This window comes from Ranitomeya variabilis, chromosome 2, assembly GCF_051348905.1.
Source record: "Ranitomeya variabilis isolate aRanVar5 chromosome 2, aRanVar5.hap1, whole genome shotgun sequence".
NCBI lineage: Eukaryota > Metazoa > Chordata > Amphibia > Anura > Dendrobatidae > Ranitomeya > Ranitomeya variabilis.
In genome coordinates, this window is record NC_135233.1 from 224,907,962 (window position 1) to 225,052,140 (window position 144,179).

At 44.3% G+C, this 144,179-nt stretch overlaps 1 protein-coding gene across 1 annotated transcript; it reads left to right on the plus strand.

Moving 5' to 3' along the window:
* Nucleotides 1–15,202: 15,202 nt before the first annotated feature.
* Nucleotides 15,203–116,964, plus strand: BGN (biglycan). The gene is made up of 8 exons (XM_077283790.1): nucleotides 15,203–15,463; nucleotides 65,724–65,994; nucleotides 95,593–95,705; nucleotides 99,319–99,532; nucleotides 100,920–101,030; nucleotides 103,892–103,985; nucleotides 105,045–105,183; nucleotides 116,174–116,964. The coding sequence occupies exons 2-8, from the start codon at nucleotides 65,739–65,741 to the stop codon at nucleotides 116,369–116,371; spliced, it is 1,125 nt and encodes a 374-aa protein (XP_077139905.1). The 5' UTR covers nucleotides 15,203–15,463; nucleotides 65,724–65,738; the 3' UTR covers nucleotides 116,372–116,964.
* The last annotated feature ends 27,215 nt before the right edge of the window (nucleotides 116,965–144,179 follow it).

Here is a 144,179-nt window from a genome sequence, read left to right on the forward strand (position 1 = left end):
CTCCCTATTAAGATCCTGTGTTCAGGACAGTGGATTTCCAGTTCAGCTATGATTGACTCTGGTGCAGGTGGCAATTTCATGGATATCGCATTTGCCAAGGAACATGGTATTAAAATTCAGCAAAGAGCCTCTCCAATTACCATGGAAAGAGTGGATGGGTCACCTTTAATCTCTGGGCCTGTGGATCAGGAGACCGTACCCCTTGAAATTTTGTTGGAGCCTAATCATCAGGAGCAACTTTCTTTCTTGCTAATTTCTTCTCCTCATTTTCCTGTGATTTTAGGCATTCCTTGGTTGCGTTCTCAGAACCCAATTATCAACTGGGAGACCAAGGAGATTATCTTCCCAACAAGGAGCAACTCAGCGTTAACAGAAGCTGTCCCTGAGTCCACGGCTACGGAACCACATGTACAGGTATTTTCTTTACCTCCAGCTTATAAAGAGTTCTCTGACATCTGTGACAAGAAGAATGCAGATCAGCTTCCTCCACACAGGCATTATGACTGTCCCATTGAGCTGCTTCCCGGGGCAGCCATTCCTTTTGGTAACGTATACCCTTTGGTGGCACCTGAGCTTCAAGCCTTAAAAGAGTATATTGATGAAAATCTGGCCAAAGGCTTCATACGTCCTTCTTCCTCACTAGCAGGGGCACCTATCTTTTTTGTAAAGAAGAAAGATGGGACCCTGAGACCCTGTGTTGACTATCGAGAACTCAATAAGGTAACCGTACGAAACCGTTACCCTTTGCCTCTGATTCCCGAATTACTGGAAAGAGTCCGCCATGCTAAGGTGTTCTCTAAACTGGATCTTCATGGGGCTTATAATTTGGTGCGTATTCGTCCAGGGGATGAGTGGAAGACAGCATTCAGATGCCGGTATGGACACTTTGAATCTCTTGTGATGCCTTTCGGGCTTTGTAATGCCCCTGCAACATTTCAACACCTTGCTAATGACATTTTCAGAGATTTGTTGGACCAGTTTGTAGTGATCTATTTGGACGATATACTAATCTTTTCTGACTCTCTACAGGAACATGAAGAACATGTCAAAACTGTTTTAAGATGTCTGAAAGAGAACCATCTGTATATTAAGCCAGAGAAATGCGAGTTCCATCGTTCTGAGATACAGTTCTTAGGTTATATCATCTCTCCCCAGGGGCTGAACATGGAATCTGGTAAGATTCAGGCTATCCTTGACTGGCCGGTGCCCAAGAACGTTAAGGAGGTCCAACGTTTTATTGGTTTTGCAAATTTCTACAGAGGCTTCATTCAAAATATTTCTGATATTGTCCGTCACATTACTTCCTTGACAAAGAAGGAAAAGCCCTTTAAGTGGTCATCACAGGCTCAAGAAGCTTTTGATCGGCTTAAGATCTGTTTTACATCAGCACCGCTGTTGATACACAAAGATCCAACACTTCCTTTCATTGTGGAGGTGGACACTTCTGATAATGATTTGGGGGCTATTCTCTCCCAAAGAACTGGAGAGAAGGGTCTGCTACATCCTTGTGCTTTCTTTTCCCGTAGACTAACCTCAGCAGAGAAGAATTACGACGTGGGAGACAAGGAATTGCTGGCTATTATTGCGGCTTTCAAAGAATGGAGGCATCATCTGCAAGGAGCTGCACAACAGATCATAGTGCTAACTGACCATCGCAATCTAGAGTTCCTTAGATCCGCTAGATGTCTTTCTCCTCGTCAGGCTCGTTGGAACTTATTTTTAAATCGATTTAACTTTGTTACCTCGTACTGTCCATGTTCTTGTAATGGGAAGGCTGATGCTTTATCCCGAATTCATGCTGCGGATTCCGTACCTGGAGCCCCGTCCAAGACCATTCTATCTGATGCCAATTTCATCGGAGTTATCCACGATCAGGACTTGTGGAAGGAGTGCAGGGAGGCCTATGAAGGTGATGTATTTCTGGCCAACCCACCTGTGGATATTAATCTTGTCTTTAAGTGTGGCATGTGGTTCAGAGATCGACGTATCTATGTCCCGGAGGTCGTCCGTCTGCAGATCCTCAAGTTGGTACATGACTCCAAGTTGGGTGGTCACAGGGGGGTACAGAAGACACAAGAGTTCCTGAGCCGATTCTTCTGGTGGCCAACTTGCCTGAAGGATACCAAGGACTATGTTCTCTCTTGCGAGGTATGAGCCCGTTACAAGACTCCTCATGTGGCACCTTCGGGTCTTCTACAACCATTACCTCTTCCGTCCCGCCCTTGGGGGTCTATATCAATGGACTTTATTGTGGAGCTGCCTACATCGGGGGGCATGAATACAATCATGGTGGTTGAACCAAAGAAGAAATGGTGCGCACTCCTGGGTCCGTTAAAAAACTTACTTTATTAGGACATCTGTACTCTGACAGACGGGCGGGAGAAAACGTGCGAAGAGAGCAGGACTACAGCTGTTTCGCGCTGACCGCTAAAGATACAGTGAACTTGGTTATACAGAATGTCTTTCGGTTGCACGGGGTTCCGGATGAGATCATCTCTGACCATGGAGTACAGTTCACTTCAAGATTCTGGAAGGGGTTTTGCTCTGCACTCAATATTAATGTCTGTCTCTCTTCTGCTTACTATACCCAGACAAATGGTCAGACTGAGCGTACCAACCAGACGCTGGAACAATATCTAAGATGTTATGTCAGTCATCTCCAGGATGATTGGTTGGAGTTGTTGCCGTTAGCCGAATTTTCATATAATAATTCTCAGAGCGCCTCCACTAAATTTACACCTTTCTTTGCCAATCTGGGTTATCATTTGTGTATTTTACCTAGGTTTCCAATTAATTCTCCGGTTTCGGCAGTGGAGGAAAGGCTGTCTGCGATGAGACAGAATCTGGAGGTTCTGAAGGAATCCCTGACCACAGCTCAAGAACGTTATAAGAGATCGGCTGATAGATTCCGTAAACCTGCACCCATGTTCAAGGTAGGAGATTCCGTGCGGTTAGCAATTAAGAATCTGAAGCTAAACGTTCCTTCATAAAAACTTGGACAGAAATTCATTGGCCCGTTCAAGATCAAAGGTATTGTGAGCTCTGTGGCCTGCCGGCTGAAGCTGCCTAGGACAATGAAGGTACACCCAGTTTTTCATGTATCTTTACTAAAGCCTGTGTCTCCTAATACCTTCCAAGGACGTGTTGTGCCACCTCCGCAGCCTGTGGTGATTGATGGGCAAGAACAATTCATGGTGGAGGAAATTAGTGATTCCAGGATTCGCAGGAATCGGCTCCAATATCTGATAAGATGGCAGGGATATCCCCCTGAGGAAGACTCTTGGGAACCTGTGGAAAACATCAATGCCCAACAGAAGATTTCTCGTTTTCATCAGAGATTCCCTGAGAAACCAGGTCCAGGATCGTCCTGAGGCCGCTTCTAAGGAGGGAGTAATGTCAGGACTCTGAACATTTTTTACCTTTTGTGCATTACTGCCCTTTTTCAAGATGGCGTCTTTGGTCTCATGTGCACTGTGTCTTCCTGCTATAGAACTCCACCCCAGCCTTCAGTCTGTGCTAGAGTATTCTGCCTTGCATCCAGCTCCTGACCTCTGATTACTCCCTGGCTATACACCTGCTCCTGTGAACCTGTGTGGTGATCCTGCTACTCTGCTCTGAGTTCCTGCTGCATACACAAGTTTCTAGTAATCCTCCTTCATCTGCTGTTCGTGTTTACTTCCATTTGCATTTGCTGGACATGTAAGCTGTTTCTGCTTTGCAATAACCTGAGACTATTAACCAGGCCTCCCTGGTTGAACTAAGATATGATATGAACTGCTTAATAAGCATATCTATCTGTGCCTGGACTAAGACAAGGATTTATTCGTGTCAAGTATCCTCAAGAATAACTGTGCTTCATAGACTTTCTGCTTGATTGCATTTTCCTCTGAAGTTTCCTATAGACTGCTAAGCTGCGTTTATTATTTGCACCAAGTGTTGTGGACTTGAGTTTCTCTCTGCACCTGTTTGAATCTCCGTGTGATAATATAGACTTTACCACTTATAAAACTGTGCCCTGTAGTTGTCTTGTTCCACGCAAAGAGTCTCCTGAGTTATCCCCTATAATTATTACAGGTCCTTGTTGAGTTATAATTCAACTAGGCACCAATGAACATCATTAACATGTAATAACTGTTCACCAATGCTTGTCATTGACTTATAATATATCTGGTCACTTACAGTCTTTATTGACCTGTAATCCAATCAGTCACCAATCAATCTTATTGATTTATAGTCTAACCTGTCACCTTTGGACCTCATTAACCTATAATTCAATTGATCACCATCAGACACCATTGACTTGGGACTTGTTAAGGGGTCCAACAAAATTCTTGTTGGCAAAAGTGACCAAACCCCCAATGGAATTTCCATCAACAGAGCCTACAAATGCATCTTATAAACATGAAAGCTGAAGTTAAAGTACAACTAAAAGTTCCAGAGATGATGAAGATGAATTTCCTCCACAATAGCTTACAGATTACACAAACATATTCTTGAATCCCCCTCACCATCATGCACCATTTATCATTCTACTGTCTTCTTATGAGGAAAAGGGTCTTTGGGCCCCCTTAGTCTCCATGGTGTGACTGCTTACTCCGCACTTCCTATAGGTATGCCTCTGTTGGATCATACATAACCCTTTTACCTCTTCTGCTCATACATGCTGAGAAGAAGAATCCCAGCAGTGGCTCAGCATGGTTTGCCAGTGCCCAAGACAAGGAAAGTATTGTGTCCTCTAACCCAGTGTTAATACCTCCTGAGTGTCCATATTAGAATATATTCATGCCCCCTAAGTGCCCCTCAAAACTAATTTTGCCTACACCACCTTCGTCACACACGATACAAAAAATAAAGTTTACATTCTCCTAATCCAAGTGACCAAGTAATGCAATGACAACAGTTTCCAAATTAGCAATGAAGAATTTTTGGATTTCAGCATTATGAAGATAGGTTTTTAAATTATTTTGAAACATATGTAGAATACAGATATTTTAGCAATACTCTTTTTTGTAGAGGGGTCACATAGAATATCTTTGACTTTGGTTTACATACTGTGGACCCTGGCGAGCCTCATTCTTGCCATGACCTCAGCGTTCATTCCAGATGCTTATAGATTACACGTCTCCGGAGTGGAGAGCAGTTTTTCCGTAGGTTCATGGATTAACACACAAGAAATACATATTAACCTACACGTCATGCGAGCCAATGTCAGAAAATTAGTTACATACCTCCTCCTCCCCATCCTATAATACCATTCTGTACTGTAAGGCTATGTGTACACGTTCAGGAATGTCTGCAGAATTTTCCTGAAGAAAACTGGACTTTTTCTGCAGGAAATACGCATGCGTTTTTTTTTTCGTGTTTTTATTGCGGTTTTTGCTCGTTTTTGTGCGGATTTTTCGGGGTTTTTTGCGGAGCTTCCCAATGCAATAATATAGTGGCAAAAACGCAAAAAATCTGCAAAATTAATTAACATGCTGCGTTTTTTACCGAGATGCATTTTTCGTGGAACAAAAATTGCGGAATACATTAAAAATGATGGGATGCTTATGTATGCGTTTTTTTAGCATTTTTATTCGGCTGAAAAAAAAAGCAAAAAAAAAGCAAAAAATCCTGAACGTATGCACATAGCCTAAGGAACATTGATCATATTTCCAGTAAATGGTTAAAAGCTAATCATCAAATATAAATATACCCCATCTCCTTCAGAGATGTGAGCACATAGGCCCCAGTGCAAAATCCCCAAAATTTGTGACATGTGACTTAGGTGTCATGCTGCTGCAGTGCAATATAATGCAACCTCCACCAGGGGGAGCTTGGGAGGGAAGTAAGACTGCACACACAGAGCAGCAGCACAGATGCCACCAAGTGGCGAGAGAGTGGTCAGACAAGCAGAGTAAAAAAAAAACGTTAGAAACAGATTTACCAATAGTAGCAGCAGTATACATGGTCAGGAACAAGCCAGGGGGTTCAGCAACGGTCAGAAGCGGATAAGACAAAGACAGAAGGCAGAAGCGAGTCCGAATACGAGCCAAGTAAAAAAACAGAGAATCAAGCCAACAAACAGGTAATCACTGGGAAAAGGACAGACAGAGGGAGTCAGACATGGGGCAAGTCAGGGATCACAGCAAGACAGATCAAGAGCTACCAGAGTCAGGCTCACAGGCCGAAGGCAGAACTATAGCTGACACCGCCAGCAGGATGTATCGGAGCCAAATAGCACACATGAACCCAGAATGAGGCAGAGCAAAGTCAACCCTTGACATGATCTGCCCAGAAAAAGGGCAGACAGGATTAAACCCTGGAACGGATCATGACAGTAGGGCCAGGGAATATCTGCGACACCCCTAATCATGGCTATTCTTGTACCCCTACAGATATGCCCCTGTTGACTATTACATCTGCAGACCCCATGACTTTTAAAGACAGGAGAGTGGGAGACGTATTGCAGTGCGTAAATACAACATTTGTTTTTTTTACCTTGAGAAAGGTGACGGCCCGATGCCGAAACACGTTGGGACAATAAAAAAGCAATTTGGAATACAAAAGTCTTCTCATTTACCATTCAATATGATATCGCCCACCTCTACTTGTAATGCAGTGTGCCACTCAGCAATTTATGGTACTTTTTATTGTACACCTCTTACCTCACCTAATCCTCCTTGAATGTCCACGCCAAAATAGTGCCCCGTTGGTGTTTACAAACAGTGTGATACCGCCTTTATGACACCCATGCAATATGACGCCCCCAAGTGTCCCCCACAGAGTATAATGCTCGCACAGTTTTCCCCCACACAATATGATGTCTCACAGAGAAAAAGCCTTTTCCCGCAAAGAATGGGAAGGGAAGGAAAGGGTAAGAGAAGGATGGAAGAATGGAAGGAAGGTGAAAGAAAGAAAGAAAGAAAGAAAGAAAGAAAGAAAGAAAGACAGTTGGAGAATCAAGGGAAAAAATAAGGTAATGGTAAGGAGGGGGAAGGAAATAAAGAAGCAAAGAATGGAAGAGACGGAAGGAAGGATCGAAGGAAGGAAGAAAGGAAGCAAGAAAGAAAAAGAAAAAGGGATTGGAGAAGGAAGAAAAGGAAGAAAGAAAAAGAGAGAAAGAAAGAAAGAAAGAAAAAGGGAATGAGAGAAAGAAAGAGAGAAAGAAAGAGAAAAAGAGAGAAAGAGAAAGAAAGGAGAAAAAAGAAAGAGAAAGAAAGAAAGAAAGAAAAAGAAAGGAAGAGAAAGAGAGAAATGACGAAGTTGGAGAATTAAGGAAAAAATGAAGGTAATGGTAGGAGAGGATAGGAGATAAAGAAGGAAAGAATGGAAGAAATGATGGAAAGGATGGAAGGAAGGATCGATGGATGGAAGAAAGAAAGAAAGAAAGAAAGAAAGAAAGAAAGAAAGAAAGAAAGAAAGAAAGAAAGAAAGAGAAAGAAAGAAAGAGAAAAAGAAAGAAAGAAAGGGGTTGGAGAAGGAAGTAAAGGAAGAAAGGAAGAAAAAGAAAGAAAGAAAAAGAAAGGCGATGGAGAAGGAAGGAAAGGGAGAAAGAAAAAGAAAGAAAGAAAAGTAAATTGGAGAAGGAAGGAAAGAATGAAGTTAATGGTAGGAGAAAGAAGAAAATAAAGAAGGAAGGATAGTTTTTGAAAACATGTGTCATGTACATTATTATCAATGGCAAATCTCTTCCAATTAATTATAAATAATCATTCAAAATATAACATTTTTGTAACTTCAACTTTTAGTTTGGCTCCAGAAAAAAAAAGTCCTCCAGGCTATAGTAGTGTGATGAAAGGGTGACCTTTGAACACAAAGGGTAATATTTGCCACAACTAAAGCTAAAATATTTTCCCAGGCCTTTCTGTATCGGTGGCATGTCACCTTCCACACTGCAGCCAGCAGATGTGATTGATTTAGAGGGTTGTGAGATACATCTCTGATAGGAAACCAATGGCTCTGGGGAATATGAATTGGGATGAAGAAGTGATGGAATTTCAGGAATTCCTCATACTTCTCTGACAGGAGGCAACTCCGCGTGTAGGTGAGTAATGAGTGTGTACAGTATTCCGGAGCTTAGAGATGTGACCCCAAAGTCTGTACGTCTTGTTACAGTGTCCAGACCTCACCGTGTCATTGACAAGACCATCAAATTAAAATAGGGAAAAGTTCTGGTCAGGTATGAGAAGCAAACCAAGAAGATTTGAGGCCAAGGACATTGTCCCGCATCCAAGAGACCAAGGACACTGTCCCGCGTCCAAGAGGCCTGTGTTCTTTATTGGTTCTGGACTCGCTGGTTTATTTGAAAACGTAACCCATGTTCACACTAAGTTCTTAGAGAAGGTAAAAAACTTAGTTTTTCAAGTGGAAGCGGATTCAGGAAAAGCTTTTTTTCATCGGCAGCTTCCCTGGGAACTGAAGGTGGCCCGCATCCAGCAAGCTTCAGAGCTGCGCTTACAAGCTGTATACTAAAGCGCTTGTAAGCACACGCTCCTTGTCTAGGAGACCGGCTAACTCTGATAGACTGCAGAGGTAGCCGGTAACCTAGACATCGAGCAGTGAACTATAAAATTATAAATTCCTCCATTCTTGAGATCAGGGAGGATTTTTAACAAGAGGTAAATTATTAAAAAGTTCCTTCTTCATAAACAGCTCCACCCATATCCGTAGGCCATGTCTGGTATTGCAAGATAGTCTCATTCATATTAATAGAGTTCAGCTGTTATATTACACACAGTCCATGGGTAAGAGTAGCGCTGTTAATGGGAAACGTGACTGTAAATCAGTATGAGGGCCCTCATACTATCACACGCCAATGAATCTAATGGATTTATCTTTTGTTGGACGGGAAGCAATGGAAAAAAGTAAGCAGTAACTGCCGAGTGGCTGGAGACCCCCGTGTGTGTGGCTGTTTCCTACTCTTCTCACTTGACTCAAGAATTATGAAGACATACAGAAGACCCTCTGAGGGAATTGTACTACTTATTAATGAAGTTTATATCATTATATATATATATATATATATATATATATATATATATATATATATATCTAGATAAAAAAATGGAAACAGCACAATGCTCACCGATGGGTGCCAGGCCTCCTGGGCAAGATGGTCCACTCATCCACCCAAATAATATGCCAAGTAAAAATGAAGGCAGCACTCCGATTCTTTAAAAGTGAAGCAAACTTGTGAAGTTTATTTCAGCCCCACATCTCTATACTAGAGATGTGGGGCTGAAATAAACTTCACAAGTTTTCTTCACTTTTAAAGAATTGGAGTGCTGCCTTCATTTTTACTTGGTATATATATATATATACACTCACCGGCCACTTTATTAGGTACACCATGCTAGTAACGGGTTGGACCCCCTTTTGCCTTCAGAACTGCCTCAATTCTTCGTGGCATAGATTCAACAAGGTGCTGGAAGCATTCCTCAGAGATTTTGGTCCATATTGACATGATGGCATCACACAGTTGCCGCAGATTTGTCGGCTGCACATCCCAAAGATGCTCCATACAAGGCAGGATGGATCCATGCTTTCATGTTGTTTACGCCAAATTCTGACCCTACCATCCGAATGTCGCAGCAGAAATCGAGACTCATCAGACCAAGCAACGTTTTTCCAATCTTCTACTGTCCAATTTCGATGAGCTTGTACAAATTGTAGCCTCAGTTTCCTGTTCTTAGCTGAAAGGAGTGGTACCCGGTGTGGTCTTCTGCTGCTGTAGCCCATCTGCCTCAAAGTTCGACGCACTGTGCGTTCAGAGATGCTCTTAGGCCTACCTTGGTTGTAACGGGTGGCGATTTGAGTCACTGTTGCCTTTCTATCAGCTCGAACCAGTCTGCCCATTCTCCTCTGACCTCTGGCATCAACAAGGCATTTCCGCCCACAGAACTGCCGCTCACTGGATTTTTTTTCTTTTTCGGACCATTCTCTGTAAACCCTAGAGATGGTTGTGTGTGAAAATCCCAGTAGATCAGCAGTTTCTGAAATACTCAGACCAGCCCTTCTGGCACCAACAACCATGCCACGTTCAAAGGCACTCAAATCACCTTTCTTCCCCATACTGATGCTCGGTTTGAACTGCAGGAGATTGTCTTGACCATGTCTACATGCCTAAATGCACTGAGTTGCCGCCATGTGATTGGCTGATTAGAAATTAAGTGTTAACAAGAAGTTGGACAGGTGTACCTAATAAAGTGGCCAGTGAGTGTATATATATATATATATATATATATATATATATATATATATATATACTGTATATATATATATATATATATATATATATATATTTATTTTAGAAAGTTACCTGAAATTAGAAAAAACATAACCGATTTCCTTCCAGAAACAGCTCCACGTTTGTTTAATGGCAACGCTTGGTATTACAGCGCAATCTCATTTCCAGGGGTTTATTAAATGTGTGAATAGATAGGAAGGTCTCATAGGTGGATCTTGTCTGTGTTCTATATAGACAGGGTTCCCTATATATGGGTGGTCCTGGACTTGACTTGGTATACATGGGGTCTGGTTTTAGGTCTGCATAAATTGGAGGTCTGGCCTGCATAATGTGGGTCTGGTCCGAGTTCTGTATAGATGTGGGGAACTAGTCTGAGTTCTGCATTGCCTTTACCAGTGGGGGCCTGCTGCATCCTGCTAGTTCATTTGTTATCGGACAAGTTTTAGGAAGGTTGTATCCTTATGGTATGTGTTCTCTAGAGATGCTCAATTGGGTTTAGGTCAGTGCTCTGGCTGGGCCAGTCAAGAATGATCACAGAGTTGTTCTGAAACCACTCCTTTGTTATTTTAGGTGTGTGCTTAGGGTCATTGTCTTGTTGGAAGGTGCACCTTCGGCCAAGTGTGAGGTCCAGAGCACTCTGGAAGAGGTTTTCATCCAGGATATCTCTGTACTTGGCCGCATTCATGTCTCCTTCAATGACAACCAGTCATCCTGTCTCTGCAGCTGAAAAACACCCCCATAGCCTGATGCTGCCACCACCATGTTTCACTGTTGGGATTGTATTAGGCAGGTGATGAGCAGTGCCTGGTTTTCTCCACACATACCACTTAGAATTATCACCAAAAAGGTCTATCTTCGTCTCATCAGACCAGAGATTCTTATTTCTTATAGTCTGGGAGTCCTTCATGTGTTTTTTTTTTTAGCAAACTCTATGTGGGCTTTCATATGTCTTGCACTGAGGAGAGGCTTCCGTCGGGCCACTCTGCCATAAAGGCTCGACTGGTGGAGGATTGCAGTGATAGTTGACTTTTTGGAACTTTCTCCCATCTCCCTACAGCATCTCTGGAGCTCAGCCGCAGTAATCTTGAGGTTATTCTTTACCTCTCTCACCAAGGCTCGTATCTCACGATTGCTCAGCTTGGCTGGACGGCCAGGTCTAGGAAGACTTCTGGTGGTCCCAAACTTCTTCCATTTAAGGATTATGGAGGTCACTGTGCTCTTAGGAACCTTGAGGACTGCAGAAATTCTGTTGTAATCTTGGCCAGATCTGTGCTTTGCTACAATTCTGTCTCTGAGCTCCTTGGCCAGTTCCTTTGACCTCATGATTCTCATTTGGTCTGACATACACTGTGAGCTGTGAGGTCTTATATAGACAGGTATGTGCCTTTACAAATCAAGTCCTATCAGCTTAATTAAACACAGTTGGACTCCAATGAAGGAGTAGAACCATCTCAAGGAGGATCACAAGGAAATGGACAGCATGTGACTTAAATATGAGTGTCTGAGCAAAGGGTCTGAATACTTTTGGCAATGTGATATTTCTGTTTTTTTTAAATAAATTTGCAAAAATCTCTACATTTCTGTTTTTTTTTTCAGTCAAGATGGGGTGCAGAGTGTACATTAATGAGAAAAAAATGAACTTTTTTGAATTTACCAAATAGCTGCACTGAAACAAAGAGCGAAAAATGTAAAGGGGTCTAAATACTTTCTGTACTCATACATGGAGGGTCTGATGTGAAGTCTATGAAGATGGGGGACCTGGTGTCTGTCTAAATGGAAGAGTCTCATCTAGGGTTTGCATAGATGTGTTGTGAGGGCTGGTCAAGCTTTTGTATAGATGCAGGTTTGGTTTCTGGTTAGTATACAGTATGCATAGGTGGGGTCTTTTCTTTGCTCTGAATTGATGGAGGAGTCTGGTTTTGAGTCTGTATAGAAGGTATTGTTTGGTTGGGGATTCTGCAGTTTGTTTATGGGTCTCCTGGTCTTGGCTCTGTATAGATGGGGGGAGTTAGGTTTGTGGTCCGTATTGGTTTACGCTTATATTTGCAGTGCTTCCTAAAGGAAACCAAGGAGGGATGTTGCTGCCATTGCTTAGGCACGGCAATTAATGAAATGTTGGCAAGTAAGCCAAACTGGAATGGAACAGGTGGCAGGGATAGGGCAAGGAGGCTCAGCAGAGATCACACAGTTTTTAATCTCTTACAGCCATATTAATCAGGGACGGTTTTTAATTTTCTGCATGATGGCTCAATCCTAATTATTAGAGGACAAACACGAGAAAATGGAGCCTATTGTTAGCTTAGGAACAATTTCTCTGGTGCTCGGAAAAAAATAAAGCTCCAGAGATCAATGTTGACAACTATTAATGAACCGATTGATTAATTCACTGCTCCCTCCATGCTGGATCACATCACCCACCAGGCGGACGCGCTTCCACACAACTGCACCAGAGCTGCCCTATGGGAACTCGGCTCTTTCTCCTCTCCTCTACCTCTTTGGCACAAGTGAGGTTTTGATAAAGACCCGCTGGGGTCGAAACGTTACCCGAATTGAATAGTCCGCCACCCATTTACCTCCTAAAAAAGCACCTGGTGATGTTTATTGTATATGTTAATAAAGAAACTACACAGTTTGCTGAACTTTCAACCAATTGAGTGCGGCTGATTTTTCCTATACCCTCCATGCTGGAGACATTCATCAGTTCTTCCACAAACAGTTGACTTCATGGATAGAACAATTCGATATACACGGCAGACTGCGGACTTCCTGCCATTTTGGCCGTGACAAAAGTGATCACAATTAATTGTTGTGATCACATATAGCTCCATTATCTTCCATGGGGGGTGATTACTTGCTTTGACAACTACTTGCTGTCCAACATACTCCGAGCTGCAGCTTTCTCTACAGTTCATGTTGGAACTCGTCTGTATTCTTCTCTTCTTACGAAATATAATTCTTTTCAAGAAAGTCTGACCGTTAACCCTGCTAAACACAATCCATCTATCATGGATACACACCGCCATGATCCAAGTGAAAGATATGGACCTAAGAAAAAACATAAATAAGTTTCAAAGAGCAAGTTATATAATTTACTAATCTACTTTAGTTATGTCAGGTACATCCGGAAGCCGATCCATCCCTGTCCAGACAGTTTTCTTCTGGGTTTGTGCTTGATACAAGCTTTCCTGTGTCGGTAAGTCATCAGAGCTGTGTATGAAAGGGACTGGCTGATGGGTAATTTCAATAGCTAAGCCAGCAACGTTTTCTGTCTTTCTATGCATACAGAGAAGGGAGCTGGCCTTGCGTTTGTAGCACTGGACTGGACATGAAGCTGACGAGAGGGACACCTGGTGAAACTAAAATTACTCTATTAAACTTGCTCATGAATTTTGCGTAAAGGAATTCACCATGAAAATGGTAAAGTGGGTTGACACGATGAGGTTTGAACACTTGTCAGGCCTTCTCGTCCAGTTTTTAACCTCAGATCAATTTCAGTTCTGCCTCGATCAGAAGACTTCATAGAAAAGGACATACCAAGGAATTACTTTATATACTTTATATATGCAAGAATAAAAAAAATCTCAGATAGACCACCTTTTTGAGAAGACCATTTATTTTTCAGATTACCGTAGATATCCATATCAGATCTTCTATGAAACATTTTTAGTTTCATCATATAATGGCCTTCTTCTTTGGGAGAATCTAGAAGACCATTTTAATGCAATTTTGGGTGACCAACTCAAGTTGACTCTAAATACTTTTTGGTGCAATTTTTTTTAACCAGTGCATTACTATTCCTTAGTATCGAGTTTGGCTAGAGTTATACAGCTGTGTAGCTTGCTTTATCGTTTTTTTCAACATCCTGGAGAGAAAGTCTCCAGTGACCACCAGATGTGCTCTATAAGGATGTTCTCAACACTATGCTAGACATGGGAGTATTGATGGTAACAATATTCACATCTGATAGTAATAAGAACTATTAGATTTACTGGTTGTGGACTTTTAGCAGACGATCTCCAATTATGGTAATCTTAAAAACCCTAAAATGTGCTAGTATAAAGTTTTGGACCCCTACACTTTAATCTTGTGTGCTACAGAACCTGAGGTACAGTGAAAACTCTTTGAGACGACCACTCTATTTTCATTGTAATTTTGAGTGGGCATCTCAGATAGTTTTCACTGTACCTCAAGTTTTGTTTTTCCTCAAGTTTTTCCTGAGTCTTCTGCAGGACATCTCAGAGGAACCATGAGAAACTTCACTTTAGAAAACTACGATGAGAATCTCCTACTTGAAAAACTGGCACAGGAAAATTGGCTCTGGATGGAGGTCTTCTTAAAAAGGTGGTCTTTTGGAGATGTGCCAAATCGACAGTTTGAATTTTAAACTCCAGGTATTCTGAACGCGTCCTTCAGTCTATTCCTATATCCTCCAGATAGGACATACAATTTTTGGTGAAGCTCAGTCAAACCATGGTGTATATGATTCCACTGTGTTGTTTCCACCCTAAACAACCTCTGCAGGTGGACATTTTTCCTATGTTTGATCATCAGGTGGAGTTAAATATTTTCTCCTACGAAGTCAACAACTATAGTGAACTAAGCCTCAAAAAAGGACCACATCATGACCGTTTCAGGCCCACTTGGCTCCACGTGTGTTCAGTATCTCGGCGCCATCTACAAACAGACCCTATTACGTAGTCTTGGAATAGTGTCTGTAAACAGCCTGACATTCACTATAATCAAAGAAAAACAAACAAGGAATGGGTTTTATTATTTTTTTTTTCCTTAGGATATTTTTCATTGCGGAAAAAACATTTGGAGGAAGATAGAGCAGAAGATGAGGGATTTTTTTGTTATTTTTTTGGCAGGTGTGATGATAAAAGCCACATGTCATTGAAACCTCAAGTCGTTTACATGTATTATATCTGGAGAAGGGGAGGAGGAGGTAAAGGCAATCCGAGCATTGAGTGCTGTGCTGTCTGCAAGGAAATTACATCCTTAAACCTCACACACAAAACCCTGCAGCTAACAGCACCAGTCCAGTCAGTCGGACTAAGGGGGCAAGCAGGGTGGGAGCCTCCTTCTTAAAACACAAGAATTGGAAGTCAAGAAGCATAAGGATCGAGGAACAATAAACTCTCGAAACAGAGACAGCCTTTTTGGAAACTGCATTCAAAGTTGTAGAGAAGAAAGAAGTAAGAAAACTTTATCTGAAGGAACCATAACGAGGGCAAGGTACAGTAGAACTTTCTTCTATCATGATTGAAGTTCATTATGTTGCATAGTAGGAACTTTGTTCTTGACATGTCCATATTAACTATCCCCAAAAATTCAGATTTGTCCCCCAAAAATAAGTTTCTAAATACTTTAACCTTGTTTAGAACTTTTGGACATTCTTGAATTTTTATCTTCTAACTATCAGATATTCAACCAGAAAGTATTCCCCTGGAGCTTATTATGAGGGGTATGGTGGAAGACAGTTATAATCACAGTCAATAGAGTATTCTTCATTGGTATGCAGCTGGGTTTCATGCGGTACATTGTTCTGCGGGTACAATTGACAGTTTTCTGAAAGGGCTGCAGAGATTCTTCTTGAGGAACTTCTCGAGTGTATGAATGAGACAGTGGAAATGCTTGGGAAGGACTGACACTTCCAGTAACCACCAGCAGAGAAACCACAGGATCTTACATAGATTTGATGTAGCTTTTTTTTGTCAGGAGTGCAAATGATGTTCAAATACTCATGGACTCTGCAACATATACTCCCTCTTGGCACATTTTACAGAATTTGATATATGTACAAAGTTATCATACTTTATAATATAGTCCTTGCATGAATTTGAGCCAATCTCGCAACAAGAATGTATGTCTTCTTGGGTACTAGAATACTAGTGGACATATATGATAAAAACATGTTCTTTTCAAATAACGTTATTTATAATGACACACATCTCATTTTTCTGTGTTGGAACTTGTTTTGGAGTTAATGAGTCCATCCTTCTGAAGACAAATCTATATATTGTCAGTACACTGGGTTATGTAGTAGTTGATCTAATCTTCCCAATGATAGTCTGAATCCCAGTTTTATATTGTAGACTCATAGAATGGTAGAGTTGGAAGGGACCTTCAGGGTCATCTGGTCCAACCCCCTGCTCAATGTAGGATTCACTAAAACATCTCAGGCAGATGTCGGTCCAGCCTCTGTTTGAAGACTTCCATTGAAAGAGAACTCACCACCTCTCATGGCAGCCTGTTCCACTCATTGTTTACCCTATTGGGACTGCAGACTAGAAAGAGGTTGATGTGTTGGGATTTAAAAGAAGTATGGTATTTAACAAATTATTTCAATTCTTGCTTCACTTGTGGTCATGCTGGCCCTTTTATTTCCATTGTGCAGACCTAACATTTGCCATACATAGTAGACTGTTGTGGTCACCATCTAGCCACTCAATTGGATCACATGTATGGTCAACCTGACCATCGGCATGCAAGGCTGATCACCATGGATCATACATATGGACAACTGAACCATTGACATGTCAGGCTGATCACCTTGGATGAAACGTGTGCGCAATCTGACCATCAACATGGCAGGTTGATCACCATGGATCATATATATGGGCAATCTGATCATTCACATGCCGGGCTGAACTTGCAGATCACCATTTTGGTAGACAGCTGTTGGCCAAAATTTTGCCTAATTTTTATCTAATGGTATCACAAGTTTAAGTTGAGCCATATACATCATGATAGTAAAAGTTTCAGTAAAGCTCATTTACTACTATTGCTACCTATGATTATATATCATTAGTAATTCCAGTAGTGTATATCACTAGAGATTACTATATTATAGATCTTAAATTGGGTCTATAACACTAAATCAATGAAGTTTTACAGCAATGCTGTTAGATAAACCTACACCTGGGAGGTCTGACTTTTCAGAACCTCCACCCCTCATGAGTAAGTACTTGAAACCCTATATTGTTCATTTCATTGCTACAACCACAGCTCATAAACTGCTGTCTACGAGATATTTCCTGTTGAAATCACTTTTCTTCCATTGTAAATACGCTATCAATTGATTTGTAGGCAGCATAAGGGGTTCTTTTTTTTATCTGAGAGTCAAAATAATATTCTAGTTTTGGTAAGAAAGTACATATCTGTAATCGAGAGCGACGTCAAGTTTGTTGTGATCACTAAGCAATCTACAGATTGTCGGCCACCAGGAACCTTCTTGGTTTGGCCAACATTGTCACAATAGCAAACTCATATTAGCTGCAGTAGTACAAGTAGGCCACTTTTTATGGTCTTGTGTTTATTGAGGAATGAGGGAAGATGTTCTGTGAGAAGTAGACATCAGAGCCCTGGCACAATTACGGCAACGCACCATGCTGGAATTCACGTCCTGTGTGTGTGCGCCAGCACTGTGACATCAGCACATTGGTCCACCTGCGCATTGCCAGAGGACTCATCAGGATCATGGATTAGGTGAGTACATGATGTTTTTTATTTTGACCAAAAGCGGAGTGACTGTGGGGCATCATAAAGTATGGGGGCTCCTCACATTTTGTAGGGACTACTGTAGGGGCACCTCATACATTGTGGGGGCCATCATACAGCATCGGAGATAATGTTTGGGCCATTATACAGAGTGAGAGCTAATATGGGGACCATTATACAAAGAGGGGTCCAACGTTGGGGTCATTATACACAATGGCAGCTAGTGTGGGGCCATTATACATCATGAGAGCTAATATGTGGGCCATTATACAGCTTGGGAAATAATATGGGGGCCAATATACAGCATTGGAGTTCATCGTGGGGCCATTATATGGTGTGGGAACTAATATGTAGATCATTATACAGTGTGGGAGCTAATGTGGAGCCTTATACAGTGTGGGATCTAATGTTGGTGTGACGCTGGCGACTCCCACAACTTCTCAGCGCCGCCCTACTCGCTCACATTCTGCTCCTTCCTGTGTCAGGCTGCTGTGCCAAGTCCTCATGCAGCACTTCCAAATTCTGCTGCATATCCCTGGTATCTCCACCTGGCTATAGTAAGGCGTGGCTGATCCTGCAGGAATTTAAGCCTGCTGTGTCCTGCAGGATTTGTCTTCCCTAGCCTCTGCTAGGCACATATATATTAGGCAGATCCCCCCCATCACCTTTGCCTGAGCATGGGTTTAGGTTCCTAGTTGCGGCCTGTCACTAGATGTGGTGCATGTGTAACACCCCAGGTAACCGGTTGTTACAGTGATGTTGCTTTCCCTTCGGGGAAGGTAATATCATGCTCAGAGGCAATGGAGTTCTCTTCACCAGGTAAGGCACCCGCATGCAACACATTCCGAATCCAGGCCAGGAGGGGGAGCTCAGGACCTGGATTCAGGAGAGCTTCCCTCAAATATGGACATATGTCCTAGTCTGGAGGAGGAGCTAGCCAGTCTGATAGAGACACTGAAGGAGAAGGGTCTGAGAGAGCAGACAGAGAGGCCTGGTAGCCACGAGGGAGCTGTTGCCTCTGGAAGGAGAAAGACCCGAAGGGTTGTATGTGGTGGAACTTCAGCGGGAAGGAGCAAAGGAGAGGAACATGGCTCAGAGGGGAACTGTGACCGGGCACCCTCAGAGCCGAAGCGCAGTACTGGGTACCGGGAGCCCGAGGCCTTAATGGAACTGTAGGACACTTGGCAGAACCGAAGGGCTGAGAACTTTATGGGACTGGCCCACACCACACCTGAGACGCAGCAGCACCTGAGAGCCTGGGGCATGATAGAGTCCCTATAAAAAGGCTCAAGCTGCCCGTCATGCAGGTACCTGTCTCAGGACATGGGGAATAGAGGACTCTGCAGAAAGCTTCAGGCAGCAGTGACTTCATATACAGCAGGCGCTAGTTGGAAAGGCTCACGGACCTCGACTGGAAAAAGGGAATCTTCCATTGCCTCCGAGCCGGCCGGGCCATACAATCACCCGTGCTTGGTACCCTGGACTGTGGCCTGCTAACTACAGTAAACCAGGTAAAGACTTACAACTTGTGTCCTTTACTCATTTTACCAGCCTACACCATCATCGCCATACACTTCAGGACCTTTAAGGACCCTGCTTCACCTGTGGAAAGCGTTACCATAATTGTTGCGACAACATCCCTCAGAGGACCCCTTTAATACAGCGTCGGTCCCACAATTGACTGAACACCACAGGTGGCGTCATGACAGACTTATTTACAATTCCCCTTTAAAGACCGTTCCCCTTTTATTGGACGCCCAGGGCCACGGACCGGGTCGCAGCCACCGTGATATCCCCTTTAAGAGAGACAGGACCCGGTGCCGAGTAGTCCACTGCCCTGGTAGGGTGCTCCACATGTTTCTATTCTGTCTGACCTCCCCATTTCTGATTCTGGCTTGCATAGTGAACCCGTGCTGCCTCCTGCCCCGATCTCGGACCATGATCTGACTATGCTTCTGTCTAGCCCTTCTTTATTCTGCATACCTGCTCTGTCCCGGTGGTCAGCTATTGCAGATCCAGGGACTGCCCTGGAGTGACACCTGGCAACTACCTGTGGTCAAACCTATCTTCACCACCAGAGCCTCTCGTAAAAACTAGGCATCCGCTTAGTCACCCCTCTTCAGGGTAAGCTCTGCTCGTGGTGCAGTAAGTCCGCACACACTTTCATAACAGTTAGGGCCATTATACAGTGTGGAAGCTAATATGGGTGACATTATAGAGTCTGGGAACTACTGTGGGTGGTCTTCATATAATGTGGTGGGCCTCAAAGTGTGGGGACTACTGTGTGAGCCATTATCCAGTTTGGGTGCTACAGAGGGGACCAATATGCTGTGTTTTGATGGAGCAGTGGGGACATCATACTGTGCATAGGGGAGCTGTAGGCCCATCATACTGTGAATAAGGGAGCTGTGGACTCATACTGCTTATAGGGGAAATGTGGTCTCATTATACTGTGTATAGGAGAGTTTTACATGGGGGACTCAGGGAACATTACTAAATATTAAGTGGACATTTAAGTATTATTGTTATAGGGACACACAAGGTATTGTGACCGTCAAAGGTGCGTATGGGTCATTATTTCTTTCTAGGGACAAAATGTGGACACAGTTTTCTAGAGCTCCTGCTCAGAGCATTAATATTTTCTATGGGGCAATTTTACCATCTGGAGGGCACAAAGGAGGCATTTTACTTTTTATGGGACAAAGTTGGTAGGCATCATTATGTGGGGGTACAGTGCTGGGCATTATTATGTGGGACACTAAGAGGACCACTGCATGGTCACCACATGACAGCAATGTCAGTGTTGGTATTGGAAAAAGTGAGTTATTTTCAGTAACAGCAGGTCATCTGCCGAATTTACCCTCTACCCAGTTAGGGTGTGCCACTGTAATTGGGGTTACCTAGTTAGGGGCCCACTCAGATGTTTCTTCCTATCATTAATAAGATCTAATATGCCATTTGTGACAAGACCCATAAGTGATTGGTTCCAAGTCACCTCCAAAAGGGGGGGCAGATACTGTACTTGTGGCAGAGTCTGGGACTACTTGAGGATCTCCAAGTCTTTGGTTGGCCAGTCAACTCTGCCAACAACAAAAATATTTTGCCTAGAGTTGTCTTGACCATAAAACCAACTGTCCATTGGGGAACTGCAAGTATCACCAGGTAGGCACTTTTGTTGTAAAGTTTATTTTGACACTTAGTTGAAATCTATAATGGATGACATACAGAACATTTTGCTAGTTTCAGAAGATGAGAACGCTGACAGGTATGATAACAAGAGATATTATGGCTGAACTGACAGAGATACGGAAAAATTCTCTAAAGTCTTATGGTTCGGTGCTTTTTACCCCTAATGTGCTCTAGAAAAAAGGGTTATTTTGGCTGCAAGGAATGGAAAATGCTTAGTCTGGAAGAAGCGAAACCTCCTTTCTCAGGCTAACCGTGACTTAAGAGAAAGCAAAATAAGAGAGGCCCAATTTCACGCACGCCGGAGGGTCTGGAATGCTTAGCAATGGTATTATATCATAGAAGTCTTAAGTATTAAAGAGACACGCCTAAACATATGGAACCTTACCTACAAAATTAGGATAACTCTATGATAACCAGATGGTTGGTGTAATCAATAGCTGCAGTCTCTCCAGCATACTAGTGACCATACTGGAACTTCATGCATCTTGGTTTCCAGTACCATCTCTATGCTGATGACACCCCATTATACACCTCTTCTCCTGATGTCACGCCTGAATTATTACAAAACACCAGTGATTGTCTTACCGCCGTCTCCAATATCATGTCCTCCCTCTATCTGTAGCTGAACCTGTCAAAAACTGAAGTCCTTGTGTTTCCTCCCTCTACTAACCTACCTATGCCCAACTGTCATGTCGGACACTGTTCAGACCAGGTCGTCTGACAAACAGCGGTAATTCCGCGTTTGACCACTGTAGTGTTTGCTCATTGGCATCGGCTAGTTTTCTTCTGGCTGCTCCGGGGTTAATTTATCTTATCCTCAGATTGGAAGCTGGGCCATGCTCATTTCCTTTAAATGGTTCTCCTGATCTTTGGGCGTCGCCGATTATAGCTTCTGTCTTATCCGTAGTTATCTTGGTCCGGAGTGGAGAGCTGGTTGTTGGAGAATCGTTGCTGGTGGTGTATTTTCCTTTGTCTTATTTACTCTTTCCTATATTTGTATTTATTTTGCCCTGCACCTTTATAGTGTATTCCTGATTGACTGCGGCATGGTGTATATTTTCCTTTATCCTTGTTTGTTATAACTGTGGGTATTGGTCTATTGCATTCACTGGGTGGTGGGCGGTGGTGTTCAGTCTAGGGCTGAATCAGGAGTCAGGGTGAGGGTGGAGGCCTGAACATGCACACCTTCAGTGTAAACTTCAGGTAGAGGGTCAGACAGGGTTTCCCTAGTCTGAGGGAAATTGCAGGGGCCCGGGTTATTAGCTCTCGCCCTCCTTGTATCCCCGTGACACCAACATTGCCATTTCCGTATGTGGCTCTACCATTACTCCCCAGCAACATGCCCGCTGTCTTGGGTTCATACTTGATTCTGAGCTTTCATTCACCCCCCACATCCGATCACTGGCTCGCTCTTGTCATCTGCACCTTAAAAACATTTCTAGAATTTGAAGTTTTCTTACTTTCGACTCTACAAAAACTCTTACTGTTGCTTTTATTCATTCCTGTCTGGACTATTGTAACTCTCTACTAAATGATCTCCCTCTTACCAAACTCTCCCCCCCTCCAATCCGTCCTGAATGCTGCAGCCAGGATCGTATTCCTCACCAACTGTTACACAGATGCCTCTACCTTGTGCCAGTCTTTGCCCTGGTTACCCATCCACTCCAGAATTCAATATAAACTTATCATGCTCACTCACAAAGCACTCCACGGCTCAGCACCACCCTACATCTCCTTCTTCGTCTCAGTCTACCACCCTACCCACACCCATTGTTCTGCTAATGACCGGAGGTTAGCATCCTCAATAATCAGAACCTCCCACTCCGGCACCAATTCTTTGGAATGCAGTACCCAAAATAATTTGATTAATCTTCAATACTCACAGTATTAAGTGTGCCTTAAAAATGCATTAAGGTTAAATCAGCCTATTACTGTGTTACAACAAAGTCCCTGCTGTGCCACACAATTGCTCTTTTACTGAAAAAAAAGCAACTTTAAAAGTGCAGCACGTATTATGGTAATTAGTCAGGACTAGTCCGGTGTGGTGTCACATTCCCCAGACAGGTGCACTATCACTTCTTGTAATCATGCCTCACTGGGTGTGATTGACATCCTTCCCTGTTGTACACTTCAGTCCAGCCCTGCGCATGCACAAGACTTCTGCTCCCAGCATCCTTTCCTGAGCACATGCAGGGAAGTCGGCTGGACTCTTCCCTGCTTCATCTACACATGGCCAGGAAGCTACAGTGATGTAGTGCTGGAATGACGTGCACAGCAGGGAAGGATGTCACTATGTCACTTCTGCATCCTGGGCATGTGCAAATGAAGCCGGGGATGAGTCTTCCTGGCTTCAAAGCGCATTCTCAGGAAGGGATGCTTGGAGCAGAAGACATGCGCATGCACGGTGGGTACTAGAATGAAACGGACAGTAGTGAAGGATGTTAATCACACCAAAAAGGGGTGAGATTACAGAAAGAAGCGAGGGCAAGACTAATGTTGGGCAAGCGACACCTCATTGAATTTGTCTTAGCTATTTAGCGTAAGACGAGCTGAACTTTAAAAGTTGTTTTTATGATAAAAAAATGTTTGTGTGGAACAAGAGGGACTGTTGTAGTGCAGTAACAGTCCATTTTAACATTATGGTGGCAGTTTGGTAGAATTGGGGGAACTGACAGGTTTCGTTTACGAAGCAACCAGTGGAGTATACTACAATATGATGCAGCAGATTTTGTACACAGATTTTAATAGCAGGAGTACAATATAGTCACAAGGACTTCTATGGATGCTATATTACATTTCCACATAACGTGGAGCTTGCACCACCTATCTGGGTATAATCTATCTGGCACTTGCCAATTATCCTTGACCCTATATTACAGTAATCATCAGAAAAAGTGCTATTATGACTGACATAAGGCTGATGTATTACTGAAATGTGAACGATTATTTCAAATTGCCTGAAGAAACCAAAAATCCACTCAAATTATTCCGAAATCACAACAATTCAGATGGATGGAATGGATTTATTATCAAAATTTCTCCAATAAATCTGATGTATGTGAACGTATCCCTTAACACAATATTCCCTGTGCTCGGTGGTCCATGAATTGTTTTATATCTCCATGAACCTGGCAGTTATAGTAATGGTGAACTAAAGCTGTAGACTAAACAAAGAAGGATGTGGAATGTAAAAATTAAAGTATTTAAATCTAAAGTATTTGTGTGATTGGCTTGGTATAAAGGGCTAGACTTACATTCTTTATTTCAAGAGTCATCCTAACCCTCCATGTAAACTGAATTCTGAGTCAAATTGTCAAGAGTCTATATGTGGCCTACATCAGATGCGACTACCAGCTACAAATGTACCAGCCATAGACCACCTTATTCATAGCTGCCAATGTTGATTTTGGAAATGTAGGGACAATGTCATTTCGCCCTTGGTCTTGCTCATGATCGCCCCAATAATAATGGGAAGTGTTCGCACTGCCCTGGTTAGTCGGACACAGAGTAACGACATGGATCGTAGTCCTGTTACTCCTTCCCTTCTGCTCATCTCTACTCCTGGCATGTTTGGGACTGATGTAATGTCTGCTTTTTAATGGCTATCTAGAAAATTCCTCACAGATTTACCAATCTACCAGTAAATGTGGGACATGGATAAGAACCAGCGTTTCCGCTAACTAGGTGTGACATCATAACAGCTTACTTGTGAGCTCACAGCTATTGTCTAATGGAAACATAGTTATGATTTCACCGTTACCTCATAGAGACATAGTTGTGATGTCACCGCTGTTACCTCAGAGACATAGTTGTGATGTCACCGCTGTTACCTTATAGAGACATAGTTGTGATGTCACCACTGTTACCTCATAGAGACATAGTTGTGATGTCACCGCTGTTACCTCATAGAGACATAGTTGTGATGTCATAGCTGTTCCCTGACATTGTTGTAATGTTACAGCTGTTATCTCGTAGAAACAGAGTTGTGATGTCACAGCTGTTTCCTTATCTATATATATAATTGTCTAAGAGTTTTTCCGTCTGTCTGTCTGTCTGTCTGTCTGTCTGTCTTTCTGTCTGTCTGTCTGTCTGTCTGTCTGTCTGTCTGTCCTGGAAATCACTCCATATAAGGTATGGTCTACAAACAGGATACCTTATATGGAGTGGTCGGCGGTTTGTAGACCATACCTTATATGGAGTGGTCGGCGGTTTGTAGACCATACCTTATATGGAGTGGTCGGCGGTTTGTAGACCATACCTTATATGGAGTGGTCGGCGGTTTGTAGACCATACCTTATATGGAGTGGTCGACGGTTTGTCGGGCGGCCTCGACCAATCAGAGATGGGCACAGCATGGCGACGATGATGTCATAATGGTTGCCATGGCGACGATGATGTCATAAAGGTTGCCTCGACCAATCAGCGACGGGCACAGTCTGCCGCGAATCACATACTACGGGGACATGCATATTCTAGAATACCCGATGCATTAGAATCGGGTATTCTAGAATATGCATGTCCCCGTAGTATATGGACAATGATGATTCCAGAATTCACGGCAGACTGTGCCCATCGCTGATTGGTCGAGGCAACCTTTATGACATCATCGTCGCCATGGCAACCATTATGACATCATCGTCGCCATGCTGTGCCCATCTCTGATTGGTCGAGGCCGCCCGACAAACCGTCGACCACTCCATATAAGGTATGGTCTACAAACCGCCGACCACTCCATATAAGGTATGGTCTACAAACCGCCGACCACTCCATATAAGGTATGGTCTACAAACCGCCGACCACTCCATATAAGGTATGGTCTACAAACCGCCGACCACTCCATATAAGGTATCCTGTTTGTAGACCATACCTTATATGGAGTGATTTCCAGGACAGACAGACAGACAGACAGACAGACAGAAAGACAGACAGACAGACAGACAAACAGACAGACAGACAGACAGACGTCATAAAGGTTGCCTCGACCAATCAGTGACGGGCACAGTCTGCCGTGAATTCGCCTCGACCAATCAGCGACGGGCACAGTATCGACGTAGATGTCATAATGGTTGCCATGGCGACGATGATGTCATAAACGTTGCCTCGACCAATCAGCGATGGGCACAGTCTGCCGTGAATTCTGGAATCATCATTGTCCATATACTACGGGGACATGCATATTCTAGAATACCCGATTCTAATGCATCGGGTATTCTAGAATATGCATGTCCCCGTAGTATGTGATTCGCGGCAGACTGTGCCTGTCTGTCTGTCTGTCTGTCTGTCTGTCTGTCCTGGAAATCCCGCGTCTCTGATTGGTCGAGGCCGCCAGGCCTCGACCAATCAGCGACGGGCACAGTATCGACGTAGATGTCATAATGGTTGCCATGGCGACGATGATGTCATAAAGGTTGCCTCGACCAATCAGCGAAGGGCACAGTCTGCCGCGAATTCTGGAATCATCATTGTCCATATACTACGGGGACATGCATATTCTAGAATACCCGATGCGTTAGAATCGGGCCACAATCTAGTGGAAATATAAATATGATGTCACATCTGTTACCTTTGAGAAACATACTTTTGATGTCACAGCTGGTTCCTTGTAGAAACATAGTTATGATGTCATAGCTATTCCCTGGCATTGTTGTGATGTCACAGCTATTATCGCATAGAAACAGTTGTGGTGTCACAGCTATTCCTTGATGTGGTTTCTATGAAGTAACAGCTATGATATCACAACAATGTCAGGGAACAGCCGTGACATCACAACTACGGCTTTCACGAGGAACCAGCTGTAACATCACAACTATGTTTCTGCAAGGTAACAACTGTGACATCACAACTGTGTTTCTATGAGGTAACACCTGATGGTTGGTTGTCGACTTTGTGGCTAAGGAGGGGAGAGAGCTGTTATCCTAATCGGCAATTATGGGGCTGCTTACTTCTTCCTGGATGATTCCTCAGGAAACAAGGACCAGTGAGAATAAAACAAGAGGTGACACATGTACATGATATCCACTTGTGATGTCACATCTGCTTCTCTGAGGAAAACAAGGTTGTCATGACTCCTTACTGACACCCACAAATGATGTCACAGAAGCTTACCTGACAGATGAAAGCATTTGTGATGTCATGGCTGCCTAACTGACTGGAACATCACTGCAATATGTCAATAACATATCATAGGGGCCACCATTAAAGTCAGTCACCTAGGAAAGGGAATGCAACTGTAACCTAATGGTCGCGGCTGCTTCTCCTGCTACGATATAGTCACATTACTTTATTCAACGGGCCTAAGAATGGATTTGGGATGCCAGAAGGTGACATTGGTGCAATATTTAATTTTTGGAGTGTTGAACCTTGTTTTCCCATTGACCTCATTGGATCCAGTCATATATACAGTGGGTACAGAAAGTATTCAGACCCTTTTAAATTTTTCACTCTTAGTTTCATTGCAGCCATTTGGTAAATTCAAGAAAGTTCATTTTTTTTCTCATTAATGTACATTCTGCACCCCATCTTGACTGGAAAAAAAAACAGAAATGTAGAAATTTTTTGCAAATTTCTAAAAAAAGAAAACCTGAACTATCACATAGTCATAAGTATTCAGACCCTTTGCCCGGTATTGAGTAGAAGCACCCGTTTGAGCTAGTACACCCATGAGTCTTCTTGGGAATGATGCAACAAGTTTTTCACACCTGGATTTGGGGATCCTCTGCCATTCATCCTTGCAGATCCTCTCCAGTTCCGTCAGGTTGGATGGTGAACGTTGGTGGACAACCATTTTCAGGTATCTCCAGAGATGCTCAATTGGGTTGTTAGGGCTCTGGCTGGACCAGTCAAGAATGGTCACAAGAGTTGTTCTGAAGCCACTCTTTTGTTATTTTAGGTGTGTGCTTAGGGTCATTGTCTTGTTAGAAGGTGAACCTTCAGCCAAGTCTGAGGTCCAGAGCACTCTGGAAGAGGTTTTCATCCAGTATATTTCTGTACTTGGCCGCATTCATGTTTCCATCAATGACCACCAGTTGTCCTGTCCCTGCGCTGAAAAACACCCCCATGGCATGATGCTGCCACCACCATGCTTCACTGTTGGGATTATGGGCAGGTGATGAGCAGTGCCTGGTTTTCTCCACACATACCGCTTAGAATTATCAACAAAAAGTTCTGTCTTCGTCTCATCAGACCAAATATTCTTATTTCTCATAGCCTGGGAGTCCTTCATGTGTTTTTTTGCAAACTCTATGCGAGCTTTCATATGTCTTGAAAGGAGAGGCTTCCGTCAGGCCACTCTGCCATAAAGGCCCGACTGGTGGAGGGCTGCAGTGATAGTTGACTTTGTGGAACTTTCTCCCATCTCCCTACTGCATCTGTGGAGCACAGCCACAGTGATATTGGGGTTCTTCTTTACCTCTCTCACCAAGGCTCTTCTCCCATGATTACTCAGTTTGGCTGGACCGCCAGGTCTAGGAAGACTTCTGGTTGTCCCAAACTTCTTCCATTTAGGGATCATGGAGGCCACTGTGCTCTTAGGAACCTTGAGTACTGCAGAAATTCTGTTGTAACCTTGGCCAGATCTGTGCCTTGCCACAATTCTGTCTCTGAGCTCCTTGGCCAGTTCCTTTGACCTCATGATTCTCATTTGGTCTGACATGCACTGTGAGCTGTGAGGTCTTATATAGACAGGTGTGTGACTTTCCAAGTCAAGTCCTATCAGTTTAATTTAACACAGCTGGACTCCAATGAAGGAGTAGAACGTTCTCAAGGAGGATCACAAGGAAATGGACAGCATGTGACTTATATATGAGTGTCTGAGCAAAGGGTCTGAATACTTATGACCATGTGATGTCAGTTTTTCTTTTTTAGTAAATTTGCAAAAATTTCTACATTTCTGTTTTTTCAGTCAAGATGGGGTGCAGAGTGTACATTAATGAGGAAAAAAAATGAACTTTTTTGAATTTACCAAATTGCTGCAATGAAACAAAGAGTGAAAAATGTAAAAGGGTCTGTTAGGTGTTGAGTTCCCGCCGCTGCACACGGGGAATCTCGAACCATGTCTGCTGCGGTCTCCCATTCTCTTCCAGCCACAGTGGAACCTGCTCAGCAGAGACGTCGGTCCCAGCATCTGGCGCAGGCTACGTTCACATTTGCGTTGTGCGCCGCTGCATTGGTGACGCAACGCACAACGCAAACAAAAACGCAACAAAACGCATGCTAAAACGCTGCGTTTTGCGACGCATGCGTCCTTTTTTGCCGAAAGTTGGACGCAAAAAAAATGCAACTTGTTGCGTTCTCTGCGCCCAACGCTTGCGGCCATGCGTCGCAAAACGCAGCACAACGCATGTCCATGCGCCCCCATGTTAAATATAGGGGCGCATGACGCATGCGGCGACGCTGCGGCGCCCGACGCTGCGGCGCCGAACGCTAATGTGAACGTAGACTAAGCCTGATACTGTGCGAATGGTTACTGTTGCCTTTCCAGGCTCTGCCCTTGTAGCCAGCACTGGTCAGCGGCGAGTAGGCTTTTCTGAGACTAAGTCCTGCTTTTCACGCACTGAGCATGCCCACGGGAGGACCTCTCATTGGAGGTCGGGGGTCACACGCTCAGGCCCTGTTGCAGCTCCTATTGGTCCACCAGGAAGGTCCTGTAGAGCTGCAACTATGAAAGGTGGATACTATACCACTCTATACTTATGTGGTGTGAGGCTGTATCTTTGGGACTGTACACTCAGGCAGGCAGTGGGGGCAATTAGCCTTGGCTTAGCATCTGGTTCCTTCATGTGTGCGGTTAACACAGAAGAGTCCCAGAGCAAGCACAATCCTTAGTTAGGCTAATAGTTTGTGTACAGCGCAACACTGCCACCAGAGATCGCTTCCAGTTCACATGGGGTGAAGCTTAACCCGATGTGTGAGCTCAGTGTCCATCCGCCATTACTTTGCAGCAGATATCTCTGCACTGTGGACCCCGGGCTGCAAAATCACCTTGTAGCTACCTATCTATACTCGGTGCGTTCCGCTAGCCCTAACAGGGTCTGAATACTTTCCGTACCCACTGTATATATATATATACACTCACCGGCCACTTTATTAGGTACACCTGTCCAACTTCTTGTTAACACTTAATTTCTAATCAGCCAATCACATGGCAGCAACTCAGTGCATTTAGGCATGTAGACATGGTCAAGACAATCTCCTGCAGTTCAAACCGAGCATCAGTATGGGGAAGAAAGGTGATTTGAGTGCCTTTGAACGTGGCATGGTTGTTGGTGCCAGAAGGGCTGGTCTGAGTATTTCAGAAACTGCTGATCTACTGGGATTTTCACGCACAACCATCTCTAGGGTTTACAGAGAATGGTCCAAAAAAGAAAAAAAATCCAGTGAGCGGCAGTTCTGTGGGCGGAAATGCCTTGTTGATGCCAGAGGTCAGAGGAGAATGGGCAGACTGGTTCGAGCTGATAGAAAGGCAACAGTGACTCAAATCGCCACCCGTTACAACCAAGGTAGGCCTAAGAGCATCTCTGAACGCACAGTGCGTCGAACTTTGAGGCAGATGGGCTACAGCAGCAGAAGACCACACCGGGTACCACTCCTTTCAGCTAAGAACAGGAAACTGAGGCTACAATTTGTACAAGCTCATCGAAATTGGACAGTAGAAGATTGGAAAAACGTTGCTTGGTCTGATGAGTCTCGATTTCTGCTGCGACATTCGGATGGTAGGGTCAGAATTTGGCGTAAACAACATGAAAGCATGGATCCATCCTGCCTTGTATGGAGCATCTTTGGGATGTGCAGCCGACAAATCTGCGGCAACTGTGTGATGCCATCATGTCAATATGGACCAAAATCTCTGAGGAATGCTTCCAGCACCTTGTTGAATCTATGCCACGAAGAATTGAGGCAGTTCTGAAGGCAAAAGGGGGTCCAACCCGTTACTAGCATGGTGTACCTAATAAAGTGGCCGGTGAGTGTATATATATATATATATATATATATATATATATATATATATATATATATATACGCATGCACACACAAATAGGTAGGAATGTCTGTTATGTCATTGTTATGTATGGAATCTCTGCCACCATGGTCGTTCCATCGTAACGTAGATCTGCACTATATAAAACGTGTCTAAACAAGATCACTGGATTATTCTAGGAAAGAAGTTTAGAGTTTTGTACATTTACATTTAACATGAGACTTTAGCTCTTTGGATCAGGATGATAACATTATTGCACAAAAAACAGTGGGCTCCATGGTGAACCTTCATACCAACAGAGGTCCCCAACTGTGCAAACCAACGGAGGTCACCGACTCTACAAACCAACAGAGGTCACCAACTGTACAAGCCAACAGAAGTCCCCAACTGTACAAACCAATAGAGGTAACCAAGTCTACAAACCAAAAGTGGTCCCCATCTGTACCGACCAACAGAGGTCCCCAACTATACAAACCAACAGAGGTCCCCAACTGTACAAACCAATTGTCGTCCCCAACTGTACAAACCAACAGAGGTCCCCAACTATACAAACCAACAGAGGTCCCCAACTGTACAAACCAACAGAGGTCATCAACTGTACAAACCAACAGAGGTCATCAACTGTACAAACCAACATAGGTCCCCAACTGTACAAACCAACATAGGTCCCCAACTGTACAAACCAACAGAGGTCCCCAACTGTACAAACCAACAGAGGTCCCCAACTGTACAAACCAACAGAGGTCATCAACTGTACAAACCAACAGAGGTCCCCAACTGTACAAACCAACATAGGTCCCTGTTATGGTTCTCAATGGCAAGAGAACATAGCCCAGCATACATAGGAACTAGCTCTTGGAAGGATGGAAACTTAAACTGACCATGAACTAAACCTGCCGCACAACTAACAGTAGCCGGGTAGCGTAGCCTGCGTTTTATCCCTAGACGCCCAGCGCCGGCCGGAGGACTAACTAATCCTGGCAGAGGAAAATATAGTCCTGGCTCACCTCTAGAGAAATTTCCCCGAAAGGCAGACAGAGGCCCCCACATATATTGGCGGTGATTTAAGATGAAAATGACAAACGTAGTATGAAAATAGGTTTAGCAAAATCGAGGTCCGCTTACTAGATAGCAGGAAGACAGAAAGGGTACTTTCATGGTCAGCTGAAAACCCTATCAATACACCATCCTGAAATTACTTTAAGACTCTAGTATTAACTCATAACATCAGAGTGGCAATTTCAGATCACAAGAGCTTTCCAGACACAGAAACGAAACTGCAGCTGTGAACTGGAACAAAATGCAAAAAACAAACAAGGACAAAAGTCCGACTTAGCTGGAAGTTGTCTGGTAGCAGGAACATGCACAGAAAGGCTTCTGATTACAATGTTGACCGGCATGGAAGTGACAGAGGAGCAAGGTTAAATAGCGACTCCCACATCCTGATGGGAACAGGTGAACAGAGGGGATGATGCACACAAGTTCAATTCCACCAGTGGCCACCGGGGGAGCCCAAAATCCAATTTCACAACAGTACCCCCCCCTCAAGGAGGGGGCACCGAACCCTCACCAGAACCACCAGGGCGATCAGGATGAGCTGTCATGATTCTCAATGGCGAGAGAACATAGCCCAGCATATATGAGAACTAGCTCTTGGAAGATGGAAACTATACTGACCATGAACTAAACCTGCCGCACAACTAGAAGTGGCCGGGTAGCATGCCTACGTTTTTTTATCCCTAGATGCCCAGCGCCAGCCGGAGAACTACCTAATCCTAGCAGAGGAAAAGACAGTCCTGGCTCACCTCTAGAGAAATTTTCCCAAAAGGCAGACAGAGGCCCCCACATATATTGGCGGTGATTTTAGATGAAATGACAAACGTAGTATGAAAATAGGTTTAGCAAAAATCGAGGTCCGCTTACTAGATAGCAAGAAGACAGAAAGGGCACTTTCATGGTCAGCAGAAAACCCTATCAAAACACCATCCAGAAATTACTTTAAGACTCTAGCATTAACTCATAACACCAGAGTGGCAATTTCCGCTCACAAGAGCTTTCCAGACACAGTAACGAAACAGCAGCTGTGAACAGGAACAAAATGCAAAAACACACAAGGACAAAAGTCCAACTTAGCTGGGAGTTGTCTAGTAGCAGGAACATGCACAGAAAGGCTTCTGATTACATTGTTGACCGGCATGAAACTGACAGAGGAGCAAGGTTATATAGCGACTCCCACATCCTGATAGGAGCAGGTGAACAGAGGGGATGATGCACACAAGTACAATTCCACAAGTGGCCACCGGGGGAGCCCAGAATCCAATTTCACAACAGTACCCCCCCCTCAAGGAGGGGGCACCGAACCCTCACCAGAACCACCAGGGCGATCAGGATGAGCCCTATGAAAGGCACGGACAAGATCGGAGGCATGAACATCAGAGGCAGTGACCCAAGAATTATCCTCCTGACCGTATCCCTTCCATTTGACCAGATACTGGAGTTTCCGTCTGGAAACACGGGAGTCCAAGATTTTTTCCACAACGTACTCCAACTCGCCCTCAACCAACACCGGAGCAGGAGGCTCAACGGAAGGCACAACCGGTACGACACAGGGTTAAGAATCTCCAATATCTTGTACGGGCCGATGAACCGAGGCTTAAACTTAGGAGAAGAAACCCTCATAGGGACAAAACGAGAAGACAACCACACCAAGTCCCCGACACAAAGCCGAGGACCAACCCGACGACGGCGGTTGGCAAAAAGCTGAGTCTTCTCCTGGGACAACTTCAAATTGTCCACCACCTGCCCCCAAATCTGATGCAACCTCTCCACCACAGCATCCACTCCAGGACAATCCGAAGATTCCACTTGACCGGAGGAAAATCGAGGATGAAACCCCGAATTACAGAAAAATGGGGACACCAAGGTGGCAGAGCTGGCCCGATTATTGAGGGCGAACTCCGCCAAAGGCAAAAAAGCAACCCAATCATCCTGATCCGCAGACACAAAACACCTCAAATATGTCTCCAAGGTCTGATTAGTCCGCTCGGTCTGGCCATTAGTCTGAGGATGGAAAGCAGACGAAAAAGACAAATCTATGCCCATCCTAGCACAGAATGCCCGCCAAAATCTAGACACGAATTGGGTCCCTCTGTCAGAAACGATATTCTCCGGAATACCATGCAAACGAACAACATTTTGAAAAAACAGAGGAACCAACTCGGAAGAAGAAGGCAACTTAGGCAAGGGAACCAGATGGACCATCTTAGAGAAACGGTCACACACCACCCAGATGACAGACATCTTCTGAGAAACAGGCAGATCCGAAATAAAATCCATCGAGATGTGCGTCCAAGGCCTCTTCGGGATAGGCAAGGGTAACAACAATCCACTAGCCCGAGAACAACAAGGCTTGGCCCGAGCACAAACGTCACAAGACTGCACAAAGCCTCGCACATCTCGTGACAGGGAAGGCCACCAGAAGGACCTTGCCACCAAATCCCTGGTACCAAAGATTCCAGGATGACCTGCCAACGCAGAAGAATGAACCTCAGAGATGACTCTACTGGTCCAATCATCAGGAACAAACAGTCTACCAGGTGGGCAACGATCAGGTCTATCCGCCTGAAACTCCTGCAAGGCCCGCCGCAGGTCTGGAGAAACGGCAGACAATATCACTCCATCTTTAAGGATACCTGTGGGCTCAGAATTACCAGGGGAGTCAGGCTCAAAACTCCTAGAAAGGGCATCCGCCTTAACATTCTTAGAACCCGGTAGGTAAGACACCACAAAATTAAACCGAGAGAAAAACAACGACCAGCGCGCCTGTCTAGGATTCAGGCGCCTGGCAGACTCAAGGTAAATTAAATTTTTGTGGTCAGTCAATACCACCACCTGATGTCTGGCCCCCTCAAGCCAGTGACGCCACTCCTCAAAAGCCCACTTCATGGCCAAAAGCTCCCGATTCCCAATATCATAATTCCGCTCGGCGGGCGAAAATTTACGGGAAAAAAAAGCACAAGGTCTCATCACGGAGCAGTCGGAACTTCTCTGCGACAACACCGCCCCAGCTCCGATTTCAGAAGCGTCGACCTCAACCTGAAAAGGAAGAGCAACATCAGGCTGACGCAACACTGGGGCGGAAGAAAAGCGGCGCTTGAGCTCCCGAAAGGCCTCCACAGCATCAGGGGACCAATCAGCAACATCAGCACCCTTCTTAGTCAAATCAGTCAATGGTTTAACAACATCAGAAAAACCAGCAATAAATCGACGATAAAAGTTAGCAAAGCCCAAAAATTTCTGAAGACTCTTAAGAGAAGAGGGTTGCGTCCAATCACAAATAGCCCGAACCTTGACAGGATCCATCTCGATGGAAGAGGGGGAAAAAATGTATCCCAAGAAGGAAATCTTTTGAACCCCAAAAACGCACTTAGAACCCTTCACACACAAGGAATTAGACCGCAAAACCTGAAAAACCCTCCTGACCTGCTGGACATGAGAGTCCCAGTCATCCGAAAAAATCAGAATATCATCCAGATACACAATCATAAATTTGTCCAAATAATCGCGGAAAATGTCATGCATAAAGGACTGGAAGACTGAAGGGGCATTTGAAAGACCAAAAGGCATCACCAAATACTCAAAATGGCCCTCGGGCGTATTAAATGCGGTTTTCCACTCATCCCCCTGCTTGATTCGCACCAAATTATACGCCCCACGGAGATCAATCTTAGAGAACCACTTGGCCCCCTTTATACGAGCAAACAAATCAGTAAGCAGTGGTAACGGATATTGATATTTAACCGTGATTTTATTCAAAAGTCGATAATCAATACACGGCCTCAAAGAGCCGTCTTTCTTAGACACAAAGAAAAAACCGGCTCCTAAGGGAGATGACGAAGGACGAATATGTCCCTTTTCCAAGGACTCCTTTATATATTCTCGCATAGCCGCGTGTTCAGGCACAGACAGATTAAATAAACGACCCTTAGGGTATTTACTACCCGGAATCAAGTCTATGGCACAATCGCACTCCCGGTGCGGAGGTAGTGAACCAACCTTGGGTTCTTCAAAAACGTCACGAAAGTCAGACAAGAATTCAGGAATCTCAGAGGGAATAGATGATGAAATGGAAACCAAAGGTACGTCCCCATGAGTTCCTTTACATCCCCAGCTTAACACAGACATAGCTCTCTGTTATGATTTTCCCAATGGCAGGGAAATCAAAATAACAACGGACTAGCTCTCGGGTGATGGGAACTAAAGTGACCGTGACCTGAACCTGACACGACACTGGAAGTAGCCGGGGAGTGTTTCCTACGATGCCCTAGACACCACGCGCCAGCCGGAGATCTAACTACCCCTATCAGAGGAATATACAGGCCTGCCTTACCTCCAGAGATGAACCCCAAAAGGAGATAGCAGCCCCCCACAGATATTGACGGTGAGTCAAGAGGAAGAGACATACGTAGGATGAACAGCAGATTTAGCACAGTGAGGTCCGCTTACTAGATAGCAGAAGTACAGGAAAGAGTCACTTCACGGTCAACTTCAAAACACTACTCAAAAACACCATCCTGAAATTACTTTAAAACTCCAGTGACAACTCATGCCACTGGAGTGGCAATTCCAGTCCACGAGAGCTTCCAGCTACAGAGAGTCACATTGCAAATAGCTGGACAAAAATAGAATAAACTAGAAACAAAATTCAACTTAGCTGAACAGGATCTTGAGGCAGGAGAATGCAACAGAATGCTACTGATACATTGTTGGCCGGCATCAGACCAGCAGCCAAGCAGCCTTAAATAGGAAACTCCCCTAATGGGTGTCAACAGGTGATCAAGGATAGAAGAAGGCAAATAAGTGGCACTACCATAAAACACCACCGGGGGAGCCCACAAACAGAATTCACAACAGTACCCCCCCCTTAAGGAGGGGGCACCGAACCCTCACCAGAACCACCAGGGCGATCTGGATGAGCACTATGAAATGCACGAACCAAATCAGGAGCATGAACATCAGATGCTGTCACCCAAGAATTATCCTCCTGACCATAGCCTTTCCACTTAACCAGATACTGAAGTTTCCGTCTGGAAACACGGGAGTCCAAGATCTTTTCCACCACATACTCCAACTCACCCTCAACCAGCACAGGAGCAGGAGGATCAGCAGACGGAACAACCGGCACCTCATACCTCCGCAACAATGACCGATGAAAAACATTATGAATAGTAAAAGATGCTGGGAGGTCCAAACGAAAGGACACAGGATTGAGAACCTCCAGAATCCTATAAGGGCCGATAAACCGAGGCTTAAACTTAGGAGACGAGACCTTCATAGGAACAAATCGAGAAGACAACCAAACCAGGTCCCCAACACAAAGACGAGGACCGACACGCCGATGACGATTAGTGAACTGTTGAGTCTTCTCCTGGGACAACTTCAGATTGTCCACAACCTGTCCCCAAATCTGATGCATTCTATCAACCACAGCATCTACTCCAGGACAATCCGAAGACTCCAATTGACCGGACGAAAAGCGAGGGTGAAACCCTGAATTACAAAAAAATGGAGAAACCAAAGTGGCAGAACTGGCCCGATTGTTAAGGGCAAACTCTGCCAATGGCAAAAAATCAAGCCAATCGTCCTGATCAGCGGACACAAAACACCTCAAGTAAGTCTCCAAGGTCTGATTAGTACGCTCAGTCTGGCCATTAGTCTGAGGATGGAATGCAGACGAAAAAGACAAGTCGATGCCCATCCTGGCACAGAACGCCCGCCAAAATCTAGACACAAACTGAGTACCCCTGTCAGACACTATATTCTCAGGAATACCATGCAAACGCACAACATTCTGAAAAAATAGAGGGACCAGCTCAGAGGAGGAGGGCAATTTGGGCAAAGGTACCAAGTGAACCATCTTGGAAAAACGGTCACACACCACCCAGATGACGGACATCCTACGAGAAACAGGAAGGTCAGAAATAAAGTCCATAGAGATGTGCGTCCAAGGCCTCTTAGGAATAGGCAAGGGCAACAACAACCCGCTGGCCCGGGAACAGCAGGGCTTAGCCCGAGCACAAACATCACAAGACTGCACAAAAATACGTACATCTCGAGACAAGGAAGGCCACCAGAAGGACCTAGACACCAGATCCCTGGTGCCAAAAATTCCAGGATGACCTGCCAACGCGGAAGAGTGAACCTCCGAAATAACTCTACTGGTCCAGTCATCAGGGACAAACAATCTACCAGGCGGACAGCGATCAGGCCTATCCACCTGAAACTCCTGCAAAGAGCGCCGCAGGTCTGGGGAGACAGCTGACAATATCACCCCATCCTTCAGGATGGCAGTAGGTTCGGAATCACCAGGCGAGTCAGGCTCAAAACTCCTAGAGAGGGCATCCGCCCTCACATTCTTAGACCCAGGCAGATATGAAACCACAAAGTTAAATCGAGAGAAAAACAACGACCAGCGCGCCTGTCTAGGATTCAGACGCCTGGCTGACTCAAGATAAATTAGATTTTTGTGGTCAGTCAAGACCACCACCTGGTGTCTAGCACCCTCAAGCCAATGACGCCACTCCTCAAATGCCCACTTCATGGCCAAGAGCTCCCGATTTCCAACATCATAATTTCGCTCAGCGGGCGAAAACTTTCGAGAGAAAAACGCACATGGTCTCATCACTGAGCAGTCAGGACCTTTCTGCGACAAAACTGCACCTGCTCCGATCTCGGAAGCATCTACTTCAACCTGGAACGGGAGCGAAACATCAGGCTGGCGCAACACAGGAGCAGAAGAAAAGCGGCGCTTAAGCTCCCGAAAGGCCTCCACAGCCGCAGAGGACCAATTAGCAACATCAGCACCCTTCTTGGTCAAATCAGTCAAAGGTTTAGCAATGGCAGAAAAACCCGCTATGAATCAGCGATAGAAATTAGCAAATCCCAAGAATTTCTGAAGACTCTTTAGCGAAGTAGGTTGTACCCAATCACAAATAGCCTGAACCTTAACAGGGTCCATCTCCATAGATGAAGGGGAAAAAATATATCCCAAAAAGGAAATTCTCTGAACCCCAAAAATACACTTTGAGCCCTTCACAAATAGAGAATTAGCTCGTAAAACCTGAAAAACTCTCCTGACCTGTTGAACATGAGATTCCCAGTCCTCCGAAAAAATCAAAATATCATCCAAATACACAATCATAAATTTATCCAGATATTCACGGAAAATATCGTGCATAAAGGACTGAAAAACGGAAGGGGCATTCGCGAGACCGAAAGGCATTACCAAATACTCAAAATTGCCTTCAGGCGTATTAAATGCGGTCTTCCACTCATCCCCCTGCTTAATCCGCACCAAATTATACGCACCACGTAGATCGATCTTAGTGAACCACTTCGCCCCCTTTATGCGAGCAAAAAGATCAGTCAGTAAAGGTAACGGATACTGGTATTTAACTGTAATCTTATTCAGAAGTCGATAGTCGATACAAGGTCTCAATGAACCATCCTTTTTACCCACAAAGAAAAACCCTGCCCCCAGTGGAGACAAAGAGGGGCGAATATGACCCTTTTCCAAAGATTCTCTGATATACTCCCGCATAGCAGTATGTTCAGGTACAGACAAATTAAACAAGCGACCCTTAGGAAATTTACTACCGGGAATCAACTCAATAGCGCAGTCACACTCTCTGTGAGGGGGGAGAGAATCAGTTTTAGGCTCCTGAAAGACATCATAAAAATCTGACAGAAATGCTGGGATCTCAGAGGGAGTAGATGAAGAAATGGGAACCAAAGGTGCATCCCCATGAATCCCCTGACATCCCCAGCTCAGCACAGACATTGATCTCCAGTCCAAGACTGGATTATGAATTTGTAACCATGGTAATCCAAGTACTAATACGTCATGTAGATTATATAACACAAGGAAACGAATAATCTCCTGATGGTCTGGGGACAGATGCATAGTCACTTGTGTCCAATATTGTGGTTTATTGCTAGCCAAAGGTGTAGAATCAATACCCTTTAAGGGAATAGAAACCTCCAGAGGCTCTAAATCAAACCCACAACGCTTGGCAAAGGACCAATCCATGAGACTCAGAGCGGCGCCAGAATCCACATAAGCATCCACAGTAACAGATGATAAAGTACAAATCAATGTCACGGACAAAAGAAATTTAGACTGCAAGGTACCCATAGAAAAAGATTTATCAACCTTTTTATCAACCTTCTTTATGCGTTTAGAGCATGCTGATATAACATGAGCTGGATCTCCACAATAGAAGCACAACCCATTTTTGCGCCTGTAATTCTGTCGTTCGCCTCTAGACAATACACTATCGCATTGCATATGCTCTGGTGCCTTTTCAGAGGTCACCGCCAAATGATGCACAGGTTTTTGCTCAGAAGATACCGCCATATGGTGCACAGGTTTTTGCTCAGAAGATACCGCCATATGGTGCACAGGTTTTTGCTCAAAAGATACCGCCATATGGTGCACAGATTTTTGCTCAGAAGATACCGCCATATGGTGCACAGATTTGCGCTCCCGTAAACGCCGATCAATCTGGATAGCCAATTTCATGGCATCATTCAGACCTGTAGGCACAGGGAACCCCACCATGACATCCTTCACGGCATCAGAGAGACCTTCTCTGAAATTAGCTGCTAGAGCGCACTCATTCCATTTAGTAAGCACCGACCATTTACGAAATTTTTGGCAGTATATCTCAGCTTCATCTTGCCCTTGAGAAAGAGCTATCAAGGCTTTCTCAGCCAAAATCTCTAAATTAGGTTCTTCATAAAGCAACCCCAAAGCCAGAAAAAACGCATCTACATTTAATAACGCAGGATCCCCTGGCGACAATGCAAATGCCCAACTTTGTGGGTCACCCCGCAATAGAGAAATAACAATTTTAACCTGTTGCGCAGGATCACCAGCAGAGTGAGATTTCAGAGACAAAAACAATTTACAATTCTCTCTGAAATTCAAAAAACGGGATCTGTCTCCGGTAAAAAATTCAGGCATAGGGATCTTAGGTTCAGACATTGGAGCACGTATAACAAAATCTTGTAAGTTCTGGACCTTTGTAGCCAGGTTATTCAGACCTGCAACCAAACTCTGTGGATCCATGATTCAAACAGGTGTAACCAAAGCCATTCAGAGATTAAGAGGAGAGGAAAAAAAAAAAAGGCTGAAGACTGCAGTTTAAGCAAGGAGTACAAATAAGCACTAAGGTGCACTTTCCAAACACAGAAGGAAAAAAAACCTTTTCATATCCTTTCCTGCTTTAGTGCATAGTTTTAACACATGTGGCCGGCCAAACTGTTATGATTTTCCCAATGGCAGGGAAATCAAAATAACAACGGACTAGCTCTCGGGTGATGGGAACTAAAGTGACCGTGACCTGAACCTGACACGACACTGGAAGTAGCCGGGGAGTGTTTCCTACGATGCCCTAGACACCACGCGCCAGCCGGAGATCTAACTACCCCTATCAGAGGAATATACAGGCCTGCCTTACCTCCAGAGATGAACCCCAAAAGGAGATAGCAGCCCCCCACAGATATTGACGGTGAGTCAAGAGGAAGAGACATACGTAGGATGAACAGCAGATTTAGCACAGTGAGGTCCGCTTACTAGATAGCAGAAGTACAGGAAAGAGTCACTTCACGGTCAACTTCAAAACACTACTCAAAAACACCATCCTGAAATTACTTTAAAACTCCAGTGACAACTCATGCCACTGGAGTGGCAATTCCAGTCCACGAGAGCTTCCAGCTACAGAGAGTCACATTGCAAATAGCTGGACAAAAATAGAATAAACTAGAAACAAAATTCAACTTAGCTGAACAGGATCTTGAGGCAGGAGAATGCAACAGAATGCTACTGATACATTGTTGGCCGGCATCAGACCAGCAGCCAAGCAGCCTTAAATAGGAAACTCCCCTAATGGGTGTCAACAGGTGATCAAGGATAGAAGAAGGCAAATAAGTGGCACTACCATAAAACACCACCGGGGGAGCCCACAAACAGAATTCACAACAGCTCTCCAGTCGAGGACTGGGTTATGAGATTGCAGCCATGGCAATCCCAGCACCAAAACATCATGTAGATTATACAGCACCAGAAAGCGAATAACCTCCTGGTGATCCGGATTAACACGCATAGTCACTTGTGTCCAGTATTGTGGTTTATTACTAGCCAATGGGGTGGAGTCAATCCCTTTCAGAGGTATCGGAGCCTCCAATGGCTCCAAATCATACCCACAGCGTTTGGCAAAGGACCAATCCATAAGACTTAAAGCAGCGCCAGAGTCGACATAGGCGTCCGCGGTAATAGATGACAAAGAACAAATCAGGGTCACAGATAGAATAAACTTAGACTGTAAAGTGCTAATTGAAACAGACTTGTCAGGCTTCTTAGTACGCTTAAAGCATGCTGATATAACATGAGTTGAATCACCACAATAGAAGCACAACCCATTTTTTCGTCTAAAATTCTGCCGCTCGCTTCTGGACAGAATTCTATCACATTGCATATTTTCTGGCGTTTTCTCAGTAGACACCGCCAAATGGTGCACAGGTTTGCGCTCCCGCAGACGCCTATCGATCTGAATAGCCATCGTCATGGACTCATTCAGACTCGCAGGCACAGGGAACCCCACCATAACATCCTTAATGGCATCAGAGAGACCTTCTCTGAAAATCGCCGCCAGGGCGCACTCATTCCACTGAGTAAGCACAGACCATTTGCGGAATTTTTGGCAGTATATTTCAGCTTCATCTTGCCCCTGAGACAAGGACATCAAGGCCTTTTCCGCCTGAAGCTCTAAATGAGGTTCCTCATAAAGCAACCCCAAGGCCAGAAAAAACGCATCCACATTGAGCAACGCAAGATCCCCTGGTGCCAATGCAAAAGCCCAGTCTTGAGGGTCGCCCCGGAGCAAGGAAATAACAATCCTGACCTGCTGTGCAGGGTCTCCGGCAGAGCGAGACTTCAGGGACAAAAACAATTTGCAATTATTTTTAAAATTTTGAAAGTGAGATCTATTCCCCGAGAAGAATTCAGGCAAAGGAATTCTAGGCTCAGACATAGGTGCATGAACAACAAAATCTTGCAAATTTTGTACCTTTGTGGCGAGATTATTCAAACCTGTAGCTACACTCTGAAGATCCATTTGAAACAGGTGAACACAGAGCCATTCAAGGATAAGAGGGAGAGAAAGAGAGGAAGGCTGCAGTATAGGCAGACTAGCAAGTGATTCAATTAAGAGCACACTCAGAACTAGAGAAAAAAAAAAAAAAATTGTAGCAGACTTCTTTTTTCTCTCCTTTCTCAGCCAGTAATTTAACCCTTTTTTTTGCACCGGTCAAACTGTCATGATTCTCAATGGCGAGAGAACATAGCCCAGCATATATGAGAACTAGCTCTTGGAAGATGGAAACTATACTGACCATGAACTAAACCTGCCGCACAACTAGAAGTGGCCGGGTAGCATGCCTACGTTTTTTTATCCCTAGATGCCCAGCACCAGCCGGAGAACTACCTAATCCTAGCAGAGGAAAAGACAGTCCTGGCTCACCTCTAGAGAAATTTTCCCAAAAGGCAGACAGAGGCCCCCACATATATTGGCGGTGATTTTAGATGAAATGACAAACGTAGTATGAAAATAGGTTTAGCAAAAATCGAGGTCCGCTTACTAGATAGCAAGAAGACAGAAAGGGCACTTTCATGGTCAGCAGAAAACCCTATCAAAACACCATCCAGAAATTACTTTAAGACTCTAGCATTAACTCATAACACCAGAGTGGCAATTTCCGCTCACAAGAGCTTTCCAGACACAGTAACGAAACAGCAGCTGTGAACAGGAACAAAATGCAAAAACACACAAGGACAAAAGTCCAACTTAGCTGGGAGTTGTCTAGTAGCAGGAACATGCACAGAAAGGCTTCTGATTACATTGTTGACCGGCATGAAACTGACAGAGGAGCAAGGTTATATAGCGACTCCCACATCCTGATAGGAGCAGGTGAACAGAGGGGATGATGCACACAAGTACAATTCCACAAGTGGCCACCGGGGGAGCCCAGAATCCAATTTCACAACAATGAGCCCTATGAAAGGCACGGACCAGATCGGAGGCATGAACATCAGAGGCAGTCACCCAAGAATTATCCTCCTGACCGTATCCCTTCCATTTGACCAGATACTGGAGTTTCCGTCTGGAAACACGGGAGTCCAAGATTTTTTCCACAACGTACTCCAACTCGCCCTCAACCAACACCGGAGGCTCAACGGAAGGCACAACCGGTACCTCATACCTGCGCAACAATGACCGATGAAAAACATTATGAATAGAAAAAGATGCAGGGAGGTCCAAACGGAAGGACACAGGGTTAAGAATCTCCAATATCTTGTACGGGCCGATGAACCGAGGCTTAAACTTAGGAGAAGAAACCCTTATAGGGACAAAACGAGAAGACAACCACACCAAGTCCCCGACACAAAGCCGAGGACCAACCCGACGCCGGCGGTTGGCAAAAAGCTGAGTCTTCTCCTGGGACAACTTCAAATTGTCCACCACCTGCCCCCAAATCTGATGCAACCTCTCCACCACAGCATCCACTCCAGGACAATCCGAAGATTCCACCTGACCGGAGGAAAATCGAGGATGAAATCCCGAATTACAGAAAAAAGGAGACACCAAGGTGGCAGAGCTGGCCCGATTATTGAGGGCAAACTCCGCTAAAGGCAAAAAAGCAACCCAATCATCCTGATCTGCAGACACAAAACACCTCAAATATGTCTCCAAAGTCTGATTCGTCCGCTCGGTCTGGCCATTAGTCTGAGGATGGAAAGCAGACGAGAAAGACAAATCTATGCCCATCCTAGCACAGAATGCCCGCCAAAATCTAGACACGAATTGGGTTCCTCTGTCAGAAACGATATTCTCCGGAATACCATGCAAACGAACCACATTTTGAAAAAACAGAGGAACCAACTCGGAAGAAGAAGGCAACTTAGGCAGGGGAACCAAATGGACCATCTTAGAGAAACGGTCACACACCACCCAGATGACAGACATCTTCTGAGAAACAGGAAGATCCGAAATAAAATCCATCGAGATGTGCGTCCAAGGCCTCTTCGGGATAGGCAAGGGCAACAACAATCCACTAGCCCGAGAACAACAAGGCTTGGCCCGAGCACAAACGTCACAAGACTGCACAAAGCCTCGTACATCTCGTGACAGGGAAGGCCACCAGAAGGACCTTGCCACCAAATCCCTGGTACCAAAGATTCCAGGATGACCTGCCAACGCAGAAGAATGAACCTCAGAAATGACTTTACTGGTCCAATCATCAGGAACAAACAGTCTACCAGGTGGGCAACGATCAGGTCTATCCGCCTGAAAATCCTGCAAGGCCCGCCGCAGGTCTGGAGAAACGGCAGACAATATCACTCCATCCTTAAGGATACCTGTAGGTTCAGAATTACCAGGGGAGTCAGGCTCAAAACTCCTAGAAAGGGCATCCGCCTTAACATTCTTAGAACCCGGTAGGTATGACACCACAAAATTAAACCGAGAGAAAAACAACGACCAGCGCGCCTGTCTAGGATTCAGGCGTCTGGCGGACTCAAGATAAATTAAATTTTTGTGGTCGGTCAATACCACCACCTGATGTCTAGCCCCCTCAAGCCAATGACGCCACTCCTCAAAAGCCCACTTCATGGCCAAAAGCTCCCGATTCCCAATATCATAATTCCGCTCGGCGGGCGAAAATTTACGAGAAAAAAAAGCACAAGGTTTCATCACGGAGCAGTCGGAACTTCTTTGCGACAAAACCGCCCCAGCTCCGATTTCAGAAGCGTCGACCTCAACCTGAAAAGGAAGAGCAACATCAGGCTGACGCAACACAGGGGCGGAAGAAAAGCGGCGCTTAAGCTCCCGAAAGGCCTCCACAGCAGCAGGGGACCAATCAGCAACATCAGCACCCTTCTTAGTCAAATCAGTCAATGGTTTAACAACATCAGAAAAACCAGCAATAAATCGACGATAAAAGTTAGCAAAGCCCAAAAATTTCTGAAGACTCTTAAGAGAAGAGGGTTGCGTCCAATCACAAATAGCCCGAACCTTGACAGGATCCATCTCGATGGAAGAGGGGGAAAAAATGTATCCCAAGAAGGAAATCTTTTGAACCCCAAAAACGCACTTAGAACCCTTCACACACAAGGAATTAGACCGCAAAACCTGAAAAACCCTCCTGACCTGCTGGACATGAGAGTCCCAGTCATCCGAAAAAATCAGAATATCATCCAGATACACGATCATAAATTTATCCAAATAATCACGGAAAATGTCATGCATAAAGGACTGAAAGACTGAAGGGGCATTTGAAAGGCCAAAAGGCATCACCAAATACTCAAAGTGGCCCTCGGGCGTATTAAATGCGGTTTTCCACTCATCCCCCTGCTTAATTCGCACCAAATTATACGCCCCACGGAGATCTATCTTAGAGAACCACTTGGCCCCCTTTATGCGAGCAAACAAATCAGTCAGCAGTGGCAACGGATATTGATATTTAACCGTGATTTTATTCAAAAGCCGATAATCAATACACGGCCTCAAAGAGCCATCTTTCTTAGACACAAAGAAAAAACCGGCTCCTAAGGGAGATGACGAAGGACGAATATGTCCCTTTTCCAAGGACTCCTTTATATATTCTCGCATAGCAGCATGTTCAGGCACAGACAGATTAAATAAACGACCCTTAGGGTATTTACTACCCGGAATCAAATCTATGGCACAATCGCATTCCCGGTGCGGAGGTAATGAACCAAGCTTAGGTTCTTCAAAAACGTCACGATAGTCAGACAAGAATTCAGGAATCTCAGAGGGAATAGATGACGAAATGGAAACCAAAGGTACGTCCCCATGCATCCCCTTACATCCCCAGCTTAACACAGACATAGCGTTCCAGTCGAGGACTGGGTTATGAGATTGCAGCCATGGCAATCCAAGCACCAACACATCATGTAGATTATACAGCACAAGAAAGCGAATAATCTCCTGATGATCCGGATTAATTCGCATAGTTACTTGTGTCCAGTATTGTGGTTTATTACTAGCCAATGGGGTGTAGTCAATCCCCTTCAGAGGTATAGAAGTTTCAAGAGGCTCTAAATCATACCCACAGCGTTTGGCAAAGGACCAATCCATAAGACTCAAAGCGGCGCCAGAGTCGACATAGGCATCCGCGGTAATAGATGATAAAGAACAAATCAGGGTCACAGATAGAATAAACTTAGACTGAAAAGTGCCAATTGAAACTGACTTATCAAGCTTCTTAGTACGCTTAGAGCATGCTGATATAACATGAGTTGAATCACCACAATAAAAGCACAACCCATTTTTTCGTCTAAAATTCTGCCGTTCGCTTCTGGACAGAATTCTATCACATTGCATATTCTCTGGCGTCTTCTCAGTAGACACCGCCAAATGGTGCACAGGTTTGCGCTCCCGCAGACGTCTATCGATCTGGATAGCCATTGTCATGGACTCATTCAGACCCGCAGGCACAGGGAACCCCACCATAACATCCTTAACGGCATCAGAGAGAACCTCTCTGAAATTCGCCGCCAGGGCGCACTCATTCCACTGAGTAAGCACAGACCATTTACGGAATTTTTGGCAGTATATTTCAACTTCATCTTGCCCCTGAGATAGGGACATCAAGGCTTTTTCCGCCTGAAGCTCTAAATGAGGTTCCTCATAAAGCAACCCCAAGGCCAGAAAAAACGCATCCACATTGAGCAACGCAGGATCCCCTGGAGCCAATGCAAAAGCCCAATCTTGAGGGTCGCCCCGGAGCAAGGAAATCACAATCCTGACCTGCTGAGCAGGATCTCCAGCAGAGCGAGATTTCAGGGACAAAAACAACTTGCAATTATTTTTGAAATTTTGAAAGCAAGATCTATTCCCCGAGAAAAATTCAGGCAAAGGAATTCTAGGTTCAGATATAGGAACATGAACAACAAAATCTTGTAAATTTTGAACTTTCGTGGTGAGATTATTCAAACCTGCAGCTAAACTCTGAATATCCATTTTAAACAGGTGAACACAGAGCCATTCCAGGATTAGAAGGAGAGAGAGAGAGGAAGGCTGCAATATAGGCAGATTTGCAAGTGATTAAATTGAAAGCACACTCAGAACTGAAGGAAAAAAAAAAAAAAAAAATTTTTCAGCAGACTTCTTTTTTCTCTCCTTTCTCTGCCAATTAATTTAACCCTTTGTGGCCGGTCAAACTGTTATGGTTCTCAATGGCAAGAGAACATAGCCCAGCATACATAGGAACTAGCTCTTGGAAGGATGGAAACTTAAACTGACCATGAACTAAACCTGCCGCACAACTAACAGTAGCCGGGTAGCGTAGCCTGCGTTTTATCCCTAGACGCCCAGCGCCGGCCGGAGGACTAACTAATCCTGGCAGAGGAAAATATAGTCCTGGCTCACCTCTAGAGAAATTTCCCCGAAAGGCAGACAGAGGCCCCCACATATATTGGCGGTGATTTAAGATGAAAATGACAAACGTAGTATGAAAATAGGTTTAGCAAAATCGAGGTCCGCTTACTAGATAGCAGGAAGACAGAAAGGGTACTTTCATGGTCAGCTGAAAACCCTATCAATACACCATCCTGAAATTACTTTAAGACTCTAGTATTAACTCATAACATCAGAGTGGCAATTTCAGATCACAAGAGCTTTCCAGACACAGAAACGAAACTGCAGCTGTGAACTGGAACAAAATGCAAAAAACAAACAAGGACAAAAGTCCGACTTAGCTGGAAGTTGTCTGGTAGCAGGAACATGCACAGAAAGGCTTCTGATTACAATGTTGACCGGCATGGAAGTGACAGAGGAGCAAGGTTAAATAGCGACTCCCACATCCTGATGGGAACAGGTGAACAGAGGGGATGATGCACACAAGTTCAATTCCACCAGTGGCCACCGGGGGAGCCCAAAATCCAATTTCACAACAGGTCCCCAACTGTACAAACCAACAGAGGTCCCCATCTGTACAAACCAATAGAGGTCACCAACTGTACAAACCAATAGAGGTCACCAACTGTAGAAACCAACAGAGGTCACCAGCTGTACAAACCAATAGAGGTCCTCAACTGTACAAACCAATAGAGGTCCCTAAAATGTACAAAACAATAGAGGTCCCCAACTGTACCAACCAATAGAGGTCACCAACTGTACAAACCAACAGAGGTCACCAGCTGTACAAGTCAATAAAGGTCTTCAACTGTACAAACCAATAGAGGTCCCCAACTGTACAAGGCAACAGAGGTCACCAGCTGTACAAACCAATAGAGGTCACCAACTGACAGTTGGTGACCTCTATTGGTTTGTACAGTTGGTGACCTCTGTTGGCTTGTAGAGTCGATGACCTCTGGTTTATACAGTTGGCAACTGTATAAACCAGAGATCATCGACTCTACAAGCCAACAGAGGTTCCCAACTGTACAATCCAACAGAGGTCCCCAACTGTACAATCCAACAGAGTTCCCCAACTGTACAAACAATAGAGGTCACCGTCTCTACAAACCAACAGAGTTCCCCAACTGTACAAGCCCTCAGAGGTCCCCAACTGTACAATCCAACAGAGTTCCCCAACTGTACAAGCCAACAGAGGTCCCCAACTGTACAATCAATAGAGGTCACCGTCTCTACAAACCAACAGAGGTCCCCAACTGTACAAACCAACAGAGGTCACCATCTATACAAACCAACAGAGGTCACCAGCTCTACAAACAATAGAGGTCACCAACTCTACAAGCAATAGAGGTCACTGTCTTTACAAACCAACAGGGGTCACCAACTCTACAAACCAATAGAAGTCACCAACTCTACAAACCAAAAGAGGTCACAAACTCATGTGACAGTCCTTGATTGGTCCAGTTGATTATGCCTCCACTAACAGCCCAGTATATAACAAAATACAGCATGACTGAGTACAATGAGTGGTACCAGATGTCCAGCCAGCCTGGGATGGTTTGTTCATCTTTATGAACAATTTTATTTTATAATTGTATGTGTAGCGCCCCCACTGCCGCAGGGCCGAGGGGTACCCGGTACCGGGCCTCTGAGTCTCTGCTCTGGGGTTGTCACGGTGGCTAGACCCGGTCCGTGACCCTGCTGAGGGGCGTACAGTAATAGATGTGGATGGTGGTGGTGGTGCGGTGTAATGCCGGTCACAGTAAATAACGAGGACACAAGGTTGCAGTCTCTTTACCTCTTTACTGAAGGCTTCTGGGTCCTCAGTCCGGAATACGGTTAACCGGGCTGCGCAAGTCCGGCCGGTCCGATGGCACCTCCAGAGTTCCCGTTGCAGGTGGAAATCTGTGCCTTCCTTCTAGCGCTTGTGTGTTGTGGTCCTCCCCTGCTGTGCTTACGGGATAGTACCCCACAACTGTTGTGTCTGTTCCTCGTGTTCCCTCACAACAACTCGATTCTGATGTTCTTCTTCTTCTCGCCCCCCAGATCTTATGGTAGGACACACCCGTATGACGGGAAGGCTCGGAGCTCTACCGGGACCCTAGAGTCGCCCCTCTCCAAAGGTTGCCCCCTATGTCTGCGTAGGTGATGTAGGTGAGACAGCCAGCCTATAGCTCTCTGTCCTGTCGTTGGTTTGAAGTAATGCTTAGAGCTCTGTACTTCCTCGGCGTTCCGGCCACCGGTTATTTACGCCTCAGTAGGATGTTGCCTCGGTCTAACAGCACGACTCCTACTGGTATTTCTCCCTGTTGCGTTGATCTCGATTCTCACTCAGCACAATAAATCTCGCTTCTTGTCCTTTCTTAGGGCACCGCCGCTATGAAGTGCAGGCGCGGTCCCGTAGCTTTCTCTCTGATTGCCAGGCCTCTGTCAGGATCCCACCCCTGACAGGGACCCTACCGAATCTTCCCCTACAACACCCTCTGCCACAAGGTGTTGCCTGGTTCCAACCCAGTCAGCTTTCTCTCTAACTTCCTGCCTAACTCCCAGTTTTACCAGACTGTGAGGAGTGGCCTAATGAATAGTACCCTTAGCTCCCCCTGGAGGCCAGACTGTGAAATGTATTGGTGTCTGTGATACCTGGTCAGATGAACTCCTTCAGTGCCATCAGACGTACCATAGCCCCCCTTAGCGGCGGAGCCATAGTACTTCAACGACCAGCACTCTGGGGCGCTGCACTCCCCCCCGGTTAAATCCAGTACTCCTGGACTGGGAAGAAAACAACAATACATGTCAGCAAAAAGACATACAATTTTGAAAATGCAAGTACAAGTCAACTTTTTAACAGAGCTTCCCTTTATGTGAGGTGAGGACACTTGAACGTTACAAACATGGTTAAATACTTTTTAAATAACTTTACTATAAATAACTTTTCTTACCCAACCGGGTATTCTACCAAGTGCAAAATTTTTAACATTAATTTAACATTGCCTTTAAGGACGTACTCGCTAAATCCACTAAAGACCTTCTTATATCACATATAAGGCTAATTAACTTTTATGCATTCTCCTTCTTTAAGTCTGCAGGACCGCCTGTCCTAACTGCTCCAGACCTACTGCCTCTCCTTTCTGTTACAGGACCGCTCCTTTCCGCCCGAGCCTACTGTCCTTCCACTACTATACACAGTATAGAACATATCATTTTTCTTTCAGTTTAGGATCACTGAGCCATCTCTGTATGGCTCCTAGGAGGACTCACCACTAACCCCTACGGGTTCACTTCCTGTCCTCATTCCTCTATTAACATTATTGAACATTTCTTACAATCAACTAGTTAGCTACATTTAACTTTCACATATCAACATCATCAATAATTTCTTTTCAAGACATTATTGCCATTCAACCATCTTAAGGCAACACTGTTCATAAGTGCAAGATGTGAACATCCCCTGTAAGAGGGGACCAAGTCTCTATGAAGTAGTACAACTTCTCAAGCCGCAAGTCCGTATGCAGCAAGGACTCCAGTGCAGGTTCTAAGAACCGTATCTTCGCAAAGAGTCCGTCTTTTATGTAAACCCAGTAGAGAGCACCTTTAAGAAGGTGCAAACTATATACAAGGAGTTTGTATCATGCATTGTTCATGATTCAGCAGTTCTGGATAACTTGTGCAAACGTAGAAAACAAACAAAAACAATAGGGATCCAGGGTCAACAAAGGGATCCCTTTAAGAGTAACCCGAGACGGGTTTTAGCAGCAAAGTAGTAGAGAAAAACAAGGAACTATTTACATTGGCAAAGTGTTAAGATATTTACTTAAACCACTCAGGAGGCAGCACCGGCGGAGGCAACCCCCTAGGGTATTGCGCACCGCCTGGTACTGCATAAGGGGACGTGTTGTCCCATCTGGGGGTCTGCGTACCCACTGTCTTCAGTTCTGGAGCAGCATGGGCACCATCCACCGGAAGAGGTGCCTCCTTGGCCACGAGGGTGGTGGAGGTGACAATGCTGCATGTCGTGGTCTTGACCATAGTGCACGCGAGGGTGACCTCGGTGGTCCTGGTAATGACCATGGGCTGACCACAAGGGGGCACCTTTGCTACAGGGATTAGCTTCACTGGCACCTTTATCGGGGGTATCACAGGGCTCTGCCTCTTGCGGACATTCAGGGCAAACCACCCCTTTTCCCCAAAGTGCCTGGTGTACGAGACTTCATCCCCCGGGTAGAGATCCCGGTCTGGGTGGCCCTCTTTGAGATGCGACTCAACATCCCTTCGGTTTACAAACACCTCCGCATACAGGCCCGGCTCTTTAATGAAGCCCCAGCCTCCGCGGAGCTTGAAGGTGGTGATGATGCCCTGCCTGCGCGGGGCCTGGTGAGCGGTGGGGTCCTTGCGGGCCCGGTCCTTGACCGCCAGGTCTTTTTGATGGTGGGCCTCCAGCCCGGCCTGGTACTCTTTTTCCTTCTCCTCCCACTGCTGTTCCAGCTGGGCCTGGTATTCCTCCCAGCTCAGGGCCTGCACCATCTCCCCTTCCTGTGTTTTCACCCCGGGGAACCCCATAAGGTTGGATCCTGGGTTCACCCAGCGGCATACCGTGCGTTCCGCACGGGTCTCACACAACAGGGTGGTTGGCACGATCGGGGCCTTCAGGCGGTGTTCCATGCCCGTTGCCTCCTCCCATGGTAACAGGTGTTGGAGTCTATGGGTCCCAGGGAGAGGGGGTGCCGCAACAGGGCCTATTAACAAGTCCTCTGCTGGCAGGACAGGGTCGACGGACTCACCAGCCGATGCAGGTTCCTCCTCCGCAGCAGGGTCCGCTGGCGGTGTCGGCGAGGGCCTCAGCAACAACTCCGGTAATGGTACAGGATCCGATGTCAGAGGACCTCCTTCCGGCGCCACCTGGTGCGGAGCCTGGGCCTCCGCGTTTAGCTGAAGGAGCTGGTGGATCAGGTCTCCCATCTCAGCCTGCAACAGATCAGCGCTGTCCGTGGAGAATTGGCTGCGGTACTCGTCCGGGTAGTTGAGGGAGACTTCTGCTTCCACCCCACATTCGGGTTCCGAGCTGCTGGCCATGGCGCCCCCCACGTGGGTCACTTCCTGATCCTTTTCCCGCTCTCTCCTTCGTGGGCGGTTTCGTTTTCGTTGTCTCCGCCCTCCATTGAGGATTAGGAGGCGGATCTCGGCTGCTGACGGACACGTCCTCACGGTGCAGAAATATTTAGACGGGGCGGCCATTGTCTTTCGCGCTCTTCAGCTTGTCTACGCCCACTCCACGCCCTTCTTCTTCTCCTGCGCTCTCTTCAGCGCTGTAATGGCGGCGGATTTTGGCGGCAAGTGGCACAGCACAGTCTTTGCAATAAAGTACAGTCCAAGTATAATAAATCACAGTTCCAAGGCACACATGATTCTTCAGGCTTAAGTAGATCCTGTTCGTGACGCCAAGTTGTAGCACCCCCACTGCCGCAGGGCCGAGGGGTACCCGGTACCGGGCCTCTGAGTCTCTGCTCTGGGGTTGTCACGGTGGCTAGACCCGGTCCGTGACCCTGCTGAAGGGCGTACAGTAATAGATGTGGATGGTGGTGGTGGTGCGGTGTAATGCCGGTCACAGTAAATAACGAGGACACAAGGTTGCAGTCTCTTTACCTCTTTACTGAAGGCTTCTGAGTCCTCAGTCCGGAATACGGTTAACCGGGCTGCGCAAGTCCGGCCGGTCCGATGGCACCTCCAGAGTTCCCGTTGCAGGTGGAAATCTGTGCCTTCCTTCTAGCGCTTGTGTGTTGTGGTCCTCCCCTGCTGTGCTTACGGGATAGTACCCCACAACTGTTGTGTCTGTTCCTCGTGTTCCCTCACAACAACTCGATTCTGATGTTCTTCTTCTTCTCACCCCCCAGATCTTATGGTAGGACGCACCCGTATGACGGGAAGGCTCGGAGCTCTTCCGGGACCCTAGAGTCGCCCCTCTCCAAAGGTTGCCCCCTATGTCTGCGTAGGTGATGTAGGTGAGACAGCCAGCCTATAGCTCTCTGTCCTGCCGTTGGTTTGAAGTAATGCTTAGAGCTCTGTACTTTCTCGGCGTTCCGGCCACCGGTTATTTACGCCTCAGTAGGATGTTGCCTCGGTCTAACAGCACGACTCCTACTGGTATTTCTCCCTGTTGCCTTGATCTCGTTTCTCACTCAGCACAATAAATCTCGCTTCTTGTCCTTTCTTAGGGCACCGCCGCTATGAAGTGCAGGCGCGGTCCCGTAGCTTTCTCTCTGATTGCCAGGCCTCTGTCAGGATCCCACCCCTGACAGGGACCCTACCGAATCTTCCCCTACAACACCCTCTGCCACAAGGTGTTGCCTGGTTCCAACCCAGTCAGCTTTCTCTCTAACTTCTTGCCTTACCCCCAGTTTTACCAGACTGTGAGGAGTGGCCTAATGAATAGTACCCTTAGCTCCCCCTGGAGGCCAGACTGTGAAATGTATTGGTGTCTGTGATACCTGGTCAGATGAACTCCTTCAGTGCCATCAGACGTACCATAGCCCCCCTTAGCGGCGGAGCCACAGTACTGCAACGACCAGGACTCTGGGGCGCTGCATATGTATTTGAGGCTAAAATCATTTTTGCTAAATTTTTGCATCATTTGGCTGTTATAAGCTCTTCATTTCCTTGCACATTCAACTTTGAAGTGGTCTGTGGAAGATAAATCAGCTGAGAGGAGCTCAGAAAAAGACAGATTAAAAAAATTACAAATTCTCTAATTGGTTCGGCAGAATAAATTCACTGGCGGAGTCTTAGTTAACTAATTCTGCAGCCAACAAAACACCTATATATATCCTAAATAGTAGCCATTGGATCAATATGCACACCTATAGAAGAAGGCTCCACACAAGAGTAACCATTGATAAAACCAATATTTTATTATTACAAAAAACAATAAAAAAGGACCAAAGATTGGTCATAAAATTCAATAGAAATAACAGGTGAGGACCACATAAACAGGAAAAAAGGAGGTGGATACGCCTGGAAACAATTAATGTATTGACAATCCAAATACAAAAGTCTGTGCCAGATGATGAATATTAGTTAGCTAATTAATTACAGCATAATGCTGTATGTGATACAAAGAGACTTTATTTAATGGAGCAGGGCACACCCATGCAGTAAACCTATGTATGCAAAAATCATTTAAGCATACAGATACATATAGGGGCCGACGGGGGTCCTGCGAAGTCTATCAAATCAATGTGAAATACATGCGAAATAAAAAACTTTAAACATTCATTACCAGTTCAAGTAAAGAGAATCCAGGCGTCCACCACACCCAATTCTGCAGCCAGCAAGGGACAGGGCAACACAGAAGCTGATTTATGATCACGTGAAAGTTCAGCTCAACTTTAATTTGGTCTTTGATCACAGTTCAGCACCCAGGAATTTAGAACAAGACAGATCAGCTACAACCTCTCCTCACAGAGGAAGCTCGCTGATGGATTCTCAGTTAACTCATTCAGCAGCCAGCAATAGACACAGGTTTAAGGCAAATGGAGCTATATTTTAATTTAAAAAAAATACAAAAATGATTTATAGACAAAAGTGAATGCATTTAAGTAGGAAAGTAAATTTGTCCCCAAAGGTAGACAATCCCTGGTTCATCTACCAACAACTGCTATAGAACCCATCCATCCAACCCCCAGACTCAGAGATTCTCTGATTTATCTGGAACTTTTTAGGAACCTCTTTGGACCATCTTAATTCCCCCGGAGTGTACTGGTCTTGTCACCATCATCAGCACACAGCGGGTAGAAGGACAGTCTCTCCACTTGTTTGATCTGGAAGGAGACCTTTTTTCATTTCCTAATAAAACTCTTTCCAGCAGATACAAGATTACTCCATGTATAAAATATCTTGTGGACATTACAGTAGAATTTGGGAAGTTGACAGAAGTAGCTACTAGAAACATAATAAGATGATAAGGAGCGCGTGGTGGGAGACATGGCCTCCCTGCTGTCTGGGACTGCCCTCTGCAATGAATGCTATTTCCTTCATTATTTCTTCTCACAAGAAGTGAAAACTGGTGCCAAGAAACTTGGTAGAACCTACCCAGGAAATGATAATGACTGTGAACTGCTTGTACCTCAGGACATTGCAGAAGCTTCTGCTGACAGGTTGGGATGTATCAGCTGTAAATACCAATATCACAACATACAACCAATCTGTCTGGCTCCATGTGCGCTTGTAACCCAACACTGAGCATGTACATCATGTATGTTTGTAGCATGTCAGAGCGCACAGCATTTCAGTGTACATATAAGCAAATTACATTACTGATCCTTAGTTACATGCTGTATTATACTCCAGAGCTGCACTCACTATTCTGCTGGTACAGTCACTGTGTACATACATTACTGATCCTGTCCTGATCCTGAGTTACATCCTGTATTATACCCCAGAGCTGCACTCACTATTCTGCTGGTGCAGTCACTGTGTACATACATTATATTACTGATCCTACTGATCCTGAGTTACATCCTGTATTATACTCCAGAGCTGCACTCACTATTCTGCTGGTGCAGTCACTGTGTACATACATTATAGTACTGATCCTGTACAGATCCTGAGTTACATCCTGCATTATACTCCAGAGCTGCACTCACTATTCTGCTGGTGCAGTCACTGTGTACATACATTACTTATCGTGAGTTACATCCTGTCTAATACTCCAGAGCTGCACTCACTATTCTGCTAGTGCAGTCACTGTGTACATACATTGCATTACTTATCCTGAGTTACAGCCTGTATAATACTCCAGAGCTGCACTCACTACTCTGCTGGTGCAGTCACTGTGTACATACATTGCATTACTTATCCTGAGTTACATCCTGTATAATACTCCAGAGCTGCACTCAATATTCTGCTGGTGGAGTCACTGTGTACATACATTACATTACTTATCGTGAGTTACTTCCTGTATAATACTTCAGAGCTGCACTCACTAGTCTGCTGGTGGAGTCACTGTGTACATACATTGCATTACTTATCCTGAGTTACATCCTGTATTATACTCCAGAGCTGCACTCACTATTCTGCTGGTGGAGTCACTGTGTACATACATTGCATTACTTATTACAATACTGATCCTGGGTTGCATCCTGTATCATACTCCAGAGCTGAACTATTATAGGGATTCACCCTCAGCAGTAGGCATTAGGTAGTGTTCACACAGACAATGCAGTTTGGTCCAAACAGGTGCAGTTTTATTGCTTTCATAAAACTCCAAGGGATTCCAAAATTCAAAACCACCTCTTCTGGGCACAAAGGTATCACAGCAAATAAACAGTTCATTCAGCAGGCCCATATATGACAATGTGGGCTCACTGATTACAGTCCTTTCTCCCTGAACAAACTTCATACACAGAAGAAGTACGATCCTACCAGTGTCCATATAAACTTCAGCAGCTTCCAGCACTAAACAGAAGTATTCAACTCCATTCCTATAACTCACATTGAACTGGCTGTAGCTTCCACAAGTTACTCTGTAGCTCCAACACACAGACTGCTCAGCTTTCCTAGCTGACCTTTGCAGTCTCCACTGCGAGAGAGATCATGGCTGGTCTCTCTCCCAGCTATAGCTCACAATTTAGCTTGTCACTCACCAGCTTTAACACACTCGACTCTGATGAACATTCAGCAGCCTGACACAAAATAGACCTATTTCCTGGTTTCTAGTCAAAGCTAGCCAGGTATTTCTAGTTAAGACCTACAGTGCTGGGACTTAACACAGTTCAAGCTGCCATGGAGAAAAATTAAAATCTATAAAGACATCTCCGGAGGAGGGACATATCACATTCATATTGAACATATGGGATCAATTATAGCTGAGGAAGTGAAAAGAGCTGACGCTTTAACCTCCATTGTAGTAGAACCTCCTGTTGTGAACAGATAATTACAGCAGCGATCTGCTCTGAGAGCTAGTCACTAGGTCTAGGATACGTATAACTCAGAGGCGGAGATGTACACTTCTGAGGCAAAAGCTTCCTCTTTTGTTCAAAGGAATTCTCTCAGACTTTCTGGGGCCAGTGGTCAGTGATGAATACTGGGGTTTGCATTGCTTCGATATCTATGCAAGATATATTTTCAGTGTCGTAACAAAGGAGCAAACAATGCATTCACTCACATCACCGTAAGGCCATTCAAACACCTCCAACTTAATATCGTTCAGATGGATGATGCTACACGTGCCATGTTTCATCTCTATAGAAAGGTAAAATCGTGATAGGAAATGTGTCAATGATATCATCACCCCTGGAGGTCCCAGGCAAGAGATATCCAAAAAGTTGGGTATCTCAATCAATTTCTAAAAGACCTAGCACATCCCACGAACAGCCCCCGAATGAGCTCACCAAGGGGGGTATGTGGGCGTAACCAAAATCTAATAAAAATCAGAGTTTGGGGTTTGGTCATTTGTCAGTCCTGGAAGGTAGATATTGCTGTAGTTTTGTCAGTTTTCCTAAAGAGTACCTCCCTCTGCTACGCTCAAAGCAATTTCCATGACTCAGTACTTTGAACAATATACTTGAATTACTATGTACAGACAGAGGTGGCATCTTATTCATTTAACAATATACCCAGATCATTGCTATATACATTTGTGATTGAGGATAATGTCACATTTGCATGTAGCTGAAAAGTGGGGCCCTGGAGTTGATTACAGATGGGCCCTTGACACCCCATTCTGACACTGCTTGTGTGTATTTATTGATTAATAAAATGCTAAGATTTTTTTTGTAGAATCTTTTGGAGGTTGTTGACTTCTTACTGTTGAGAGGACACCCTTTTTAGTTTGTGGTTTTAATTTTTTATTTTCTGTACAAGATTATAGGGACATCCATTTTTCCTGAGCTGTTGCTTCTAGCACTAGAACAGGAAGCATTAGCTTAATATTAGACTCAGTGGCCAGAGAAGAAACGATCCTAATTTCCTACAAGTTAAAACTGCTTTTGACGCAAGTACTATACATTCATAATATGTCCTGACTGCATTATGCCAGCACCATAGGAGCTGGAGATCCTTTTCCCTTATGTCCAGTATTGTCCAGCATCTTGGCTGTCCTGAACTGAAAGCTTCTCATATAAAGATCCATCTTCACTTCTTGTACAGAGACACAGACCCGTGGACACATCCTGTAATCAGTCCCAGCCTATCTGCTTCAAGAGGTGGATTACACTTGACAACAGGCAGTGACCGCAAGTTGCACAGAAGGGAAAGACCTAGTGGCCCAGTGGCCAGCACTTTGGAAAGATTTTTTGATGGGAGAGAACATGATTTTTTGATAAAATGGTTTGCAGATGGTCCATTCAATACACGTATTAAATGAGATCAAGTTATCTGAAAGTACAGGGACCAATTAAATGGTCTTCTTTTGAAGGACAGAGCAATGCACTTGACTACAACTACATTATAGTGTCCCACTGAGAATAAGGCCAATCAGAGTCCAAATATTGATTTTTTGATCTTTAGTTGCTTTATTGCGATGAATTAACATGTCAGGGGGCAGCTCTTAAAACTGGTTTCTGTTGTAAAGATGTACGCCGCCCTCTATAAAGTGCTCAGCAGAGAGCATGTCTGTAATATAAAAGAAAAAAAAAGAGAAGCCAGCACTGCTTAGGGTTAGAACGCAATACAAATGGTGCATATGCACCTACTGAATTCTAACTGTAGTTCAAATATGAGACATTTAGCAAATAATTGATCAATTCTTTGAGCTACCCCGCCAGCTGTGTCCTGGCCTGTCTCACCCTTTAACTTTGGTGTTGGTTTGGAGGTATAGAAGCCAGATCTGATATGTCCGCACAGGACCTGATCGGCCTTCACCTACACTGTCCTTCCTGGCACCAAGGGAGTGACTCTGAAAATGCTCCAGGTACAGCTTGCATGTTATGTGAAGTAATGGTGTCTTTCTTTTTATACTCTGTATATACATTTAGGAGGCCGTAATGGCACAATGTTATCAAAACACGTAGAGTAGGACTGCCCCATTATGAGATTGCCGTGAAGTGGCGGGGTAGCTCAAAGAATTGATCAATTATTTGCTAAATGTCTCGTATTTGAACTACAGCTAGAATTCAGTAGGTGCATGTGCACCATTTGTATTGCGCTCTGACCATAAGCAGTGCTGGCTTCTCTTTTTTTTTTTATGTCTGTAATATAAACCATGACCAAAAACTGACCACAGGTCTTTGCTCTTGGCCTGGTCCGGATTAAACATTCATGTCCTTTGACAGCAGCAAAGTTGATTTTCAGTTAATTATGTAAAATATGCTGCAACCATGGCTCGTGTGAAAGTCAAAAACATTGTACGACATAATTGATTAATCTATTCTCACGTCCTCTACAAGAAAAGAGTGCCTCCAACTCTTGAGGACCACGTAATATGTAAAAAATGTAATGTTTGGCACACCACCTGAAAAGTACGGCTTGTCCACTTCACTGTATTATGTAACTCCCAATGGATTGTGTGGCTTGGATTCTACAAAATATCTGCCATGTGTGTCAGGGTTTCAGGTTGGTGGTAGAAGCTACCATTCAACCAGACGTTCCTCTTAGTTTAAGTGCCATGAGCTGGTTCTTCACATCATATCGTTATCTACTTGAAATGTTGACACTGGGTAAAACCATGGCAGTCCGAAATCGGACATTACCGATTGGCATCTGCCCACAATCTGTTGACCAATCATCCCCTTACACGTTAGTATGTCGTGCAAACAACTCGATATAGGATCTAATGTGTATGGGGGCCTTAAGAGTGGCAATCACTGGCAATGGTACACGCTAAGAATATCAACTTAGTTGTCATCTTTTTGATGAGATGGGACTTGTAGGTAGACCAAAAAATTATTGTCACACTTTCGAGTTAGACAGTCGGATGGGGCATCAAGGCTCCAAAAAATGTGAGCAAATGTTGTGACTCTTATGTTTAACTGGTAGGAGTTCTTAAAAGGTGCTTGAGAGATCATAAAGGTGGATGCCCTGATGTGGTGGGAGCCCTTGAGCAAGAGCCCCTATTGCCCTCATTATCATCACGCCATGGGTTGCCTGCAGCTTTGTTTGACACTCCAGACACGGGTTAACATTTTAACCTTCCTGTTCTTCCTGTGCACATTGTGCATATATTGCACATGGAGTCCAATGAACGAGATGCTAACATTTATTATCTTTGGCACAGGCTGGTTTGTAAGCAAAAGTATGCTAAAAGAAACAAAGAAAGAAGCCTGTAAAGAGAAATGGAGCTCGCAGCTGGAGAGCCAGGAACCATAATTGTGACTGAAAGAATGTTTCTCCAAGGGCTTTGTAAAATGCTTATGTTAACTAAATACACACCCATCCACACTGCGAGCCATAATGTTACAACGTGATAACAGGCACTGGGCTGAAAAACAAGTCTGAAAAGAGGAATATGGATCATTCTACATAGCAGCTGAGAAGGCCATATCTTCTTTAAGGAAGGTAGCCCACTGAAGCTTCATAAAAATTTTCATGTAGGGGGAGCTGTGCCCTGAACTGTATGGGTATGTGGCACTGTCATTGGAATGTATCCAGAGAATAATGGACATTATGGTTAATGCGGACAACATGGATAGGCAATAGAAAGTCAAATGAAACTAACACACTTTTAGGGAGTTTTGTTCAAGACCGCCATATTGGCCAATAGCAGTCAATAAAGTACATGCATAAAAGCAAATGTGGCAACTAATAATACCCCCCATTGTGTTTCCCGTGGATTGCGAAGAATAGGAATTAGCTAGTGCAACCTCTTACTCCACTCATGACTGCTGGCTTTTAAGGATCCATCACTAATACGACCTTTCCATTTTCATCAATTATGTTTAATTCCTAATGTATTTAATTGACAGAGGCTAAATTAAATCATCAGCGCCAAGATGATCCCACCAAGTAGTGCCACACAACAGGGTGGCTCTTAGATCATAAAGGACTGTACACAACTAGTCTAGGACGACCTATGTCTCCGTCAGTAGAATATCTTACTCAATCTCTTGTGGTTGGTCATCCACACAATTTAGCAAAGCGTATCCATCACCCTATTCGTATGCTTTTTTCTTCCGGCTCAGCCATTTTGGAAACCCATCATAGGGAGAGAGCATCAAGCTTATAAATTTGATACCCACGAGCCATAGGGTTGGTATAACTAATGTTGCTTCACGATTTTTCTTTTTCATGTCCAAGGTTTAGAGAGGTTGTCTTCTTCAGATAACGATCCTCAAGGATTAGCTGTGATTGGCAGAGAAACCTGGCAGGAAGGGATCTATTTTCTAGTTTACAAGAATATGATCTTATGATATTGGTCAATGACAGATTTTAGAAGAAACCCGACCATGGTTATTTATAGTGGATGCAAAGGCCCCCGTACCACATAGAAACACACCATGTGATAAATTGAGCATTGTAGATGTGTGGCCCGTTACCAAATTTACATCGCCCTCATAGAGGCTTCAAGCTTCCCTTCATGGTGGTATAAATGCTCTTACTAGTGCTTAGTCACTAAACAACAGCAGCTGCTTTACTATACGGTCAAACAAACACCATTACATTATGGCGGGTATGATTCGACCCTCTGTATACAAAGCTGAGGAGGAACAGGAAACCAGGATTAGATCTCGTAATGCCAGATAGCATAAGGTCTGCTTAATCGTAAGGAGCTGCCAAAAATCTAACAGATTAAATAAAATCAGTCTTCTGTATTTTGGGGCTTGGCTCATGAATTGAGAAAAGCCACATTGTGGGAAGTTTGTAATAAGCAAAACAGAGATAAGACAGGAACCATATGTGGAGGGGTCTCATGGAGAACTTTACCAAGTTGCCCAAAATTGAACCAGTCAACAAAATCAAGATCTAGTAGATCAGGTTTAAGAACAACATGATAAAATCGATGACTACATATAGTACATGATATCGGTTTTAAAAGTGGAATCTCACCATTTGACGGCAGAAGTTGCCCACTGGCATCTGTTATCACATTTCCGGTGGATGGTTGGTTATGTGTCTACAGTCAATATCCAGTGAAGCCTGTGAGTTATGGATATAGGTATCTAAATATGTATGTGCAGCTTTCCTGGTATCTTCCTTAGACTAATATGGAGATTCATCATCCAGAGTGGCCAAAGCTCTATTGGGGCTTCAATATTAACAAGCCCGACCCAGGGTTGCTCAGTTGGAGCACTTTTAGTATTATATGTTGAGTGCATGAAATAAGTAATAATTCTCATACTTGATAACATCTACTGGAAAATCAGATTTGTACCTTACCATTGAATTATGTTCTGCCAGATGTTTTTTGTGCCCCAAGTCAGTCTTCTTCAGGTTTACAGATATATCAGCAAACACATTTTACTAATGTGGTAAGGTTCAGTGTCCCACTGTCCAGGTTTATGGTGCCTCTGTGAAAAATATTTTGTGGAGGCCCTAAGAATGAAGAGAATAAATAATAGTTTTGGTAAAACAAGTTACTTGTGAGGGATCAATAGTTACAAAATTCAGGTTAATCAAGCAATAGTCAAAAACTACCATAATGCAAGCAAGGAACTGTGCCTAAAAAATATACTTATAAAGGCAAGATATGAGTACCCAGTTTCATGTTCTAAAGCCAGGCATCAAAGACTTAAAGTTAGGCCATGCTAAGGGTAGTGGGTGAGATACTTGGATAGGGAAGGCCCTTGGACATTTGCTTCTGTATTCCATACTGGTAGCGACCATCAACTGATACTGGACTGGGGAAATGATGCACAAAGTGGCCAATGGTAGAAAACTGTCTACAGATTCTGTAATAAAGTAATGGTCACATTTACCTTCTTTTTTAAAAACAGAATTTGCCCCATTTCTTAGTGCTTTAAAAAATGTTCTAGACTAAGAATGTGGGAGCAAATTTAGAACTTGGCGATGAGTAGATGACTGTGTTTACCTGTGTATCTATGGTCAGTTGTGACTGATTATTCTGAAACTACACAAGTTTTCCTAAATTATAGCCATTCTTAAATTACAGTACCATTCCCTGGATATTTTGTGCCTGTAATTGTGATGGTCATGGGCTATAATTTTGCAGCTATTTTTTACTGGACTTTCCATTACAGAATGGTCATTTAAGGCAAGGGTCACACCACAGACTAGAGACAAGTTGTCCTCTTACTGTTCAAAGAAGTTATACTGTAGTCATTCTTGAGATCTCCAATTAGCACATGGACACATGTACCACAGTGACAGACTATAGAGCTGCAATATGGCTCCTATCGAGTGTACATCACCGTCCATATACGGACCATAACACCCAGTCTGAACGCTGTAGTTACCGAGGGAAAAAAACATGTTTTAGATCTAAAGACAACATGACAGCAATGAATTGCAAATTTTTGCTTTTCTTCTTTTTTTCTTTGTGCGGCTTGGACAATTATAAAACTATAAAAATTCTTGGAAGACTCAGGGGTCTAAGGGGTAACGTTTCTCCTTATGGAGAGTGACATACCAGCTGGCTTGTCAAGGTAAGGAGGCTTATTCACCGTGCAATGCTCCTCTGGGAAATTAAATATGCAAATTGCCTCTTCTGAGAAAAAGAGGACTTAAACTCTATAGCGCCACCTGTTGGAAGTAGCGATCCTACAAGTCACAATCAACCCTTTAACGAGTCATGCAATGCAACTTCCAACAGGTGGAGCTATAGAGTTTAAGTCCTCTTTTTCTCAGAAGAGGCAATTTGCATATTGGAAGACTCAATATTTCTTCCTTCTAGAAGTTATATAATTATGATGAAATAAGCCTTCTCTTTTGGAAACATCTAATAAATTAAAAATGGTTTTGGATCATGGGGTGGACTACGCTTCCAACAAAGACACACATGACAGTGGAGGACATCTTGATCAGAAGATGTTTACATTGAGTGGTGCAGGAGAGATGGAGCCATCATGATTTGTACCAAGACTGAAGGGCCTGGGGGATTGATTGCCTATTCATCCCATTTCCATGACCCTTTCAATAACTTCCCATCTTCCCGTCTTCTATTGATGTTGTTACTTTGAAGGTTATATTCTTACTGAGAGTTTTGGGGGGATTTTGGAGTCAAAACGGAGCAGAAACTACCTACATCCTCCTCAAAAATACTCAATATGCATATACCCAAAGGGTAGTCCTGACACACAATAATATCGGGGATTAGACAAACCAAGGTTGGGTCCCACCTCTCACTAGGCCTATTGTAACCTAATGGTCTGCCTTTATGATAGATTAATTCAGAGCAACCAGTCAGACATTATATAGGTTGATCAACTATTGTCTGCTATCTTTTTAGGTAATCACTGGAATAATGAAGAGCTTATTTCTCCTGTATTCCTGGGTGATCATCTGCCATGCACTACCATTTGAACAAAGAGGATTCTGGGACTTTTCAATGGATGATGGATTAACAATGATGAAGGACGAGGCTAATGAGGATGGGTCAGGTTTTACTATATCTCCTCCAGTTGATGGTCCTACCGGTTTACCCCCTGGCATGCCCCCCATTGACTTATGTCCATTTGGATGCCAGTGTCACCTTCGTGTTGTGCAGTGTTCTGACCTCGGTGAGTCTACATCTTAAAATCTTAAAATGTTCATGTATAGGAAACGTAAATATTTATCCTCATTTCGAGTAAGGTAAATCCACATGGGTGGGAATTCCTGCAGATTTTATCAGCAGATTTACTCAGGTAAAATCCACAGATGATAACATCCTCAATGGAAAATCCACTACATATACAGTACACACCAAAAGTTTGGACACACCTTCTCATTTAAAGATTTTTCTGTATTTTCATGACTATGAAAATTGTACATTCACAATGAAGTCATCAAAACTATGAATTAACACATGTGGAATTATATACTTAACAAAAAAGTGTGAAACAACTGAAAATATGTCTTATATTCTAGGTTCTTCAAAGTAGCCACCTTTTGCTTTGATGACTGCTTTGCACACTCTTGGCATTCTCTTGACGAGCTTAAAGAGGTAGTCGCCGGAAATGGTTTTCACTTCACAGGTGTGACCTGTCAGGTTTAATAAAGCGGGATTTCTTGCCTTATAAATGGGTTTGGGACCATCAGTTGTGTTGAGCAGAAGTCTGGTGGATACACAGCTGATAGTCCTACTGAATAGACTGTTTCAAAGTTTTCCCAATTTTTCGGACTGACTGACCTTCATTTCTTAAAGTAATGATGATGGCCACTCGTTTTTCTTTACTTAGAATTTGTATTATGGCAAGAAAAAGCAGCTAAGTAAAGAAAAACGAGTGGCCATCATTACTTTAAGAAATGAAGGTCAGTCAGTCTGATAAATTGGGAAAACTTTGAAAGTGTCCCCAAGTGCAGTTGCAAAAACCATCAAGCGCTACAAAGAAACTGGCTCACATGAGGACCGCCCCAGGAAAGGAAGACCAAGAGTCACCTCTGCTTCTGAGGATGTTTATCAGAGTAACCAGCCTCAGAAATCGCAGGTTAACAGCAGCTCAGATTAGAGACCAGGTCAATGCCACACAGAGTTCTAGCAGCAGACACATTTCTACAACAACTGTTAAGAGGAGACTTTGTGCAGCATGCCTTCATGGTAAAATAGCTGCTAGGAAACCACTGCTAAGGACAGGCAACAAGCAGAAGAGACTTGTTTGGGCTAAAGAACACAAGGAATGGACATTAGACCAGTGGAAATCTGTGCTTTGGTCTGATGAGTCCAAATTTGAGATCTTTGGTTCCAACCACCATGTCTTTGTGCAACGCAGAAAAGGTGAATGGATGGACTCTACATGCCTGGTTCCCACCGTGAAGCATGGATGAGAAGGTGTGATGGTGTGGGGGTGCTTTGCTGGTGACACTGTTGGGGATTTATTCAAAATAGAAGGCATACTGAACCAGCATGGCTACCACAGCATCTTGCAGCGGCATGCTATTCCATCCAGTTTGCATTTAGTTGGACCATCATTTATTTTTCTACAGGACAATGACCCCAAACACACCTCCAGGCTGTGTAAGGGCTATTTGACCAAGAAGGAGAGTGATGGGGTGCTATGCCAGATGACCTGGCCTCCACAGTCACCAGACCTGAACCCAATCGAGATGGTATGGGGTGAGCTGGACCGCAGAGTGAAGGCAAAAGGGCCAACATGTACTAAGCATCTCTGGGAACTCCTTCAAGATTGTTGGAAGACCATTTTCGGTGACTACCTCTTGAAGCTCATCAAGAGAATGCCAAGAGTGTGCAAAGCAGTCATCAAAGCAAAAGGTGGCTACTTTGAAGAACCTAGAATAAGACATTTCAGTTGTTTCACACTTTTTTGTTAAGTATATAATTCCACATGTGTTAATTCATAGTTTTGATGCCTTCAGTGTGAATTTACAATTTTCATAGTCAAGAAAATACAAAAAATCTGTAAATGAAAAGGTTTGTCCAAACTTTTGATCTGTACTGTATGTCCCTATGTAATTCTGATAGATATGATGAAGAAATATAATCACATAACCGGTCTTCTCAGTATACAGGTTTAGATCCGTCTACTGAAGCTCTTGCTTGAAAAGATCCAATTTTTACAGCACGAAGAATCTTATGGTCACGCAGTTTTTTTAGATGTGGATTCTTCTGGTTGAAAAAATATATGTCCATAAATCACATAAAAATCAACACTTTTTTGGATTGTTTTTGTTGGCATTTCTGTTTGAGAAAAGAACCAAATTTGACTACTGAACCAGAAAAAAAAATCTCATACACAAAGCAACATTAAAAAAAGCACAAAAAAAGTTTAAAAATTTAAATAGATGCTTTTCTTTTAAAAATTTTCAGCTTGAAAAATCCATGGAGACAATCTGTGTGAACAAAAACGTATATTCACAAGTTATTTGACATGGATTTTGGAGCAGATCTGTTTCAAGATAATAATAAAAGAAACACTTCAAAAACCTTTTCAATAACTATCAAGTAAAGTTCACACGATGAGTTTTTGGTGAGTTTTTTATGCTGAATATTTTTGAAAAAAATGCAAGTAAGCTATTTCACTTAAAGAGGTGGTCCACTACAATGTATAATTTTCCCATCGATTTAAACCTTTTAAACAGGTATTTTTGTTAAATACCTTCTTCTGCCATATTTGCTTGTGAGTGGCGCTATCACTGACCACTCAGTCTGCATCATGTGACCCAGGCTGCAACCGCCGCTGAAGTCACGTCATTTTCCGGATTCTGTTTTTTTTGTTTTCAATTTTTTTTCTCCAAGTCGAAAAAGAAAGAACATATCATTTTTGTGGGTGTTTTTGTTATAGAAAAGGTCTTCAAATTTGACAACTAAATCAATAATAATAATAATAATAATAATAAATGCTCAATATACAAGAATGGTGTTTAAGAAAGCTCCCAAAAATGTGGTTTTTAAAGCATTTTTTGGTGTGGATTTTTTAGCCACAAAACTCTGTCTGAACATACCCTTAGACAGCGGGGTTTAGGTCTGAAGTACATTAGCTGGTTTAACAGAGCTGCACATATGGGATGGAATAAAATCAATGTAATAAATCACTAACCCTTCAATTTCCTTTGATTCATTTTTAAGGGAGAAGAAAATTTGAATGCCTTTCATCAAATTTGACACCAAATATTGGGCTGTGACAATTGTGCATTCCATGAATGTGACTTGTTCCCTAAGGGCTCATACTCATTAGCGAGGAAAATGAACGAGTGCTATCTGGCAAAAAAAATCGGATTGTACTCTGTCTTATGTTATTCTATGAATCCCTGCTCATCTGCAATTTTTATTCTCAGCTCAGACGGGACAGAGAAAAAAATTGCAGCATATATCGGACAAGACTCGCCAATGCAAGACAATGCGTGCGTGAAAAGAATTGCACAGGACACGGACCATGCATGTGCTGCCTGATTTTTACACAGGCATGTCCTAGAAAACTGCTGCATACAGTAAAATCAAGGTGTGACAAGTCAGATTACAACAGATAGATACACATAGAATAGATAGATATACAGAAGTCAGTGACATATGTAATTAGTACAGTGCTTGTGTAACTTACTGGACATGTATTTAATTTCTAAATTAATAAATTACAGAAAAAAATGGAGTGGGATCCCCTGAAATTTTGTTAACCAGCAGAGGGAAAGCCAACGGAAGGGAGTAATAACATGGAGCTTCCCAGGCTAGTAATATCAGCTCACAGCTGTATACTTAGCCTTTACTGGTTATTAAAATGGGGGACCCCCCAAAAAATGAGGTAGGGCCTCCCTATAATTGATAACCAGCAAAGGCTAGGAAGACAGCTGCAGGCTGATAATAATAGGCTAGGAAGTGGCCATGGATATTGCTCCTCTCCCAGACTAAAAATCATCAACTCTCAGCGCTTAGGCTGGTTTCACACTTGCGTTTTTATCTGAATGCGTTTTTAAAAAAAACGCATGTGTGAAAAAACGCATGTAAACGCGGTAAAACGCATGCGTTTTTTAGACGCATGCGTTTTTATAGAAAACCACAAGAAAACAAGAAAAAAACAAAAAACCCTAACCCTAACCCTACCCCTAACCCTAACCCTACCCCTGTTGTGAATTAGACTTTTTGGCTCCCTCTTGTGGTTACTGGTGATATGACTCTGGGATTGTCTTTCCTCAGTTTGGCACCCACCTGGGTCGTTAGTCCAGGGGAGTTGCTATATAAGCTTCCTGGATCCTTAGTCCAGTGCCTGGCATCGTTGTAATCAGATCCTTTCTGTTTGCTCCTGTCTGCTGGTCCGGGTTCGTGCAAAATTAAGCTAAGTCCTGCTTCTTTGTTTTTTGGTTATTTGCTTGCTCTCATTTTTGTCCAGCTTATACTAAATGTGATTCCTGACCTTGCTGGAAGCTCTAGGGGGCTGGTATTCTCCCCCCGGGCCGTTAGACGGTTCGGGGGTTCTTGAATATCCAGTGTGGATATTTTGATAGGGTTTTTGCTGACCATATAAGTCATCTTACTATATTCTGCTATTAGCTAGTGGGCCTCTCTTTGCTAAATACCTAGCTCATTCTTACGTTTGTCTTTTCCTCTTACCTCACCGTTATTATTTGTTGGGGGCTTGTATCCAACTTTTGGGGTCTTTTCTCTGGAGGCAAGAAAGGTCTTTCTTTTCCCTTCTAGGGGTAGTTAGTTCTCCGGCTGGCGCGAGACGTCTAGAACCAACGTAGGCACGTTCCCCGTCTGCTGCTATTTGTGGTGCTAGGATTAGATATATGGTCAGCTCAGTTACCATTGCCCTATGAGCTGGTTTTTTGTGTTTGCAGACTTAGTAATTATTTCTGAGACCCTCTGCCATTGGGGTCATAACATACCCCTAACCCTACCCCTAACCCTAACCTGAAATGCGTGGCACTGAAATACGTTTATATACGTATATACGTATATACGTATATAAGTGCCACGATATTTCAGTGGCCACGTATATAAGTGCCACGTATATAAGTGCCACATATTTAAGTGCCACGTATATAAGTGCCACGTATTTAAGTGCCACATATATAAGTGCCACGTATTTAAGTGCCACGGATTTCACGTAAATGCCACGATATTTCAGTGCCACGCATTTAACCCTACACTTAACCCTACCCTAAATACGTGGCACTGAAATACGTGGCACTGAAATATCGTGGCACTGAAATACGTGGCACTGAAATACGTGGCACTGAAATATCGTGGCACTGAAATACGTGGCACTGAAATATCGTGGCACTGAAATACGTGGCACTGAAATATCGTGGCACTGAAATACGTGGCACTGAAATACGTGGCACTATGACTGTCAGAAAATGTTCATTAAACGGTTAGGGGTGAGGTTAGGGGTAGGGTTAGGGTTAGGGTTTGGATCCCTTTATCACCTTGATGGTGGTGGGTGACTTTTCAGTGTGTTTTCTGTTTTTTTCCAATAAAAACGCATGCGTTTTTTAACGCAAACAAACGCATGTGCTTAAAAACGCATGCGTTTACATAGACAGCAATGCATTTTATTGGCAAAAAAAACGCGCAAGAAAATACTGCAGGTAGCATTTCTGAAAATGAACGCATGCAGAAAAAAAACGCATGCGTTTGAAAACGCGACCAAACGCGTACAAAAAAAAGTGTGCGTTTTCAATGTTAAATATAGGGAAAAAACGCATGCGTTTTTGTGCAAAAAATACTGCAGACAAAAACGCAAGTGTGAAACCACCCTTAGGCTTCTTTCACACTAGCGTCGGGCTCGGCCCGTCGCCGTGCGTCGGGCCGAGGTTCCCGACGCTAGCGTTGTCCCCGCCGCACAACGGGGGCAGCGGATGCATTTTTCCAGCGCATCCGCTGCCCCATTGTGATGTGCGGGGAAGTCCGGGGAGGGGGGGCGGAGTTCCGGCGGAGTTCCGGCCGCGCATGCGCGGTCGGAAAAAGCGGACCGTCGTGAGCAAAAAACGTTACATGTAGCGTTTTTTGCTCCCGACGGTCCACCACTGCGCGACGCATTCGTCGCACGACGGGTGCGACGTGTAGCAATCCGTCACAATGCGTCGCTTCATGTTAATCAATGGCGAAAAAACGCATCCTGCAAACACTGTTGCAGGATGCGTTTTTTCGGCAAAACGACGCATTGTGATGGAATGCAGTTAACGCTAGTGTGAAAGTAGCCTTAGCCTCCACTCTTCCCACGGTGCATTGGCAAGTTTGGTCATAGTATCGGGGTTGATATCAGCTTGTATTGCTTGCTGACTTCAAGCCCTGGGGTTAGTAATGGAGTGGCTTCTATAAAATGCCCCCATTACTAACCCCATAGTCATATTGTAAATAAAAAAAACACCCAGAATAAAGTCATTTAATTGAAATAAAGACACTGACAACTTTATTTTAAATAAAAATAAAAAAGCAAAGTTATACTCACCGTTATGCCTAATCCAGTGAAGCCCATGTCACCTGTAAAAGACCAAAAATAATAAACAACCATATGCCTCACCTGCCTGACATGAAGATAATCTTCCGATGCCTATGTTCCCAGTAAAAGAATAAAAAAAAAACAACCATATTCTTCAGTTATCCGGCGAGAAGATAATCCATTTATCTCTCCATGAGTCTAGCTCTGCTACATCTATTTGCCTTGCTTAACTGTGGCCTGATGTGACCATTAAGCCTGGCATCCAGCAGAGACAGTGAGCTGCATGTTCTAGCGCATCATCAGTGCCTCGCGTTGTCATGAGAAAGTTGAGCGGAGTTCATAGCTGATGAATTCCGTTTACCAAACTGACGTTAGCGTGAGCAGCGTGGGAAAGTTCTTCCGCTGATGTCAGTGAGGTGAATGGAGTTCATTGCCTGTGAACTCCACTCACCTTTCTCATAGCACTGAGAGGCACTGATGATGCGCTAATATGTGCAGCTCAATGTCTCTGCTTGATGCCAGGCTTAATGGTCGCATCATGCTACCATTAAGCAAGCCATATAGATGTAGCAGAGTTAGACTTGTCAAGGGACAAATGGATTATCTTCTCTTCGGACAGGTGAGGGATTTGGTTGTTTATTATTTTTGGTCTTTTACAGGGGGACAAGGGCCTCAGTTGATAGGCATAAAGGTGATGTCACGGTTCACGGGGAGGATATTTTTATCATCCCCGCCGCCCACCCCAATTTGTCATGAACCGGTTGCCCCTGGTTCTTTCTGAAGGGGATTTATCTATATCCCACTTCCCAGTTCTGGTTTGGAACTTGCAGCTCTCTGGCGCCCCCCTTACCCTCAGGTCAGACAGGGTACTGCCTTACTTTGTACTGGCTAATGGGCATGCTGCAGCGAGGGAGATATAACTACTCCCACTCAGGTGGGAACAATTGTTATCAACGCCATCCGTCGCTACAAAGTCTGCCAAACGCACAGGACAAATCCGCTGCCACCAGTTCCAATTTCTTAATTAATAACGGGTCCGATGCACACACAAATTAGTAGCGTAATTCACTTCAGAGGATGTGACAGTACATTATAGAGCAAGGAGGAACAAAGCTAGTAATTTTATATATTTTACTCCAAAAAGTTAGGCAGTGTTTACAGAAGTATAAAAAGGTATTATAAAAGTAGACAAGTATTGTGTGTACAGTACAATTACAAATAAAATGGGATTAAAGTTGAAAAACACTTACATTTCGTTCATATCATTTCATCTCATGGCTGACCATGTGCTGTGTGGGAGGGGCACACATCTAGATGCATCACGCATCTGTCTCGCAGCTAGATCCAGGACAAAGACTAGAGAAAACTGATGTCTCACTCACTTATCTCTCAGCCCAAAACCAAGGCACTCCCCCTGTGATGACCTCACTCAGAGGCTGAATCCTCCCCTTTCTTAGAGTTATGACAAACCATTTCTATACATAACTCGCTGTGTGAACCTCGTATATGAACGACACAATGATCAGGCTGCTCACCACGTCAGGGGGGTTCTTTTAAGTATAAATACGGTGTAGATACAGGACCTGCTTACGGAGAAATCCGCTCCTTGCAACTCATTGGGTTTAGCTCCTAGTGATTTCAGTGAGCTATAGATCTCTCAGTGGACATCCGGAATATATAATCCTTATATCTCTAGCCCTAATCAGTGCCAGTATACATAACTTTAAAAGAACAATAGAGTCCAATGAAGTTTGGGAATGGCTGTACCAGTTTTAGCTAGTATTAGGTGGGAGAGAGGATGAGGGGTTTAGGGAGAGACGGTCTTTTGCAGCACAGATACATAAAAATTCCTCTTGCCGGCACACTGGTCTCCCATTGCCACTATATAGCAGGTGGGAGGGAGTTGCCTGCAGGCTAAGAGAGAAGCAGAGCTTTCTAGGCAGAGTGAAGAGGTGGGGTCGGAAAAGCCCACAGCGTGTGTCTGAAAGCCATGGACCTTTTAGTTATATACTCAAAACATGGCATATTCATATTATCGTGACAGGTGACTATAAGTTTGCTTTTTGATTTTAAATAAAGGTGTCAGTATATTTATTTCAATTAAAGGACTTTATTATGGGAGTTTTTTATTTACAATATGACTACGGGGATAGTAATGGGGTCGTCTTATAGAAGCCTCTCTATTAATAACTCCTGGGCCGAATGTCAGCTGCCAATACAAAGCTGACATCAACCTCAATACTATTGCCTCGCTTGCCACAGCACCAGGGCAAGTGGGAAAAGGGGAGGGTATGTGCCCAAATTGGCGCATCTTATGGATGCGCCATTTCTGGGGCAGCTGAGAGCTAATGTTTTTAGTCTGGGAGGGGGCCATATTCATGGCTCCTTAATAGCCTATTAATATCAGCCCGTAGCTGCTGCTTAACCTTTGCTGGTTATTATTACCCCCTTCCCAGGATATAAACATCAGCCCCAAGCTGTCTGCTTTCCCTCTGCTGGTTAACAAAATTTCTAGGGATCCCACACCATTTTTTCTGTAATTTATTGATTTATTAAATACATGTCCAGTAAGCTGCACACGCACTGTACTAATTATTTATGCCACACATATTTGTAGCTATCTAACTATGTATTGAATATTTACTTTGAAAACTCTCTCTAAATGACAGAGAATTCCTCTATGTAAAAGCTCATGTTAAAATCGAATTGCATACGGGTTGTATAAGCATGTCATATGGATGTCATTCATATGCTAGGTGATAAAAATCGCATTGTACTCGCATGACACTCGTCCAACATTTCAGTAACAACATCGGGCCGATTTTATTCATGCTGATGGGTATGAGCCCTAAAGCAAACAGTGGGAAATACCTTAATTTTTTTAATACAGTGTTTTTAATATTTAACACCCATTTATGCACAACATCCACATACAGAAAGTAAGGCAAGCCTATAATAAGCAATATAGGTAATATTTATTTATTATGGAGTTACCCTTTAAATGGCCAAGGTTTCTCAATATTGGCTTCTTTGTCCTGCAAAACTAAGGATAAGTAATATGTAGGTCGACACAGTTTACATTTTTGAACTACTTCCTGACAGGCCTTGAGGGACAGCCCGACAGACGAAAAATCTTTCAGTGGATTCCTTCGATCACTTAAGAGTTTTCAGATAGCGCTGGGGGTCTGGAGGAAACAGTCAGTGATTTATAGCACCGAAATGTCTATGATAGTTACAAGCTGAGAGATTGGAATTTAAAAATGCTCCGACTGAAAAAGAGATGTCCCTTTTTTTTCTCTCATGTAGCCCCTTTGGCAATAAGCATGGATAGAATTAAAGGGGAGGGGGGAACAAATGTTGACTCTTATTGCCTATCCACAGCTTACCACCACAGGAGAGGAGATAGGTGTTCGATTGTTGGCTCAGTGCTCCAACAGATCACAAAAATGGGGTCCCATGTTTCCGGTTTCAACGTACCGATGGTTGGGCATCAGGGCCGGCTCCAGGTTTTTGAGGGCCCCGGGCAAAAGAGTCTTAGTGGGCCCCCCTCTTTAACACATACCACGATTCATGATACACAGATACAGCAGAGAAATATAGGTATAGTACAATGCCAGATTTCTCTTCTTACATGAGTGATAGCTATTGTAAATTCTACAATACCATACAGCAGAGGGGCTTTATATAAGTCAACCCCTTATATGCAAATTTTTGTAACCTACTCCCTCGTCCTTAGTTATCAGTAGACATACTTGCTGCAAAGAAAAAACTGCATACATTGAATATGACAATTTTTTAATGGAAAACTTTTTAAAGTAAACATTAGAAAGTATTAACGTAGAACATTTGCAAAAGTGCAAAATGCATAGCATATAGCACAGCCATGTAGTACATAGCACAGCCACGTAGTATATAGCACAGCCCATGTAGTATATAACACAGCCCACGTAGTATATAGCACAGCCACGTAGTATATAGCACAGCCCACCTAGTATATAACACAGCCCACAGAGTATATAACACAGCCACATAGTATATAGCACAGCCCACGTAGTATATAACACAGCCCATGTAGTATATAATACAGCCACGTAGTATATAACACAGCCCACGTAGTATATAACACAGCCATGTAGTATATAGCACAGCCACGTAGCATATAACACAGCCCACATAGTATATAACGCAGCCATGTAGTATATAGCACAGCCAAGTAGTATATAGCACAGCCCAAGTAGTATATAGCACAGCCCACGTATTATATAGTACAGCCCACGTAGTATATAACACAGCCCAAGTAGCATATAACACAGCCCACATAACATATAAAAAGGGAATTAAAATAAAAAATAGTTATATACTCACCTTCTGGCGGCCCCTGGATCCAGCCCAGGCCTTAGCGATGTTTCCGGCAGCTCCCGTTCCCAGTAATGCCTTGCGAGACAATGACCTGTGATGACGTAGCAGTCTCGCGTGATCATACATCATCTGGGGTCATTTCGCAAGGCATCACTGGGAATGGGAGCTGCTGGGAGCATCGCGAGGATCGGGAAGGCTGTGGAGGCTGCCAGAAGGTGAGAATAGCATGATTTTTAATTCTTTATATCATTTTTAACATTATATCTTTTTACTATTGATGTTGCATTGGCAGCATCAATAGTAAAAAGTTGGTCACACTTGTCAAAATGGGCCCCCCCCCCGTCTCGCTAGGGCCCCAGCACTTGCTCGGGTGCGCCGGGTGCGGACGCTGGCCCTGCTGGGCATGTAGTGCTGCTCTTTTCAAAGTCTATGGGAGCACAGAGCTAGGACCCGTAGAAATTGGATGATGCGGTGCAGCACATTTAGGTAGAAACATGGCACCCCGATTTCCTTGATTGGTGGGTCATGATCGTGTACTTATTACCTATTTTGTGGACCTCTGATCTCCTTAACTAGGGTTTTAGCAGAGGATAAGCATTAATTTTTGGGATTAGGCAACAGAGCCCTGGAGCTTAAAGGTTTGTCCCCTTCCAGAAAATCTTTAACCCCGACTACAATTTGGTATAAAAAACATGTTCTTTACTCACCCTCCCCTGGTCCACTGATGAGTCTGAGATTCTGCTCCCAATGCCTGGTATTGGCTGGATGGCTGACCTCATGTCGACCGTGAGGCAGGAAATCAGTAAGCTCAGCGGCTCCCCTGTGAACGTGACGTCAGCACCACAGCCAATACTAGACACCGGGAGCAGTGGCGGAGAACCACAGGTGGACCTGGGGATGTTGAGTAAAGAATATTTTTTTATCAAACTGCACCTGGGGATCAACAGTTTTTCCAAGAGATGACGAGTAAAGCACAGTGTGATTTTGTTCTATTAAACTGTGCCTGAGGACCAAGTCCTGTAATTTAACACCTCTGAATGCAGTTCAAGATCATAGTGGAACTCCTTTAAACAAATTTATATTTGTCTCTGTGGTAACAGACTGCAAACAAACCCTGTGTAGTCTGATCCTGCAGTCTTCTGCCCCCTATTTCTTGTAACTTACTATATATTACAACTAGAGGACAGATGTGGGGACACGACTGAAGAATCAGACTAGACAGGGTTTATTTGTAGTCTGTAACCAAAGAGATACATTAGTCTGCAAAGGAGCTGCGTACGCAAAACAGTCATCTTTTTAATCAAGACTATTTTCATTATTGCTTCATTATTCACCTTAGATGCATCCGAGGACATCCCTCTGTCCTTAAATGCTGGCGTATTTGCTTGCATTGGACAGATTGACTTCTCAAGACCCAATGACGTAATGGAGAATTATGCTTATCTCATGTCATTGACACAAGGAAATGTGCATCTGTGAAGGGATCCCCCGGGAATGGCATGCTGGCACTGAATGTGGAATGTCTATCTCCTCCTCAAAGTGAGATCAGGGGGCTTCCTCATCCATGAAGTATCACAGGGGAATTGCCAATGGATGGATCATCAAACATGTGCAGAGTTTTCCATGAATTTGTTGAGACTGCCAAAATACATACGAGTAGTAGAACTTTTTTTTTTTTTTTGCAAAATAAGACGATTCATTTTTTTTTGCCGTGGAAATGTCATAATACTTAATTTCCAGCTGTGAAATATTTATTTTTTTATTTACTCTGCACATGCTCCACGATGCCCAGAGGAGGCGCCAGAAGTAACATCTTAATATGTTCATCAATTCGAGACCCAGGTGTGAGCTCTATGAGTGCTATACTCCTGGACTAGTGTCCTTAGTGTCCGAGGTCATGAGTATTTAAAATGGCACATGGTAGGTGAACGATCCTTTTATTAATTTTGATATGGGGCCCTAAAAACTTTGAGTTATATTTTTGCATTGGTGAAGTTTATGGGCCTCAAGGTGTAACCTTTAACAGACCTCCCAACTAGCACATCTTTAATGGTGTTGGTCATTTCATATGGGCCAAAACTAGTAAAGGTCTTTAATGATGTTGGTGGTTTTATATGGGCCAACTGGACCTTTTGGGTTCCACTAAGCTCTGGGGCACAGGTCTAACTTCAGCTCTTGAATCCACTATAGTTACTCCCCTGTACCTCTGCCCTCCACCCTTATGGCCCATTCTTCCCATTTACAGTAGAAGTTGACCCATATTGACATGTGTAGGTTCATGTTTGCGAAAATCCCTATGCTTGTGGATCGAGAAGATCATAGACAGGTTCAATGGACCTTATAAGAAGTGAAAGTGGCTAAGTGAGCTGAACCTTTCTACATGGGACCATTAGGACCTCCAAGCGCATATGAGTCGCCCACCAGGGCCGTGGGGTACCCAGCACCGGGTCCGGTATTCACAGGGTGATGTCACAGTGGCGACCCGGTCCGTGGCCCTGGGTGCCCATGTAAAAGGGGTATTGATTACAGTTTATGTTCGTGACGCCACCTGTGGTATTCGGTTAGTGGGGACCGACGCTGCTTTAAGGGGTCCTCTGGAGTGATGTTATGGCAGCTAGATTGTATAACTTCCCACAGGTGAAGTATATCCCCAGGGTTCCCGGTGTGTAGGTGGGAGATGGTGAATGGTGCAGTAAAGAATCGAGGACACAGGTTTGTGCAGCGCCCCAGAGTCCTGGTCGTTGCAGTACTGTGGCTCCGCCACTATGGGGAGCTACGGTGCGTCCGATGGCACTGAAGGAGTTCATCTGATCAGGTATCACAGACACCAATACATTTCACCGCAGGGCCTCCGGGGGGAGCTAAGGGTTCTATTCATTAGGCCACTCCCCACCATAGTGGGTAAACTGGGGGTCAGGCAGGAAGTTAGAGGAGAAGGCTGACTGGATTGAACGAAGCAACACCTTGTGGCAGAGCGTGTTGTGGAGGAAGAGACAGTAGGGTCTCTGCCAGGGGTGGGATCCTGGCAGAGGCTTGGCATTGGAAAGAACGTAACGGGACCGTGCCTGCTCAGAATAGCGGCGGTGCCCTAAGAAAGGACTAGAAGCGAGATAGATTGTGCTGAGTGAGAAACGAGATCAAGCAATAGGAGAATTCCAGTAGGGGTCGTGCTGTAAGACCGAAGCAACACCCTACTGAGGCGCACTACCGGTGGCCGGAACGCCGAGGGAGTATTATAACATTCAGCTTCAAGCAATACTCTAAACAGCGGCAGGACAGTCAGTTTAAGGCGGGCTGTCTAACACATATCACCTATGAAGTCTTGGGAGGCAATTGCGGGAGAGGGGCGTCTCTAGGGTCCCGGAAGAACTCCAGGCCTACCCGACAAACGGGTGCCGTTCTAACCGTAACATCAGGGAGGGACGGACGATTAGAAGAACATCATTTAATCGAGTTGTGAGGGAACTTAAGAAACAGACACAACAGTTGTGGGGTACTTTCCGTAAGCACAGCAGGGGAGGACTACAACACATAGCGCTAAGAAGGAAGGCACCGATTTCCACCTGTGAAGAGAACTCTGGAAGTGCCATTGGACCGGCCGGACTTGCGCAGCCTGGTGAACCGTATTCTGGACTGAGGACTCAGAGATCTCCAGTAAAGAGGTAAAGAGACTGCAACCTGGTGTCCTCGTTATTTACCGCGACCTGCACCCCACAACTGCACCGTTACAACACCACTTATTGCACCGGACGTCCCCCACTGACAGACAGGGCCACGGACCGGGTCTAGCCACCGTGACAACCCCAGGACTGAGACCTAGAGGCCCGGCTCCGGGTACCCCTCGGCCCTGCGGCGGTGTGGGGGCGCTCCATTTGCAGTCTCTTTACCTGGTTCACTGAAGATTTTCAGGCAGCCACAGTCCAGTGCACCAGATCACGAGACAGGCAGGGTCCGACCGGCTTGGAAGCGAATTTAGAGTCCCCTTTACCAGGTGGAGTTAAAAGCCTTCCTCAAAGCGCGGCGGTGTTGTAGTCCCTTACTTCCTATGGCTTCTGATAAGGTCCTCACAGTTCTCTCTGTCCTCCATAGAGGGGGGACATAAACCCGTATGGCAGGTGACTCGAGCCTTTTTACAGGATCTCTATCATGACCCGGGCTCTATGTGTCACTGTGCCTACTGTGTATTAGGGTGGACAGGTGATGTGTAATCCAGCTGTCCTGCCGGTTTCTGCTGTCAGTCTTAGAGTCCCTCACAACCTCGGTGTTCCGGCTACCAGTGATCTGCGTCAGCCAGGGAGGTAGCTAATTCACTGCTCTAGTCCACTGGATCACTCTCCTGCGCTTCGCTCTCCCACACGCTTAATACAATCTGTTCGGCTTTCGGTATTATCTCTGTCCAGGAGCTGCAGCACTTTCTCGTGGCTGCACGGCTCCTCATACGCTCTTCCTGCCTTAGACTGCTCCTGTCTGCTCTCCAGCACTATCTGACTAACTTTCCCTCCAAATTTCAAAAAGGACCTGGTATACGAGAGATGCCCTAATGTGGCTACCAGGTACACATAAATTGGCCATTTTATGCGCTAAACGCTCTCATTTTTTCATATTTCTAGTGCAGTGATGCAGTTCAACTTTCAAATTTCATGTTTGCATATTTTAGCACTACAGTGTGCTGCCTTATTTATTTAACTTTCCCTTCAAACCACAATATATCTCTATATGCAGGGTAGTCACCTAGAAATAGGATCACAAGCTCCCCCTTGTGGCCTGGAGTGTGAACATGTTGCATGTCTGTGTTACCTGGTGAGAGTTATCCTTCATCGCTTCCAAGCGTGACATCACTCTCCCCATGAGGAAAGCAATGCCACTGTGACGACCAAGACCCTGGGGCGTCACACTAACTCTTGGATACCTCTAATCATACATACTCCCTTGACCTTGTAGCTTAATATCATGGTCAAGGTAGAGGAGCTTTATGTAATTTACCTTAGCAAAACCTCTACTTCCAACCCACAGTATGCCCTTTATGAGTGACCCCTTTCCTCCAAGTAACAGTCCCCTTATATTGGGTAGTTTAAGAAGTAAAGTTGCTCCTGGAGGAGTCTTGTAGGCTATGCGATGCTCCTCTGAGAATTTAAATATGCAAATAACCTATTCGGTGAGGAAGAGGACAGAAACATAAGTGTCACCTATTAGGTAGCAATCCTACAACTCAATATGGACCCTTTAGAAGGGCATTACCACATGACTTGGGATAAGAAGCCAAACCAAAAACTCCATTAGCAAATGCGTGTTTCAGGATGTTTTCCCCTCATCGGTACAAATCAAGAGACAATTGGTTTGGCCGGGTGAGAGGCAACTGACAGGACGTCTAATGGATGAAGTTTCTCACTTGAGTTCCAGTCATCTTTTTGTCTGAAGAGGCTATTTTCACACTTATATTCGGTTTGAACTACGGTAACTTATTCTGGCTCCACGGTAGATGTTTGGTGAAATGAAAGGATAGGAGAGATTGAAAAATTACCCAAACATATCAGATTTGTGAGACTTCTCTCCCACACGGAAATAAGCAAAAGTAGAGAATGGAAATAATGTGTTTTAGATAAAGCAAGAATGTGTTGTGTCATGGAATGTTCCTCCCATCCGAAATAAAAGATAAGTGGATGATGGAGAAAATTTATGTTCTAGAACGAAAGGAAGAGGGACACGATCCTTCTCATTATCACAAAAATGGTTGTGGTAAACTGATTCATATCACTCTCACATCGCGAATGACCCCAGAGGTGGAGACAGACTGCAGAGAGAACACATGTGTGATGAAGGTCAACCACTAATGTCACAACTGCTTTGACGTGGATGAACCAGAGTCTTTGAGACTCTTATTCTTCACCCTTAAAAGGGTATTCCCATCTCAGAAATGTATGATATATTGGCAAAATAAGCCACAAATATCTAATAGTCCATACATGCCTTGAGCCAACGGAAACCCCTAGTTGTATTGGAGTTCTGAAAATCGCCACTCAAAAAGTTGCGTCTACATTCACAGCTGTGTATGATGGAGCCCCCTTCTCAAGATCCCAGATGTTCTACCTACACCTTGTGGATATGACATAAATGTCTGAAATGGGAATATCTTGTTAACACCCTCATGGAGGAATGGACTTGTCTAGTTGCATCTTCAGGTGTTATCTCCCTCACTTATAGGCAGCAGTAAGTGCTCGGTTAAAAATGCCAGGCAGTGACATGGTTGTGGTACAGATGGGCCAAAAGCCAATAGTGGGAAAGTAATCATAAGGATGCAGAAGGATCAGGGAAGGAGCAAGATGTTAACAGGAGATGGAGCAGAAGTCAATTTCACTGTGTCCAGAAAGAAGGTACCAGACATTTTCCTCCTTTCCTTAACAACCTCTTGACTAAACTAGTTCTAGACTTTCCTACTTATTTATGTCTGTATTGCTGATTTGAAAATGGGTTGGGCCACTCCATATTTTACCCTTAAGTACTTTATGGGCTGTGGAAATTACCTTTTCGCAAAGGAGTTGTTCAGTACTGTAAACAAGGCTTGGTTTTTATTTAAAGACAGCGCCACTCGTGTCCATGGGTTGTGTCTAGCACCGCAGCCTAGATGCATGGGACTGGACTGTAACGCTAGACACAGTTCATAGATGAGAGCGGCACCGTTTTTGGAAAACAATTTGACTTTTTTTTCCTACAAAGATCTTCCATGTATCTGGGTCATTCTGGGGCCCAGTGAGGTGCAAGGATAGTAGGTACAAGCATCATCCGTGTGAGTACAATTACTATGAATAACATGGGCTTCTCCCCAGACATCCGGCAGCCGGGTAACAGAATCCACCTTGAAGCAGACGCTCCTTAACTTCGCCCATCATTTTATATAACCATTTCCAAATGTGCCCACCACTGGAGGTTTTATACTGCTTACTCCATGGTGAGGAGCAGGAGGGGGACACCCAACATATCGAGTGAAGGAGTGCAGGACGCTTACGTCAGAGGTGTGCTCTCATAAATTAAACATTTACCAGACTCCCACTATGAGATCTGAGTCTTGGGAATTAACCTCTCTGTCCTTTAAGATATTCATTACATAACTGCATAGGTATGTACCAGGTAATAGAAGACCATACTGACGGATGATGGATGGGTAATGTAAGATGGACGATCTACTAATCAGTCAAGTTGTCAAGGATATGTTATAAGTTCATATCTGTGTTCTCAGAGGGGAACTAGGCTGGCTGGAATAAAAAATTCTGGAAAAAGTCAAACTATCTATGGGAGAGTACACAACATTCAAAATAATATCTACTAATACATACAGTAACTATAATCAGGGAAGAGCGAAAACGCCAAAATGGACTCCTATTATGGGGCTAACTTTTGCCACCTAGTGTTGGTTTCCTCTTTTTATGACCCATTGATACGATTCCTAGCCCAGTCCCTCCGTAGGTATACTTGTGAGATTTTGGAAGTAGTCATGGGGGAGACCATGTAAAATGGTGTGCAAAGGGAGAATACAAGTTCTGAGTTCCCAAGAGTCTTTTGCCAAACTCTACAAGGGGTTTTGGAGGTCTCCTATATTTTTCCGGGAGAGTTAATAGGTAGGAGGAGGAAAGTCCTGAACAAGTTTTAACTAGAGTTAAGTGACTTTTACTTTTTTAGGATCGAGTCGGGTTTCGCGAAACCCGACTTTGTCAAAAGTCGGGTCGGGTGAAAACGGCCGATTATTGCGAAAAGTCGGGGATCCGACTGAAACACGAAACCCAATGCAAGTCAATGGGGAAGCAAAGTCGGCAATGAGTGGAGGACAGGAAAACACCCACAGTGCCCATTTTAATGCCAAAAACATCAATTCTTGATACTTAAGCTTGTCAATCTTAATTTGCTTTATAATAATAGTTAGGCATTGAAAATTGGGGGTCATTTGGCTAAAGTTGGGGGGGGGGTAGGGCTGGCTCAAGTTTTCCGTGGGCCCAGGAAACGCGGACTACATCACGGCGGTGGAGCAGGGAGAGGTAAGTATTTCAACTTTGCAAGTGCTGTGATCCTGAGCAAGCGGGGGGGCACACTCGTTTGCATTGGCACTGGCGCAGGGCCCCTCAAAGTACGGTGGTGTGTTGGACGGCGGGGGCACCTCCCACCGGCAGAGACACTTTTGCGTACTATGAGGGGCCCTGTGCCAGTGACGTCACCAACAAGTATGCCCCCCCACCTGATGACGGAACCTGCACTTTCATCTGCACCTTCCTCTTTGTCCCCGTGTAAGGTGGTATAGTATGCGGGAAGGGGAACCTGACTTTCAGCAGGGTCAGATTCTGGCTGTGTACAGTGCAAGGGGAATGTAGTGGTCTGGGTCAATGTACCAGCAGACTCATCTAGCAGTGGCTGGGCAATGGGCAGAATGAGAAGGAAACACAGTTAGTAGGCCCAAATAATAAAGTAGGCTAAATGCAGTTCAAATGTGGTAACAGGACTAAACAGGTGGCATTGCTTTGTTCAGTGGAAGACAACTGTAATGAGTGGCAGGCACAGTTAGTGGGGCCAAATAATAAAGTGGGCCAAATGCAGTTCAAAATTGGTAACAGGAGTAAACAGGCAGCACTGCTTTGTTCAGTGGAGGAGAACAACAAGCAGCGGCAGACATTGTTAGTAGGCCCAACCAAACAAGTAGGCCAAATGCAGTTTAATATTCGAAACAGGATGAAAATTGCGGCTCAGCTTTGTTCAGTGGAGGAGAACCACAAGCAGCAGCAGACACCATTAGTAGGCCCAACCAAACAAGTAGGCCAAATGCAGTTTAATATCTGATATAGGCTGAAAGCCTGAAAATTGAAGCTCAGCTTTGTTCAGTGGAGGAGAAAAGCAAGGAGCGGAAGACACCGTTAGTAGGCCCAACCAAACAAGTAGGCCAAATGCAGTTTAATATTTGATATAGCCTGAAAATTGAAGCTCAGCTTTGTTCAGTGGAGGAGAACCACAAGCAGCGGTAGACACCGTTAGTAGGCCCAACCAAACAAGTAGGCCAAATGCAGTTTAATATCTGATATAGCCTGAAAATTGAAGCTCAGCTTTGTTCAGTGGAGGAGAACAACAAGCAGCAGACACCGTTAGTAGGCCCAACCAAACAAGTAGGCCAAATGCAGTTAAATATCTGATATAGGCTGAAAGCCTGAAAATTAAATCTCAGCTTTGTTCAGTGGAGGAGAAAAGCAAGGAGTGGCAGACACCGTTAGTAGGCCCAACCAAACAAGTAGGCCAAATGCAGTTTCATATCTGATATAGGCTGAAAATTGAAGCTCAGCTTTGTTCAGTGGAGGAGAAAAGCAAAGAGCGGCTGACACAGTTAGTAGGCCCAACCAAACAAGTAGGGCAAATGCAGTTTAAAATTGCTTACAGGGGTACACAGGCGGCATTGGATAGTTCAGTGGAGGTCAACTGTAAGGAGTGGCGCAGACAGACTTAGTAGGCCTAAAATAAAAAAGTAGGCTCAATGCAGTTTAAAATTGCTTACATGAGTACACAGGCGGCATTGGATAGTTTAGTGGAGGTCAACTGTAAGGAGTGGCGCAGACAGACTTAGTAGGCCTAAAATAAAAAAGTAGGCTCAATGCAGTTTAAAATTGCTTACAGGGGTACACAGGCGGCATTGGATAGTTCAGTGGAGGTCAACTGTAAGGAGTGGCGCAGACAGACTTAGTAGGCCTAAAATAAAAAAGTAGGCTCAATGCAGTTTAAAATTGCTTACAGGGGTACACAGGCGGCATTGGATAGTTCAGTGGAGGTCAGCTGTAAGGAGTGGCGCAGACAGACTTAGTAGACCTAAAATAAAAAAGTAGGCTCAATGCAGTTTAAAATTGCTTACAGGGTTACACAGGTGGCATTGGATAGTTCAGTGGAGGTCAACTGTAAGGAGTGGCGCAGACAGACTTAGTAGGTCTAAAATAAAAAAGTAGGCTCAATGCAGTTTAAAATTGCTTACAGGGTTACACAGGCGGCATTGGATCGTTCAGTGGAGGTCAACTGTAAGGAGTGGCGCAGACAGACTTAGTAGGCCTAAAATAAAAAAGTAGGCTCAATGCAGTTTAAAATTGCTTACAGGGGTACACAGGTGGCATTGGATAGTTCAGTGGAGGTCAACTGTAAGGAGTGTCTGACACAGTTAGTAGGCCAAAATAATAAAGTGAGGTAAATGTCTGCCAAAACAATTTTCAAAAATAAACAGGTGGCATAGCTACGTACAGGGGTGGGCTCCTCTGCTGAGTAGCAGACAGTGGTAATTGGCGCAAAGTATTAAATGGTCTAAATGGAGGCCAGGGCCCCTGTATATTTTAACTATCATCTATCATGTCAACAAATTTGTATTGGCAGTGCCATTGAAGGATTTATCAGCACAGACTACACTGTGGTGGAGCAGGGAGAGGTAAGTATTGCAAGTGGTAGAGCACTGTTTGACCTGGGGGGGAACACTCTCTCGTGGGCGGCGGTACTGGCACAGGGCCCCTCATATTATGACGGTGTGTATGACGTTGGTTGTGCACCACCACCGTCAGAGACACTTCATTACTATGAGGGACCCTGTGCCAGTGCCGTCGCCCAAAAGTGGGAACACCCACCTGTCCAGGCAAAAGGCACTCGCACGGGTGCTTGTGCTAGGTGGTGATCACTACCCTGTGGGGGGAGTCAGCCCATTTAGGGAGGTATAAAAATGGCCTATGGTGGACATTCCGCAGCTGCAAATGGAGGAATTGGAGCAGTCAGTAAGAGGAGGCCAAAAGCAAGACATTTTTCAGGCAAGCTACGTGTCAGCAGGGGAAGGTGGGGCAAAATAATTAGAAATCCATGATTGGTTCATTTTTATGAAGGTTAGATCATCAACATTTTGGGGAGCCAGATGAGTCCTTTTTTCGGTTAGTATTGAACCAGCAGCACTGAACACTCTTTCTGATAGCACACTAGCAGCTGGGCAAGCGAGCTCCTGTAATGCATATTCTGCCAATTCAGGCCAGGTGTCTATTTTAGATGCCCAGTAATCAAAGGGGAATGATGTGTGAGGGAGAACATCGATAAGGGAGGAAAAATAGTTCGTAACCATACTGGACAAATGTTGTCTCCTGTCACTTTGAATTGATGCAGCAGTACCTGTCGTGTCTGCGGTCATTGAGAAATCACTCCACAAAATGGTCATAAAACCCCTCTGTCCAACGCCACTTCTGATTTGTGCACCTCTAACACCTCTGCCATGTTGCCCCCTGCAGCTCGTGTGAGAACCATCACAGCCGCTGTGTGCTGGGAATGACTGAAACAAATGGTCTATAAGAGTTGCTTGTTTGGTAGCCAATATTTGTTCAAGGTTCTCATGTGGCATGATATTTTGTAATTTCCCTTTGTAGCGTAGATCCAGGAGGCAGGCCAACCAGTAATCACCATCGGTCATCATTTTTATAATGCGGGGGTCCCTTTTTAGGATACGCAAGGCATAATCAGCCATGTGGGCCAATGTTCCAGGTGTCAATTCACTGCTTGTGCTGGGCTGAGGAGCACTTTCTTGCAAAATCAACATCACTTGTCTCCCGCAAAAATCCTGTACCTGACCTTGCAACGCCACCAGTTTCTATTGCCCCCTGAGAAGCATCCTCCTCCCATAAATATTCATCCCCATCATCCTCCTCCTCTTCGTCCGCCACCTCATCCAGGAGAGTTCCCTGAGCAGACAATGGCTGACTGTCATCAAGGCTTCCCTCATCCTCGGCTGCAGACACCTGCTCCTTAATGTGCGTCAAACTTTGCATCAGCAGACGCATTAGTGGGATCCTCATGCTTATGATGGCGTCGTCTGCACTTACCAGCCATGTGCATTCCTCAAAACACTGAAGGACTTGACAGAGATCTTGTAGCTTCGGCCACTGCACACCAGACAACTCCATGTCTGCCATCCAACTGCCTGCCCGTGTATGTGTATCCTCCCACAAATACATTACAGCACACCTCTGTTCGCACAGCCTCTGAAGCATGTGCAGTGTGGAGTTCCACCTTGTTGCAACGTCGATTATTAGGCGGTGCTGGGGAAGCTTCAGCGATCGCTGATGGTTCAGCATACGGCTGGAGTGTACGGGCGACCGGCGGATGTGCGAGCAAAGTCTTCGCACCTTGAGGAGCAGGGCTGGTAACCCTAGATAACTTTTCAGGAAGCACTGCACCACCAGGTTCAAGGTGTGAGCCAGGCAAGGTATGCGCTTCAGTTGGGAAAGGGCTATGGCAGCCATAAAATTCCTTCCGTTATCACTGACTACCTTGCCTGCCTCAAGATGTACACTGCCCAGCCATGACTGAGTTTCTTGCTGCAAGTACTCTGCCAGTACTTCCGCGGTGTGTCTGTTGTCGCCAGAACACTTCATTTCCAACACAGCCTGCTGACGCTTACCACTAGCTGTTCCATAATGGGACACCTCGTGTGCAACACTGGTAGCTGCGGATGGAGTGGTAGGGCGACCGCGCTCTGTGGACAACCTTTCGCTTCTGGAGGAGGAGGGGTGTCGAACGCCTACTGCCAACTGTTTCCTAGACCGTGGGCTAGGCAGAACTGTCCTACTATGGCTGTCCCCTGTGGACCCTGCATCCACCACATTAACCCAGTGCGCAGTGATGGACATGTAACGTCCCTGGCCATGCCTACTGGTCCATGCATCTGTTGTGAGGTGCACCTTTCTACTGACTGATTGCCTGAGTGCATGGACAATGCGGTCTTTGACATGCTGGTGTAGGGCTGGGATGGCTTTTCTCGCAAAAAAGTGTCGACTGGGTAGGTCATAGCGTGGTACTGCGTAGGCCATCAGGGCTTTGAAAGCTTTGCTTTCAACCAACCGGTAGGGCATCATCTCGAGATAAGTCTAGCAATGTGGGCGTTCAAACCCTGTGTACGTGGATGAGAGGATGAGTACTTCCTTTTCCTAACGAGAGTCTCTTGTAGGGTGAGCTGGACTGGAGAGCTGCATATGGTGGAACTAGCGGGGGTGGTGGTGGACATGGCAGATTGAGGGAAAGTTGGTGATGGTATTCTTGATGTTGGCCTACATGCAGTGTTTGCTCCCAAGAACCTGGTGATTCCCTGACTGCCTTGTCCTTGCGACGATACCTCCACATTTGCTGCAGGTGGTGTCCTAAACGGTGGGCTTACGGTGAGGGAAGCAATGTAGCGTTGCTGACTACCTTCATTCTGAGCAGGTGCACCAACGTTACGGGACGTTTGGTAGTTAGTCCAGGCTTGCAAGTGCATGCTGGTTAAATGTCTACGCATGCACGTTGTATTTAAATTTAGGTGATTCTTCCCTCTGCTAAAGGTCTTTGAGCATTTCTTACAGATAACTTTGCACTGATCATTCGGATCTTGGTTAAAAAATTGCCACACTACACTCTTCCTACTATCGCATACCTTTTCAGGCATTGCACGCTGTGCTACTTTCAATGGATGTCCACGCTGTCCTAAAACCGTTTTAGTTTTAGACACACGTTTTGGGCCTGATACGGGTCTGCCAGATGAAAGCTGTTGCGATGTTGATGCCTGCTGCGGATCATCCTCCTCCGCTTCAGAGCTACTGCCAGCGGCACCCTGTTCCCCCAATGGCTGCCAATCTGGGTCAACAACTGGGTAATCTATGACCTCCTCTTCAATGTCCTGTGCACCGTCCTCTGTGACACTGTGTAAGGTGCTATAGCGTTCGGGACGGGGCACCATAGTCTCATCAGGAAAAAATCAGGCCCGCTGTATTATACTACACAATGTAAGTGGCACAACGTGGCAGGCAGATATACGACAAACAGAACTGACGCAGATCCACCTAGTGACAATTTAAATCTCCCTTTATTATGTGGGAGACTGCTGGAAAAAACCAGGCCTGCTGTATTATACTACACAATGTAAGTGGCAGAACGTGGCAGGCAGATATACGACAAACAGAACTGACGCAGATCCACTTAGTGGCAATTTAAATCTCCCTTTATTATGTGGGAGACTGCTGGAAAAAACCAGGCCCGCTGTATTATACTACACAATGTAAGTGGCAGAACGTGGCAGGCAGATATACGACAAACAGAACTGACGCAGATCCACCTAGTGACAATTTAAATCTCCCTTTATTATGTGGGAGACTGCTGGAAAAAACCAGGCCCGCTGTATTATACTACACAATGTAAGTGGCAGAACGTGGCTGGCAGATATACGACAAACAGAACTGACGCAGATCCACTTAGTGGCAATTTAAATCTCCCTTTATTATGTGGGAGACTGCTGCAAAAAAACAGGCCTGCTGTATTATACTACACAATGTAAGTGGCAGAACGTGGCTGCAAGATATAAAAAAAAAAAAGGGACCGTACTAAAATAACAATCTCCCTACAATGATCTCAGGACAAGTATGGCAGCAATAAAAAGGACTGCTGCACACAAAAGTGTGGACAAATAAACAATAGAACTGTGCAGAAAGGAGCAACAGGATTTTTGCTTTTAAAAAAGCAGTTGGTTTGCACAGCGGCGTACAAACAGCAATGCAGCTGTCAGGGAGCCTTATAAGCTACAGAGCTGATGCACAAAAATCTAGCCTTCACTGTCCCTGCAAAGAAAAGGTGGTGTTGGACAGTGGAAATCGCTACAGCACAAGCGGTTTGGGGGTTAATCTTTCCTCCCTAACAATATCCCTGCTTCTGACGAAGCTGCAGCAACCTCTCCCTATGCTCAGATCGGCAGAAGTAAGATGGCGGTCGGCGTGCACGCCCCTTTATAGCCCCTGTGATGCCGCAGAAAGCAAGCCAATCACTGTCATGCCCTTCTCTAAGATGGTGGGGACCGAGACCTATGTCATCACGCTGCCCACACTCTGCGTCCTCCTTCATTGGCTGAGAAATGGCGCTGAACGCGTCACACAAAACGCGACTTTGGCGCGATGATCTCCGACCGCATGGCTGATCCCACACTAGGATCGGGTTGGGTTTCATGAAACCCGACTTTGTCGAAAGTCGGCGATTTTTGAATTTGTCCGATCCGTTTTGCTCAACCCTAGTTTTAACCATATATATGGGACCAACCAGGACTAAGCCTACTCTTTCCAAAGGTCTCAAAAGAGCCATATATTCTGCCTTCATGTTATGTATGCTCTCAGGGGCATCATGAGCCTCTTGGGCCCCAGATCCACGATGTCACATTATAAACATTGGTGTCTTCTATTGTGGCAGAGTGGTTCCCCTCAGACACTAGGACTTGGAAATAAGTGTGGCCTATGCTCTCCCTGTAGCTCTGCTCCTGTACATCCTTTATGTTAATATGGCTTCTAGTATGTGCTGTTATGAGTTCACTTGGTGAGGTGGATTCTCTAAGCTGTAGGTAAGGGAGGACAACACTGACCGGAAGCGATGGCATAGTGGGCAGGATTTGCCGGATGGCACATAGAACAGCAGGGATATTAGGGATCACATTGTGATTTGGATTTACAAAGTCGCACATCAGGGTGAACACATGGGCTTGCTTTGAGACACACATGGGTGTCTGAGTCGGCCTTAAAAGCCCTTCTTATCATGTCACTGGAGTTCGTTGGTCAACTTGTGAAACCCGGTGAAAAACCACAAAAAAGGTTGGCTGCCGAAAGAGAAGGGAACTGGGCCCTGCCCTGGGGCGGAGGCAAGTTGGTAAGAGGTGCCCATTAGCTTCCACTGATACTTAGAAAATGACTATAATGACTGCAAGTGACTGATAATTATCAATTTTACTTCCAGTTGTTTTGCCACTGTTTGTTGGAATAGCAGTTCTGCCACTGACCCTTTCCCAACTTTTGATACCTGCGTCGTAAATTATAAAAGATCCATCTCATGTTCGATTGGTTTCTTTGCTTAAAACGACTGTTTAAAAATTCATTATATTCAACAAGTCGCTAATAAGTAAAGCTGCCCTTTAAGATGACAGCATATATAGTACTTCTATACAAACATCGTTATCAGCCTGCTGGTTAGGTGCCTCCAGAAGGTGATGCATCATGTAAATATGGATCGCCCCCACGCAAGGGCAATGGGGTACTCGGTACCGGGTCCTTCGGTTCGGGGGAATGTCACGGTGGCCCGACCCGGCCCGTGGCCCTTTGAGGGGCGTCCAGTAATGACAGGACAAGAATTTATAGGAATGATGTTCGTGACACCACCTTTGGTATTCGGTCAGGGTGACCGACGCTGCTTAGGGGTCCGCTGGGGTGATGTTATGGCAGCTAAATGGTATGCCTCCCCACAGGTGGAGTGTAACCCCAGGGCTTCCCAGAGTGTAGATGGTGGTGATGGTGGCTGATGTGAGGCGCAGTGAAATAACGAGGACACAAGGTTGCAGTCTGTTTACCTTTTACTGAAGGCTTCAGTGTCTACAGTCCAGGGCACCGGATCACAGGGTAGGCAGAGTCCGGTTGGTCTGAAGGCAAATCCAGAGTCTCCTTATCCAGGTGGAATGCAATAGCCTTCCTATGCGCACAGCAACACAGTAGGTCCTCACTTGCTTAAGCTCTAATGAGGTCCTCACTGTTATTACTCTTCTATCTCTGTTCCCCGTGGTCGGATAGAACAAAACCCGTATGACTGATGGCCTGAGGCTTGTTTATAGGGACCCTAGAGACGCCCCGACCCCCACAGTTTCCACCTGTCTTCTTAGGTATTAAGGTCGGGCAGCCAACTTGGAATTGACTGTCCTGCCAGTCTCTGAAGCAAGGCGTAGAGCAATTTACTCCCTCGGTATTCTGGCTACCGGAACGCGCACCAGAAGGATGCCGCTTCTCTGCGGTCACTATCCTCTCTGGTATCCACTTGTTGCTATGCCTTCGTTTCTCACTCACTGCAATACACTTCCTTTCAATGTCTCTTTCTTTGGATGCTGCCGCACGTGGGGCAGGCGCAACTCCGTAGACCCTCGTACTCCTCAGACCGCAGTCTGGATCTGGCTGGAACCCACTTCAGCCAGCTTCTGCCAAACTCCGCCGAGTTCTGACTGTGCGAAGCCCAGTCAGCTTCTGTCTGATCCTCACTGGATGGAATCCAGCTAGCTTCTCCCTCACTTTCTAACCAACCCACCAGTTTTACCTAACTGTGAGGAGTGGCCTAGTGGATAGAACCTTTGCTCCCCCTGGTGGACTGGAGTGTGAAGTGTGTTGTGTGTGGTTGTGATACCTGGACAGGAGATCTCCTTTATTGCCTCCAGACGTAATATCACTCCCCCTGGTGGAAGAATGACATTACTGCAACGACCAGGACTCTGGGGTGCTGCAAATACACCACCATCTAGCTGCGTATATGGATAGCACTTTCTGTTCTCCACCTTTTTGACAAACAATTATTTCCCAGGCACTAATATTATATGCTTCCATGTGACCGCCTGCAAGATTTACTTAAAAAAAAAGTTAAAAAGCAACCAAAAACAGTAGGTGGACTTCAATATCAGAAAGAATCCTCGAAATGATACTGTACATTTCCTTCAGCTCTGGAGAAGAGCCAAAAATACTAACTTGGCTTATGGAGAAATTCCTCTAAATTCCCTGTGGTAATTACCATCTGCAAACAGTATCCAGACTATGGACTGTTGTAAATTAGTCCAGGTGTAGTCACAGGGGCTTGGAATGAGGTCAGCAGCATTCGATTGAGAAGGTCCACCAGTTCCATGCACAGAGCTCGGCTCTCTTCATCAGGACCATAGCCTTCAAATAGGAGGACTTGAGTGATATATGGTGGCACTATTACAGTCTTCAGCATGATGTAGAACTAGTATCTTCAGTTCTGATAGGAATGTTTGTACAGTAAGTGTATTTGCTCTGTTACTTTAATGTCCACCTCGACACAGATTTCTGCTCTGAAGCCTGAAGAATTGTCAATATAGCTCTGGGCTGGTAATAAAGTTGGCCACACTCATTAGATCCCAGCTATCTATCTTGAATAGAGAGGAGCGAATAAATTCAAGTGGAATTGAAAATTTGCATTCACCAAAATGTGTATTTTTTTTGTAACTCGCTTCTGCGCGGATTGAGAAAAACGGAGGATGTGGGTCACCAATTTTCTGAACTGTAAAAGGCCATCAAAATGTTAAAAAATAAAAAGAAATCTATAAACTCACCTTAACGCTCTACTCTCCAGCACTTCTCAGCTCATCTTTAGATTACCTCCACTTGCGCTGAAATCCCCAAGCCTCTGACGCCGGGCTGGGACTTCTGACTTTGATGAGGCCTGGAAGGGTTCTGCGCATGTGTGCACAAGGTCAAGGCGCATGCCATGGTATCATTACGCCATGACCTTCCTCAGAATCCTCCCAGGTCTCATCAGAGCCAGAAGATTACAGTGCGAGATGGGGTGCTCTCAAGATTAGGCGAGGACCAGAAGGGTGAAAAGCTGAGGGTCCGGAAAGGTGAGTGATAAAGGGAGAATAATGATTTTTTTCTTATTTTTTAAAACTTACCTTTAATATGCCATGGGGTCTGGAAAGACCCCGGAACGTAATAAGCGACATTAAATAATAAAAACTAGAGTGAACATGCAAATTTGAAGTTTAGCTGATTGATTCCTCCTCTCTATTCCCGACCCTACCTCCCCTGAGATGGCTCAGATGAGCGTTCACGTTTTTTTCCATGGGGAGAGGAAAAAGCAGGTACCAGACACCTCTGTCTGCAACTTATGCCCCCTAAAAACAGAAGGATGCGCTGTCGATATTCCAACTGACTGATCCTTCTTTCCCACGATATAATCTGTTGGTGGAATAGTTGGGAGGTCTCCAGAAACCTCAGATGGTCATCGGGATGGCCAGCCAACACTCATCTAATGTGAATGGTGGAACCAATGATTGTAATGTAATTACAAAATCACAGATCTTAAGAGTTGTTTTAACAATGTTTGTCTTTGTTTTAGGTCTGACTAGTGTGCCCAAAAATATTCCAAAGGACACCACCCTCTTGGATCTACAGAACAACAAAATTATGGAAATAAAAAAAGACGATTTCAAAGGACTTACCAGCCTATATGTGAGCAATACTTTATATTGTAATTTTCTGCCATAATATTTTATCCAGTCCTCCGAGATAATCTCCAAATCAAGATGAGTTAAAGAGGTTGTCCCGGCTTAGGGCGCAAGTCTGCAGTCACTCTATGTGATTGCAGACTTGTGAATCCTAAGGGTACGTGCACACGTTGCGGAAAGGTGTGCAGATTTTTGCACACTGATTTTGGTAAATCCGCAGGAAATTCGCACTGAGGAATTACCGCGGATTTACCGCGTTTTTTTCGCACTTATTGTGCGGATTCCACTGCGGTTTTACACCTGTGGATTCCTATTATGGAGCAGGTGTAAACCGCTGCGGAATCCGCACAATGAATTGACATGCTGCCGAATAAACAACGCAGCGTTTCCACATGTTTTTTTCCGCAGCATGTGCACTGCGGATTTTGTTTTACATAGGTTTACATGGTACTGTAAACTCATGGAAAACTGCAGCGGCCAATCAGCTGCAGATCCGCAACGTGTGCACATACCCTAACAGTATGCCCAGTGTATGCCGTCAGGATTCTCCGGTGCTGGGGTCAGGCGAATTGCATACATCCAGCCACATTCCGACTAGACATATTCACACACGTCTAGTCAGCATGTGACCGCATGTCCGTAAATCGCATACTTGTGGTCACATGCCCGCCTGCTCCTAGCACCAGAGAATCATTGCAGCGCACACACTTGCCACTGTGAGAATTCACAAGTCTATAGTTGCAAAGTGACTGCAGACTTGGACCCCAAGCCTCGACAACCCCTTTAATAATTTTCTAAAGACATCACAATGAAGTAACAAAATATTTTCCCCATTTGCACTATCTAGATCTCTTACCGATGCATTCTATGTCTTAGAGATGTTGTCAACCAGTATATAGTTTAGAGTTTATAGACAAAGGTTCCCTACTCAGGATACTCATGTATGGCTACACACTGTGACATGGCCTATCAAAGCATTTCTGTGTTGTAATACCTCATTTCTCCTGCGGCGGCACTGCAGAGAAATGTAACACTTGCTACTGGGTTTCCAATCTGGACCCACCAGCTGGGTACTTTGTGACCAGTTTAAAGGGATGCGAATATCAGAAAACGATCTATTGTTTAAGTCAGATTTTTGTGCTACATGTATTTAAAAAAATTAATTAAAAAATTTGATTTTTTTTCTACATCACAATCTGTAATTAAAAAAAATTGAAATCTTGTACTTAGGAAGTTTTAGTCTAAAAAAAGCCTCAGAGTTCACGTTTCAGGAAACAACACATGTACATTAGCAGGAATGATCCGACTCCGACCCTATATTTTGTATTGATGCATCTAATGGGCATGTGCAAAGGTCATTGTGAAGGAAGGGGGCACAGAGGAGCTGTGACATCGCTTATTGTGATTGGTGGATCCTATGTATCAGTTGTCTATAGAGGTGTTGCCTATCACTGTAAACCTGCCTCTGCTGATAAGGAAACTGCTGAAAACTCTTCCTGAAAACATATTAAGTAGGATCCTATAAAAGTCCCAGCGGCCATCGTGAAAATTGAAAAAGTACTAATTTTGTTATTTTTTTATATAAAGATAGATATATGAAAAAAAAATTGTCAAAATAAAAAAAAAAAATACATTTAAACACAAAAACCTGATTATAACAATAGGCCGTTTTCTGACGAGTGACGACCCTTTCTCTTTAAGGGTACTTCCATACTGGACTGATACAAAGTTTTAATTTTTATGTTTTCACTATATTAAGTAATGACTTCTGTGAAGCGATAAATTAAGGTCTTGTTTTTCCTTTGTAAATCGTCTTTCTCACGACGCTAAAGAAAGATAAATGGGCCCCATTGTTCTTTCCCCATTTGCTGCATTTGATTGAAATGTGATCTGTGTGTAGGAGCAATGACAGGGAAAGCACAAAGAGTAATGACACCTAGACTATGACACTGTGAACGCTCAGCTAATACAAAAGGATAGAAACGAGACAAACAAAGGAAGTCAGATGTTAGCAGATGCTGATTCTTAGTTATTCCAAATTTAAAGTGAATGCCCATCCTTAAAGCTGAAATACCTTTTTTGTTATCAAAATCCATAGATCTAATATTCATAGTATAATGTTTAGTGGTCAGGGTTTTACTTTACTGATACAAAGATCCAAAATCCCATTCAAAGACATAGAGTTCAATGATAAAAGAGTGGCTACCTGCAAGCACCACTAGGGGGAGCTCAGACACTTACTGCATACATTGATGCCCATGAGCGCCCTCCAGTGGCTGCTGGTGGTAGCCATTTTTTTTAAATTATAAACAGGTTAAGTGGCGGTGACTTGCATGTGCACTACAGCTCCTTTTAAAGGGGATGACCCGCTTAATCAACAGGATATGTGCTGAATATATGGTTACTGCTAAGTCCATTACCGATCCTGAAAACAGGCGTCACAGTGTCCCCATGTAAATGGAGCAGTAATGCCCTTTTACTGCTCTATGTAGCTCTATGGGGCTGATGGAAAAGCTTCATCCATTAATCCCGTAGAAGTTAATGGAACAAGATCACGCATTGCACAATACTTCTCAATTCATAAAGGGAAATTTAGGGTGTTCATTCCCAGGATCGGTTAGGAATTCATTCCTTTATTATCTATCCTGTTGATAAATGATACATGTATTTAGTGGGGAAATTCATTTAAAAGGGGACCTGTTACTTGGTCAAAGTGGACAGTTTGGGCGATTTTGTTATTCCCTCTGCTGTTATTCTCTTTGCAGAGATAGGGTATTTTTTTATTTACTGCAAATGTTTATGGTCTTTTCAAAAGGGGTGGTGCTCACAGCATAATAATACATTGCCGCCTAAAGACATGCCCCAGAGGATCCTGTGAGCCACGCCCCCTTAGTAAAAACCATAAATATTAGCACTAAGTAAAAAGGCCATACCTCTAGAAGCGTATGGTGGATTTAAAAAAAACCAAAAACCAGAATACTCAGGGGAACAAGGGAAATAAAATAAGAACAAAAATTGGTCACTTTTAAATTGGTGACAGGTCCTCTATGAGACTGATGGAGAAAACTGATCATTGCACTTGGCTATCTCTTTCTGTCTGTCCCATTTACTTTGAGTGGAGGACGCAGGTTCTTATGGTCCGTCGGGGGTCTACAACAATCACACAGGCAGCAGGGCCCATTTGTTTCACACAATGACCACAAATGGTTACGGTTCAATAATGCCAGTGCATAGCCTTGCTTCCCAGGCCTCATTTCAGCTGTAATGGCTATGTTACTTGTGCTGGTTACTGTGTATTCATGTTAAGCTATTGGATAACCAAAACCGTTCTCCATCTCCTTCAAACTGGCTATGGATTAGACTGCCTGTCCCAGTTTACAGATGGAAGAACAGCTCTGGGGCACATAATGCAGCAACTGGAAAAAAAAATGATGAGAATATGAAAAAAAAAAAAAATGATGAGAATATGAAAAAAAAAAAATGATGAGAATATGAAAAAAAAAATGTTGAGTTGGTTCAGAAAATATCTATGGGGCATGTACAGAATCAATGATATTACAATTAGTAGAGAGACAAACTTTCATCTCAGATAGTAAATCTATTTCCGTTTGTTCTAGGCATTGGTTTTAGTGAACAACAAAATCTCCAAAGTCAATGAGAAGGCATTCGAGCCGCTACTGAAGCTGCAGAAGCTGTACATCTCTAAAAACAACCTCGAAGAGATCCCTAAGAGTCTACCCAAGTCTCTGGTGGAACTACGCATTCATGAAAACAGAATCAAGAAGATCCCCAAGGACGTGTTCAACGGCCATAAGAATATGAACTGCATCGGTGAGTTCTGATGTGTATGAAACCCACCTGTGTTGAGAATGGGGTCTCCAAGCTCCTGCTCTGTCTAATGAGATGACCACCACAGAATGAATTAAGAGGTACCAACTTTGGCACGTGAGCGTCATCCTCACAAGTCTTCCTTGTCCTGATGTGGTGGCCAACAGCCAGGACCAGTGGGGAGGAACCCTTATTCTCAAAATAGGCACAGGTTGGCAAGGTGGGACCTGTACTAACTAGACTCTATAAGTACTTATGGCACCGGTCTATAAAATTAGTAATATTTAGTGGTGTGAATGTAGAGCAGTCCAGGTAAAATACAAATAACTAACAAGACATTAAAGAAACACTAAATCTAGAGATAAAAAACAAAATAAAATATTGAAAGCAATCTTCTGAATATATCCCAGGATGTCAGCTATGATCAACCCCCCTCCTCACTATTATGTGAGTTTCTGCAGCAGGAGCCTCCCCCCTCTGCCTTATCATCAGTGGAACACATTATAATCACTAATAAGGGAGGACAAACGGTTCGGCCTTTGAAATTCAACAGACCAGACCCTGACATCATCTGCAGGAGAAGATTCAGGAGGGTCCTGAGCATGTTAGCAGATCCCCCTGAGATTTCGGCTGACTTTAGTCTAATGTGTATGGGGGCCTTATCTCTGTTATCTTCAGGATCACAACTAGAAAATGCTGCATATGGACAAACTAAGCCAGCAAGTTATTTCCCATAGTCTATCTTCACCAAAAAGTGACATCAGAAGAACCTGTAACCATCCGTAGTGATTGTGAACAAGGGAATAATTATAGTAGGTTCAGGACTTGCAATTGCATCTGAGTTCTGGAGCCTAAAGGTACCGTGACACTAAACGATATCGCTAGCGATCCATGACGTTGCAGCGTCCTGGATAGTGATATCGTTGTGTTTGACACGCAGCAGCGATCAGGATCCTGCTGTGATATCGCTGGTCGTTGATTAAAGTTCAGAACTTTATTTGGTCGTCAGATCGGCGTGTATCGTCGTGTTTGACAGCAAAAGCAACGATACCAGCGATGTTTTACAATGGTAACCAGGCCCTGCGCTTAGCAACCTGATGTTTACCCTGGTTACCCAGGGACCTCGGCATCGTTGGTCCCTGGAGAGCGGTCTGTGTGACAGCTCTCCAGCGACCAAACAGCGACGCTGCAGCGATCAGCATCGTTGTCTGTATCGCTGCAGCGTCGCTTAGTGTGACGGTACCTTTAGAGGGCCCAAAAGGTCACTATGGCCCATATGAGAAGACCAATAAAGACCAGTGATAGTTGTGGCACCTTTGGAGATTTTGCTTTGGAGCCTACAAGCTTCAAATCATGCCACTGATTGTGAATTGCTTTTTTTTTTCTTTAGAAATGGGAGGAAACCCACTTGAGAATGGAGGTATTGAAGCAGGAGCATTTGATGGACTGAAACTCAACTACCTTCGTATTTCAGAAGCCAAGTTAAGCGGAATTCCTAAAGGTAATAATATCTGGAGTCCTTCAGCACAGAAATCTAGAAAAAAAAACTAAATAAAAAACGTCTTGTATGTGTCGATCTGTGACTGGAGAAGGAAATATCCTGAGAAGAGCCAACAGCTTGTACCAATAAACCATCTCTATCTCATGTGTCATCACAGATCAGCCATATTGGAGACGAGCACATGTTTAAAAGCTTTGTGGTTATTGATAGAAGGTGCAAGGAACATTTCTAGGCCATATACGAGTTATTTAATAATCTTCTTATCTAGGGCTCTGCAAAAGTGTAGACATCAGTTCTCCGTCAGTGTCTGAGATGAGGATCCAACATACTGTAGGTTGGGTGTGCAGATTTATTTTAGTTCTATCCATACAATCCATCCATAAAGACTTCTATACTTTAAAACATATGGCTCAAAAGCAGAAAAATGCGCCTTCAATATTAATAAGCGTGTGTCAAGAGCAAGGGCATAAGTACAACGTAACATAGAGGAAGCTCATGTGACTGGTTTCCAGCCTCCGGAGAGAGAAGGTCCAACCCAATGTGGTGTCACCATGGATGGTAAGGACCTACACCCATATCCTTTCTCTGCACGGCGATAATGTTTTTAAACAAGGGAACAATTTGGGATCATGGTAAGGATATGGATTGGGCAAACAGTCATCAAATTTTTCTATCTTAGGCTGGTTTCACATTTGCGTTTTTTGCCACTGCGTTTTAGCGCAAAAAAAGCATGCGTTTTTTTCCTATATTTAACATTAAAAACGCATGCTTTTTTTGTATGCGTTTTGCCACGTTTGACGACGCATGCGTCGTTTCTATGCTTGTGTTTTTTTGCGGAGATGCAACATGTAGTAATTTCTAGAGGCTTTTTTTGCGGCAAAAGAACGTATTGCTGTCTATGTAAACGCATGCGTTTTTAAGCACATGCATTTGGTTGCGTTTTTAAACGCATGCGTTTCCATAGAAAAAAACAAGAATACACACTGATAAGCCACCCCCCACCATCAAGGTGATAAAGGGATCCAAACCCTAACCCTAACCCTACCCCTAACCCTAGGGATCCTAACCCTAACCCTACCCCTAACCCTAACCCTAGGGATCCTAACCCTACCCCTAACCCTACCCCTACCCCTAACCCTACCCCTAACCCTAGGGATCCTAACCCTACCCCTACCCCTAGACCTACCCCTAGGGATACTAACCCTAACCCTACCCCTAACCCTACCCCTAGGGATCCTAACCCTACCCCTAACCCTACCCCTAACCCTACCCCTACCCCTAACCCTAACCCTACCTTTAACCCTAGGGAACCTAACCCTACCCCTAACCCTACCCCTAACCCTAGCTATTTCTATTTATAGTGGGTTTTCTTGTTGATTTTGATGATTGGCATCTGTCACACACTTCTCAGCATGCGTTTCAAAAACGCAAACGCAGGAAAAAACGCATGTAAACGTGGCGAAACGCCGCGGGTTTTTTTACCGCATGCGAAAACGCATGAGTCTAAAAACGCAGCGTTTTTAAACGCAAATGTGAAACTAGCCTTAGGCAGCTATAGGTGTGGCTGTGCCAATTAGCACCAAAAGGAGGCCTAGTTTAATCTTGGTCCCCCCTCCTTTATATCCAGACAAGAGCAAGAAATCCCATATGGGGAAAAAATATGCTTCTAACAAAGGCTTGTCTCTGCTTGTCCAACACCGACCACCTCTAGGCCTTAAAGGAGCAGAATGCAATGCCAAAGTCAGATATGTTGTTTCAGATTACAGTTTGTTCACACAGGGGTGTACAAAGAGCAAAAGTGACCTCATTACAAAATCAAAATGAGTTTCTTTTACTGGTTCTTGTCAAAACACCCTATCATCCCTGAACTGGATCGGACAGCACTTATTGCATTATCTAATCCTATTCATTGAAGGACAAATTGGGGGCAGGACACTGTGGCCATTCAAACAGAGGGAAATTACTACCTTTAGCTTCCTCATCATTGACCCCTTGGGCAATGTAAAGTAAGTTGCACTGTCTACAGACTGCCTGGACTAAGTCTACACTGTCTACAGACTGAATGGACTAAGTTTACACAGTTTATAGACTGCCTAGACTAAGGTTACACTGTCTACAGACTGTCTGGACTAATGTTACACTGTCTATAGACTGCCTAAACTAAGGTCACACTGTCTACAGACTACCTGGCTCAATTTACACAATCTAGAGGCTGTCTAGATTAAGGTTACACTGTCTATAGACTGCCTGGACTAAGGTTACACTGTCTATAGACTGCCTAGACTAAGGCTACATTGTCTATAGACTGCCTAGGCCAGGGGTCTCAAACTGCATTCCTCGAGGGCAGCAAACAGGTCATGTTTTCAGGATTTCCTTGTACAGCACAGGTGATAATTTAATCACCTACTCATTATGTGTGTAGGTGATTAAATTATCACCTGTGCAGTACAAGGAAATCCTGAAAACATGACCTGTTTGCTGCTCTTGAGGAATGCAGTTTGAGACTCATGGCCTAAACCAAGGTTACACTGTCTACAGACTGCCTGGGCTCAGCTTACACTGTCGGCAGGCTGCCTAGACTAAGACTACATTGTCTGTAGACTGTCTAGACCAAGGTTACGCTGTCGACAGGCTGTCTAGACTAAGTTTACACTGTCTATAGACTGCCTAGACTAAGTTTACATTGTCTATAGACTGCTTAGACTAAGGTTACATTGTCTTCAAGCTGATTAGTCTAAAGGTTAGTAAATAAGTCTCCTTGTTTCCATCTCCACCTCCAGTATCATGTGGTATACTTGTTTTAGGATGTTCTTGAGTCATAACTTGACTTTGCACCTAAACTAATGTGTTATATTTGCCAGGTCTACCAAGCAGTCTAAATGAGCTCCACCTTGACCATAACAAGATTCAGGCAATTGAGATGGGAGATCTAAGCCAGTATAACAACCTTTACAGGTAAGTTATAAAGCTTAGTAAACTTGTCTTCCTTATGACTAGCCCAAGTGTCTCCTATTATGCTTATAATTTTCACATTTGGGCACCACTGACTTGAAAAACATTCTGTAAGATACAAAGTAAGACATCTAGGAATAGAAATCTAAGATGGGTTCAAGTGCTCCACTGAGCACCATTGCACCTTCTTTGGGGAATTGGTAAGGGTTCAAAGTCTCAGACATTCACCCCTCACACTCCATGCTACCAAATAGATGTACACCGCTCAACTGTCCCAATCTTAGTCCTACAGATCTGATTCTGGCATTGGAAGGAGACGGCCGGGCTACAAATGGACCCTAGTTCTTCTAATAAGGGGCCTTTTAAAGTCTAACTTTAAACCATTATGCTGTACATGAATTGAATTTCATAGGAACTCTGTTATGAAAAAAGTTTGATCAAAATTACACTCCAGGACAATCTATGCCCAAACATTAAAGCAACATGTCTGTATTATTGTTAACATTTTATCTGGCTGGAAATAAATCTTCCCATCTACCATGGGATTGACTGAAAGGAAAATAATTATTCAGCCATGCATATGAGCAAATAAATTACAACTAAACTATAGCTAAATAAACCCACGTTTCCTGCCCTCGCTCTCAACTCTTGCGTTTATATTGCAAGAATAAATTCGAGACCTGGAGAATTCCCAACAGGCCTGGAGAAATAACTAATATTGTAGAAACGCCACTACCACAACACAAGTTCTTCAATCCCCCTAACATCTTCCGATACGATTCATGGTCCCAAACTTGGGCCATAGGACAGTTCAGTGTAAGATCTGAATGGTTTCTAGTCAGACTAGTCTTCTGCTATTTTCATAGTTGGCTTATGTTGGGGGTAGGAAAGTTGGATTACAATCCTTATAGGTCCCTGAACCTTGTGGAACCCATCTTCTTAAGAGAACAAATACTCAAAACACAACTTCAGCAATTGCCATAACTAGGATAAAAAAAAATGTTCACCACCTTGGCTTGTTTTTCCAATCTGACAAAGGTCTCCGTTTATGCGATATTCTAGGCTAGGACTTGGATTCAATAACATCAGAGCGGTAGAAAATGGCAGCCTTTCATCCCTTCCCACTCTCAGAGAACTTCATCTGGACAACAACAAGCTCTCGAAAGTTCCTCCAGGACTTCCTGACATGAAATTTCTCCAGGTGAGATAAAACTAGCCAACGATGGTGATTTTGAGAAGAGGGCCTTTAAAACTCTTACACTCGGGACACGAGTAGTGGGTCCCAAGTCAAAAAGAAACTTCTATATGATGACCCAAAAAATAAAAAAAAGCTCATATTGATGACATCTTATCCAATAATTATGTGCTAGTTATAAGCTGCATAAAGATCACTTGATAAATCATAAACCGAGATGCTGTCTGTCAATTTGAGACACACATGCGACCTCTTATAGCTAGAGAAGTCATTAGATTGGGAATTTTGGAGTAAAAAAAGGGTCATGGGAATTTTGGTAAAGATGTTGGGTATGGTATTAAGAGAAGGTTCTTGTGCAAAGTCTACATCATGACCACCATCCTTTCACCAAATATATAGAGAAGTCTCATTTAGCGGAAACATACAGGACAGACTGTCTCCTCCTGGATTCAAAGGCGTAACTTGAAGACCCAAGGTAAAATCCCTAACCAGCCTCTCCTCACTTTATCATGTGCTACAGTTAGGTCCATATATATTTGGACAGAGACAACATTTTTCTAATTTTGGATATAGACATTACCACAATAAATTTTAAACAAAACAATTCAGATGCAGTTGAAGTTCAGACTTTCAGCTTTCATTTGAGGGTATCCACATTAAAATTGGATGAAGGGTTTAGGAGTTTCAGCTCCTTAACATGTGCCACCCTGTTTTTAAAGGGACCAAAAGAAATTGGACAGATTCAATAATTTTAAATAAAATGTTCATTTTTAGTACTTGGTTGAAAACCCTTTGTTGGCAATGACTGCCTGAAGTCTTGAACTCATGGACATCACCAGACGCTGTGTTTCCTCCTTTTTGATGCTCGGCAGGCCTTCACTGCGGTGGTTTTCAGTTGATGTTTGTTTGTGGGCCTTTCTGTCTGAAGCTTAGTCTTTAACAAGTGAAATGCATGCTCAATTGGGTTGAGATCAGGTGACTGACTTGGCCGTTCAAGAATATTCCACTTCTTTGCTTTAATAAACTCCTGGGTTGCTTTGGCTTTATATTTTGGGTCATTGTCCATCTGTAGTATGAAACGACGACCAATCAGTTTTGCTGCATTTGGCTGGATCTGAGCACACAGTATGTCTCTGAATACCTCAGAATTAATTCAGCTGCTTCTATCCTGTGTCACATCATCAATAAACACTGGTGACCCAGTGCCACTGGCAGCCATGCATGCCCAAGCCATCACACTGCCTCCTCCGTGTTTTACAGATGATGTGGTATGCTTTGGATCATGAGCTGTACCACGCCTTAGCCATAATTTTCTCTTTCCATCATTCTGGTAGAGGTTGATCTTAGTTTCATCTGTCCAAAGAATTTTCTTCCAGAACTGTGCTGGCTTTTTTAGATGTTTTTTTTTTAGCAAAGTCCAGTCTAGCCTTTTTATTCTTGATGCTTATGAGTGGCTTGCACCGTGCAGTGAACCCTCTGTATTTACTTTCATGCAGTCTTCTCTTTATGGTAGATTTGGATATTGATACCTACCTCCTGGAGAGTGTTGTTCATTTGGTTGGCTGTTGTGAAGGGGTTTCTCTTCACCATGGAGATTATTCTGCAATCATCCACCACTGACCAGTGTTGTCTTCCGTGGGCGCTCAGGTCTTTTTGCATTGATGAGTTCACCAGTGCTTTCTTTCTCAGGATGTACCAAACTGTAGATTTTGCCACTTTTTTCTTTTTTCGCAGCTTAAGGATGGCTTGTTTCACCTGCAAGGAGAGCTCCTTTGACCGCATGTTTACTTCACAGCAAAACCTTCCAAATGCAAGCACCACACCTCAAATCAACACCAAGCCTTTTATCTGCTTAACTGAGAATGACACAACGAAGGGATTGCCCACACCTGTCCATGAAATTGCCTTGGAGTCAATTGTCCAATTACTTTTGGTTCCTTTAAAAACAGGGTGGCACATGTTAAGGAGCTGAAACTCCTAAACCCTTCATCCAATTTTAATGTGGATACCCTCAAATGAAAGCTGAAAGTCTGAACTTCAACTGTATCTGAATTGTTTTGTTTAAAATTCATTGTGGTAATGTAAATAACTAAAATTAGAAAAATGCTGTCTCTGTCCAAATATATATGGACCTAACTGTATTTATGCCTCTGGACCTGCGTGCCTCCGCAGCGCCCCCATTAGCCCAGTTTGTACAGAATGACTCCCCCCCAATATACGGAGATAGTGGCGGACATATGTAAGAACCAGCTGACGTATGACTTCGCGTGGAGGCTCGGGGCCACCTTCATTCCAACAAATTGGGCTTACGGTACAAAACCTGACACATTGAAATTAAGTTGAACTTTTCCTCTGACTTGGTGTCAGGCATGCAGCGGCCATTTATTGATTTCCCATGAAGCCGCAGATTGCAGACAACATCTATTACAGCTCGAGTCTTAACACCAGGCTTTGCAATTAACGAAAAGGTCAGAGTTGTGAGCTGCGCGTTGTCGGGACCACAGGGGAGGCTGTAGTGTTGGAAAGCAGGAGGATCTGTAAAGGTAAAAGCTTTGAAATTGCTGCTAAGGGAAAGGCGATTACTGAAATAACTGCACCGGGTAGAAAAAAATGTAGTTCACTCATTAACTGGTACACGGCATACGCAGCGTTCGTCATACCATCATATACATGGCTGCAGAACATGGTGGTACTTTTCGAAGAATAAGAAATGAAACCTTTACTAATTGCTACAAGCTTATTTAGTCATCAAATTAATCTTTGTGAATACAGCATGGGAGCACTACATGTGGTGAATATGTTCCTGAAAAGATCTATGTGACATGTAACCTGACATCTGTAGCTGTAAAAACCTGTATAGGAAATCATGTAGGTTCCAACTATCAGGGGTCTTTAATAGTATCGGTCTTGACATATGGGTCACAGAGACCGTTTAGGCCCATTTAGATTCCAGGGCCCGGGTGTGACTGCTTCCGCTAAAAACCTAAACCATGCAGTATTTGGAGTAAGCTTTCCCACCTACAAAGAATGGAGAGGTCTGTAATTTTTATCCTAGGTACACTTCACCTGTGAGAGACAGAATCTAAAAATAAAATCCTGAAAATCACATTGTATGATTTTTACATAATTAATTTGCATTTTATTGCATGAAATAAGTATTTGATCTCCTACTAACCAGAAAGAATTCTGCCTCTCACAGACCTATTAGTTTTTCTGTAAGAAGCCTCCTACTCTGCACTCATTACCTTTATTAATTGCAGCTGTTTGAACTCGTTACCTGTATAAAAGTCACCTGTCCACACAATCCATCACACTCCAACCTCTCCTTCATGGCATGGTCAAGACCAAAGAGCTGTCTAAGGACAACAGGGACAAAATTGTAGACTTGCACAAGGCTGGAATGGGCTACAGGACAATAGGCAAGCACTGTTGGCACAATTATTAGAAAATGGAAGAAACACAAAATGGCTGTCAATCTTCCTCGGTCTGGAGCTCTATGCAAGATCCCGGATCGAGGGGTAAGGATGATTCTGAGAAAGGTCAGTAATCAGCTCAAGACTACACGGGGGGACTTGGTCAATGACCTGAAGAGAGCTGGGACCACAGTCTCAAACATTACCGTTAGTAATACACTACGCGGTCATGGATTAAATTGCTTCAGAGCACGCAAGGTCCACTGCTCAAGCCAGCACATGTCCAGGCCCATGTGATGTTCACCAATGACCATCTAGATAATCCGGAAGAGCCATGGGAGAAGGTCATGTGGCCAGATGAGACCAAAATAGAACTTTTTTGTATCAACTCCACTCGCCGTGTTTGAAGGAAGATGGATGAGTACAACCCCAAGAACACCATCCCAACCGTGAAGCATGGTGGGGGAAACATCATACTTTTGGGGTGCTTTTCTGCAAAGGGGACAGGACGACTTCCCTGTATTGAAGGGTGGATGGATGGGGTTAAATATCACAAAATTTTGGTCAACAACCTCCTTCCCTCAGTAAGAGCATTGAAGATGGGTCATGGCTGGTTCTTTCAGCATGACAATAACCTGAAACACACAGCGAGGACAACTAAGGAGTGGCTCCTTAAGAAGCATTTCAAGATCCTGGAGTGGCCTAGCCAGTCTCCATACCTGAACCCAATAGAAAATCTTTGGAGGGAGCGGAAACTCAATATTGCTCAATGACAGCCGTGAAACCTGAAAGATCTGGAGAAGATCTGTATGGAGGAGTGGGCCAAAATCCCTGCTGCAGCGTGTGCAAACTGGGTCAAGAACTACAGGAAACTTCTGACCTCTGTAATTGCAAACAAAGGTTTCTGTACCAAATATTAATTTCTGTTTTTCTATTGTATGAAATACTTATTTCATGCAATAATATGCAAATAAATTATGTAAGAATCACACTATGTGATTTTCTGGTTTTTATTGTTAGATTCTGTCTCTCACAGTTGAAGTGTACCAACGATAAAAATTACAGATCTCTCCATTCTTTCTAGGTGGGAAAATGTGCAAAATCAGCAGTGTATCAAATACAGTTGAAACCAGAAGTTTCCGTCCACAATATATAAAAAGATACATCTGCATGTTTTTTTCAATATCTGACATGAAATCAGAATAAACCTTTCCCGTTTTAGGTCAATTAGGGTTACCATAATTATTAATATTTGCCAAATGCCAAAATAATGAGAGAGAGAATAGAAATAGAAGACTTCCTGCACAGGAATCCTTTTTCAGTAAAAAATGATTTCTTTATTTAAACACCTTCAGCGATAAAAATCAACATCATGGGGCCCCCCATAGGCCTGATGCGTAAAAACAGTCCTTCCTCAAAGGCCTTTCAGGAAGGATGGTTATTACTGGATCCGAAACGCGTCAGGCCTATGGGGGTCCCCATGATAAATAAAGAAATAATTTTTTACTAAAAAAGGATTCCTGTGCCGGAAGTCTTCTATTTCTATTTGCACACATGTGGTAGTCAGCCACTGATCTCCAGGCACAGACGGTCTCAGGTATATTTTGGTGAGCAAAGTTTTCTTATCCCCTTTGCTATGTTGTTAGAGAGAGAGAATGTTTTAAGGCATTTTTATTGCTTACTGGAAAGTCAGACTACATACATTTCATTAGTATTTGGTACTATTGCCCTTAAACTGAATGACTTGGGTCAGATGTTTGGGAAATCCTTCCACAAGCTTCTCACAATAGTTGGTCAGAATTTGGGCCCATTCCTCCCGACAAAACTGGTGTAACGGATATAGGTTTGTAGGTCGCCTTGCTTGCATCTGCCTTTTCAGTTTTGCCCATACATTTTCAATAGGATTGAGATCAGGGCTTTGTGATGGCCACTCCAAAACATTGACTTTGTTATCCTTAAGCCACTGTGTTCCCATTTTGGCAGTATGCTACGGGTCATTGTCCATTTGGAAGCCCCATTTCCATCCAAGCTTTAACTTCCTGGCTGATGTTTTGAGATGTTGTTTCAGCATTGCCATATAATCTTCTTTTCTCATGATGCCATCTATTTTGTGAAGTGCACCAGTCCCTCCTGCAGCAAAACGACCCCACAACATAATGCTGCCACTCCCATGTTTCACAGTTGGGATGGTGTTCTTAGGCTTCCAAGCTTCTCCCTTTTTCCTCCAAATCTAACAATGGTCATTATGCCCAAAACGTTCAATTTTAGTTTCATCAGACCACAGGACATGTCTCCAAAAATTAAGGTCTTTGTTCCTGTGTGAATTTGCAAACATTAATCTGGCTTTTTATGTTTCTTTTGGAGTAATGGATTCTTCCTGGCAGAGTGGCCTTTCAGTCCATGTTCATACAGCACTCGTTTCACTGTGGATATTGACACAGTCTTGCCAGCTTCCACCATCATCTTCACAAGGTCTTTTGCTTTTGTCCTTGGGTTGATATGCAAATATCAGACAACATGTTCATCTCTGGGACACAGAACCAGTCTCCTTCCTGAGTGGTATGATGGCTGGACATTCCCATCTTGTTTGTCCTTGCGTATAATTGTTTGTACAGATGAACGAGGCACCTTCAGGTATCTTGAAATTGTACCCAAGGCTGAGCCAGACTTGTGCAAGTCCACAATGCTCTTCCTGATATCTTGGCTGACTTCTTTAGACTTTCCCATGATGCTACACAAAGAAGCAGTGTGTTTCAGGTGTGCATTAAAATACATCCACAGGTGAATCTCTAATCAACCCACATGTTGCCAAAAAACCTATAAGAATCTTCCAAACACATGACATCATCATATGGGCAGTCCAGAATTGTTTAACCCCTTTCTGACATTGGACGTACTATCCCGTCGAGGTGGGGAGGGCCTGTATGACCACCGACGGGATAGTACGTCCAGCGCGATCGGCCGCGTTCACGGGGGGAGCGCGGCCGATCGCGGCCGGGTGTCAGCTGACTATCGCAGCTGACATCCGGCACTATGACACATTAACCCCAGGCACACTGCGATCAAACATGATCGCAGTGTACCGGCGGTACAGGGAAGCATCGCGCAGGGAGGGGGCTCCCTGCGTGCTTCCCTGAGACAGTCGGTACAAGGCGATGTACTCACCTTGTACCGAGCGTCTCCTCCCTGCAGTCCCCGGATCCAAAATTGCCGCGGGGCTGCATCCGGGTCCTGCAGGGAGTACTTCCGGGTCCACAGCAGGCGCTGGTAAGCCTGCACGGCTGTCTGTCAGATCGCTGATCTGACAGAGTGCTGTGCAAACTGTCAGATCAGCGATCTGTGATGTCCCCCCCGGGACAAAGTAAAAAAGTTAAAAAAAAATTTCCACATGTGTAAAGAAAAATAAAAAATTCCTAAATAAAAAAATATATATTATTCCCATAAATACATTTCTTTATCTAAAAAAAAAAACAACAAACAATAAAAGTACACATATTTAGTATCGCCGCGTCCGTAATGACCCAACCTATAAAACTGTCCCACTAGTTAACCCCTTCAGTGAACACCGTAAGAAAAAAAAAAACGATCCAAAAAACAACGCTTTATTATCATACTGCCGAACAAAAAGTGGAATAACACGCGATCAAAAAGACGGATATAAATAACCATGGTACCGCTGAAAACGTCATCTTGTCCCGCAAAAAACGAGCCTCCATACAGCATCATAAGCAAAAAATTAAAAAAGTTATAGTCCTCAGAATAAAGCGATGCCAAAATAATTATTTTTTCTATAAAATAGCTTTTATCGTATAAAAGCGCCAAAACATTAAAAAAAAGATATAAATGAGACATCGCTGTAATCATACGGACCCGAAGAATAAAACTGCTTTATCAATTTTACCAAACGTGGAACGGTATAAACGCCTCCCCCAAAAGAAATTCATGAATAGCTGGTTTTTGGTCATTCTGCCTCACAAAAATCGGAATAAAAAGTGATCAAAAACTGTCACATGTCCGAAAATGTTACCAGTAAAAACGTCAACTCGTCTCGCAAAAAACAAGACCTCACATGACTCTGTGGACCAAAATATGGAAAAATTATAGGTCTCAAAATGTGGAGACGCAAATACTTTTTTGCTAGAAAAAGCGTCTTTTAGTGTGTGACGGCTGCCAATCATAAAAATCCGATATAAAAACGCTATAAAAGTAAATCAAACCCCCCTTCATCACCCCCTTAGTCAGGGAAAAATAATAAAATTAAAAATATGTATTTATATTCCATTTTCTCATTAGGGCTAGGGTTAGGGTTAGGGCTAGGGTTAGGGCTAGAGTTAGGGCTAGGGTTGGGGCTAGGGTTGGAGCTAAAGTTAGGGGTAGGGTTGGGGCTAAAGTTAGGGTTAGGGTTAAAGTTAGGGTTAGGGTTGGGGCTAAAGTTAGGGTTAGGGTTTGGATTACATTTACGGTTGGGATTAGGGTTGGGATTAGAGTTAGGGATATGTCAGGGTTAGGGGTGTGGTTAGGGTTACCGTTGGGATTAGGGTTAGGGGTGTGTTTGGATTAGGGTTTCAGGTAGAATTGGGGAGTTTCCACTGTTCAGGCACATCAGGGGCTCTCCAAAGGCGACATGGCGTCCGATCTCAATTCCAGCCAATTCTGCTTTGAAAAAGTAAAACAGTGCTCCTTCCCTTCCGAGCTCTCCCGCGCGCCCAAACAGGGGTTTACCCCAACATATGGGGTATCAGCGTACTCGGGACAAATTGGACAACTACTTTTGGGGTCAAAGTTCTCTGTTATCCTTGGGAAAATAAAAATTTGGGGAGCTAAAAATCATTTTTGTGGGAAAAAAAAGATTTTTTATTTTCACGTCTCTGCGTTGTAAACTGTAGTGAAACACTTGGGGGTTCAAAGTTCTCACAACACATCTAGATAAGTTCCTTGGGAGGTCTAGTTTACAATATGGGGTCATTTGTGGGAGGCTTCTACTGTTTGGGTACATCAGGGGCTCTGCAAATGCAACGTGACGCCTGCAGACCAATCCATCTAAGTCTGCATTCCAAATGGCACTCCTTCCCTTCCGAGCTCTGCCATGCGCCCAAACAGTGGTTCCCCCTCACATATGGGGTATCAGCGTACTCAGGACAAATTGGACAACAACTTTTGGGGTCCAATTTCTCCTGTTACCCTTGGGAAAATACAAAACAGGGGGCTAAAAAATCATTTTTCTGAAAAAAAAAGGAATTTTTATTTTCACGGCTCTGCGTTATAAACTGTAGTGAAACACTTGGGGGTTCAAAGCTCTCAAAACACATCTAGATAAGTTTCTTATGGGGTCTACTTTCCAAAATGGTGTCACTTGTGGGGGGGTTTAATGTTTAGGCACATCAGGGGCTCTCCAAACGCGACATGGTGTCCCATCTCAATTCCAGTCAATTTTGCATTGAAAAGTCAAACGGCGCTCCTTCTCTTCCGAGCTCTGCCATGCGCCCAAACAGTTGTTTACCCCCACATATGGGGTATCAGCGTTTTCAGGACAAATTGCACAACAACTTTTAGGGTCCAATTTCTTTTCTTACCCTTGGGAAAATAAAAAATTGGGGGCGAAAATATCATTTTTGTGAAAAAATATGATTTTTTATTTTTACGGCTCTGTATTATAAACTTCTGTGAAGCACTTGTTGGGTCAAAGTGCTCACCACACATCTAGATAAGTTCCTTAAGGGGTCTACTTTCCAAAATGGTGTCACTTGTGGGGGGTTTCAATGTTTAGGCACATCAGGGGCTCTCCAAACGCAACATGGCGTCCCATCTCAATTCCAGTCAATTTTGCATTGAAAAGTCAAATGGCGCTCCTTCCTTTCCGAACTCTGCCATGTGCCCAAACAGTGGTTTACACCCACATATGGGGTATCAGCGTACTCAGGACAAATTGTACAACAACTTTTGGTGTCCATTTTCTCCTGTTACCCTTGGTAAAATAAAACAAATTGGAGCTGAAATAAATTTTGTGTGAAAAAAAGTTAAATGTTCATTTTTATTTAAACATTCCAAAAATTCCTGTGAATTAAACTTCTTGAATGTAGTTTTGAGCACCTTGAGGGGTGCAGTTTTTAGAATGGTGTCACACTTGGGTATTTTCTATCATATAGACCCCTCAAAATGACTTCAAATGAGATGTGGTCCCTAAAAAAAAAATGGTGTTTTAAAAATGAGAAATTTCTGGTCAACTTTTAACCCTTATAACTCCCTAACAAAAAAATATTTTGGTTCCAAAATTGTGCTGCTGTAAAGTAGACATGTGGGAAATGTTACTTATTAAGTATTTTGCGTGACATATCTCTGTGATTTAAGGGCATAAAAATTCAAAGTTGGAAAATTGCGAAATTTTAAAACTTTTCGCCAAATTTCTGTTTTTTTTCACAAATAAACGCAAGTTATATCGAATAAATTTTACCACTAACATGAAGTACAATATCTCACGAGAAAACAGTGTCAGAATCGCTAAGATCCGTTGAAGCGTTCCAGAGTTATAACCTCATAAAGGGACAGTGGTCAGAATTGTAAAAATTGGCCTGGTCATTAACGTGCAAACCACCCTCGGGGGTAAAGGGGTTAAAGGCATAGTAATCTTAGTGTACGTAAACTTTTGACTTTGCAGTAAATAATAAAAATGCCTTAAAACATTCTCTCTCATTATTTTGGCATTTGGCAAATATTAATAATTATGGTAATCCTAATTGACCTAAAACAGGAAAGGTTTATTTTGGTTTCATGTCAGATATTGAGAAAAACACGCAGATGTGTCTTTTTTTTTTTAGAGTGGATGGAAAATTCTGGTTTCAACTGTACTTATTTTCCACACTGTACATGCACACTTATATATACAAACATATACACATATTCACAGTTATGCACAGATACATACACACATATGGACATAGAGGCAGATGCAGAAACATTCTCATTCAGACATACATACATTACAGATTTAGATACTTTACACACTGAAAACACTTTCATACATATAGAGACACATAGACAGCCATACTTATACCTTAGATACACACACACACACACACACACGCACAAAACATAAGCATATGCCATTACACAGGTACAGTTTATGCCAAAAATCTCGGCCACACAGGAGAGGGGATGGTATAGTTAAAAAGGAGCCTCTTGCCAGTTCTATGTTGACACCACCATTTGCTTCCACTTTTTTTTATTTTGTAGAGAGATCCAGGTTCTCATCGCCCATTAAATGAGAACATCTTACCTATCTGGGCCAGGCACTCCTCTGTAGAGGCTCTACGGCCATCACGTGGGCTGCTTCTCCCATAATGATGGTTTTGGGTGGGCTCCGTCAGGCGGAGAACCTTATGTGATGGCCTTCACTAGAGTGTATCTGGTGGGTCCTTCAGATCTAGTGGTGGCCTTTGAAGCTATTTCTCATTTTGGCTTTTTGAAAAATGTATTGAGCGTTGGACCCACCTTTTTTAACCCAACTATGGTCTAATTAGCCATAAAAGCCATCCTATATTGTACAGTTGGTCAATCATCATTACTTTGGCTTCTATCTCCAACAGGTTGTCTACTTGCACTCAAACAACATTACCCAAGTTGGAGTCAACGACTTCTGCCCCGTGGGATTCGGAGTGAAACGCGCCTACTACAATGGCATCAGCCTCTTCAACAACCCTGTACCTTACTGGGAAGTCCAGCCGGCCACTTTCCGCTGCGTTACCGACCGCCTGGCCATCCAGTTTGGAAATTACAGAAAGTAAAAACAGAAGGAGGATTATTAAAAGGATCAAAAGAAAGCGAGAGAGAGAGAGACACGTCAAAAACAGAAGAGTAGAACTAAAATAAAAAATTGTAACAAATAAACCCCATGATACTCAATAAGAGGGTGTGTAAGGCAGTCATTAAATCCCACGCTTTAGGTATCCTTCCTGTCCTGCCCGAATTCTGGCCCAGCCGTATAAATAGCCGGAATGGATCGTCAGGTAGGCAGCAGCTGCACTAAACTTGTATAGCCACAATTCTGTATCCCCGTAATGGAAAGCTTTGTAGTCAGCCTGCAGCTTCCCAGCTATGGCACGAACTACAAGTCCCAGCATGTTGCCACAGAATGCCAATTTTTTTTATATATATAATGCACTAAAAGTGCAAATTGTAAGACATTAGTATCCACACTCTCTAGAGGTCGACCGGAGAATGTTACGAGACCGATGTCATGGTGCCTGTCAGCACTCAAAGAGTTAATCTCCCTCGATATAGTCAAGCAGCAATGCATTGGGGGGAAAAAAACCATAGGACCAGCGTGGGCATTGGTAAATTACTTGACAGTTTCAAAATAAAATTTACCACCCCACAGAACTCGGCTTCGGTCATCAATGTTGTCAACTAGCACGGGGCTCATCAACGTCACAAAAATATGGTCTCTTTACGCTTTGCAGAGCAAGGCGAGGCCGTGAAAGAGTTATAACTCTCTCCATGGTAGAAGTGTAATAACCTGCCTGGACCACCTTTATGAGTTCAGTGATGGGGCGTGGGGTTTGGGGGAAGGCGATTTATTTATCCATAATTCATGCAGGATCATGTGTTAACCGCATGCAGTAGTAGTGGCCTTTATGGTAACGCTGTGCCTTGTAAATTGCTGGCGGGAAGACGCGGAAGGTACAAATGGTTATACTGCCATCTACAGGAAACATATGGCATTACACACAAGCGATATACTGTATGTATGAACATACACATTATATATATATATATATATATATATAAACACACACATATATGCACACACACACACACTCACATTATAAAAAGTATATATATGTATACACAAAAAAATGTATATATATATATATATATATATATATATTCATACACACACATATACAGTATATACACACGTTCATATGCATATATGTATATACATCACCTAATATCACAGATGTATGTGCTTGTATTTCTTTCTTTTTTTTTTTTTTTTACATACAAGTGTGTTGTCTTTTTTTTTAACTTTCTTGTAGATATTCCAAAGCAATAAAATCAGTGGTGGATAATACATTTGTATAATTTTAGGAATTTGTTCTGCACTTTAATTACATCAGCATTTCTAAGCAATCAAGTTATAAAAAATGGAAAATAGTCTCGCTTTATCTGCTCCCCATTAAAAAAGATAAACACTCGACTATAGTATCCCATTATCCATTACTACACTGTAAGGAACATGGCTTTAACCCCCCTCCAAAAAAAAAGAAAAACAGAATAAGGGGTTATCCAGGAAAGTATGCTATATGGAGTTCCAGGACCCCAGTGATGAGAAGGATATGTGCCCGAGATTACTGCTTTTTGTGTCAGCGACCGCTGCTGGTACTGCTTGTAGCTCAAACAAAGTAGTTTAGCTGCAATACCAGGCCCGAACACATGGATGAGAGAGGCGCTGTGTCAGATACTTCAGTAAAATGACCTCAATTGTCACTTCTGGTCCTTTGTAACTGATGATATGTCTTAAGGGAGACGTCCCTTGAACAACATATATTACTAGTTCACAAAATAAGTGATGAATGCATGATCCCTGTGGGGCCAACTGCGGGCTGGGACCCCAACCGATCCCCTGATTGAGTAGAGTGGTAGTGATAATATGCGCCATATAATCTCTATAGGAATGCTGGACTATGCTGGAAGGCGGAGGGGGGCACTGTTTAGCCGGCAGCGCGGTGTTAAATGTTACAGCTTGTCGATATGTGTCTTTCCTCTCTAGATTGTTGTGTGTGACCTTTCCTGTAATCCTTCATATTGTGATGTAGATAAAGGTTCATTTTCCAACAATGACTGAGTGCTGATCATTCTGCTGAAAGCTGAAATCTGCAACTGATTGCACATGCTCACTACTCCTCTCTTGACAAAGGGGAATTTGGGGGCCCATTCTCATGATTGATGGGGGGGTCTAGGCAGCCAGACCCGCCACAGAGATAATCTATGTATTGTGTAGACATGTTATACATATTTATTATGGAACAACCACAACTTGAAATAAAAGATGCATAGTAAGAATCCCCATCAAGGATAATACAGAGTCTTAATTCTCTATCTCATGTGCATAAAAGGGTCTGGAGTGAAGTAATCTAACTTTTCCAAGCTTTCTCAAGTTGAGAAAGGTCTGAAGCATTAACCATCAAAATCATTGGGCATCCATCATTTTGTATGACCACTCGTGACGTCTTCGATGCCGAAGCAGAAGGTCCTCTCCACTAGCTCAGCAGGTCCCATCGTGGCATTTACCAAAGCAGAATTATGCATTGAAAGCTGATCCATCCTGCGGTCCACCATTGTTTATACCTGAATCACAAATGTAAATTGGCAGATAGTCTGCGTCCCAGAACCACATATGGTTCCATCTAGTAGGATAGAGCTTTGGCTTTTTTGGCAACTTCTTCAGATAGAAAATGCTGCTCTCGGAAACCACATACTGATCTGGTAATTACTTTCACAATAAACTGTTTTCCCTTTGACTAAATATTACAAGGATAATCCCTTCTGTTTCCTTTTTTATGAATCACATTGTGGTAAAATAGTGATGCTCGTTTTGGGATTCGTTTCAATTCCTCTTCTAATGGAGCTCCAATGTACTGGTAATGGTTATGACTGCATCTTCCAATAGGTCCATTAGTGGTCCGATGGTGATGGTATTTCATTGTTCAAATACCACCAGTAAAATATTCTCAGCATGAATCATCAGATTAGTCCACAATATCCAGGTTGATGGTGATGAACAAGGTGGTGAGGAAGCTCAAGTGCACCAGAGCTACCATCACCCAGGTTTGGATTCAGATAATCGTGCTCTTTATGGTCAAGAGAGTCTTGTAAATGAATCACAGCATGATTCGGCTGATCACCAGAACAATAACATTGGACAGAATATGGAAGGAATCGGAGAGACCCAGCTCACCACCATCTCTAACTTCATGAAGGACGAAGGTAAGGCACAGCTTCCATAGAATACTCATTTGGTAAAACTTCAACATCCACTCGAAACTCCACTTGAAATTACAGGTGGGGAAGAAGAATAGTGGTCAGACCCCAGTAATGGTGGTGGTGATGTCTCTCTCATTGGGCGTACAAACGATCAAAGAAACCAATGTAGATACAATTGGGTCTACAAGTAAAAAAAGATGATGTTCTCCATGGGTAATAATAATAATAATAATAATTTTATTTATATAGCGCCAACATATTCCGCAGCGCTTTACAACTTATAGAGGGGACTTGTACAGACAATAGACATTACAGCATAACAGAAATCACAGTTCAAAACAGATACCAGGAGGAATGAGGGCCCTGCTCGCAAGCTTACAAACTATGAGGAAAAGGGGAGACACGAGAGGTGGATGGTAACAATTTCTTTAGTTATTTGGACCAGCCATAGTGTAAGGCTCGGGTGTTCATGTAAAGCTGCAGGAACCAGTTAACAGCCTAAGTATGTAGCAGTACAGACACAGAGGCTATTGACTGCATAAAGTGTATGAGAACATGATGCGAGGAACCTGATTATGTTTTTTTTTTTTTTTTTATTAGGCCACACAGGGATAGTTAGGTTAATGCGTTGAGGCAGTAGGCCAGTCTGAACTCTGAACAAATGCGTTTTTAGGGCACGCTTAAAACTGTGGGGATTGCGGATTAATCGTATTAACCTAGGTAGTGCATTCCAAAGAATCGGCGCAGCACGTGTAAAGTCTTGGAGACAGGAATGGGAGGTTCTGATTATTGAGGATGCTAACCTGAGGTCATTAGCGGAGCGGAGGGCACGGGTAGGGTGGTAGACTGAGACCAGAGAGGAGATGTAGGGTGGTGCTGAGCCATGGAGTGCTTTGTGGATGAGGGTAGTAGTTTTGTACTGGATTCTGGAGTGGATGGGTAGCCAGTGTAATGACTGGCACAAGGTAGAGGCATCGGTGTAACGGTTGGTGAGGAATATGATCCTGGCAGCAGCATTCAGGACAGATTGGAGCGGGGAGAGTTTGGTAAGAGGGAGGCCGATTAGTAGAGAGTTACAATAGTCCAGACGAGAATGAATAAGTGAAACAGTAAGAGTTTTTGCAGAGTCGAAAGTAAGAAAAGGGCGAATTCTAGAAATATTTTTGAGATGCAGATAAGAAGAGCGAGCCAGTGATAGGATGTGGGGGGTGAATGAAAGCTCGGAATCAAGGATGACCCCAAGGCAGCGGGCATGTTGCTTGGGAGTAATGGTGGAACCGCACACGGAGATGGCAATGTCAGGCAAAGGTAGGTTAGTAGAGGGAGAGAACACGAGGAGTTCAGTTTTTGACAGGTTCAGTTTCAGATAGAGGGAGGACATGATGTTAGAGACAGCGGTAAGACAATCACTGGTGTTTTCTAAGAAGGTCGGAGTGAAAGCAGGGGAAGAGGTGTATAATTGGGTGTCGTCAGCATAGAGATGGTACTGGAAACCAAATCTACTGATTGTTTGTCCAATAGGGGCAGTATACAAAGAGAAGAGGAGGGGGCCTAGGACTGATCCTTGAGGAACCCCAACAGTAAGGGGAACGGGAGAGGAGGAGGAACCAGCAAAACATACAGTGAAGGATCGGTCAGAGAGATAGGAGGAGAACCAAGAGAGAACGGTGCACGGGTACACACGGGTACACACGGGTACACACAGGACTACTCTTAGGGTACTTCAAAGCGGAGGATCATAGCCTATATGCTATAGAACAGCCAGTGTAGATACTACGGGACTCATAAGTAAATAGACAACCTGCTTTTTAAACATTGCCTCTATCCCCTTGATACAAATGCCAAATATGCATATTAAAACTTTGTCGCTCATCACTTGCTGTCTTCAAAACCTTAATCCAGTCGGGAATCGAGTCAATGAGGTCTGCTGTCTTCACCTTTGAAATGTTGGCCTTCTTGACATTCAAAAACTCTGAAAGCTCTTCACTGGAAGGAAGAATTCATGAACATTGTCTCTTTGCATGATCAAGCATATCTCCAACATGTTCTATGAGTTTCATGACAGGTGACTGTTTGGCACATGAAAGCTTCTAGATACCTTTCTGCCTGCCAATATGGGTCTTTTTAGCCTCGTGGAAAGGAGATCCACCTACTATGATTAGAGTAAACGTTTTGTTCAGCAGTCCACATAATATTAGGCGACTCAATATTTTTATGGTTGCTAAATGAAACACACACTTTGGGATGCACATTACTTTTTTAATTCTTCATCATAGAATTCCACAGTTGAGGTTCAGAATATGAATATTACGTAAACAATCTTTGTAGCTACTATGGAGTCCATTGGTGATCAAATTGTGATTAACATTGGAGATTCAGCAATTCTCTTCTTATGGAACTCCGAAGTGAAGGACTGGGATGGGCATCTGCCTTCCTTTTGGGTGGTATGGTCTCAAAATGCTCCTCGTCTTCATGGTCAATACTATCTTAGCATGCCTGTGAACGGTAATTGGTACAGACATACAATATTCTTCTTGGGCAGATGAAGTTTTAGGGCCTCCTTGTATGGAGGTATAACAAGGATGAGCATCAAGAGGAAGTCCCATTTTATTTCTGCATTTTTTATGCCGGTTCTTAAAAGGATCAAAAAGTTTCAATTCATTGATATACCTTGGAAATGATCAAACCAATGTTGCAATGAATGGATAAATTAAAATTAAAATATTGACTTTCATTGTAAGAATAGAACTTGGTAAGTTAAGTAGCTCAGCTAACACTGTTTGACATTGACCTTTGACTAGTCATCTACTTCTAGGTTCTCAGCCAATTTACGCATACCCAAGGTGATACTTGTCAGGAGTAAATACCTTTCCTGAGCTCACGCTGTGCTTTTAATGTAAAGCAAAGTAATGGACACCATCTTGGGGGTACTTTGCTATAATTTATTGAGTAGGGAGGGGGCTTTAACTTCGTATCGGTAATCTAGAACACAGCCAAAGAGTAAACCACATAGGAACAGATGCTTTTCTTCCATGCTTCTGCTCTGTTACACACCCGTACATTTCAATCACTCGGATCTGGGTAAAGCATTTCCTCCGAGGAAACTTTACCGTGCTCCAGGGTTTTTTGAAGGAAGCATTATACTCAGAAGATTACAATATGTGGGTGAAGCCAAACATTCCTCTAGACTTCTTGACATCTGTTCTTTCGTTGGTCTTTTGACAAGCCGAGCAGATGTCAAGGTGTCTACAGTTAATGACTTTCTCATACTGCCTCCCTTCTATCTTGTTATACCTTGCCATGAATCTCTGATGTCAGGGGTTTTGGTTCAGCCTGGCAGCAAGATTTTGCAGCAGAGATATAGTATGTAAAAAGTGTACGTACTAATGCAATTCAACAACTCGAAAACTGACATCTGTGCATTTAATATTGGCTCCAGATCATCGCATTTATTTACATTTTCATTATTCTCTGGCGGTCATTGAAGTAGTGCTTAGAATGGTACAGGAAGAAAGGTAAGATAATTAGTGACAACTTCACCCCCCAATCTACTGATCAAAAGGTGTCATGGGGACCTATAGTAAAATGGGCCCCATTTCACCATGACTGGAGAGTTTAATATGTAAATCACCTCTTCAGAAAGGAAGCGGACTGGACCTCGAGCGCTACCTATAGGATGTAGCAATTCTAAAAGTCAATATTGACCTTTTAACAAGCCTTGCCACATGCCTTAGGGTACCGTCACACAGTGCCATTTTCATCGCTACGACGGCACGATTCGTGACGTTGCAGCGTCGTATGATTATCGCTCCAGCGTCGTATACTGCGGTCACACGTTGCAATACACGGCGCTGGAGCGATAATTTCATGACGTATTTGCGATGTAGAAGCCGTTGGTTACTGTGCGCACATCGTATACAACCTGTGTCACACGATGCAATCATGCCGCCACAGCGGGACACTAGACGACGAAAGAAAGTTTCAAACGATCTGCTACGACGTACGATTCTCAGCGGGGTTCCGGATCGCAGTAGCGTGTCAGACACTACGATATCGTAACGATATCGCTAGAACGTCACGAATCGTGCCGTCGTAGCGATGAAAATGGCACTGTGTGACGGTACCCTTAGGATAAGAAACCAAACCAGAAACTTTATTTGCAGACACGTTTCAGGGTGTTTATCACTCATCAGTGTAAAACAGTAGGTCTGATTTGATTGGGTGAGAGGTCTATGACAGGAGGTCTAAATGGGAACGTTTCTCTTTGTGGAGAGCGGCAAGTCGGAGTAAGGAGACTTATAGGCCCTGTGATGCTCTTCTAGGAATTTAAAGTATTTGCAGTTTTGGTGCAGTCAGCTGCAAACTCCAATGACTGCCATGATGTGGTCCACTTTTCCCGATTGTACGCTGCCCTATAGAAAGTTACATACTACTAATTATCTAAAGGGTTGGTTAACTACCATGCAGACAATGATTCTCAGGCTGACTCGATCGTCCACCCTATTGGGGGTGTAAAATTAAGCATGGCTTAAAGGTATGAGCACCTAAGGATGGTGGACTGTGATTCAGTGATCCTACCTCTGAATACACCAATTGCATCATGTGTATTATTTCTTGCGTCTTTTGTATATACTGTGTACCATGTGTAGTAGTGTTATAAGTAATGTACAGTGTAGGATGTGATAACGTATAGTTATAGATAGTTGACAGTATTTTAGGTAATAACATTAGGTTAAGCAAGAGTTAGTGTTTGGGACTAGCCCATAATGGGAAGGGCTTAGTGTTAGGACAAGTGACTGCTTCCTGTAGCGTTGAAGCTGGGTTGTGATGACCTAGGGTGAAACAATGTGCCTCACTAACCCTAGAGTAGAGGAAGGATACTGTGTTTAAACGGGAATGCTGTAAGCTTTAGAAGAAACGACCTTGGGACGTTGCACCCGCTATCCCTTGTACATATCAGTCATCAATTTATCATTCAGTAAAGACTTTATTTCTGAACAACGGCCTCCTTTGTTGAACTGTGGAATCCATTATCCTGGCCAGCCAGCAGCCTGCACGGGCGTAAAGTCTTCACAGGACAAATCCACACACCCAGCCAGGACCCACAATTTAATGTAGAGCGCCAGGTTGTAAAGGAAGAAGAGTGCCTACAAATACATAAGGAAGGAATACACTAACCCAAGTATTGAGTCCCCATTCTATTCTACATGTCATGCAAATACACAGGCGGTGGACATACACAAGCTTCTCCAGTCATGTATTAGATGGCAAATAAAAACCAAGATATAGTTTTGCATCAGATTGGAAATCACTGTTCTATACCCAAGATCTAAATTTCCTTTAAGAACGAGAGGCCCCTGTCTAGGAATCACTCTAGGGTAAAAGGTACCAGACCCTAGATGAGGCAACGAGCTTGGGGGCTGTCAACAAGCTATTTAGTTATAAACTGAATGCAAAAGTGGTATTATTACTTTTGAAGGGGACACTCAGCGAGTATTATTACTTTCTGAGCGGGCATTAATGGAACATTACTATTTTGTAAAGGGAGTACACACAGGTAAAGATGAGCAGATATTCTGAAATTCGAATTCACGGAATTCCGAATGCCGAATTTTCCCAAAACATTCAATTGGCGGCGAATAAATTCTCACCAATCTCATATTGGAAAGCTTGTAATTGCTCATAAAATACAGTACATGTGGATGAGAAAAGAGAAAGAGAACCCTGCTGACGATAAGAGCTTACAGTTTACATGAGAGAGGACCCCGCTGACCATAAGGGTATGTGCACACGTTGCGGATTTCTTGCAGAAATTTCCTGAAGAAAACCGGAAATTTTCTGCAAGAAATCCGCATTTTTTTTTTTGCGTTTTTTTTCCGTTTTTTTCGCGTTTTTTTAGCATTCTGCAAGCGTAATTAGCTTGCAGAATGCTAAAGTTTTCCAAGCGATCTGTAGCATCGCTTGGAAAACTGACTGACAAGTTGGTCACACTTGTCAAACATACTGTTTGACAAGTGTGACCAACTTTTTACTATAGATGCAGCTTATGCAGCATCTATAGTAAAAGAGAGAATGTTTAAAAATAATAAAAAAAATAAAAAAATGCTTATACTCACCCAGACATCTCCTCGGCGGCGTCCGTTCGTCTTCCTATAGCTGGTGTGTGCGCGCAGGACCTTCCGTGACGTCACGGTCACGTGAGCGGTCACATGACCGCTCACGACCAATCACAGGACAGTGACGTCATCGGCAAGGCCCTTCGCCGCACATCAGCTACAGGAACCGAAGCGACAGCGTGCAGTGGAGGCGGGAAGACATCGAGGGTGAGTATATCGCTATTTTTTATTTTAATTCTTAATTTTTGACCACTTATATGGTGCCCAGTGCGTGGTGGAGAGTCTCCTCTCCTCCACCCTGGGTACCAACCGCACATAATCTGCTTACTTCCCGCATGGTGTGCACAGCCCCGTGCGGGAAGTAAGCAGATCAATGGACCCCTAGGTGTGCGGAATCCCCTGCAATTCCGCATTTTAATGAACATGTTGCTTTTTTTTCCGCGATGCGATTTTTTCGCGGAAAAAAAGGCTACATTTGCACAAAAAATGCGGAATACACTTAAAATAATGGGAGGCATATGTAAGCGTTTTTTTCGCGTTTTTATCACGTTTTTATAGCGAAAAAACGCGAAAAAAACGCGAAAAATACTTAACGTGTGCACATGGCCTAAGACCTTACACTCTACAGGAGAGCGAAAGAGGACCCTGCTGACCATAAGAACTTATATTCTTCAGGAGGGAGAGAGAGAGAGAGAGAACCCCACTGACCATAAGAGCTTACACTCTACAGGAGAGAGAGGACCGCGCTGACCATAAGAGCTTATACTCTACAGGAGAGAGCGAGAGGAGCCCACTGACCATAAGAGCTTACACTCTACAGGAGAAAGAGAGAGAGTACCCCGCTGACCATAAGACCTTATGGCGCGCCCTGCCAGGGCAGCGGGATACTCGGTACCGGGTCTGGTCTTAAAGGGGATGTCATGGTGGCTGTGACCCGGCCCGTGGCCCTGGGTGCCCAATTAAAGGGAAAAGGTCTTTAAAGGGATATTGTAAAAGTCTATTGTTCGTGTCGCCACCTGTGGTGTTCGGTCAGTGGGGATTGATGCTGCTTTAAAAGGGGTCCTCTGGGGGATGTTGTTGCAGCAATGATGGTGACGCTTCCCACAGGTGAAGTGGGGTCCCCAGGGCTCCCAAGGTGTGTGGCAAGGTGGTGAATGCCGACGAATAAGTGGAGGACACAAGTTGTAAAGTCTTTACCTGGTTTACTGAAGATGTACTAGTCCACAATCCAGGGTACCAGGCACAGGTGTCCTATGGTCCAGCTGGCTCAGAGACAATGGGAGAAGCTCCTTCTCAGTTGAGGTCCGTGAGCCTTTCCTACTTGCGCTGTTGTATGAGGTCCCTGCTGCTTGAAGCTTACTGGCAAAGTCCTCTTTTCCCCTGTCCTGGAATAGGTACCTGCATGACGGGCAGCTTGAGACTTTTTATAGGGCCTCTATCATGCCCCGGGCTCTTCAGGTGCTGCTGCGTCTCAGGTGTGGAGCGGGCTAGTAACTTAAAGTTCTTAGTCCTCCGGTTCTGCCAAGTGTCCTAGAGTCCCACTATAGCCTCGGGCTCCCGGTACCCGGCTGCTGCGCTCTGGCTCTCAGGGTGTCCAATCGCAGTTTCCCTCTGAGCCCTTTTCCACTCCTTTGCTTCTTTCCTCTGTAGCTCCACCACATTCAACCCTTCAGGTTATCTCTCTTTCCAGAGGCTGCAGCTCCCATGTGGCTGCCAGACCCCTCTGTCTGTTCTGCCTCTCTCCTAGACATCTGCTCTCCTTGGTCTCCCTGGACCAACTCTCTAACTCCTCCTCCAGACCAGGACATATATCCATATTTGAGGGAAGCTCCCCTGAATCCAGGTCCTGAGCTCCCCCTCCTGGCCTGGATTTGGAATGTGTTGTATGTGGGTGCGTTACCTGATAAAAAGAACTCCATTGCCTCCAAGCATGATATCACCCTCCCCAAAAGGAAGGCAACATCACTGCAACAACCGGTAACCTGGGGTGTTGCAGACCTTACACTCTACAGGAGAAAGAGAGAGAGAGACTACCCCGCTGACCATAAGAGCTTACACTCTACAGGAGAGATGACCCCGCTGATCATAAGAGCTTACACTCTACAGGAGAGATAGGACCCCGCTGACCATAAGACCTTACACTCTACAGGAGAAAAAGAGAGGACCCCGCTGGCCATAAGAGCTTTCACTCTACAGGAGAGAGGACCCCACTGACCATAAGAGCTAACACTCTAGAGGAGAGAGAGAGAGAGGACCCCGCTGACCATAAGATCTTACACACTACAGGAGAGAGAGAGAGAGAGAGGACCCCGCTGACCATAAGACCTTACACTCTACAGGAGAGAAAGAGAGAGGACCCCGCTGACCATAAGACCTTATACTGTACAGGAGAGAGAGAGAGAGGACCCAGCTGACCATAAGAGCTTACACTCTACAGGAGAAAGAGAGAGTTCCCCGCTGACAATAAGAGCTTACACTCTACAGGAGAAAGAGAGAGAGTACCCCGCTGACCACAAGACCTTACACTCTACAGGAGAAAAAGAGAGGACCCCGCTGGCCATAAGAGCTAACACTCTAGAAGAGAGAGAGTGAGGACCCCGCTGACCATAAGAGCTTACACTCTACAGGAGAGAGAGAGGACCCCGCTGACCATAAGACCTTACACTCTACAGGAGAGAGAGAGGACCCCGCTGACCATAAGACCTTACACTCTACAGGAGAGAGAGAGGACCCGCTGACCATAAGACCTTACACTCTACAGGAGAGAGAGAGAGAGGACCCCGCTGACCATAAGACCTTACACTCTACAGGAGAAAGAGAGAGGACCCTGCTGACCATAAGACCTTACACTCTACAAGAGAAGAAGAGAAGACCTCGCTGACCATAATTGCTTACACTCTACAGGAGAGAGACAGGACCCCGCTGGTCATAAGACCTTACACTCTACAGGAGAGCGAGAGAGAGAGGACCCCGCTGACCATAAGAGCTTACACTCTACAGGAGAGAGAGGACCCTGTTGACCATAAGATCTTACATTCTACAGGAGAGAGAGACTTCCACAGTGACACTGAAGACATAAAACGACTCCATACAAACTGTGCTCCGCTGGGATCTGCTGATCTGTGATGGCCTCGGTACTGATCACCACTATACAAAGTACAGTAATGCACTAGATTATGGGACGCAAAAAGGCAAAACGTTTTTTTTTCCTTCGTAAATTGTTTTCTTTTGGTGAATTGAATCTCAAAGTGTATTCATGTGAAACTGCAAATTTCAGGAAATTTGACTAAAACCTGATCCTCTGTGAATTGATCTGCTCATCTCTACTCAGTGGACATTATTTGCTTTAAGTGGATCATTATTTGCTTTGAGGGGGCACTCAAGGGGTCATTATTTGTTTTAAAGGGGCACTCAGGTTGGCATTATTTGATTGAAAGGGATCCCAGTGGGCATTGTTTTTTAAAGGGGGAGTCATTTGTTTTAAGGGGGCACTCAAGAAATTATTTGGCACTTAGGGAGCATTGTTTGTTTTATGGGAGCTTTCAGTGGCATTATTTGTTGCAAGGAGCATTATTTATTTTAAGGGAGGTCCACACCATCAGGCTCTTTCATCACCTCTCCCTCAGAGTAGCGGTCATATACTGGCTCCCAGGCTCACCCACCCACTTCCTGGACCATTTCTCTGCCTGGCTGCCGCACTTCATGTCCTCAGAACTCCCAACCCTTATCCTGGGAGACTTCAACATCCCCAAAAACAGCCCCACTTCTACATCTGCATCCCAGCTTCTATCACTAACCACTTCCCTAGGCCTCTCACAGCTCTCAACGTCTGAAACACACAAAGACAGTAACACCCTTGACCTGGTCTTCGTCCGGCTATGTTCAATCTCCTACCTAGATAACTCACAGCTTCCCCTCTCTGACCACAACATTCTCTCCTTCACACTCACAATTCCTCGCCCACCCCAGTACCCTCCTACCTACCACACATTCAGAAATCTACATGCTATCAACCCTCACACATTCAAACTCCCTACACTCATCATTGTCCCCAATCTCCTCTTTTTCCTGTCCTGATCTGGCTGCACATCACTACAATGACACTCTTAGAAGCACCCTGGACCAAGTAGCGCCCCTCACCCTCAGAAGCTCCAAGCGCAGAGTAAAACAGCCCTGGCTCACATCGCAAACACGATTTCTCCAGCGATGCTTTAGGATTTCTGAACGCTTATGGAGGAAAACTCGCACACCAGAAGACTTTATACCCTTTAAATTTATGTTAAAAACCTATAACTCTGCCCTTCACCACTCTGATCTCCTCACTATCCAACAACCCCAAGAAACTTTTTGACACCTTTCACTCCCTCCTCAGGCCAAAAGCACAAGCCCCTATCACAGACATTTGTGCTGATGACCAGGCCTCCCACTTTATAGAGAAAATAGATAACATCCGTCAGGAAATCCGCTCCCAGACACCGAGCACAGCGACTCCCATCCCTCCCTGCTTTTCCCCTGGCTCACTTTTCATATTCGACCCCATCACAGAAGAAGAAGTCTCCAAGCTCCTCTCTTCTTCTCGTCCGACTACATGCACTACCGACCCCATTCCCTCACATCTCCAGTCGTCACAACTCACCTAACTACAATCTTTAATCTCTCCCTATCCTCTGGCATTTTCCCCTCCTCCTTCAAACACTCTATCATTACTCCATTACTAAAGAAACCCGCCCTCGACCCATCCTGCACAAATAACTACAGACCAGTCTCCAACTTCCCCTTCACCTCTAAACTCTTGGAGCGCCTAGTCTACTCCCGCGTTACCCGTTACCTCTCCACTCACTCCCTCCTAGACCCTTCACAGTGTCAAGACTCTGAACATTTTTTACCTTTTGTGCATTACTGCCCTTTTCCAAGATGGCGTCTTTGGTCTCATGTGCACTGTGTCTTCCTGCTATAAACTCCACCCCAGCCTTCAGTCTGTGCTAGAGTATTCTGCCTTGCATCCAGTTCCTGACCTCTGATTACTCCCTGGCTATATACCTGCTCCTGTGAACCTGTGTGGTGATCCTGCTACTCTGCTCTGAGTTCCTGCTGCATACACCAGTTCCAGTAATCCTCCTTCATCTGCTGCTCGTATTTACTTCCATCTGCATTTGCTGGACATGTAAGCTGTTTGCTGCTCTGCAAAAACCTGAGACTATTAACCAGGCCTCCCTGGTTGAGCTAAGATATTATTTGAACTGCCTTATAAGCTTATCTATCTGTGTTTGGACTAAGACAAGGATTTATTCGTGTCAAGTATCCTCAAGAATAATTGTGCTTCATAGACTTTCTGCGTGATTGCATTTTCCTCTGAAGTTTCCTATAGACTGCTGAGCTGCATTTGATATTTGCACCAAGTGTTGTGGACTTGAGTTTCTCTCTGCACCTGTTTCAATCACCGTGTGATAATATAAACTTTACCACTTATAAAACTGTGTCCTGTAGTTGTCTTGTTCCACGCAAAGAGTCTCCTGAGTTATCCCCTATAATTATTACAGGATACTCTAGCCTAAAAAAAAAAAAAAGGAGACTGCTGGAACAATGACTACAAAAAGCAGACTAGAGCAGGTGTTTTCCATAATTAGATCACTGCAGAAAGATGTGGAAGGTCTGCAAAAGAAGTTTGGAAGCTTTGAACTCAATCAACAAGTGTTTGGACAAACTTTGCAGGACTTAAGCAACTGCATGGCAGCCCAGGAAAACAAACTTGCTGGCATAGAGTTCCAGTATGGACGGGCTTTTCAGGACATAAGCACGCAAATAGATGCACAAGTGACTTTACCCTCTGGGCAACCGCCACCAGCTAGCCCACCTAAGTTGCCCCCATTTAGATTTAATGGTGATCGCGACAAATTTTGTGGCTTTGTGAATCAATGTATGCTATATTTTGATGTGCATGCTGACCGTTTTCCTACTGATAGATCCAAAGTATTGTGTGTAATAATGCTACTGACCTCACGAGCGCTCGCCTGGGCGAATCCGATGATTGAGTCTCGTGACCCACAGTTAAATAACTTGGATGATTTCTTGGCCGCTATGGCATTAATGTTTGATGACTCTAATCGCCGTGCAACCGCTGAATCTGCTTTGTTGTCTTTACGCCAGGCTAAACGTTCTGTATTGAGTATGCCACTGAATTCAGAAGATTAGCGGTAGATACCAATTGGGACAGTTATGCACAATTGACTATTTTTAAAAGGGGTCTGTCTAATATTATAAAAGATGAACTAGCTCGCTCTGAGTCACCCCAAGAGCTAGAGACATTAATACAGCATTGTGTGTGCATAGACATTCGCCTTACTGAGCGTAGGCAGGAGAAATTTGCTGCTTATAGCCGTATTTCTAACTTTTCCCTTCCTTCCAAAGAGCCTGCAGGTAAAACCTCTCGGGAGGTGGAGGAGGTGCCCATGGAAATTGATTCCGTTCAGAGGCGCGAGATCAATGAGCGCCGGGAGCATCGCCTTCGTGAAAATCTATGTTTCTACTGCGGCCAGTCTGATCACTTCTTGATCAATTGTCCTAAGTGTCCTAGACGGCCTAACAAGGTGCTAGCAGCAGTAGGGGAGTATGACAACTGTGATGATGAATCTGACATCTCTGAATGTAGCCTGCCTTTAAACGCTGTATTCCATTCACTTTCTATGACTTCACTCCCCAAGGAGCTCAAGGAAAAGAACTCTCACGGTTCTCTCCCTATTAAGATCCTGTGTTCAGGACAGTGGATTTCCAGTGCAGCTATGATTGACTCTGGTGCAGGTGGCAATTTCATGGATATCGCATTTGCCAAGGAACATGGTATTGAAATTCAGCAAAGAGCCTCTCCAATTACCATGGAAACAGTGGATGGGTCACCTTTAATCTCTGGGCCTGTGGATCAGGAGATCGTACCCCTTGAAATTGTGTTGGAGCCTAATCATCAGGAGCAACTTTCTTTCTTGCTAATTTCTTCTCCTCATTTTCCTGTGATTTTAGGCATTCCTTGGTTGCTTTCTCAGAACCCAATTATCAACTGGGAAACCAAGGAGATTATCTTTCCATCAAGGAGCAACTCAGCGTTAACAGAAGCGTTCCCGGAGTCCACGGCTACGGAACCACATGTACAGGTATTTACTTTACCTCCGGCATATAAAGAGTTCTCTGACATCTGTGACAAGAAGAATGCAGATCAGCTTCCTCCACACAGGCATTATGACTGTCCCATTGAGCTGCTTCCTGGGGCAGCTATTCCTTTTGGTAACGTATACCCTTTGGCGGCACCTGAGCTTCAAGCCTTAAAGGAGTATATTGATGAAAATCTGGCCAAAGGCTTCATACGTCCTTCTTCCTCACCAGCAGGGGCACCTATATCTTTTGTTAAAAAGAAGGATGGGACCCTGAGACCCTGTGTTGACTATCGGGAACTCAATAAGGTAATCATACGAAACCGTTACCCTTTGCCTCTGATTCCCGAATTACTGGAAAGAGTCCGCCATGCTAAGGTGTTCTCTAAACTGGATCTTCGTGGGGCTTATAATTTGGTGTGTATTCGTCCAGGGGATGAGTGGAAGACAGCATTCAGATGCCGGTATGGACACTTTGAATCTCTTGTGATGCCCTTCGGGCTTTGTAACGCCCCTGCAACGTTTCAACACCTTGCTAATGACATTTTCAGAGATTTGTTGGACCAGTTTGTGGTGATCTATTTGGACGATATACTAATCTTTTCTGACTCTCTACAGGAACATGAAGAGCATGTCAAAACTGTTTTAAGACATCTGAAAGAGAACCATCTGTATATTAAGCCAGAGAAATGCGAGTTCCATCGTTCTGAGATACAGTTCTTAGGTTATATCATGTCTCCCCAGGGGCTAAACATGGAATCTGGTAAGATTCAGGCTATCCTTGACTGGCCGGTACCCAAGAACGTTAAGGAGGTCCAACGTTTTATTGGTTTTGCAAATTTCTACAGAGGCTTCATTCAAAATTTTTCTGATATTGTCCGTCCCATTACTTCCTTGACAAAGAAGGAAAAGCCCTTTAAGTGGTCATCACAGGCTCAAGAAGCTTTTGATTGGCTTAAGATCTGTTTCACATCAGCACCGCTGTTGATACACCCAGATCCAACACTTCCTTTCATTGTGGAGGTAAACGCTTCTGATAATGCTTTGGGGGCTATTCTCTCCCAAAGAACTGGAGAGAAGGGTCTGCTACATCCTTGTGCTTTCTTTACCCATAGACTAACCTCAGCAGAAAAGAATTATGACGTGGGAGACAAGGAATTGCTGGCTATTATTGCGGCTTTCAAAGAATGGAGGTATCATCTGCAAGGAGCTGCACAACAGATCATAGTGCTAACTGACCATCGCAATTTAGAGTTCCTTAAATCCGCTAGATGTCTTTCTCCTCGTCAGGCTCGTTGGAACTTATTTTTAAATCAATTTAACTTTGTTATTTCGTACCGTCCAGGTTCTCGTAATGGGAAGGCTGATGCTTTATCCCAAATCCATGCTGCGGATTCCGTACCTGGAGCCCCGTCCAAGACCATTCTATCTGATGCCAATTTCATCGGAGTTATCCACGATCAGGACTTGTGGAAGGAGTGCAGGGAGGCCTATGACGGTGATGTATTTCTGGCCAACCCACCTGTGGATATTAATCTTGTCTTTAAGGGTGGCATGTGGTTCAGAGATCGACGTATCTACGTCCCTGAGGTCGTCCGTCTGCAGATACTCAAGTTGGTACATGACTCCAAGTTGGCTGGTCACAGGGGGGTACAGAAGACACAAGAGTTCCTGAGCAGATTCTTCTGATGGCCAACTTGCCTGAAGGATACCAAGGACTATGTTCTCTCTTGCGAGGTATGTGCCCGTTACAAGACTCCTCATGTGGCACCTACGGGTCTTCTACAACCATTACCTGTTCTGTCATGATCTCCATGGCCAGAGAACTAGCATAAGCCTCTATAGGAACAAGCTCTTGGAAGATGTAACTATACTGACCATGAACTAAACCTACCGCATCATCTAGAAGTAGCCAGGTAGCATGTCCTACTTTTTATCCCTATATGCCCAGCGCCGGCCGGAGAACTAAATAATGCTAGCAGAGGGAAATATAAGACCTGACTCACCTCTAGAGAAATGCCCAAAAAAAAGGAGACAGAAGCCCCCCACATATATTGGCGGTGATATGAGATGAAACAACAAACGCAGCAGGAAAATAGTTTTAGCAAATTTGAGGTCCGCTTTCTAGATAGCAGAAGACAGAAAGCATACTTTCATGGTCAGTAGAAAACCCTAACAAAACACATCCAGAAATTACTTTAGGACTCTGGCATTAACTCATAATACCAGAGTGGCAATTCCTGATCAACAAGAGCTTTCCAGACACAGTAACGAAACTGCAGCTGTGAACTGGAACCAAAATACAAAAACAAAACATGGACGAATGTCCAACTTATCTAGTAGATGTCTGGGAGCAGGAACAAGCACAGAGAGGCTTCTGATAACATTGTTGACCGGCAAGCATCTAACAGAGAAGCCAGGTTATATAGCGACACCCAGATCTAATCAGAACAGGTGAACAGGGAAGATGATGTCACAAGTTCAATTCCACCAGTAGCCACCGGGGGAGCCCAGAATCCAAATTCACAACAGTACCCCCCCCTCAAGGAGGGGGCACCGAACCCTCACCAGAACCACCAGGGCGATCAGGATGGGCCCTATGAAAGGCACGAACCAGATCAGAGGCATGAACATCAGATGCAGTGACCCAAGAATTATCCTCCTGGCCATATCCCTTCCACTTGACCAGATACTGGAGTCTCCGTCTGGAAACACGGGAGTCTAGGATTTTTTCCACAACGTACTCCAACTCACCCTCAACCAACACCGGAGCAGGAGGCTCAACGGAAGGCACAACCGGTGCCTCATACCTGCGCAATAACGACCGATGAAAAACGTTATGAATAGAAAAGGATGCAGGGAGGTCCAAACGGAAGGAAACAGGGTTAAGAATCTCCAATATTTTATACGGACCGATGAACCGAGGCTTAAACTTAGGAGATGAGACCCTCATAGGGACAAAACGAGAAGACAACCACACCAAATCTCCAACACAAAGCCGAGGACCAACACGACGGTGACGGTTGGCAAAAAGCTGAGTCTTCTCCTGGGACAACTTTAAATTGTCCATCACCTGCCCCCAGATATGATGCAATCTCTCCACCACCGCATCCACTCCAGGACAATCCGAGGATTCCATCTGACCGGAGGAAAATCGAGGATGGAACCCCGAATTACAGAAAAACGGGGAAACCAAGGTGGCAGAGCTGGCCCGATTATTGAGGGCGAACTCCGCCAATGGCAAAAAAGCAACCCAATCATCCTGGTCAGCAGACACAAAACACCTCAGATATGTCTCCAGGGTCTGATTAGTCCGCTCGGTCTGGCCATTAGTCTGAGGGTGAAAAGCAGACGAAAAAGACAAATCTATGCCCATCCTAGCACAAAATGCCCGCCAAAATCTAGACACAAATTGGGTTCCTCTGTCAGAAACGATATTCTCAGGAATACCATGCAAACGAACAACATTTTGAAAAAACAGGGGCACCAACTCGGAAGAAGAAGGCAATTTGGGCAGGGGAACCAAATGAACCATCTTAGAAAAACGGTCACACACCACCCAGATGACAGACATCTTCTGAGAAACAGGCAGATCTGAAATAAAATCCATCGAGATGTGTGTCCAAGGCCTCTTAGGAATAGGCAAGGGCAACAATAATCCACTAGCCCGAGAACAACAAGGCTTGGCCCGAGCACAAACGTCACAAGACTGCACAAAGCCTCGCACATCTCGTGACAGGGAAGGCCACCAGAAGGATCTTGCCACCAAATCCCTGGTACCAAAAATTCCAGGATGACCTGCCAACGCAGAAGAATGCACCTCAGAGATGACTTTACTGGTCCAATCATCAGGAACAAACAGCCTATCAGGCGGACAACGATCCGGTCTATCCGCCTGAAACTCCTGCAAGGCCCGCCGCAGGTCTGGAGAAACGGCTGACAAGATAACTCCCTCCTTAAGAATACCTGTGGGGTCAGAGTTGCCAGGTGAATCAGGCTCAAAACTCCTAGAAAGGGCATCCGCCTTAACATTCTTAGAACCTGGTAGGTACGATACCACAAAATCAAACCGAGAAAAAAATAATGACCAGCGCGCCTGTCTAGGATTCAGGCGCCTGGCGGTCTCAAGATAAATCAAATTTTTGTGGTCAGTCAATACCACCACCTGATGTCTGGCCCCCTCGAGCCAATGGCGCCACTCCTCAAACGCCCACTTCATGGCCAAAAGCTCCCGATTCCCAACATCATAATTCCGCTCAGCGGGCGAAAATTTACGGGAAAAGAAGGCACAAGGCCTCATCACGGCGCAGTCAGAACTTTTCTGCGACAACACTGCCCCAGCTCCGATCTCAGAAGCGTCGACCTCAACCTGAAAAGGAAGAGTCACATCAGGCTGACGCAACACAGGGGCAGAAGAAAAACAGCGCTTAAGCTCCTGAAAGGCCTCCACAGCATCAGGGGACCAATTAGCAACATCAGCACCCTGTCTAGTCAAATCGGTCAATGGCTTAACGACATCCGAAAAACCAGAAATAAATCGACGATAAAAGTTGGCAAAGCCCAAAAATTTCTGAAGACTTTTAAGAGAAGAGGGCTGCGTCCAATCACAAATAGCTTGAACCTTGACAGGATCCATCTCAATGGAAGAGGGAGAAAAAATATATCCCAAAAAGGAAATTCTCTGAACCCCAAAAACGCACTTAGAACCCTTGACACACAGAGAATTAGACCGCAAAACCTGAAAAACCCTCTTAACTTGCCGGACATGAGAGTCCCAGTCATCCGAAAAAATCAGAATATCATCCAGATACACTATCATAAATTTATCCAAAAAATCGCGGAAAATATCATGCATAAAGGACTGGAAGACTGAAGGGGCATTAGAAAGACCAAAAGGCATCACCAAATACTCAAAGTGGCCCTCGGGCGTATTAAATGCGGTTTTCCACTCATCCCCCTGCCTGATCCGCACCAAATTATACGCCCCACGGAGATCAATCTTAGAGAACCACTTGGCCCCCTTTATGCGAGCAAACAAATCAGTCAGCAACGGCAATGGGTATTGATATTTAACCGTGATTTTATTCAAAAGCCGATAATCAATACATGGTCTCAAAGAGCCGTCTTTTTTTGACACAAAGAAAAAACCGGCTCCTAAGGGAGATGACGATGGACGAATATGTCCCTTTTCCAAGGACTCCTTTATATATTCTCGCATAGCAGTATGTTCAGGCACAGACAGATTAAATAAACGACCCTTTGGATATTTACTACCCGGAATTAAATCTATAGCACAATCGCACTCACGGTGCGGAGGTAGTGAACCAAGCTTGGGTTCTTCAAAGACGTCACGATAGTCAGACAGGAACTCAGGGATTTCAGAGGGGATAGATGATGAAATGGACACCAAAGGTACGTCCCCATGAGTCCCCTTACATCCCCAGCTCAACACAGACATAGCTCTCCAGTCAAGGACTGGGTTGTGAGACTGCAGCCATGGCAATCCCAGCACCAAATCCTCATGTAGATTATACAGCACTAGAAAACGAATAGTCTCCTGGTGATCCGGATTAATACACATAGTCACTTGTGTCCAGTATTGTGGTTTATTATTAGCCAATGGGGTGGAGTCAATCCCCTTCAGAGGAATAAGAGTCTCCAAAGGCTCTAAATCATACCCACAACGATTGGCAAAGGACCAATCCATAAGACTCAAAGCGGCGCCAGAGTCGATATAGGCGTCAGTAGTAATAGATGACAAAGAGCAAATCAGGGTCACAGACAAAATAAATTTAGACTGTAAAGTGCCAATGGAAACAGATTTATCAAGCTTTTTAGTACGTTTAGAGCATGCTGATATAACATGAGTAGAATCCCCACAATAGAAACACAACCCATTTTTCCGTCTAAAATTCTGCCGCTCGCTTCTGGACAGAATTCTATCACACTGCATGCTTTCTGGCGTCTTCTCAGTGGACACCGCCAGATGGTGCACTGGTTTGCGCTCCCGCAGACGCCTATCGATCTGAATGGCCATTGTCATGGACTCATTCAGACCCGCAGGCACAGGGAACCCCACCATAACATCCTTAATGGCATCAGAGAGACCCTCTCTGAAAGTAGCCGCCAAGGCACACTCATTCCACTGAGTAAGCACAGACCATTTACGGAATTTTTGGCAGTAAATTTCAGCTTCATCTTGCCCCTGCGATAGGGACATCAAAGTTTTTTCTGCCTGAAGTTCCAAATGAGGTTCCTCATACAGCAAGCCCAAGGCCAAAAAAAACGCATCCACATTGCGCAACGCAGGATCCCCTGGTGCCAATGCAAAAGCCCAGTCTTGAGGGTCGCCGCGGAGCAAGGAAATCACAATCCCAACCTGCTGTGCAGGGTCTCCAGCAGAACGAGATTTCAGGGACAAAAATAGCTTACAATTATTTCTAAAATTCTGAAAGCTAGATCTATTCCCTGAGAAGAATTCCGGCAAAGGAATTCTCGGCTCAGATACCGGAGCATGAATAATAAAATCTTGCAAATTTTGTACTTTCGTGGTGAGATTATTCAAACCTGCAGTTACACTCTGAAGATCCATTATTAACAGGTGAACACAAAGCCATTCAAAGATTATAAGGAGAGAGAAAAAAAAGAAAGACTGCAGCATAGACAGACTGGCAAGTGATCCAATTAAGAGCACAGAAAAAAAAAAAAAAAAAAAAACTCTCAGCAGACTTCTTATTTCTCTCCTTTCTCAGCCAAGGATTTTAACCCTTTAGTGGGCCGGTCAAACTATCATGATCTCCATGGCCAGAGAACTAGCATAAGCCTCTATAGGAACAAGCTCTTGGAAGATGTAACTATACTGACCATGAACTAAACCTACCGCATCATCTAGAAGTAGCCAGGTAGCATGTCCTACTTTTTATCCCTATATGCCCAGCGCCGGCCGGAGAACTAAATAATGCTAGCAGAGGGAAATATAAGACCTGACTCACCTCTAGAGAAATGCCCAAAAAAAAGGAGACAGAAGCCCCCCACATATATTGGCGGTGATATGAGATGAAACAACAAACGCAGCAGGAAAATAGTTTTAGCAAATTTGAGGTCCGCTTTCTAGATAGCAGAAGACAGAAAGCATACTTTCATGGTCAGTAGAAAACCCTAACAAAACACATCCAGAAATTACTTTAGGACTCTGGCATTAACTCATAATACCAGAGTGGCAATTCCTGATCAACAAGAGCTTTCCAGACACAGTAACGAAACTGCAGCTGTGAACTGGAACCAAAATACAAAAACAAAACATGGACGAATGTCCAACTTATCTAGTAGATGTCTGGGAGCAGGAACAAGCACAGAGAGGCTTCTGATAACATTGTTGACCGGCAAGCATCTAACAGAGAAGCCAGGTTATATAGCGACACCCAGATCTAATCAGAACAGGTGAACAGGGAAGATGATGTCACAAGTTCAATTCCACCAGTAGCCACCGGGGGAGCCCAGAATCCAAATTCACAACACTGTTCCGTCCCGCCCTTGGGGGTCTATATCAATGGACTTTATTGTGGAGCTGCCTACATCAGGGGGCATGAATACAATCATGGTGGAAGTTGATCGCCTGACTAAAGCTGCTCATTTTGTTCCATGCACATGCCTCCCCTCAGCTAAAAATACAGTGAACTTGGTTATACAGAATGTCTTTCGGTGGGGGTTTCCGGATGAGATCATCTCTAACCGTGGAGTACAGTTCACTTCAAGATTCTGGAAGGGGTGTTTTGCTCTGCACTCAATATTAATGTCTGTCTCTCTTCTGCTTACCATCCCCAGACAAATGGTCAGACTGAGCGTACCAACCAGACGCTGGAACAATATCTAAGATGCTATGTCAGCCATCTCCAGGATGATTGGTTGGAGTTGCTGCCGTTAGCCGAATTTTCATATAATAATTCTCAGAGCGCCTCCACTAAATTTACACCTTTCTTTGCCAATCTGGGTTATCATCCGTGTATTTTACCTAGGTCTCCAATTAATTCTCCGGTTCCGGCTGTGGAGGAAAGGCTGACCGCGATAAGACAAAATCTGGAGGTTCTGAAGGAATCCCTGACCACAGCTCAAGAATGTTATAAGAGATCGGCTGATAGATTCCTTAAACCTGCACCCATGTTCAAGGTAGGAGATTCCGTGTGGTTAGCAACTAAGAATCTGAAGTTAAACGTTCCTTCACAAAAACTTGGACAGAAATTCATTGGCCCTTTCAAGATAAACGGTATTGTGAGCTCTGTGGCCTGCCGGCTGAAGCTGCCTAGGACTATGAAGGTACACCCAGTTTTTCATGTATCTTTACTAAAGCCTGTATCTCCTAATACCTTCTAGGGACGTGTTGTGCCACCTCCCCAGCCTGTGGTGATTTATGGGCAAGAACAATTTGTGGTGGAGGAAATTATTGATTCCAGGATTCGCAGGAATCGGCTCCAATATCTGATAAGATGGCAGGGATATCCCCCTGAGGAAGACTCTTGGGAACCTGTGGAAAACATCAATGCCCAACAGAAAATTTCTCATTTTCATCAGAGATTCCCTGAGAAACCAGGTCCAGGAGCGTCCTGAGGCCGCTTCTAAGGAGGGAGTAATGTCAGGACTCTGAACATTTTATACCTTTTGTGCATTACTGCCCTTCTCCAAGATGGCGTCTTTGGTCTCATGTGCACTGTGTCTTACTGCTATAAAACTCCACCCCAGCCTTCAGTCTGTGCTAGAGTATTCTGCCTTGCATCCAGCTCCTGACCTCTGATTACTCCCTGGCTATATACCTGCGCCTGTGAACCTGTGTGGTGATCCTGCTACTCTGCTCTGAGTTCCTGCTGCATACACCAGTTCCAGTAATCCTCCTTCATCTGCTGCTCGTGTTTACTTCCATCTGCATTTGCTGGACATGTAAGCTGTTTGCTACTCTGCAAAAACCTGAGACTATTAACCAGGCCTCCCTGGTTGAGCTAAGATATTATTTGAACTGCCTTATAAGCTTATCTATCTGTGTTTGGAATAAGACAAGGATTTATTCGTATCAAGTATCCTCAAGAATAATTGTGCTTCATAGACTTTCTGTGTGATTGCATTTTCCTCTGAAGTTTACTATAGACTGCTGAGCTGCATTTGATATTTGCACAAAGTGTTGTGGACTTGAGTGTCTCTCTGCACCTGTTTCAATCACTGTGTGATAATATAGACCTTACCACTTATAAAACTGTGTCTTGTAGTTGTCTTGTTCCACGCAAAGACTCTCCTGAGTTATCCCCTATAATTATTACACACAGTCTGGTTTCCGCCCCCTACATTCGACAGAAACGGCACTCATCAAGGTGACCAAAGACCTTCTGACAGCAAGATGTAACTGGAGCGCCCTCAGACGCAGGGCCGCGGGGTACTCGGTACCGGGCCTCTCTGTCTCAGTCCTGGGGTTGTCACGGTGGCTGGACCTGGTCCGTGACCCTGCTAAGGGGCGTCCAATGAAAGGTGTAGGTGGTAGGTGCGTGGTGCGGGTCGCAATGAATAACGAGGACACAGGGTTGCAGTCTCTTTACCTCTTTACTGAAGGCTTCAAGATCCTCAATCCAGAGTACTGTTAACAGGGCTGTCTGAGACCGGCCGGTCCGATGGCACCTCCAGAGTTCCCTTTGCAGGTGGAAATCTGTGCCTACCTTCTAGCGCCTGTGTGTTGTAGTACTTCCTTGCTGAGCACCACGGGATAGTCCTCACAACTGTTGTGTCTGTTTCTGATGTTATTTCCCACAACTTATGTCTGTTCTGATGTTCTTCTCCGTTCCCCAGATGATATGGATAGGATGCACCCATATGACGGGTAGGCCTGGAGTTCTTCCGGGACCCTAGTGACGCCCCTCTCCCACAGTTGCCCCCTATGTCTGCTTAGGTGATTTAGGTGAGACAGTCAACCTATAATTAACTGTCCTGCCGTTGGTTTGAAGTAATGCTTGGAGCCCAATACTTCCTCGGCGTTCCGGCCACCAGCTACGCGCCTCAGTAGGATGTTGCCTCGATCTTACAGCACGACTCCTACTGGTGTTATCTCCTTTTTGCTTTGATCTCGTTTCTCACTCTCCACAATAAACCTCGCTTCTTGTCCTTTCTTGAGATACCGCCGCGATGTAGTGCAGGCGCGGTTCCTTAACGTTCTTTCCTTTTCGCTAGGCCTCCGTCAGGATCCCACCCCTGACAGGGACCCCCCTGAATCTTCCCCTGCAACACCCTCTGCCACAGGATGTTGCTTGGTTCCAACCCAGTCAGCTTCTATCTAACTTTCTATCCAACCCCCAGTTTTACCAGATTGTGAGGAGTGGCCTAATACATAGCGCCCTTAGCTCCCCCTGGAGGCCAGACTATGAAGTGTATTGGTGTCTGTGATACCTGGTCAGGTGAACTCCTTCAGTGCCATCAGACGTACCATCACTCCCCTTAGCAGCGGAGCATCAGTACTGCAACGACCAGGACTCTGGGGCGCTGCACTACGGTGACCATTCTCTGCTCATTCTTCTCGACCTTTCTGCAGCTTTCGACACTGTTGACAACCCTCTCCTACTCTTTAGGCTCCAGTCACTAGGCATTAAGTACATTGCTCTCTTCTGGTTCTCTTCCTATCTTTCTGACCGCTCCTTCAGTGTTCTGTTCTCTTGCTCCACTTCATCTCTTCCTCTCACTGTCGGGGTACCTCAGGGCTCAGTCCTTGGCCCCGTTCTCTTCTCCCTCTACACGGCCCCAATTGGACAGACCATCAGCAGATTTGGCTTTCAGTACCATCTTTATGCTGATGACACACAACTAGTGTTGAGCGATACCGTCCGATACTTGAAAGTATCGGTATCGGAAAGTATCGGCCGATACCGGCAAAGTATCGGATCTGATCCGATACCGATACCCGATACCAATACAAGTGAATGGGACTCAAGTATCCCTGATGGTTCCCAGGGTCTGAAGGAGAGGAAACTCCCCTTCAGGCCCTGGGATCCATATTAATGTGTAAAATAAAGAATTAAAATAAAAAATATTGATATACTCACCTCTCCGACGCAGCCTGGACCTTACCGCTGTGAACCGGCAGCCTTCTTTGCTTAAAATGAGCGCATTTATGGCCTTCCATGACATCACGGTTTCTGATTGGTCGCATACCGCTCATGTGACCGCCACGCGACCAATCACAAGCCGTGACGTAATTCTCAGGTCCTAAATTCCTAGAATCATGGAAGGTGCTGAACGCACTCATTTTAAGCAAAGCAGGCTGCCGGTTACTACCAGGGCGCGTCAGAGGGTGAGTATATCCCTATTTTTTATTTTAATTC

Coding starts and splice junctions, on each gene's coding strand:
- BGN (XM_077283790.1), top strand. CDS start 65,739: ATGAAGAGCTTATTTCTCCTGTATTCCTGGGTGATCATCTGCCATGCA. Junction 99,533..100,919: donor TAAGAATATGAACTGCATCG/GTGAGTTCTGAT, acceptor TTTTTTCTTTAG/AAATGGGAGGAAACCCACTT. Junction 103,986..105,044: donor CAGTATAACAACCTTTACAG/GTAAGTTATAAA, acceptor GCGATATTCTAG/GCTAGGACTTGGATTCAATA.